The sequence below is a fragment of the Coffea arabica genome, chromosome 5e (assembly GCF_036785885.1).
Source record: "Coffea arabica cultivar ET-39 chromosome 5e, Coffea Arabica ET-39 HiFi, whole genome shotgun sequence".
Classification (NCBI taxonomy): domain Eukaryota; kingdom Viridiplantae; phylum Streptophyta; class Magnoliopsida; order Gentianales; family Rubiaceae; genus Coffea; species Coffea arabica.
Window position 1 is genome coordinate 30,685,910 of NC_092318.1, and position 144,179 is coordinate 30,830,088.

The following is a 144,179-nucleotide window of genomic DNA, read 5'->3' on the forward strand; positions in this document are numbered from 1 at the left end:
CATGGAGTTGCTAGAGAGAAAAAGCAAAAACATTCAAAAAATAGGTTTTTAGTTTTCTTGGAAAAAACAATGGAAAAGAAAGAAAAAAGGAAAATTTGTTCACAAAAATATGTTTATTTCTTTACATTCAACCTTTTTGCACTTTAGTTATTTTTATTAAGTTATTTTGAAAAAAGAGGAAAAAATGAAAAATATGAAAAATGAAAAATGGAACAAAAAGATGGAAAATGGCCATTTTTGTTGTTTTTAGTTGTTTAGTTTTTAAATTATTTTCATTATTATTATTATTATTATTACCTGGTTTTTGGCAATTTGTTATTATTATTATTATTTATATTTTATCATTTCTGTATTTATTAAGTTGAAAGTTAAAAAAAAAAAAAAAAAAAAAAAAAAAAAGAGAAACGCGACTTGCAAGCTGCGTTTTTGCAGCTTGCAAGGGAGGACTTCGGGCAGCCCCTTGGGCTGTAAATATAGAAGAGTGCTAAGGGTTTTAGGAGGGGGGTTCCTGGTATAAATAGCAAGAAAGGAGGCAGCCGCAAATGAGAGAACCAACGGGGGGAAAAACAGAAGGGTTTTGGGGAGATAGAGAAAGGCTAGGAGTAACGGCTGAGGGATAGAGAGGAACCAAAAAAGTGACGGGAAAATCTGAAAAGAGTGGGGAGGAGATAGAGCGAGAGGGGTGAGATTAACGGCTGAAAACAAAAAGAAAGGGAGCTGAGCATCGGGGGACGGCTGTAAACCTACAAGAGAGGGAGAGCAAAACAGAGAAAAAGGGCTGGGGGAAAAGCTAAGGGGAAGAGACAGAGGGGCTTGACGGAAGAAAAGGGAAACGGGGAGTTGCGGCAGAGGTTGAGAAAACTAGCAAGGGCTGAGAATAGAATCGAGAGGGTGCCTGGGCAGTAAGGAGCTAAAAAAGAAAAGGTCTTCGGACAAAGGGAGTCTGGGAAAGTTTTGAGAAAGTCTGCGAAGCTAAGAGCGAGAGCAAGAGGACGGCTCGACGAGGCAGCAACCTTTGTAGCAGCAGCTCTCAATCGCGGTTTTGGGAGCCCGTACGCACTGCTGGGCAGATTTCAAGGCCACTCAACTGTGCTAGCATTCTCAGGTACAAAATGTTTGTTTTTGGTGAGTTTTAATATGTTTTTATGAGAAGATAGGCCACGGAGGTGAATCTTTTGAATGATTTGCTGCTGTTTTGAGTTTTTGCTGGTCTCATGACTTGGCCATGATTGTTTGGTAGCTAAGATAGAGCACAGTAAGAGCCTATAGGATGGGTTTAGTGATTTTATAAGGTTGTATGATGAATCCATGAGCTCTAATTTTTCACGTGTTTGTATGAACAAAGCCAGAGAAACTGCAAAAGCTTTCGGTTTTATGATTTTTGTTGTGTTTGGGACTCATAATGCTCCCTTGGTTGCTGTTTCTTTTATGTTCTTAAGATATTGATGATGGGTTTTAGCAAGGAAGGCTTGGGCAACATGGTTTCGGTTGGTTTGGAAATGGGTTGGAATTTCTGGTTCTGAATTTTGCATATTTGAGCATCCAGTTCACATTGCTTTTCTGCACTTTGTGTCCGCGAGTGTCTGTTCGATGCCTCCCCTCTCCTTTGCCTCCTATTCTTCCATTTCAGGCCTTGGACAAATTGGGAACTGCATAAACCATTTCTTTGATATGTTAGAGTTGTACAAGAAACCAAAAGCTGCTGCATTCGTTTTCTATACCTCTGCTGTTTTTCTTCGCAACAGCTCGTCAAGTGAGCTTTGTCATCTAAAGTGCTGGTTAATCTTGTTCTGAAAAGGAAGAAATTGGAAGTAGTGTTTGAGTTTGCATGCTTAGGGTCTAAAATACCTGAATCATGATCGAACACCTTGCTGAAAAGCAGACAAGCAGGCTACCGAAACCATTTCTGCACTTATTTTTCAGAATTCTGGTATGATATATTTCCATGTTTTCTGGTCATTTGGATTGTGATCATTATGTAGTCTGTTACTTGGCTTAAAGTTGTGATGCTGGGTTAAAAATATCTGATCAAAGCTATATATTTGAGTCAAAATCTGGTTTGCATGATGAAATGGAAAGAAAAGCCATGGCTGGAAAAATTGCAGAATGTTATTTCGGTGCTTTGCATGATCCCATGATGGAAAATGATATGAATGTCCAGTGATTGTGTATTAATTGCTTAAAATGCTGAAATGTGGATTGCTTAAGATGATGAATTGAAAAGAAAACAGCTTTTGAAGAGAATTTGCATTTTGTATGATTGTTTGTCTGTTGAATGCTCAACGTTGCTGCTGACCTGGTGTAGCTTCAGGTTTGATGTTTTGGTTAGAAGTTTTTTCGATGAAAATGGTGTCTAAAGATTAAGGTCCGCATGTAAAGAAAATGAGAATAGCAGCTGCATTTTGTTGTAGAAAGCCATCAGCCGAGATGTTAGTTGCAGAAACAAACTCTCACGTAACTTGCATGATTTTTGCATGAAAATGACTTTTGCAAATTACATTCCAACCCCTCAAGTCTCTTCTTGTTCCACTAGGACCCAATCAATTAAAGAATTTCATCAAATTGGTCCTTGATAATTTTAATTTGTGCAACTTCATTGCTTGTTTGTTTCAATTGTCTACCATGCTTTGTTTCAATTGCACTTAATTCATGACTTTAGGGGCTTTATGACCAAGTGAGCTTGTGTTTGCCTATTTTCTTTAATTTTCCCAAATCAATTGGTACCTTGACCTTTTTATTATTTTGGAGGGTAAATTAGTAACTTCACCTCATTAGGGCGTCAATTCAAGGGAGGTACACTCTATCCCTCATTTGCACTTCATTTTTTCCTACGTGCTCCTACGTGTTATGTGAATATGCATGTCTACTTCGCTTTACTTGCTTCCCTTTAATTCCTTGCGTTTATTTCATTTACTTTACTTTTATTTAAGTTTTTATGGGGTATGTGTACACCTCTTGGCTTGTAATAGATAGGGCTTGGCGAGCTTTCTTGTCCATTTCCCCTTTCCCCCTTTGTCTAAGTTATTCATTATGGGGTATGTGTACACCTCTTGGCTTGTAATAGATAGGGCTTGGAGGAGCATTCGATGAAGACCTATCGAAGACGTGTGCCTAGCTAGCAAATGTAATAGTTAGGGCTTTAATTGCCTTATGTGTCTTGCCTGCTTAGTTGTTACATGTTAATTTGCTTTGTTAGGGCCTTGCATCTAGTCGAGCATGCTAAATGTTATGTGCTACGTGTTTACGAGTGTTTTGGCATGTCTACTTGCTTTCATAGCCATGAATGAGTGTGATGGATGAATGTACGTTTCCGCTAGTCTAATGCTAGTCGGAATTCATAGATGGGCTAGTCCAACGCTAGACCCTTAGGATTTCCCTTTCGATAGTGCATATTTGCATGTTCACTACATGTCATGCATTTTTCTTAGTTTTATCATTTGGCATGTTCCTCGAACCCCTTTTCCCCTCATTTTAGGATTTTTGCATCTCATACTAGTTATAGGGTTCATTTGCCAGGAGAGTCCCCTTAAATATGGGATATAGACGAGTGTGGCTTTTCCTAAAGCCTTAGCACGCTTGTATCCTCTCTATAAAAGGGCAAATTGAGTCACGATTTAGGTCTCCCCGTACCCAATATGCATGAATTCCCTAGGCTCATGCATTCTCAATCCACTCTATCATCACACTTTCACTTTTGTCTCATTTGCACACATGCACCTTTTTATCACTTTCACTTGCACACGAACACTTTTATCTTCACTTGCACACGAACACTTTTATCCTCACTCGCACACGAGTACTTTCATCTTCATTTGCACACCGACACTTTCACACTTTTCTCTAAATTGCATACATGCATTTTGCCCACTAGCACTTGGAGTATATTTTATACATTCAAGGACATTTTCTTTGCACACTTCCCCTCACACTATTGTTTTTATTACTTTTTCACACAAACGCACATTTTTCATGGCATGCATTCATCCACTCATTTTTCACGTCATTTAGGTTTAGGTGTGACCTCTCCAAAAGGATCATTATTGGGCTTCACAATTAATGTGATTGGCACCACTCAACCTTTGAAGAGAAATTTCCCCCATGTCCCCCTAGGTCTAGGTTTTTGCATTCATATAGACATATCCAACACGCGATACATACCTTGGGTAGAAAAATTAGGAAAATTGGTTTAAGTCACGCAACTAGCCTTGGCTAGGTCGAAGGGGTGCCTTGGATTTTTATCCTTGCCTTCCCCTTCGTCAAATGTGACCCCCGATCCCTCTTTTGGTTACGTAGACCCAAAAGTTCTCTAAAAGGGTTTATTTACTTTTTTCATTCAAAAACAAAAATCATTTTTGAGTGACTTGGTACACCCTAACTCTATACCAAGTGGCGACTCCATTTTCCAAAAAACCCTTTTTGAACTTTATATGGCCAAACCGTCGCTTTATCAAGTCCCATGGCCTTTATTTTCATTTTGCACACGTTCACACCACACTACACACACCACACCCATCACCAACACATTCATTCAAAAAGTGGGGCGCGACACTTAGCAACTCACCTTATAACTCAAGAAAGGTAGGAACTTAAAGCTTTCCTTCCAAAAACAACTCCACTATCACCTTTAACCCTTCTTAGCTAGCCCTTGTACGGAGTAGTTTGAAAATCCAACGGTGAAATCTCAAGATTTGAGTGAAAATTGAAGTTAGAAAAATAAGAGTTTTCTCTCTTCTCTCTAAGACACACGACTGAGCTAAGGAAGAAATGAAGATATTTTGGGCCAAAAAGTAGGATAAGAAGGAAGGAAACAGCCGGTCAAAGCTGGTGACCGACTGTGACACGTCACAATCCGGTCGGTTTCTGGCCGGATTCCTGGCCGGATACAGGGCAGAGGCGAAACAGATTTTTTTTCAAAACCCTCAAACAATCCGGCCAAGATCTGGCCGGATTTGCGGCCGGATTTGATACCAAGCACTTTCAACAGAAATTTCTTTTCCAAACTCACACGCCGCGTTCGTCCGTACTTTCAACGAATATATATACATATCTCACATCACACATTCACATAAATGCAACGAAAACCCTCCTTGTAAAACAAATGGTTAACAAATTTTCATTTGAAAGGGGAAGTGAGAATGGCTAAGAAAATGTGAAAATTTTTAGGGTTCTCACACCAAGTCCTTCTCGATGCCCAACAGATGTCCCAAAGTCTGCTTTTCAAATCTGGAAAACTTTTCCTTTTCTCTTGGTCGAATGGTCAAATCTGATTTGGGGAGTTATATTTCAAAAATTGTGATGTTCATTACCTTTAAATTGCTTAGTGGATGTTTATGGACTCTTGGTTTCAAAAATGGAGTGATTTAGAACTAATTTCATTGCACAAAACGTTTGCAAGCAAAAGAAAAGTGAGAAGGCAGATTAGCCTTGAAATATTTCTTGAACTTTGGTTGTTTTAATGACTGCCTTCCGTGGGAATTTTTGCATGAAACTTGGTAGAAATGTTGTTCACACATGGAAGATTTATTGTACCAATTTTGGTGTATTTCTAATGCCAAATCGATGGCCAAATGATATTTCCAAGATAGTCTTTAAATCTGAAAAATGACTGAACAGTTTGCGAAATGTGACCAACTTTGGACTGATGTCTCTCAATACTCAAAACTCCAATTCCTGTTCCGCCTGTTGTGTTTTAAACTTTGATTGTAACTCTAATTGAGTTCCAAATTTTAGAGATTAGTTCGCATTGTGTGAATTTTACCGAATTTCCAAACTTTGCTGAAAATCAACCCAAAACTGTCTTAATGGTCCAAAATAGCCACTTTGAGCCACATTTCGAATGTCATCCATTTGGAATCATGGAAATGTGTCTTCTAGGAATTTTTAGTACTTTGGAAGTAGTTTCCAACGGTATCAAGTTTTCCAATTTTGCACTTACCGAGAGTGAGATGCAATTTTTCAAAGATAGCTTGATAAATCTGAAATTTCCAAACTTAGGGGAAATTGAGGGTTTCGAACTCTCCATTTTCCTTCCACATCACTCGACCGCTCGTACTTGACTTTAAAGATACTAGAAAAATCATCTAAAAACTATATTTACTTATAAAAATTTTCTAGAAAATTTTCCTAATAAAGAAAATGCAGAAAAACATGAGATTAAATAGAATAAACCCTAGAAAATAAGAAAATTTGCGGGGTCTCACACCCTCTCCCCCTTAAAAGAATTTCGCCCTCGAAATTTCTCACCTTGACACACGAAAAGTTCAGGGTATTCTTTTGCATCTCTTCTTCCACCTCCCAGGTAGCTTCCTCTACCCCATGGTTCCTCCATAGTATCTTAACCAACGGAATCTGCTTATTTCTCAGCTCTTTAACTTTCCGGTCAAGCAATTGTACAGGTTTCTCTTCGTAAGTGAGCGATTCATCTATTTCGATTTCCTCTGGCTGTAAGATATGGGATGGGTCGGGATAGTACTTCTTAAGCATCGAGACGTGGAAGACGTCGTGAATTCGAGAGAGACTGGACGGTAGCTCAAGGCGATACGCTACCTTACCAACCCTTTGGAGAATCTTGAAAGGTCCAACGAACCTCGGTTGGAGCTTCTTTCCTCTTCCCACTGTGACGCTCCGTAACGGTGTGATCTTGAGGAAAACACGGTCCCCGACTTCAAACTCCAAGTCTTTTCTTCGATTGTCCGCATAGCTCTTTTGCCGGCTTTGAGCTATTTGGAGCTTTTGTCGTATCAACTTGACTTTTTCTCGAGCCTCCTCCATCCATGGAATAGTTGCTGGATCTAGCGCCTTTCTCTCGCCAACTTCGTCCTAGTAGATCGGTGACCGACATTTCCTCCCATAAAGTGCTTCGTATGGAGCCATTTGAATTGACGAATGGTAGCTGTTATTGTACGCAAACTCCACTAAGATCATGTGTTGACCCTAGTTACCCCCAAAATCCAGAATATAGGTTCTTAACATGTCCTCAAGAGTTTGGATTGTTCGCTCCGATTGTCCATCCGTCTGAGGTGATAGGTGGTGCTTAAGTTGAGTTTGGTCCCCAGAGTCTCTTGGAATTTCTGCCAAAACCTAGATACGAAACGGGGATCTCTGTCTGAAACGATGCTCACAGGAACGCCGTGTAGCCTTACGATCTCATCCATGTACACCTGAGCCAATTTCTCCATGGAGTATTTCATGTTTATCGGTAAGAAATGGGCCGATTTGGTTAATCGATCGACGATCACCCAAACGGCATCGTGTCCTCGTTGCGTTCGCGGCAAACCTGAAACGAAGTCCATTGTGATGTTTTCCCATTTCCATTCGGGTATCTCAAAGAGGTTGTAGTAAGCCTGATGGTTTTTGATGCTCTGCCTTAACTTGTTGGCAAACGAGGCATTTCTGCACGTACAAAGCGATTTCTTTCTTCATATTGTCCCACCAATAGGCTCTTTTCAGATCCTGATACATCTTGCTACAACCCGGATGGATTGTATACTTGGATCGATGAGCTTCCTCTAAGATCTCCATTTTTAACGCTTCATCTTTAGGCACTACCACTCGGTTTCGGTATTTTAAAATACCCTCAGGACTAAAGTTGAAGTCGATTGTTTCCCCTTTTTCTACATTCTCTCCCCACTTCCACACCATTAAATCTTCCTTTTGGGCTTCTTTAATTCGCTCCAGTAGGGTGGATGTTATCTTAATATTACCAAAAACCACCTTATGACTCCCAAGGCAGGGTTTCCACTCGCAAACGAATTCTAACAAATCCCACTCTTTGATCATTAACCCGGCTACTTGAGCCTTGCGACTTAAGGCATCAGCCACCACATTTGCTTCTCCGGATGGTAGTTGATAGTGCAGTCGTAATCCTCCAGAAATTCCATCCACCGTCGCTGCCTCATATTCAATTCCTTTTGTGAAAAGAGGTACCTAAGGCTCTTGTGGTCTGAGTAAACCTTGAAGGTCACCCCATATAGGTAGTGTCTCCACTTCTTCAGAGCAAAAACAACCGCGGCTAACTCAAGATCGTGGGTTCGGTAGTTCTGCTCGTGGGGTTTCAATTTCCTAGAGGCAAAAGAGATCACATTTCAGTTCTGCATCAGCACACACCCCAGACCTTCCCGCGACGCGTCGGTATAGACGGTAAACCCGTCTACTCCGTTGGACAAAGCTAGAACTGGCGCCATGGTTAACCTTTTCTTTAGCTCCTGAAAACTCATTTCGCATTTGGTGCCCCACACAAATCGACCATGCTTCTTTGTCAAATCGGTTGAAGGACCTGCTAGTTTGGAGAAGTCTTTAATGAAACGTCGGTAATATCCTGCCAACCCTAGAAAACTACGAATCTCTATGGGGTTTTCTGGCCGTTTCTAATTGGTCACCGCCTCTACTTTCGCTGGGTCAACCGAGAGACCCTATTGGGAAATTACGTGCCCTAAGAAAGAAATTTTCTCCAGCCAAAACTCACACTTACTGAACTTGGCATATAACTGATGCTCTCTTAGGGTTTGAAGAACAATTCTTAGGTGCTGTTCATGCTCCTCGCAAGTCTTGGAGTAGACCAAGATGTCATCAATGAAAACAACGACAAATCGGTCCAAGTAGGGTTTAAAAACCCGATGCATTAGATCCATAAAGGCAGCAGGGGCATTGGTCAGTCCAAAGGGCATAACTGCGAACTCGTAATGCCCATGTCTTGAGTTGAAAGCAATCTTCGGAATATCCTCTTTCCTAATCAACAACTGGTAATACCCGTGGCGAAGGTCCAGTTTCAAGAAGACCACTGCTCCTTGCAACTGGTCGAACAACTCATCAATATGGGGCAGTGGATACTTATTTTTAACTGTGATATTGTTCAGGCCCCGATAGTCGATACACATCCTCAAACTTCCGTCCTTTTTCTTTACAAACAACACAGGGGCTCCCCAAGGAGACCCAGTCTCTTGAATGAACCTCCTCTCCAACAAGTCTTGTAACTGCAACTTCAACTCCTTCAGTTCAGCAGGGGCCATCCGATACGGGATTTTTGAGATAGGCGAGGTTCCCGGTAACAGGTCAATCTTGAATTCTATCTCTCTTTCCGGAGGTAGGGCTATTAACTAATCAGGGAATACATCCGGAAATTCCCGTACTATGTGCACATCCTCTACCTTCAATTTATCCGTGGAGGTATTGATTAGAAAGGCTAAAAATCCTTGCGCCCCTCTACTTAGCAGTTTTCTAGCCCGAATGCCTGAAATCAAAGCAGATGAGGCTAACCTATCCCTTATGTCCAATGTCCAACCTTAAGGTTACCTCACCAGGAATGTGGAATTCTACCACTTTCTTTTTACAATCCAGTTGGGCATTATACTTGGCTAGCCAGTCCATACCCAAGATCACATCATACCCCTTAATAGACAGGCTTATCAAATCCCCTAACAATCTCTTCTCTCCTACCCACACTTCACAATCCTTATAAACCATACTAGTAACCAAACGTTGATTCCCCGTAGGTGTACTAATTTCTAGGTTGTAAGGTAAACTAGCAGGTTTTATATCAATGCCACATATGAAATTAGGGTTAATAAAGGAATGGGTGGCACCGGGATCTACTAAAACCTTTGCAAAGCGGTGGAAGATAGGGATCGTACCTTCTACGACCTCAGAGGAATCTGGGACTTGTTGAGGCTCTAACGAGTACACTCGAGCTGGCACCTTAGGTTTAGTCCCTTCTCCCTTCGCTGGTCCAGAATTGATCCTCGGCGGTTGTTGGCTTCCCCTTCCATCTTGTTTTAGAACCGGGCAAGTGGCCAGTTGGTGGTCTGCACTCCCGCAGCGTAAACATTTCCCTTCCTTCCTCTAGCAATTATCTTTCGTGTGGTTTGGCTTCCCACAATGCCCACAGGGACCGCGAGGTGCTGAAGCTGAGCCTCCCTGAAAATTTCCTCTTTTGCCTCGCCCAGCTTGTCCACCCCTAGACGGAGTCCCTCTGCCTACTCCCATCTGCCGTCCAACTCCAGACCCCCGTCCGAACTTGGGAGGGGTACCCTTATCCCCTGCTCTGAACTGCTTCCAGGAAAGCTTCGCTTCTTTGCCTGAAAGTTCCTTACTTGGAGCCTAGTGCTTTCCACCCGTTGGGCTTTCTCCACGGCCTCGCTAAAAGCATTAATCTGGGCCACCGCGAGATCCTTCTGAATTTCTACGTTCAAGCCCTGGATAAAGCGCCTTATTCGCCGTTACTCGGTCATGATCAGCTCAGGAGCAAATTTGGATAGGCAGGTGAACTGACTCTCATACTCCGCTACAGACTGGGCCCCTTTGCGAAGTCGGATAAACTCATCTTCCTTCCGTTCCTGGACTAAAGGAGGGGAAAATTTCGCGTTGAACTCTCGCATGAAATTCACCCAGGTCCGAGGCGTTTGCTCCCGTTCCCACTTCTGCCGTATGACGTTCCACCAAGAACAGCCCACCCCTTCTAGCTGAAAGACGGCAAAAGTCACCTGTCTTTCTTCGATGTAGTGCAAGGCAGCAAAAATATCCACCATCTTCTCGAGCCACCTTTCGGCTATATCTGGATCGGGCCCCCCAATGAACTTGGGTGGCGCAAAATTTTGGAATCTTTCAAGAGCTCTGTCCTCGCCCTTGACGTGGTTGCCAGGGTTTCCAGGGTTAGGGTGAGGGTTTTGACCCTGTTACTGCACCACTTGGGCTAGTAAATTAGTCATTTGCTGCATAGCAGCAGCTATTTGGACGTTAGGGTCATCCCTAGCCTCAGGGTTAGGTCCAGGCGAGGTTTCCCCAGTGCCCCTGTCTGACGTGGGTTGCCTACCCCCGCGCCCACGTCCCCGACCACTACGTGTTTCTTTCATAAAATCTATTCAATCTAGACCAATGTAACTAGAACAATAAAATAAGTAAGAATAACAATAAAATAACAATACTGGTAAGTAAGAAACCCAAAAGCTTTTACAATAAAGCATATAATACAGTCCAAACAAAGGTAAACGAAGCACACATGAACAACCAGTCAAGTCAAGTACAACAAAACAGTCCCCAAGGGAACGACATCATCCAAAAGTAATATATACATTGCCAGCCCAAACGTACAAAAACGGCTAGCTAAGGTTCTCTCCCAAGTCTACCATTCCCTATCCTTCCTATATACAGAAGACAAAACCATCCAAACGACCTTAGGAGTCACGACCTAGTCCGTCGTCGGGCTAGTGGACCCGCCCGACGGGGTGGATTCACCTTCAGCCTCGCCCCCCGCACACGAAGCCTCGTCGCTCTCCTCCTCGAGCACATCGTCACAAAGGTTCAAGATCGACTCGGCTCGAACCCTAACTTTCCTAACTCGCTTAGTCATACGCTCACGGGCCTCTCCAAGTTGGGCGCAAAGGTCGTCGACCCTATCTTGACCTTCGATCACGTCGTACTCTAGCTCCTTAATTCGCTCGGCTTGTTTCTCGTTAGCTGCCCTTAGTTGGTTCATCTCGGCCTCAAGCCTAGCGTTATCCTTCGCCAACTCCTTTCGTTCCTCTACCACGGCCAACACAACGGTGTTGGGGTAGGCATAAGTGTGACGACACTCACAACGTCAGAGGCAGTTTGCCGAGCTCCAACGGATGACGGCCCCTCTTGGCCGAATTTGGTACTTAATCGTCGGGAGCACTCCCCGGGGTCGCTCACCAGTAGGGCTACACCACTAGGCCCACTATGTCCGTCCATCCTACACCAAAAGAGTAAATAATCATAAATAATCTTAAGAGACACAATCAAGGTAATCCTCAAGTCGAGCATTTCTAACACGCCCAGGCTAATTCAAACCTAGACTCTGATACCACCCGTGACAGCCCCACCTTCCCCTAAGGTGAACCAAAGAAGTTAGCGGACTGCCTGCCCAGCTCTCGCCAGGACTAATGGTGCAAACAAACACGATCTAAAATGTTCCGGGAACATAAACGCGCACTCAAACTATACAAAATGGCAAAATAACAACACAAAAATCAAAAACCGCCAATGAATAGCGGGTGCCATGTCACATAACTCGGAAAAACATTTCCAAACCAAATATGATACATGAACAGGGTCAAACAGTGTTATACACATACATTTGTAATCTACAGAACAAAAGGAAGCTAATTAGATCCAAATACATTTAGGATTTTCCAACTATCGAGGAGCTTTGCAAAAATATTTTAAAACGAGCTCAACTCGTGCTTCAAAACATCATATTCCCCAAAAATGGTGCCCTGTAAGGAAAACAAAATTTAATGGAGTGAGCTTATGCCCAGTGAGATACTTTCACTCAAGCAAGGAAGTTCAATTATACATGGAGTCGATCAATCCCAAATCATTCAAGAAGAAAGCTAAATAAAGTCACATATCAATAACAATGGTAAAAGGATACGGACGGCTCTCAAGAGCCCCTTTCCTCGCTCGCCATACTTGATCATATCTCATTGACCCTCCGTCAATGTACAAAGTGTAACCAAACGTAGACTCCACTTTACTTCCATTCCTTTCACCCAACATACCCCTACCGGGCCCGAACTCCAAACAGTTTAAATTTGGTTTTACTCGAGTATACCGGAATCGAGAGTCTCATACTACAAGATTCCATATAACAGTCCCCACGGCTCGTCAATTTTCACGACCAAGCCCTCACCGGCTCGATTCAATCGACTACCAATGGGGTTGAGCTCAGTAGTAACAGTAATGGCCGTTGGAATCTCGTCCAAACGACACCAAATCCAATATTTCATGTACCATTCAAGTACCACAGTCAACAGTCATATATAAGACAAAAGGGTGAGAGTGATCAAGTACACCCTCACTTTAATCAGTTTCAACGGTGCAAATAAGCATTCAAGGCATCAAGTTCAAGTGTAACAAAGCCACATAGTAACAAGCAAGTGAGTAGTACACTCACCAAGCAAGCAAATGAAATTTCATAAACTTCCGCCCAAAGAGCGTCTTGAATCACCGTCACGCCCTAAAACATTCAAACAAGCACAATGAGACTCAAATACGAGTCATAAACCAAATCCACATACTACCAAAAATAAGGCTCCATTAGAACGTATAAGTACCAAAGTAAGCTAGGGAAAGTCCGGAAATGAAAGTTAAGCCCTAAAACCCAAAAACAGTTTTGACGTCGTTTAGCGTATTGGACACAACCGGTACTAGGATTATCGGATGGATGTACAATATACACAGTTTCGAAACTAAAAGAAAGGGCTACAATGTTGAAGAAGGCCACTCAGTCCAGTTTGTAGTGAAACTAGGTCAAAATTTCAATGTACCAAACCAGAACCGCATAAACAGGTTAGCGAACCGCATTCTGGTTAAATAACCATAACTCAGGCTACCGAAGTCCAATTCAAGTGATTCCAAAGCCATCTGAAAGCTAAGATACCAGGCGATATTTCTTAAGAAGACATAGACAACCAAATCAGTAGTATTCCCGGTCAAACTAACCAATTACAGAAGCGGATTATCAGTTTCGGACAGAAACAGGGCAGCAGGGGTATTTCGGTCATTTCATAGGTTACGTTGCTCCGATTGGGCTAAAATTTTGGAGGCAACTACAAAACATCATTATATACAACTTTCATGTTTTAACCCAAGGCTAATTCGGCCTCTAACTAGGGGAAACAGTACCGGACAGAATGGGGTTAATTGAAACCCTAATTCCGAAATTTCCTTTCAAAGCGGAAAATTTCCGCAAATAGCCACAATTTACGCACCATAGCTTCATTCTAGATCATTCCCAACCATCATCCATGGCCAATCAATATTAAACATATAAAAATAGAAAAATCATGAATAAATAGAAAAATTCACCAAACTCAACCAAAATCATGAAGTAGCCCACAAAATCACCTCTTAGACTACCACAAGCCACTAATTAAACATCATTAGATAGAAAAGAGAGGTTCTGATGCGGTTGAGCACGAGGCCCAAAGTGTACAAGTAGACCCTGTGAAGGTGCCCCAAGGGCCAGTGACACGAGCACGAGCTAAGAGATTCAAGGAGTCCCTCCAAGCCTTGGTACGTGCCGTCCAAACCCAAGAGAAACCGGCCATTGAAGGAATTGAGTTGGAATATCCTTGCACGACTACTAAAATGCTGCTTACAATTGAAGATGCAAGTGTTCAAGCTCCAAACGACGGGCTGAGCCGCAGTTAAGTACCCTCGCTGTGCCGTACGGGGGTCTCGCTAGGATGTTCTTGACTTATCAATCAAGCACACACACTTGATTGTGGCGTCCTCTACCGTTAAATCTGTTCTTGAGTGGTCCAAGTTCGGGTTCAACTCTATCAAATCTTCATCGTGTTCCTCTAGATCCGAAGTAGCTTTCGCGTCTCGCATCAGGTTCCTTAGCTACTCACATTATCAACCAAAGAAAGGAGACAACTTAGCACCTTAGTCTTCCAAACCACTTCACTAATAACCTCACAATCACTAAACTAAGGGTTTTTATGGAGAAAATTCAAGATTAAATGGTTGGTTTGTTGGATTGAGCAAGATTGGAGCAAGAAATTTGAGAGCTTTTCTTTTCTTTTCTTCCTTAAGAGGGCCGGCCACAAGAAGCTTGAAATGAAGGTGATTTTTGATCAATTTTTGGTTTATTTGGTAAAATGGTGAATAGTGGTCAAAATCCAAGATTGAATCTCCAAGTAACACTTGTCACTCCATTTAATGCATGGTTATCCTTTTGTCCCTCTCACACCAACTCATTTAATAGCCTCTAGTTATCTCTTAACACCTACTAAAATAAACCCGGTATCCAACACTTAACCTGTGATACCCCAACTTTTAGGATCATCTTTTGTTTAGTCTTAAAGAGGATATTACGGTTACTTTAGTTTATTTTTAATTTAAAAACATTATTTTGTTTTAAAGAAGAGACTAAAGTTATTTCTTTGGGTTTGATTTAAAACCTTGTTTTATTTTAAAAGACTAGAAACCCTAAACGTCTAATCAAAACCCTAGTTCCACTTGTGACTGACCGTTTTCTCAAATTTCTCATATTTTAACCAAAACCCTAAATTCAATTTATGGAATTGTAAAACCCCTCACGTTTTCCTTAAAAATGCCCTTTTATTTGGAAATTATTCATTTATAATAGCCCTACTACTCCATCACCCCACAATAAGTGCAAATGAACCTAGGAAATAGGGTTTCACTTTTCGTTTTCAAGTTGGAGTGAATTAGGATTTTCACGTTTTTTTTTTCATAGTGTGACTATCCGGTACAGAGTGGGGATCAAATTTGATGATTTAGAGTGAGTTTTAGATGATATTAAGAGTATGATTAGAAGTGATAATAACAAGTTAGTGAATTATAAGTTAAAACCCTAGTATACGCGATTTAAGGAAAATCGGGTTGAACCGAAGTGTACCGTTCGTTACCGACTGAGTGCACCACTTGACCCATACTTTATTACCTTAATCTCCTTGTTATTAATTGAACAAAATCATACCTAAATATCTCCTTAAGCCAACCGAAATTGTGGACCAAAATAAGAGAGAGAAAAGAAAATTTTAAAAGCTAATCTCATCGCGACAAGTGGCAACCATTCCATGGTTGCTTGACCAACTTAATTCCTACCTTCTTATCTTTGTTCTTAGATGATTTTTCTTCATTTCTTGCTGGTCTTGGTCGTGGCTTTGGAGGGAAAAAACAATAGAAAGAGAGCTTCAATCCATCTTGGGTTTTGCTTGATTGAGTGCAAACAAGAAAAACTAAACCGATTAATCACTAGTTTGGAGCTTGGAAAGCTTAAGGAACCAAAGATTTCGAGGAGAGGTGAAGGATCATCCTTGCAAGCTTGTGTCTTGAGGTATAATGGCTGATCAACCACCCGTGTTTATTACCACCCGTGTTTATTGAGGATTTTGGGCCCAGTAGGGGGTGTGAATGGTGGACGGAGAGTAGTGTAAGTGGTGCTCTACTGGATTGGTTACTTACTTGAAGGTTGACGGAGTGTCAACTATTACTTGATCAAGATCTGGTGATGCAAAGGGGAATTTGGCACCTGAGAGCCATCCGTATCCTTATACTTTGGAGTGATTATTGTTTATTGGATTATTGTTTCTTTTGAAAAACTTCTACACTCGCTCACTTTGAGATTTGCGACTTGAAGTATTATTGCTCACTTTTATGAACTATTCATGCTAATTACTTTGCTACGTGATACTTGCACTTTTAAATAAGGGTTAACTTGCTATTTGGAACCTCACTGGGCTTTTAGCTCATTCCACGCCATTTGTTTTCCATACAGGGAGTACGAGCGAGGCGTGAGACGTGTACAGACTAGCGTAGTCTAGTTGTTTTGAATTTTGTAATTGTACTCGCGCTAGTCGCTCGATTAGGGTTGAATGTACTGACATCTTAAATCTTTTGATGTATTTGGGACTGTATGGATGATTGAGATAGAAATGAATGTATTCGTATGTTCAAATCTTGGGAACCGTTATTTCGTTTATTATCAAAGTTGCACCTTATTTTCATTGATGCGAGTGAGTGAGTCCTAGCGAGAGTTGGGCAGGCGGTCCGCTAAACCCTAGGGTACGCCCAGGAGGAGGTGGGGCCGTCACAGGTGGTATCAGAGCTCCTATTGAGCTCGTGCCGGAAGAGGGTTCTCGGACGGTGGGGATTGACTTGTTAAGTGTGAAACAATTGTCTATTGTTGGGGACTTTAGATATGTACGTTGGGTAGGAATCTCTAATACGGGTGATTTGCTCTTGAGCCTGGCCAGCTTGAGTGGTGAATTATCATATTTTTGGATTCTTGTCCCCGAGCACCAAAGAGTGATACCTTTACGATAAGTTGAGATCTCGCGTAAAATTAGGATAAGTTTGGATGGCGAAAGCAAAGGCACGGGGAATTCGAATAGTCTGGACTTGAAATATATTGAAGAGATTCTTGGGATTTGGGATCCTTATGATTCACGTGCTTCGAGTTTTGATTAAGTGTAGTGCCTGAATAATACCCAGGGTTAATGTACCGTAGGATGTATTAATTGCTATGATATGTATATAAAGAAAGTATGTTATTTTCAAGGTGTTTTGTAAATGCTTTTATTTGCTTATACTTATTTACGAATAAACATATGAATTTACGAATAAATGTTTGAATTTCGAGGACGAAATTCTTTTAAGGAGGGGAGATTGTGATACCCCAACTTTTAGGATCATCTTTTGTTTAGTCTTAAAGAGGATATTACGGTTTCTTTAGTTTATTTTTAATTTAAAAACATTATTTTGTTTTAAAGAAGAGACTAAAGTTATTTCTTTGGGTTCGATTTAAAACCTTGTTTTATTTTAAAAGACTAGAAACCCTAAACGTCTAATCAAAACCCTAGTTCCACTTGTGACTGACCGTTTTCTCAAATTTCTCATATTTTAACCGAAACCCTAAATTCCCCTCACGTTTTCCTTAAAAATGCCCTTTTATTTGGAAATTATTCATTCATAATAGCCCTATTACTCCATCACCCCACAATAAGTGCAAATGAACCTAGGAAGTAGGGTTTCACTTTTCGTTTTCAAGTTGGAGTGAATTAGGGTTTTCACGTTTTTTTTTCATAGCGTGACTATCCGGTACAGAGTGGGGGATCAAATTTGGTGATTTAGAGTGAGTTTTAGATGATATTAAGAGTATGATTAGAAGTGATAATAAGAAGTCAGTGAATTATAAGTTAAAACTCTAGTATACGCGATTTAAGGAAAATCGGGTTGAACCGAAGTGTACCGTTCGTTACCGACTGAGTGCACCACTTGACCCATACTTTATTACCTTAATCTCCTTGTTATTAATTGAACAAAATCATACCTAAATATCTCCTTAAGCCAACCGAAATTGTGGACCAAAATAAGAGAGAGAAAAGAAAATTTTAAAAGCTAATCTCATCGCGACAAGTGGCAGCCATTCCATGGTTGCTTGACCAACTTAATTCCTACCTTCTTATCTTTCTTCTTAGATGATTTTTCTTCATTTTTTGCTGGTCTTGGTCGTGGCTTTGGAGGGAAAAAACAAGAGAAAGAGAGCTTCAATCCATCTTGGGTTTTGCTTGATTGAGTGCAAACAAGAAAAACTAAACCGATTAATCACTAGTTTGGAGCTTGGAAAGCTTAAGGAACCAAAGATTTCGAGGAGAGGTGAAGGATCATCCTTGCAAGCTTGTGTCTTGAGGTATAATGGCTGATCAACCATTCTTTTTCCATTAATCATGATTAAGTTGGGTATTAATGTTGGTATTGTGTTTGTGATGCTTGTTTCAAGTGATTTTGATGATTAGAGGAATGACTTTTGAGTTAGGGTTTCTTGTGGGTTGGGGTTGTATGATGCATATATGTGGTATATGATCTTGTAAAGGTAGTAGTAGTGGTAGTTTCAAGGTGAAAATATGAATTATAGCTTGAAATAACAAAAATTCCAGATTTCTGGAAATCTTAGCTTCAGTTCTGTCCGGTTCTATTTCATCATGTTAGAGGCCGAACTAGGCTTAGCACAAAACATGAAAGTTGTATAGAATGATATGTTCTGGCTGTCTACAAAATTACAACTCAATCGGAGCAATGTAGCCTGTGAAAATATGAAAATACCCTGACTGCCCTAGGAGTAAAGTTAGTGGACAGTTTCGACAGTACACCAAGTTGGTTGCGTTTGTTCACCTGGATACGTACTGAACTAGCTTTTGACCAAAACATGAAAGTTTTATTACTTTGTCTTAGCTTTTGAACCCCTCCAAGAACACCTTAAACAGACTTTGGTAGCTTTAGATATGGCCATTTAAATGTAGTGCGGTTAACTGGTCTATTAGTTGGAATTTGGTTTTGTGAATTGGGAATTTGACTGGGTTACACTGGAATTTGGACTAAGTGATCGTCATGAAAATTGCAGCCCTTTGTTTTAGCTTCGAAGCAGTATAAGGTGCACCTCAATCCGATAAGCGTAGCCTTGGTTGTGTCCGTTACGCAAAAACACGTCAAATCTGTCTTTTGTTAAACCTCATTTCTGCACTTGTTGTTAGCCCGATTTTGTACTTGTATTACCTTGAGCCTATTGGACGGCTAATGAAATGAAATTATGTTGTGTGTAACTTTGGGTTTGATTGAGGAAAAGAATGAAGCCATAAATGGCTGGAAAATAGGTAAATACAAAGGGCGTGCTGCCCAAATTTACGCTCGAGAACTAGGTAGATATGCTTGCAACTTGAGTAAGGTTTGAGAGTGAATACCACTTGAACCATCTAGGATATTTGCACCTTCTTTTATCGAGGTATATAAGATAGAACTTGGCCGACCTTGTACTCTTGAAAAAATGAAATTTATGACTAATAGATATACTTTTCTCCATTTCGTCGACCCAAATGGTATTTCAAAGTATAATTGTTTCCAAGTTTCAAAGTCTTAAGAGCGAGCAAGAATTTCTTAGAATTTGATAAGTATCTTGAATATTACTTAAACGAGTTGCATTTACTTGATTTTCTTGAAGCGAAACTCCTATGTTTCGAACTCTAGAAAATTTTACATTCGTAAATGATATTTTATCGCAGATTTGGACTCCAACCAAGGAGTTGGACCTGACGTGTTTTTTGAGAGGCACTAGACTTTTGGTGAGTGCTTTCAAATATCTGGTTGAACTGGACACTTGTTTTAATACTTGATCCATGAAAATACATGATACGAGATTTGTTGATCGGGCAAGGGTGTACTTTATCGCACTTGCCCTAACATGATATCTACTTGTTTATTGTTGCAATTAACTTGATATACTTGTACTTGATTTGTAAGTGTGGAGCGGCAGTATGTACCACACTCTATCCGAGTGGGAGGTGGCTCTCATTCCCGTCTCCATACTTTTATTTTAATTCAGTCGATTGGTGTGTTCCCTCGTCGACTTTTTGGGGACCCCAAACCCCATTGGCCAGTTAATCGAGTCGAGCCGGCAAGGGCTTGGTCGATTGGGTAACGAACCATGGGTCTTTCGTTTTGTCGAGTGGAGTGATAACTCCTCGACTTATCGGCATACTCGAGTATTACCACCCGTGTTTATTGAGGATTTTGGTCCCAGTAGGGGGTGTGAATGGTGGACGGAGAGTAGTGTAAGTGGTGCTCTACTGGATTGGTTACTTACTTGAAGGTTGACGGAGTGTCAACTATTACTTGATCAAGCTCTGGTGATGCAAAGGGGAATTTGGCTCCTGAGAGCCATCCGTATCCTTATACTTTGGAGTGATTATTGTTTATTGGATTGTTGTTTCTTTTGAAAAACTTCTACACTCGCTCACTTTGAGATTTGCTACTTGAAGTATTATCGCTCACTTTTATGAACTATTCATGCTCATTACTTTGCTACGTGATACTTGCACTTTTAAATAAGGGTTAACTTGCTATTTGGAACCTCACTGGGATTTTAGCTCATTCCACGCCATTTGTTTTCCTTACAGGGGGTACGAGCGAGGCGTGAGACGTGTACAGACTAGCGTAGTCTAGTTGTTTTGAATTTTGTAATTGTACTCGCGCTAGTCGCTCGATTAGGGTTGAATGTACTGAGAACTTAAATCTTTTGATGTATTTGGGACTGTATGGATGATTGAGATAGAAATGAATGTATTCGTATCTTCCAATCTTGGGAACCGTTATTTCGTCTATTATCAAGGTTGCACCTTATTTTCATTGATGCGAGTGAGTGAGTCCTGGCGAGAGTTGGGCAGGCGGTCCGCTAAACCTTAGGGTACGCCCAGGAGGAGGTGGGGCCGTCACAGGTGGTATCAGAGCTCCTATTGAGCTCGTGCCGGAAGAGGGTTCTCGGACTGCGGGGATTGACATGTTAAGTGTGAAACAATTGTCTATTGTTGGGGACCATAGATATGTATGTTGGGTAGGAATCCCTAATACGGGTGATTTGCTCTTGAGCCTGGCCAGCTTGAGTGGTGAATTATCATATTTTTGGATTCTTGTCCCCGAGCACCAAAGAGTGATACCTTTACGATAAGTTGAGATCTCGCGTAAAATTAGGATAAGTTTGGATGGCGAAAGCAAAGGCACGGGAAATGCGAATAGTCTGGACTTGAAATATATTGAAGAGATTCTTGGGATTTGGGATCCATTTGATTCACGTGTTTCGAGTTTTGATTAAGTGTAGTGCCTGAGTAATACCCAGGGTTAATGTACCGTAGGATGTATTAATTGCTATGATATGTATATAAAGAAAGTATGTTATTTTCAAGGTGTTTTGAAAATGCTTTTATTTGCTTATTCTTATTTACGAATAAACATATGAATTTACGATTAAATGTATGAATTTTGAGTACGAAATTCTTTTAAGGAGGGGAGATTGTGATACCCCAACTTTTAGGATCATCTTTTGTTTAGTCTTAAAGAGGATATTGCGGTTTCTTTAGTTTATTTTTAATTTAAAAACATTATTTTGTTTTAAAGAAGAGACTAAAGTTATTTCTTTGGGTTCGATTTAAAACCTTGTTTTATTTTAAAAGACTAGAAACCCTAAACGTCTAATCAAAACCCTAGTTCCACTTGTGACTGACCGTTTTCTCAAATTTCTCATATTTTAACCGAAACCCTAAATTCAATTTATGGAATTGTAAAACCCCTCACGTTTTCCTTAAAAATGCCCTTTTATTTGGAAATTATTCATTTATAATAGCCCTACTACTCCATCACCGCACAATAAGTTCAAATGAACCTAGGAAGTAGGGTTTCACTTTTCGTTTTCAAGTTGGAGTGAATTAGGGTTTTCACGTTTTTTTTTCATAGTGTGACTATCCGGTACAGAGTGGGGATCAAATTTGGTGATTTAGAGTGAGTTTTAGATGATATTAAGAGTATGATTAGAAGTGATAATAATAAGTTAGTGAATTATAAGTTAAAACCCTAGTATACGCGATTTAAGGAAAATCGGGTTGAACCGAAGTGTACCGTTCGTTACCGACTGAGTGCACCACTTGACCCATACTTTATTACCTTAATCTCCTTGTTATTAATTGAACAAAATCATACCTAAATATCTCCTTAAGCCAACCGAAATTGTGGACCAAAATAAGAGAGAGAAAAGAAAATTTTAAAAGATAATCTCATCGCGACAAGTGGCAACCATTCCATGGTTGCTTGACCAACTTAATTCATACCTTCTTATCTTTCTTCTTAGATGATTTTTCTTCATTTCTTGCTGGTCTTGGTCGTGGCTTTAGAGGGAAAAAACAAGAGAAAGAGAGCTTCAATCCATCTTGGGTTTGCTTGATTGAGTGCAAATAAGAAAAACTAAACCGATTAATCACTAGTTTGGAGCTTGGAAAGCTTAAGGAACCAAAGATTTCGAGGAGAGGTGAAGGATCATCCTTGCAAGCTTGTGTCTTGAGGTATAATGGCTGATCAACCATTCTTTTTCCATTAATCATGATTAAGTTTGGTATTAATGTTGGTATTGTGTTTGTGATGCTTGTTTCAAGTGATTTTGATGATTAGAGGAATGACTTTTGAGTTAGGGTTTCTTGTGGGTTGGTGTTGTATGATGCATATATGTGGTTTATGATCTTGTAAAGGTAGTAAAAGTGGTAGTTTCAAGGTGAAAATATGAATTATAGCTTGAAATAACAAAAATTCCAGATTTCTGGAAATCTTAGCTTCAGTTCTATCTGGTTCTATTTCATCATGTTAGAGGCCGAACTAGGCTTAGAACAAAACATGAAAGTTGTAGAGAATGATATTTTATGTCTGCCTAAAAAATTTCAGCTCAATCGGAGCAACGTAACCTATGAAAATATGAAAATACCCTGACTGCCCTAGGAGTAATGTTAGTGGACAGTTTCGACAGTACACCAAGTTGGTTGCGTTTGTTCACCTGGATACGTACTGAACTAGCTTTTGACCAAAACATGAAAGTTTTATTACTTTGTCTTAGATTTTTAACGCCTCCAAGAACGCCTTAAACGGACTTTGGTAGCTTGAGATATGGCCATTTAAAGGTAGTGCGGTTAACTGGTCTATTAGTTGGAATTTGGTTTTGTGAATTGGGAATTTGACTGGGTTACACTGGAATTTGGACTAAGTGATCGTCATGAAAATTGCAGCCCTTTGTTTTAGCTTCGAAGCAGTATAAGGTGCACCTCAATCCGATAAGCGTAGCCTTGGTTGTGTCCGTTACGCAAAAACACATCAAATCTGTCTTTTGTTAAACCTCATTTCTGCACTTGTTGTTAGCCCGATTTTGTACTTGTATTACCTTGAGCCTATTGGACGGCTAATGAAATGAAATTATGTTGTGTGTAACTTTGGGTTTGATTGAGGAAAAGAATGAAGCCATAAATGGCTGGAAAATAGGTAAATACAAAGGGCGTGCTGCCCAAATTTACGCTCGAGAACTAGGTAGATATGCTTGCAACTTGAGTAAGGTTTGAGAGTGAATACCACTTGAACCATCTAGGATATTTGCACCTTCTTTTATCGAGGTATATAAGATAGAACTTGGCCGACCTTGTACCCTTGAAAAAATGAAATTTATGACTAATAGATATACTTTTCTCCATTACGCCGACCCAAATGGTATTTCAAAGTATAATTGTTTCCAAGTTTCAAAGTCTTAAGAGCGAGCAAGAATTTCTTAGAATTTGATAAGTATCTTGAATATTACTTAAACGAGTTGCATTTACTTGATTTTCTTGAAGCGAAACTCCGATGTTTCGAACTCTAGAAAATTTTACATTCGTAAATGATATTTTATCGCAGATTTGGACTCCAACCAAGGAGTTGGACCTGACGTGTTTTTTGAGAGGCACTAGACTTTTGGTGAGTGCTTTCAAATATCTGGTTGAACTGGACACTTGTTTTAATACTTGATCCATGAAAATACATGATACGAGATTTGTTGATCGGGCAAGGGTGTACTTTATCGCAGTTGCCCTAATATGATATCTACTTGTTTATTGTTGCAATTAACTTGATATACTTGTACTTGATTTGTAAGTGTGGAGCGGCAGTATGTACCACACTCTATCCGAGTGGGAGGTGGCTCTCATTCCCGTCTCCATACTTTTATTTTAATTCAGCCGATTGGAGTGTTATCTCGTCGACTTTTTGGGGACCCTAAACCCCATTGGCTAGTTAATCGAGTCGAGCCGGCAAGGGCTTGGTCGATTGGGTAACGAACCATGGGTCTTTCGTTTTGTCGAGTGGAGTGATATCTCCTCGACTTATCGGCATACTCGAGTATTACCACCCGTGTTTGTTGAGGATTTTGGGCCCAGTAGGGGGTGTGAATGGTGGACGGAGAGTAGTGTAAGTGGTGCTCTACTGGATTGGTTACTTACTTGAAGGTTGACGGAGTGTCAACTATTACTTGATCAAGCTCTGGTGATGCAAAGGGGAATTTGGCTCCTGAGAGCCTTCCGTATCCTTATACTTTGGAGTGATTATTGTTTATTGGATTATTGTTTCTTTTGAAAAACTTCTACACTCGCTCAATTTGAGATTTGCTACTTGAAGTATTATCGCTCACTTTTATGAACTATTCATGCTCATTACTTTGCTACGTGATACTTTTACTTTTAAATAAGGGTTAACTTGCTATTTGGAATCTCACTGGGATTTTAGCTCATTCCACGCCATTTGTTTTCCTTACAGGGGGTACGAGCGAGGCGTGAGACGTGTACAGACTAGCGTAGTCTAGTTGTTTTGAATTTTGTAATTGTACTCGCGCTAGTCGCTCGATTAGGGTTGAATGTACTGAGAACTTGAATCTTTTGATGTATTTGGGACTGTATGGATGATTGAGATAGAAATGAATGTATTCGTATGTTCCAATCTTGGGAACCGTTATTTTGTTTATTATCAAGGTTGCACCTTATTTTCATTGATGCGAGTGAGTGAGTCCTGGCGAGAGTTGGGCAGGAGGTCCGCTAAACCCTAGGGTACGCCCAGGAGGAGGTGAAGCCGTCACAGGTGGTATCAGAGCTCCTATTGAGCTCGTGCCGGAAGAGGGTTCTCGGACTGTGGGGATTGACTTGTTAAGTGTGAAACAATTGTCTATTGTTGGGGACCTTAGATATGTATGTTGGGTAGGAATCCCTAATACGGGTAATTTGCTCTTGAGCCTGGCCAGCTTGAGTGGTGAATTATCATATTTTTGGATTCTTGTCCCCGAGCACCAAAGAGTGATACCTTTACGATAAGTTGAGATCTCGCGTAAAATTAGGATAAGTTTGGATGGCGAAAGCAAAGGCACGGGGAATGCGAATAGTCTGGACTTGAAATATATTGAAGAGATTCTTGGGATTTGGGATCCTTATGATTCACGTGCTTCGAGTTTTGATTAAGTGTAGTGCCTGAGTAATACCCAGGGTTAATGTACCGTAGGATGTATTAATTGCTATGATATGTATATAAAGAAAGTATGTTATTTTCAAGGTGTTTTGAAAATGCTTTTATTTGCTTATACTTATTTACGAATAAACATATGAAATTACGATTAAATGTATGAATTTCGAGGACGAAATTCTTTTAAGGAGGGGAGATTGTGATACCCCAACTTTTAGAATCATCTTTTGTTTAGTCTTAAAGAGGATATTACGGTTTCTTTAGTGTATTTTTAATTTAAAAACATTATTTTGTTTTAAAGAAGAGACTAAAGTTATTTCTTTGGGTTCGATTTAAAACCTTGTTTTATTTTAAAAGACTAGAAACCCTAAACGTCTAATCAAAACCCTAGTTCCACTTGTGACTGACCGTTTTCTCAAATTTCTCATATTTTAAACGAAACCCTAAATTCAATTTATGGAATTGTAAAACCCCTCACATTTTCCTTAAAAATGCCCTTTTATTTGGAAATTATTCATTTATAATAGCCCTACTACTCCATCACCCCACAATAAGTGCAAACGAACCTAGGAAGTAGGTTTTCACTTTTCGTTTTCAAGTTGGAGTGAATTAGGGTTTTCACGTTTTTTTTCATAGTGTGACTATCCGGTACAGAGTGGGGATCAAATTTGGTGATTTAGAGTGAGTTTTAGATGATATTAAGAGTATGATTAGAAGTGATAATAATAAGTTAGTGAATTATAAGTTAAAACCCTAGTATACGCGATTTAAGGAAAATCGGGTTGAACCGAAGTGTACCGTTCGTTACCGACTGAGTGCACCACTTGACCCATACTTTATTACCTTAATCTCCTTGTTATTAATTGAAAAAAATCATACCTAAATATCTCCTTAAGCCAACCGAAATTGTGGACCAAAATAAGAGAGAGAAAAGAAAATTTTAAAAGCTAATCTCATCGCGACAAGTGGCAGCCATTCCATGGTTGCTTGACCAACTTAATTCCTACCTTCTTATCTTTCTTCTTAGATGATTTTTCTTCATTTCTTGCTGGTCTTGGTCGTGGCTTTGGAGGGAAAAAACAAGAGAAAGAGAGCTTCAATCCATCTTGGGTTTTGCTTGATTGAGTGCAAACAAGAAAAACTAAACCGATTAATCACTAGTTTGGAGCTTGGAAAGCTTAAGGAACCAAAGATTTCGAGGAGAGGTGAAGGATCATCCTTGCAAGCTTGTGTCTTGAGGTATAATGGCTGATCAACCATTCTTTTTCCATTAATCATGATTAAGTTGGGTATTAATGTTGGTATTGTGTTTGTGATGCTTGTTTCAAGTGATTTTGATGATTAGAGGAATGACTTTTGAGTTAGGGTTTCTTGTGGGTTGGGGTTGTATGATGCATATATGTGGTATATGATCTTGTAAAGGTAGTAGTAGTGGTAGTTTCAAGGTGAAAATATGAATTATAGCTTGAAATAACAAAAATTCCAGATTTCTGGAAATCTTAGCTTCAGTTCTGTCCGGTTCTATTTCATCATGTTAGAGGCCGAACTAGGCTTAGCACAAAACATGAAAGTTGTATAGAATGATATGTTCTGGCTGTCTACAAAATTGCAACTCAATCGGAGCAATGTAGCCTGTGAAAATATGAAAATACCCTGACTGCCCTAGGAGTAAAGTTAGTGGACAGTTTCGACAGTACACCAAGTTGGTTGCGTTTGTTCACCTGGATACGTACTGAACTAGCTTTTGACCAAAACATGAAAGTTTTATTACTTTGTCTTAGCTTTTGAACCCCTCCAAGAACACCTTAAACAGACTTTGGTAGCTTTAGATATGGCCATTTAAAGGTAGTGCGGTTAACTGGTCTATTAGTTGGAATTTGGTTTTGTGAATTGGGAATTTGACGGGGTTACACTGCAATTTGGACTAAGTGATCTTCATTAAAATTGTAGCCCTTTGTCTTAGCTTCGAAACTGTATAATTTGCACCTCAATCCGATAAGCGCAGCCTTGGTTGTGTCCGTTACGCAAAAACACGTCAAATCTGTCTTTTGTTAAACCTCATTTCTGCACTTGTTGTTAGCCCGATTTTGTACTTGTATTACCTTGAGCCTATTGGACGGCTAATGAAATGAAATTATGTTGTGTGTAACTTTGGGTTTGATTGAGGAAAAGAATGAAGCCATAAATGGCTGGAAAATAGGTAAATACAAAGGGCGTGCTGCCCAAATTTACGCTCGAGAACTAGGTAGATATGCTTGCAACTTGAGTAAGGTTTGAGAGTGAATACCACTTGAACCATCTAGGATATTTGCACCTTCTTTTATCGAGGTATATAAGATAGAACTTGGCCGACCTTGTACCCTTGAAAAAATGAAATTTATGACTAATAGATATACTTTTCTCCATTACGCCGACCCAAATGGTATTTCAAAGTATAATTGTTTCCAAGTTTCAAAGTCTTAAGAGCGAGCAAGAATTTCTTAGAATTTGATAAGTATCTTGAATATTACTTAAACGAGTTGCATTTACTTGATTTTCTTGAAGCGAAACTCCGATGTTTCGAACTCTAGAAAATTTTACATTCGTAAATGATATTTTATCGCAGATTTGGACTCCAACCAAGGAGTTGGACCTGACGTGTTTTTTGAGAGGCACTAGACTTTTGGTGAGTGCTTTCAAATATCTGGTTGAACTGGACACTTGTTTTAATACTTGATCCATGAAAATACATGATACGAGATTTGTTGATCGGGCAAGGGTGTACTTTATCGCAGTTGCCCTAATATGATATCTACTTGTTTATTGTTGCAATTAACTTGATATACTTGTACTTGATTTGTAAGTGTGGAGCGGCAGTATGTACCACACTCTATCCGAGTGGGAGGTGGCTCTCATTCCCGTCTCCATACTTTTATTTTAATTCAGCCGATTGGAGTGTTATCTCGTCGACTTTTTGGGGACCCCAAACCCCATTGGCTAGTTAATCGAGTCGAGCCGGCAAGGGCTTGGTCGATTGGGTAACGAACCATGGGTCTTTCGTTTTGTCGAGTGGAGTGATATCTCCTCGACTTATCGGCATACTCGAGTATTACCACCCGTGTTTGTTGAGGATTTTGGGCCCAGTAGGGGGTGTGAATGGTGGACGGAGAGTAGTGTAAGTGGTGCTCTACTGGATTGGTTACTTACTTGAAGGTTGACGGAGTGTCAACTATTACTTGATCAAGCTCTGGTGATGCAAAGGGGAATTTGGCTCCTGAGAGCCTTCCGTATCCTTATACTTTGGAGTGATTATTGTTTATTGGATTATTGTTTCTTTTGAAAAACTTCTACACTCGCTCAATTTGAGATTTGCTACTTGAAGTATTATCGCTCACTTTTATGAACTATTCATGCTCATTACTTTGCTACGTGATACTTGCACTTTTAAATAAGGGTTAACTTGCTATTTGGAATCTCACTGGGATTTTAGCTCATTCCACGCCATTTGTTTTCCTTACAGGGGGTACGAGCGAGGCGTGAGACGTGTACAGACTAGCGTAGTCTAGTTGTTTTGAATTTTGTAATTGTACTCGCGCTAGTCGCTCGATTAGGGTTGAATGTACTGAGAACTTAAATCTTTTGATGTATTTGGGACTGTATGGATGATTGAGATAGAAATGAATGTATTCGTATGTTCCAATCTTGGGAACCGTTATTTTGTTTATTATCAAGGTTGCACCTTATTTTCATTGATGCGAGTGAGTGAGTCCTGGCGAGAGTTGGGCAGGAGGTCCGCTAAACCCTAGGGTACGCCCAGGAGGAGGTGAGGCCGTCACAGGTGGTATCAGAGCTCCTATTGAGCTCGTGCCGGAAGAGGGTTCTCGGACTGTGGGGATTGACTTGTTAAGTGTGAAACAATTGTCTATTGTTGGGGACCTTAGATATGTATGTTGGGTAGGAATCCCTAATACGGGTAATTTGCTCTTGAGCCTGGCCAGCTTGAGTGGTGAATTATCATATTTTTGGATTCTTGTCCCCGAGCACCAAAGAGTGATACCTTTACGATAAGTTGAGATCTCGCGTAAAATTAGGATAAGTTTGGATGGCGAAAGCAAAGGCACGGGGAATGCGAATAGTCTGGACTTGAAATATATTGAAGAGATTCTTGGGATTTGGGATCCTTATGATTCACGTGCTTCGAGTTTTGATTAAGTGTAGTGCCTGAGTAATACCCAGGGTTAATGTACCGTAGGATGTATTAATTGCTATGATATGTATATAAAGAAAGTATGTTATTTTCAAGGTGTTTTGAAAATGCTTTTATTTGCTTATACTTATTTACGAATAAACATATGAAATTACGATTAAATGTATGAATTTCGAGGACGAAATTCTTTTAAGGAGGGGAGATTGTGATACCCCAACTTTTAGAATCATCTTTTGTTTAGTCTTAAAGAGGATATTACGGTTTCTTTAGTGTATTTTTAATTTAAAAACATTATTTTGTTTTAAAGAAGAGACTAAAGTTATTTCTTTGGGTTCGATTTAAAACCTTGTTTTATTTTAAAAGACTAGAAACCCTAAACGTCTAATCAAAACCCTAGTTCCACTTGTGACTGACCGTTTTCTCAAATTTCTCATATTTTAAACGAAACCCTAAATTCAATTTATGGAATTGTAAAACCCCTCACATTTTCCTTAAAAATGCCCTTTTATTTGGAAATTATTCATTTATAATAGCCCTACTACTCCATCACCCCACAATAAGTGCAAACGAACCTAGGAAGTAGGTTTTCACTTTTCGTTTTCAAGTTGGAGTGAATTAGGGTTTTCACGTTTTTTTTCATAGTGTGACTATCCGGTACAGAGTGGGGATCAAATTTGGTGATTTAGAGTGAGTTTTAGATGATATTAAGAGTATGATTAGAAGTGATAATAATAAGTTAGTGAATTATAAGTTAAAACCCTAGTATACGCGATTTAAGGAAAATCGGGTTGAACCGAAGTGTACCGTTCGTTACCGACTGAGTGCACCACTTGACCCATACTTTATTACCTTAATCTCCTTGTTATTAATTGAAAAAAATCATACCTAAATATCTCCTTAAGCCAACCGAAATTGTGGACCAAAATAAGAGAGAGAAAAGAAAATTTTAAAAGCTAATCTCATCGCGACAAGTGGCAGCCATTCCATGGTTGCTTGACCAACTTAATTCCTACCTTCTTATCTTTCTTCTTAGATGATTTTTCTTCATTTCTTGCTGGTCTTGGTCGTGGCTTTGGAGGGAAAAAACAAGAGAAAGAGAGCTTCAATCCATCTTGGGTTTTGCTTGATTGAGTGCAAACAAGAAAAACTAAACCGATTAATCACTAGTTTGGAGCTTGGAAAGCTTAAGGAACCAAAGATTTCGAGGAGAGGTGAAGGATCATCCTTGCAAGCTTGTGTCTTGAGGTATAATGGCTGATCAACCATTCTTTTTCCATTAATCATGATTAAGTTGGGTATTAATGTTGGTATTGTGTTTGTGATGCTTGTTTCAAGTGATTTTGATGATTAGAGGAATGACTTTTGAGTTAGGGTTTCTTGTGGGTTGGGGTTGTATGATGCATATATGTGGTATATGATCTTGTAAAGGTAGTAGTAGTGGTAGTTTCAAGGTGAAAATATGAATTATAGCTTGAAATAACAAAAATTCCAGATTTCTGGAAATCTTAGCTTCAGTTCTGTCCGGTTCTATTTCATCATGTTAGAGGCCGAACTAGGCTTAGCACAAAACATGAAAGTTGTATAGAATGATATGTTCTGGCTGTCTACAAAATTGCAACTCAATCGGAGCAATGTAGCCTGTGAAAATATGAAAATACCCTGACTGCCCTAGGAGTAAAGTTAGTGGACAGTTTCGACAGTACACCAAGTTGGTTGCGTTTGTTCACCTGGATACGTACTGAACTAGCTTTTGACCAAAACATGAAAGTTTTATTACTTTGTCTTAGCTTTTGAACCCCTCCAAGAACACCTTAAACAGACTTTGGTAGCTTTAGATATGGCCATTTAAAGGTAGTGCGGTTAACTGGTCTATTAGTTGGAATTTGGTTTTGTGAATTGGGAATTTGACGGGGTTACACTGCAATTTGGACTAAGTGATCTTCATTAAAATTGTAGCCCTTTGTCTTAGCTTCGAAACTGTATAATTTGCACCTCAATCCGATAAGCGCAGCCTTGGTTGTGTCCGTTACGCAAAAACACGTCAAATCTGTCTTTTGTTAAACCTCATTTCTGCACTTGTTGTTAGCCCGATTTTGTACTTGTATTACCTTGAGCCTATTGGACGGCTAATGAAATGAAATTATGTTGTGTGTAACTTTGGGTTTGATTGAGGAAAAGAATGAAGCCATAAATGGCTGGAAAATAGGTAAATACAAAGGGCGTGCTGCCCAAATTTACGCTCGAGAACTAGGTAGATATGCTTGCAACTTGAGTAAGGTTTGAGAGTGAATACCACTTGAACCATCTAGGATATTTGCACCTTCTTTTATCGAGGTATATAAGATAGAACTTGGCCGACCTTGTACCCTTGAAAAAATGAAATTTATGACTAATAGATATACTTTTCTCCATTACGCCGACCCAAATGGTATTTCAAAGTATAATTGTTTCCAAGTTTCAAAGTCTTAAGAGCGAGCAAGAATTTCTTAGAATTTGATAAGTATCTTGAATATTACTTAAACGAGTTGCATTTACTTGATTTTCTTGAAGCGAAACTCCGATGTTTCGAACTCTAGAAAATTTTACATTCGTAAATGATATTTTATCGCAGATTTGGACTCCAACCAAGGAGTTGGACCTGACGTGTTTTTTGAGAGGCACTAGACTTTTGGTGAGTGCTTTCAAATATCTGGTTGAACTGGACACTTGTTTTAATACTTGATCCATGAAAATACATGATACGAGATTTGTTGATCGGGCAAGGGTGTACTTTATCGCAGTTGCCCTAATATGATATCTACTTGTTTATTGTTGCAATTAACTTGATATACTTGTACTTGATTTGTAAGTGTGGAGCGGCAGTATGTACCACACTCTATCCGAGTGGGAGGTGGCTCTCATTCCCGTCTCCATACTTTTATTTTAATTCAGTCGATTGGAGTGTTATCTCGTCGACTTTTTGGGGACCCCAAACCCCATTGGCTAGTTAATCGAGTCGAGCCGGCAAGGGCTTGGTCGATTGGGTAACGAACCATGGGTCTTTCGTTTTGTCGAGTGGAGTGATATCTCCTCGACTTATCGGCATACTCGAGTATTACCACCCGTGTTTGTTGAGGATTTTGGGCCCAGTAGGGGGTGTGAATGGTGGACGGAGAGTAGTGTAAGTGGTGCTCTACTGGATTGGTTACTTACTTGAAGGTTGACGGAGTGTCAACTATTACTTGATCAAGCTCTGGTGATGCAAAGGGGAATTTGGCTCCTGAGAGCCTTCCGTATCCTTATACTTTGGAGTGATTATTGTTTATTGGATTATTGTTTCTTTTGAAAAACTTCTACACTCGCTCAATTTGAGATTTGCTACTTGAAGTATTATCGCTCACTTTTATGAACTATTCATGCTCATTACTTTGCTACGTGATACTTGCACTTTTAAATAAGGGTTAACTTGCTATTTGGAATCTCACTGGGATTTTAGCTCATTCCACGCCATTTGTTTTCCTTACAGGGGGTACGAGCGAGGCGTGAGACGTGTACAGACTAGCGTAGTCTAGTTGTTTTGAATTTTGTAATTGTACTCGCGCTAGTCGCTCGATTAGGGTTGAATGTACTGAGAACTTAAATCTTTTGATGTATTTGGGACTGTATGGATGATTGAGATAGAAATGAATGTATTCGTATGTTCCAATCTTGGGAACCGTTATTTCGTTTATTATCAAGGTTGCACCTTATTTTCATTGATGCGAGTGAGTGAGTCCTGGCGAGAGTTGGGCAGGAGGTCCGCTAAACCCTAGGGTACGCCCAGGAGGAGGTGGGGCCGTCACAGGTGGTATCAGAGCTCCTATTGAGCTCGTGCCGGAAGAGGGTTCTCGGACTGTGGGGATTGACTTGTTAAGTGTGAAACAATTGTCTATTGTTGGGGACCTTAGATATGTATGTTGGGTAGGAATCCCTAATACGGGTAATTTGCTCTTGAGCCTGGCCAGCTTGAGTGGTGAATTATCATATTTTTGGATTCTTGTCCCCGAGCACCAAAGAGTGATACCTTTACGATAAGTTGAGATCTCGCGTAAAATTAGGATAAGTTTGGATGGCGAAAGCAAAGGCACGGGGAATGCGAATAGTCTGGACTTGAAATATATTGAAGAGATTCTTGGGATTTGGGATCCTTATGATTCACGTGCTTCGAGTTTTGATTAAGTGTAGTGCCTGAGTAATACCCAGGGTTAATGTACCGTAGGATGTATTAATTGCTATGATATGTATATAAAGAAAGTATGTTATTTTCAAGGTGTTTTGAAAATGCTTTTATTTGCTTATACTTATTTACGAATAAACATATGAAATTACGATTAAATGTATGAATTTCGAGGACGAAATTCTTTTAAGGAGGGGAGATTGTGATACCCCAACTTTTAGAATCATCTTTTGTTTAGTCTTAAAGAGGATATTACGGTTTCTTTAGTGTATTTTTAATTTAAAAACATTATTTTGTTTTAAAGAAGAGACTAAAGTTATTTCTTTGGGTTCGATTTAAAACCTTGTTTTATTTTAAAAGACTAGAAACCCTAAACGTCTAATCAAAACCCTAGTTCCACTTGTGACTGACCGTTTTCTCAAATTTCTCATATTTTAAACGAAACCCTAAATTCAATTTATGGAATTGTAAAACCCCTCACATTTTCCTTAAAAATGCCCTTTTATTTGGAAATTATTCATTTATAATAGCCCTACTACTCCATCACCCCACAATAAGTGCAAATGAACCTAGGAAGTAGGTTTTCACTTTTCGTTTTCAAGTTGGAGTGAATTAGGGTTTTCACGTTTTTTTTTCATAGTGTGACTATCCGGTACAGAGTGGGGATCAAATTTGGTGATTTAGAGTGAGTTTTAGATGATATTAAGAGTATGATTAGAAGTGATAATAATAAGTTAGTGAATTATAAGTTAAAACCCTAGTATACGCGATTTAAGGAAAATCGGGTTGAACCGAAGTGTACCGTTCGTTACCGACTGAGTGCACCACTTGACCCATACTTTATTACCTTAATCTCCTTGTTATTAATTGAAAAAAATCATACCTAAATATCTCCTTAAGCCAACCGAAATTGTGGACCAAAATAAGAGAGAGAAAAGAAAATTTTAAAAGCTAATCTCATCGCGACAAGTGGCAACCATTCCATGGTTGCTTGACCAACTTAATTCCTACCTTCTTATCTTTCTTCTTAGATGATTTTTCTTCATTTCTTGCTGGTCTTGGTCGTGGCTTTGGAGGGAAAAAACAAGAGAAAGAGAGCTTCAATCCATCTTGGGTTTTGCTTGATTGAGTGCAAACAAGAAAAACTAAACCGATTAATCACTAGTTTGGAGCTTGGAAAGCTTAAGGAACCAAAGATTTCGAGGAGAGGTGAAGGATCATCCTTGCAAGCTTGTGTCTTGAGGTATAATGGCTGATCAACCATTCTTTTTCCATTAATCATGATTAAGTTGGGTATTAATGTTGGTATTGTGTTTGTGATGCTTGTTTCAAGTGATTTTGATGATTAGAGGAATGACTTTTGAGTTAGGGTTTCTTGTGGGTTGGTGTTGTATGATGCATATATGTGGTTTATGATCTTGTAAAGGTAGTAGTAGTGGTAGTTTCAAGGTGAAAATATGAATTATAGCTTGAAATAACAAAAATTCCAGATTTCTGGAAATCTTAGCTTCAGTTCTGTCCGGTTCTATTTCATCATGTTAGAGGCCGAACTAGGCTTAGCACAAAACATGAAAGTTGTAGAGAATGATATTTTATGGCTGTCTACAAAATTTCAACTCAATCGGAAGCAACGTAGCCTGTGAAAATATGAAAATACCCTGACTGCCCTAGGAGTAAAGTTAGTGGACAGTTTCGACAGTACACCAAGTTGGTTGCGTTTGTTCACCTGGATACGTACTGAACTAGCTTTTGACCAAAACATGAAAGTTTTATTACTTTGTCTTAGCTTTTGAACCCCTCCAAGAACACCTTAAACAGACTTTGGTAGCTTTAGATATGGCCATTTAAAGGTAGTGCGGTTAACTGGTCTATTAGTTGGAATTTGGTTTTGTGAATTGGGAATTTGACGGGGTTACACTGCAATTTTGACTAAGTGATCTTCATTAAAATTGTAGCCCTTTGTCTTAGCTTCGAAACTGTATAATTTGCACCTCAATCCGATAAGCGCAGCCTTGGTTGTGTCCGTTACGCAAAAACACGTCAAATCTGTCTTTTGTTAAACCTCATTTCTGCACTTGTTGTTAGCCCGATTTTGTACTTGTATTACCTTGAGCCTATTGGACGGCTAATGAAATGAAATTATGTTGTGTGTAACTTTGGGTTTGATTGAGGAAAAGAATGAAGCCATAAATGGCTGGAAAATAGGTAAATACAAAGGGCGTGCTGCCCAAATTTACGCTCGAGAACTAGGTAGATATGCTTGCAACTTGAGTAAGGTTTGAGAGTGAATACCACTTGAACCATCTAGGATATTTGCACCTTCTTTTATCGAGGTATATAAGATAGAACTTGGCCGACCTTGTACCCTTGAAAAAATGAAATTTATGACTAATAGATATACTTTTCTCCATTACGCCGACCCAAATGGTATTTCAAAGTATAATTGTTTCCAAGTTTCAAAGTCTTAAGAGCGAGCAAGAATTTCTTAGAATTTGATAAGTATCTTGAATATTACTTAAACGAGTTGCATTTACTTGATTTTCTTGAAGCAAAACTCCGATGTTTCGAACTCTAGAAAATTTTACATTCGTAAATGATATTGTATCGCAGATTTGGACTCCAACCAAGGAGTTGGACCTGACGTGTTTTTTGAGAGGCACTAGACTTTTGGTGAGTGCTTTCAAATATCTGGTTGAACTGGACACTTGTTTTAATACTTGATCCATGAAAATACATGATACGAGATTTGTTGATCGGGCAAGGGTGTACTTTATCGCAGTTGCCCTAATATGATATCTACTTGTTTATTGTTGCAATTAACTTGATATACTTGTACTTGATTTGTAAGTGTGGAGCGGCAGTATGTACCACACTCTATCCGAGTGGGAGGTGGCTCTCATTCCCGTCTCCATACTTTTATTTTAATTCAGTCGATTGGAGTGTTACCTCGTCGACTTTTTGGGGACACCAAACCCCATTGGCTAGTTAATCGAGTCGAGCCGGCAAGGGCTTGGTCGATTGGGTAACGAACCATGGGTCTTTCGTTTTGTCGAGTGGAGTGATATCTCCTCGACTAATCGGCATACTCGAGTATTACCACCCGTGTTTATTGAGGATTTTGGGCCCAGTAGGGGGTGTGAATGGTGGACGGAGAGTAGTGTAAGTGGTGCTCTACTGGATTGGTTACTTACTTGAAGGTTGACGGAGTGTCAACTATTACTTGATCAAGCTCTGGTGATGCAAAGGGGAATTTGGCTCCTGAGAGCCATCCGTATCCTTATACTTTGGAGTGATTATTGTTTATTGGATTATTGTTTCTTTTGAAAAACTTCTACACTCGCTCACTTTGAGATTTGCTACTTGAAGTATTATCGCTCACTTTTATGAACTATTCATGCTCACTACTTTGCTACGTGATACTTGCACTTTTAAATAAGGGTTAACTTGCTATTTGGAACCTCACTGGGATTTTAGCTCATTCCACGCCATTTGTTTTCCTTACAGGGGGTACGAGCGAGGCGTGAGACGTGTACAGACTAGCGTAGTCTAGTTGTTTTGAATTTTGTAATTGTACTCGCGCTAGTCGATCGATTAGGGTTGAATGTACTGAGAACTTAAATCTTTTGATGTATTTGGGACTGTATGGATGATTGAGATAGAAATGAATGTATTCGTATGTTCCAATCTTGGGAACCGTTATTTCGTTTATTATCAAGGTTGCACCTTATTTTCATTGATGCGAGTGAGTGAGTCCTGGCGAGAGTTGGGCAGGAGGTCCGCTAAACCCTAGGGTACGCCCAGGAGGAGGTGGGGCCGTCACAGGTGGTATCAGAGCTCCTATTGAGCTCGTGCCGGAAGAGGGTTCTCGGACTGCGGGGATTGACTTGTTAAGTGTGAAACAATTGTCTATTGTTGGGGACCTTAGATATGTATGTTGGGTAGGAATCCCTAATACGGGTGATTTGCTCTTGAGCCTGGCCAGCTTGAGTGGTGAATTATCATATTTTTGGATTCTTGTCCCCGAGCACCAAAGAGTGATACCTTTACGATAAGTTGAAATCTCGCGTAAAATTAGGATAAGTTTGGATGGCGAAAGCAAAGGCACGGGGAATGCGAATAGTCTGGACTTGAAATATATTGAAGAGATTCTTGGGATTTGGGATCCTTATGATTCACGTGCTTCGAGTTTTGATTAAGTGTAGTGCCTGAGTAATACCCAGGGTTAATGTACCGTAGGATGTATTAATTGCTATGATATGTATATAAAGAAAGTATGTTATTTTCAAGGTGTTTTGAAAATGCTTTTATTTGCTTATACTTATTTACGAATAAACATATGAATTTACGATTAAATGTATGAATTTCGAGGACGAAATTCTTTTAAGGAGGGGAGATTGTGATACCCCAACTTTTAGAATCATCTTTTGTTTAGTCTTAAAGAGGATATTACGGTTTCTTTAGTGTATTTTTAATTTAAAAACATTATTTTGTTTTAAAGAAGAGACTAAAGTTATTTCTTTGGGTTCGATTTAAAACCTTGTTTTATTTTAAAAGACTAGAAACCCTAAACGTCTAATCAAAATCCTAGTTCCACTTGTGACTGACCGTTTTCTCAAATTTCTCATATTTTAACCGAAACCCTAAATTCAATTTATGGAATTGTAAAACCCCTCACGTTTTCCTTAAAAATGCCCTTTTATTTGGAAATTATTCATTTATAATAGCCCTACTACTCCATCACCCCACAATAAGTGCAAATGAACCTAGGAAGTAGGGTTTCACTTTTCGTTTTCAAGTTGGAGTGAATTAGGGTTTTCATGTTTTTTTTTCATAGTGTGACTATCCGGTACAGAGTGGGGATCAAATTTGGTGATTTAGAGTGAGTTTTAGATGATATTAAGAGTATGATTAGAAGTGATAATAATAAGTTAAAACCCTAGTATACGCGATTTAAGGAAAATCGGGTTGAACCGAAGTGTACCGTTCGTTACCGACTGAGTGCACCACTTGACCCATACTTTATTACCTTAACTCCTTGTTATTAATTGAAAAAAATCATACCTAAATATCTCCTTAAGCCAACCGAAATTGTGGACCAAAATAAGAGAGAGAAAAGAAAATTTTAAAAGCTAATCTCATCGCGACAAGTGGCAACCATTCCATGGTTGCTTGACCAACTTAATTCCTACCTTCTTATCTTTTTTCTTAGATGATTTTTCTTCATTTCTTGCTTGTCTTGGTCGTGGCTTTGGAGGGAAAAAACAAGAGAAAGAGAGCTTCAATCCATCTTGGGTTTTGCTTGATTGAGTGCAAACAAGAAAAACTAAACCGATTAATCACTAGTTTGGAGCTTGGAAAGCTTAAGGAACCAAAGATTTCGAGGAGAGGTGAAGGATCATCCTTGCAAGCTTGTGTCTTGAGGTATAATGGCTGATCAACCATTCTTTTTCCATTAATCATGATTAAATTGGGTATTAATGTTGGTATTGTGTTTGTGATGCTTGTTTCAAGTGATTTTGATGATTAGAGGAATGACTTTTGAGTTAGGGTTTCTTATGGGTTGGTGTTGTATGATGCATATATGTGGTTTATGATCTTGTAAAGGTAGTAGTAGTGGTAGTTTCAAGGTGAAAATATGAATTATAGCTTGAAATAACAAAAATTCCAGATTTCTGGAAATCTTAGCTTCAGTTCTGTCCGGTTCTATTTCATCATGTTAGAGGCCGAACTAGGCTTAGCACAAAACATGAAAGTTGTAGAGAATAATATTTTATGGCTTTCTACAAAATTTCAACTCAATCGAAGCAACGTAGCCGGTGAAAAGATGAAAATACCCTGACTGCCCTAGGAGTAAAGTTAGTGGACAGTTTCGACAGTACACCAAGTTGGTTGCATTTGTTCACATGGATACGTACTGAACTAGCTTTTGACCAAAACATGAAAGTTTTATTACCTTGTCTTAGATTTTGAACGCCTCCAAGAACGCCTTAAACGGACTTTGGTAGCTTGAGATATGGCCATTTAAAGGTAGTGCGGTTAACTGGTCTATTAGTTGGAATTTGGTTTTGTGAATTGGGAATTTGACTGGGTTACACTGGAATTTGGACTAAGTGATCTTCATGTAAATTGTAGCCCTTTGTCTTAGCTTCGAAACAGTATAAGTTGCACCTCAATCCGATAAGCGCAGCCTTGGTTGTGTCCGTTACGTAAAAACACATCAAATCTTTCTTTTGTTAAACCTCATTTCTGCACTTGTTGTTAGCCCGATTTTGTACTTGTATTACCTTGAGCCTATTGGACGGCTAATGAAATGAAATTATGTTGTGTGTAACTTTGGGTTTGATTGAGGAAAAGAATGAAGCCACAAATTGCTGGAAAATAGGTAAATACAAAGGGCGTGCTGCCCAAATTTACGCTCGAGAACTAGGTAGATATGCTTGCAACTTGAGTAAGGTTTGAGAGTGAATACCACTTGAACCATCTAGGATATTTGCACCTTCTTTTATCGAGGTATATAAGATAGAATTTGGCTGACCTTGTACCCTTGGAAAAATGAAATTTATGACTAATAGATATACTTTTCACCATTTCGTCGACCCAAATGATATTTCAAAGTATAATTGTTTCCAAGTATCAAAGTCTTAAGAGCGAGCAAGAATTTCATAGAATTTGATAAGTATCTTGAATATTACTTAAACGAGTTGCATTTACTTGATTTTCTTGAAGCGAAACTCCAATGTTTCGAACTCTAGAAAATTTTACATTCGTAAATGATATTTTATCGCAGATTTGGACTTGGACCTGACGTGTTTTTTGAGAGGCACTAAACTTTTGGTGAGTGCTTTCAAATATCTGGTTGAACTGGACACTTTTTTTAATACTTGATCCATGAAAATACATGATACGAGATTTTTTGATCTGGCAAGGGTGTACTTTATCGCACTTGCCCTAATATGATATCTACTTGTTTATTGTTGCAATTAACTTGATATACTTGTACTTGATTTGTAAGTGTGGAGCGGCAGTATGTACCACACTCTATCCGAGTGGGAGGTGGCTCTCATTCCCGTCTCCATACTTTTATTTTAATTCAGTCGATTGGAGTGTTATCTCGTCGACTTTTTGGGGACCCCAAACCCCATTGGCTAGTTAATCGAGTCGAGCCGGCAAGGGCTTGGTCGATTGGGTAACGAACCATGGGTCTTTCGTTTTGTCGAGTGGAGTGATATCTCCTCGACTAATCGGCATACTCGAGTATTACCACCCGTGTTTATTGAGGATTTTGGGCCCAGTAGGGGGTGTGAATGGTGGACGGAGAGTAGTGTATGTGACGGCCCCACCTCCCCCTAAGGCGAACCAAAGGGTTCGGCGGGCCGCCTGCCCAGCTCTCGCCGGGACTCAAAATTTTAAAACAATAAAATTAAATGAACCTACAAGCATAATATTCACAAGATATCTAACGCCAAAAGAGTTCTATTTACATCTTCAAAAGTATCGAGTCAAACCACTCTAATACATTAGAATAACAACCAGCAGAAGGTAGACCCTATGGAGGGTTCTTATACAAACCACCAAAACAAAAACAAACATCCTAACTGTCCGACTGTTACAATCAAACCTAACTATACTAGTGTATGTGTCAAAAGTCCCCGCGTCGGCCCCTGCTAAGGAAAACAAAAGGAAAGGGGTAAGCTATATGCTTAGTAAGTAAACAGGGGCAAAAGCGTAAATCTCACGTAACAACAATTGCACAGTAAGAGTAAAGCAAAAGCAGAAAAGTAACATCACATAATAAGGATACAGGTGGCTCCAAAGCCAAATCATTTGCCATGCGTGATCTCCTGTCGACACTCCGTCAACCATAAATAAGGTCCGTAGAAACTTCACTTGTACACCCACCGAACACCTTATCACCCTCACTGGCCAGTCACCTCACAAACTTGCCCGGGCGAACGAAATCACAAACTTGAGCTTGAATCACAAGCTCGGGTCACAAACTTGGTCCACATTCTCGGTGAACCGGATTCACAAACTTGGTGACCTCAGACTAAGTTGGACTGGCTTCGACCAAGCCCTAACCGGCTCGAATAGTCCATCTGTGACGACCCCACTTCTCCCAAGGGCGAACCCAAGGGTATCGGCGGGCCGCCTGCCCAGCTCTCGCCGGGACTCAGTCGTTCACTACAATCCTCAAATATATTACAATATACATCTCAAATATACATCACATGGTCCACAATTATACATCCAAGTCTCCAATAATTACATGTCACAAAAGCAGCGGAAACAATTCTCAACTATACATAAAATGATTCCAAATCAAAACTGTACAAAACATAGGCCATCCAATCACGTGCACAAGTACTATAAGTCCTTCCTTCGCCTTGAGCCCTGTGGAGGGGAATAAAATATTTTTGGGGTGAGCTAGAAGCTCAGCGAGTAACCAGCAAAATCATTAAGCAAATATATTTCACAATGTGGCATTTCGATGATTTCGATGATGTCATGATTCAGAGATCAAATGTCCGTTTAATGCTCTCGTGAGCCGGTGAAATCATAGCCCTTGAACACCCAACGCTCAAATATTTCATTTAACATTAACTCACGAAAGTGGGAGCAACATCGGTGCTCCAGATAACCATGAACATGAACCATAAACAAGGTGGAGACGTTGGTGTCCAGCACAAGACTTTCCCAGAACTCATTGAAGCCAAATCATGTCATGAATTCACATGCAAGCACGCATGATATGCAATCGAATAATTAATGCAAGAAACATTTCACAAGTACTTTGGAAATAGTTTAGGGTCACTCACCTCCACGGCTCAGAAAGCATCCAGCATATAACATTGCCTTGCTCAAATCCAAGTCTTAGATCACAAACCCAATGCAACAAGTCCCTTCAAAGTTCGGATAGCATTTCCCCATAAATTCATCCTTTCCATCCTACAATCAAACCCAACCACATAGCAATTAACCACAATTGCTCAAAACCAGAAAACAGTTTTGACGTCCTTTTGCGGTAATGGTACCAAAGGCGCTACGATTGTCGGATGAAGGTGCAAAACCCACCGTTTCGAAGCTAAGAACCAGGGCTATAACAATGTAGAAGGCCACTCAGTCCAAATCCCAGCACAACTAAGTCATATATGCCAAATACCAAACCAGAATCGTAATTGCAGGTTCCCAAATCACACAAAACTGTAATACGTCTATCTCAGCCAACACAGGTCCAATTGCATTGATTCCAAAGGAACATGAAAGCTAAGACATCAAGCTACATTTCATCAGAAGACACCAACATCCAAATCCAAAGCAATTCCAGTAAAAACAGACGATTACAATCACAGTTCGCACATTTTGATCTCCCAGAACAGCAACAGTAAAAAAAACATAACTCACTCTATACTACTCCAAATTCCCTGAAATTTTGCAGGCACTACAAACTCATCAATACCTACAACTTTCATGTTTTGAGCAAAGTCCAATTCGGCCTCTATATATGACCTAAAAATTCGGACAGAATGAAGAACATTGAAACCTAGTTTTCCACTTTTCCTTCCAAAACAGAAATTGATTGTAATTAATCACTTTTTCCACCTCCTAGAGTCAAAGCCCCTTATTATCAACCATCAAAAACAACCACACCATCAAGATCATATGAAACCAGCAAATTCCTTATAAAATTGAAAACTTCACCAAATCAAGTCAAATAAAGAAATAAATCACCAAATACTTCACTATCACTTCCAATAGGCACAATTTAAGCATCATTAAGTGTAAGGGAGTAGGCAAACATCACTTACCTAAGAGACAAGAGATGTAGAGATGTTGGCCACCTTAAACCTTCAAATAAACTTCACTAAGACACTTAGTAGCACTAGAAGAAAGGATGTTATGGAGTAGAAATGGATGTAAGCAAATGTTTTTGGGTGATTTGCACCAAGTAGTAGCTAGAACTTGAAGAGTTTCTTCTTCCTTCCTTGCACAAGATGGCCGGCCAACAAGAGGTAAGAAATGGTAATTTTTTTGCAATTTTTGAAGATATTTAACCAATTTTGGTCCAAGGTCAAAATAGTGAATAGTAAATCTTAAAGTAAAACCAATGAGATAGTGACACTTGTCACCACCATTAATGCAACTCTATCCTTTTGTCTCTCCAATAAAAATATCTTAACACTTTGTAAAATAATATCACTTAATACAAAATTCCAACAAGTTGTCAAAAATATAATGCATTTAACGCACTTGCGGGTCCCACGTCCAAAATACGCTTTTAATTTCTCAAAAACTAACCGATACTAGAAAAATCATTTTAAAACTATTTTTGCTCATAAACTTTATCTGGGGAATTTTTCTAATCAAGAAAATGTAGAAAAGGCGGGCGATTAAATAAAATAAACCCTAGAAAATTAGAAAATTTCCGGGTTCTCAAACTCTTTTTTTTTCGGGGCGTCACAATCTCCCCTCCTTAAAAGAATGTCGTCCTCGACATTCCATCTTGTACCAATCAAGTCGAGACATCCCGCAATAATCACTAAAAACCAAACCCACAGTCCGGCATCCTAAACTTCAAGCCTAGAATACACTACAGAGATCTGAAGCCTAAGCTCTGATACCAACTGTGACGACCCCACTTCTCCCAAGGGCGAACCCAAGGGTATCGGCGGGCCGCCTGCCCAGCTCTCGCCGGGACTCAGTCGTTCACTACAATCCTCAAATATATTACAATATACATCTCAAATATACATCACATGGTCCACAATTATACATCCAAGTCTCCAATAATTACATGTCACAAAAGCAGCGGAAACAATTCTCAACTATACATAAAATGATTCCAAATCAAAACTGTACAAAACATAGGCCATCCAATCACGTGCACAAGTACTATAAGTCCTTCCTTCGCCTTGAGCCCTGTGGAGGGGAATAAAATATTTTTGGGGTGAGCTAGAAGCTCAGCGAGTAACCAGCAAAATCATTAAGCAAATATATTTCACAATGTGGCATTTCGATGATTTCGATGATGTCATGATTCAGAGATCAAATGTCCGTTTAGTGCTCTCGTGAGCCGGTGAAATCATAGCCCTTGAACACCCAACGCTCAAATATTTCATTTAACATTAACTCACGAACTCACGAAAGTGGGAGCAACATCGGTGCTCCAGATAACCATGAACATGAACCGTAAACAAGGTGGAGACGTTGGTGTCCAGCACAAGACTTTCCCAGAACTCATTGAAGCCAAATCATGTCATGAATTCACATGCAAGCACGCATGATATGCAATCGAATAATTAATGCAAGAAACATTTCACAAGTACTTTGGAAATAGTTTAGGGTCACTCACCTCCACGGCTCAGAAAGCATCCAGCATATAACATTGCCTTGCTCAAATCCAAGTCTTAGATCACAAACCCAATGCAACAAGTCCCTTCAAAGTTCGGACAGCATTTCCCCATAAATTCATCCTTTCCATCCTACAATCAAACCCAACCACATAGCAATTAACCACAATTGCTCAAAACCAGAAAACAGTTTTGACGTCCTTTTGCGGTAATGGCACCAAAGGCGCTACGATTGTCGGATGAAGGTGCAAAACCCACCGTTTCGAAGCTAAGAACCAGGGCTACAACAATGTAGAAGGCCACTCAGTCCAAATCCCAGCACAACTAAGTCATATATGCCAAATACCAAACCAGAATCGTAATTGCAGGTTCCCAAATCACACAAAACTGTAATACGTCTATCTCAGCCAACACAGGTCCAATTGCATTGATTCCAAAGGCACATGAAAGCTAAGACATCAAGCTACATTTCATCAGAAGACACCAACATCCAAATCCAAAGAAATTCCAGTAAAAACAGGCGATTACAATCACAGTTCGCACATTTTGATCTCCCAGAACAGCAACAGTAAAAACGGCATAACTCACTCCATACTACTCCAAATGCCCTGAAAGTTTTCAGGCACTACAAACTCATCAATACCTACAACTTTCATGTTTTGAGAAAAGTCCAATTCGGCCTCTATATATGACCTAAAAATTCGGACAGAATGAAGAACATTGAAACCTAGTTTTCCACTTTTCCTTCCAAAACAGAAATTGATTGTAATTAATCACTTTTTCCACCTCCTAGAGTCAAAGCCCCTTATTATCAACCATCAAAAACAACCACACCATCAAGATCATATGAAACCAGCAAATTCCTTATAAAATTGAAAACTTCACCAAATCAGGTCAAATAAAGAAATAAATCACCAAATACTTCACTATCACTTCCAATAGGCACAATTTAAGCATCATTAAGTGTAAGGGAGTAGGCAAACATCACTTACCTAAGAGACAAGAGATGTAGAGATGTTGGCCACCTTAAACCTTCAAATAAACTTCACTAAGACACTTAGTAGCACTAGAAGAAAGGATGTTATGGAGTAGAAATGGATGTAAGCAAATGTTTTTGGGTGATTTGCACCAAGTAGTAGCTAGAACTTGAAGAGTTTCTTCTTCCTTCCTTGCACAAGATGGCCGGCCAACAAGAGGTAAGAAATGGTAATTTTTTTGCGATTTTTGAAGATATTTAACCAATTTTGGTCCAAGGTCAAAATAGTGAATAGTAAATCTTAAAGTAAAACCAATGAGATAGTGACACTTGTCACCACCATTAATGCAACTCTATCCTTTTGTCTCTCCAATAAAAATATCTTAACACTTTGTAAAATAATATCACTTAATACAAAATTCCAACAAGTTGTCAAAAATATAATGCATTTACCGCACTTGCGGGTCCCACGTCCAAAATACGCTTTTAATTTCTCAAAAACTAACCGATACTAGAAAAATCATTTTAAAACTATTTTTGCTCATAAAATTTATCTGGGGAATTTTTCTAATCAAGAAAATGTAGAAAAGGCGGGCGATTAAATAAAATAAACCCTAGAAAATTAGAAAATTTCCGGGTTCTCAAACTCTTTTTTTTTCGGGGCGTCACAATCTCCCCTCCTTAAAAGAATGTCGTCCTCGACATTCCATCTTGTACCAATCAAGTCGAGACATCCCGCAATAATCACTAAAAACCAAACCCACAATCCGGCATCCTAAACTTCAAGCCTAGAATACACTACAGAGATCTGAAGCCTAAGCTCTGATACCAACTGTGACGACCCCACTTCTCCCAAGGGCGAACCCAAGGGTATCGGCGGGCCGCCTGCCCAGCTCTCGCCGGGACTCAGTCGTTCACTACAATCCTCAAATATATTACAATATACATCTCAAATATACATCACATGGTCCACAATTATACATCCAAGTCTCCAATAATTACATGTCACAAAAGCAGCGGAAACAATTCTCAACTATACATAAAATGATTCCAAATCAAAACTGTACAAAACATAGGCCATCCAATCACGTGCACAAGTACTATAAGTCCTTCCTTCGCCTTGAGCCCTGTGGAGGGGAATAAAATATTTTTGGGGTGAGCTAGAAGCTCAGCGAGTAACCAGCAAAATCATTAAGCAAATATATTTCACAATGTGGCATTTCGATGATTTCGATGATGTCATGATTCAGAGATCAAATGTCCGTTTAGTGCTCTCGTGAGCCGGTGAAATCATAGCCCTTGAACACCCAACGCTCAAATATTTCATTTAACATTAACTCACGAACTCACGAAAGTGGGAGCAACATCGGTGCTCCAGATAACCATGAACATGAACCGTAAACAAGGTGGAGACGTTGGTGTCCAGCACAAGACTTTCCCAGAACTCATTGAAGCCAAATCATGTCATGAATTCACATGCAAGCACGCATGATATGCAATCGAATAATTAATGCAAGAAACATTTCACAAGTACTTTGGAAATAGTTTAGGGTCACTCACCTCCACGGCTCAGAAAGCATCCAGCATATAACATTGCCTTGCTCAAATCCAAGTCTTAGATCACAAACCCAATGCAACAAGTCCCTTCAAAGTTCGGACAGCATTTCCCCATAAATTCATCCTTTCCATCCTACAATCAAACCCAACCACATAGCAATTAACCACAATTGCTCAAAACCAGAAAACAGTTTTGACGTCCTTTTGCGGTAATGGCACCAAAGGCGCTACGATTGTCGGATGAAGGTGCAAAACCCACCGTTTCGAAGCTAAGAACCAGGGCTACAACAATGTAGAAGGCCACTCAGTCCAAATCCCAGCACAACTAAGTCATATATGCCAAATACCAAACCAGAATCGTAATTGCAGGTTCCCAAATCACACAAAACTGTAATACGTCTATCTCAGCCAACACAGGTCCAATTGCATTGATTCCAAAGGCACATGAAAGCTAAGACATCAAGCTACATTTCATCAGAAGACACCAACATCCAAATCCAAAGAAATTCCAGTAAAAACAGGCGATTACAATCACAGTTCGCACATTTTGATCTCCCAGAACAGCAACAGTAAAAACGGCATAACTCACTCCATACTACTCCAAATGCCCTGAAAGTTTTCAGGCACTACAAACTCATCAATACCTACAACTTTCATGTTTTGAGAAAAGTCCAATTCGGCCTCTATATATGACCTAAAAATTCGGACAGAATGAAGAACATTGAAACCTAGTTTTCCACTTTTCCTTCCAAAACAGAAATTGATTGTAATTAATCACTTTTTCCACCTCCTAGAGTCAAAGCCCCTTATTATCAACCATCAAAAACAACCACACCATCAAGATCATATGAAACCAGCAAATTCCTTATAAAATTGAAAACTTCACCAAATCAGGTCAAATAAAGAAATAAATCACCAAATACTTCACTATCACTTCCAATAGGCACAATTTAAGCATCATTAAGTGTAAGGGAGTAGGCAAACATCACTTACCTAAGAGACAAGAGATGTAGAGATGTTGGCCACCTTAAACCTTCAAATAAACTTCACTAAGACACTTAGTAGCACTAGAAGAAAGGATGTTATGGAGTAGAAATGGATGTAAGCAAATGTTTTTGGGTGATTTGCACCAAGTAGTAGCTAGAACTTGAAGAGTTTCTTCTTCCTTCCTTGCACAAGATGGCCGGCCAACAAGAGGTAAGAAATGGTAATTTTTTTGCGATTTTTGAAGATATTTAACCAATTTTGGTCCAAGGTCAAAATAGTGAATAGTAAATCTTAAAGTAAAACCAATGAGATAGTGACACTTGTCACCACCATTAATGCAACTCTATCCTTTTGTCTCTCCAATAAAAATATCTTAACACTTTGTAAAATAATATCACTTAATACAAAATTCCAACAAGTTGTCAAAAATATAATGCATTTACCGCACTTGCGGGTCCCACGTCCAAAATACGCTTTTAATTTCTCAAAAACTAACCGATACTAGAAAAATCATTTTAAAACTATTTTTGCTCATAAAATTTATCTGGGGAATTTTTCTAATCAAGAAAATGTAGAAAAGGCGGGCGATTAAATAAAATAAACCCTAGAAAATTAGAAAATTTCCGGGTTCTCAAACTCTTTTTTTTTCGGGGCGTCACAATCTCCCCTCCTTAAAAGAATGTCGTCCTCGACATTCCATCTTGTACCAATCAAGTCGAGACATCCCGCAATAATCACTAAAAACCAAACCCACAGTCCGGCATCCTAAACTTCAAGCCTAGAATACACTACAGAGATCTGAAGCCTAAGCTCTGATACCAACTGTGACGACCCCACTTCTCCCAAGGGCGAACCCAAGGGTATCGGCGGGCCGCCTGCCCAGCTCTCGCCGGGACTCAGTCGTTCACTACAATCCTCAAATATATTACAATATACATCTCAAATATACATCACATGGTCCACAATTATACATCCAAGTCTCCAATAATTACATGTCACAAAAGCAGCGGAAACAATTCTCAACTATACATAAAATGATTCCAAATCAAAACTGTACAAAACATAGGCCATCCAATCACGTGCACAAGTACTATAAGTCCTTCCTTCGCCTTGAGCCCTGTGGAGGGGAATAAAATATTTTTGGGGTGAGCTAGAAGCTCAGCGAGTAACCAGCAAAATCATTAAGCAAATATATTTCACAATGTGGCATTTCGATGATTTCGATGATGTCATGATTCAGAGATCAAATGTCCGTTTAGTGCTCTCGTGAGCCGGTGAAATCATAGCCCTTGAACACCCAACGCTCAAATATTTCATTTAACATTAACTCACGAACTCACGAAAGTGGGAGCAACATCGGTGCTCCAGATAACCATGAACATGAACCATAAACAAGGTGGAGACGTTGGTGTCCAGCACAAGACTTTTCCAGAACTCATTGAAGCCAAATCATGTCATGAATTCACATGCAAGCACGCATGATATGCAATCGAATAATTAATGCAAGAAACATTTCACAAGTACTTTGGAAATAGTTTAGGGTCACTCACCTCCACGGCTCAGAAAGCATCCAGCATATAACATTGCCTTGCTCAAATCCAAGTCTTAGATCACAAACCCAATGCAACAAGTCCCTTCAAAGTTCGGACAGCATTTCCCCATAAATTCATCCTTTCCATCCTACAATCAAACCCAACCACATAGCAATTAACCACAATTGCTCAAAACCAGAAAACAGTTTTGACGTCCTTTTGCGGTAATGGCACCAAAGGCGCTACGATTGTCGGATGAAGGTGTAAAACCCACCGTTTCGAAGCTAAGAACCAGGGCTACAACAATGTAGAAGGCCACTCAGTCCAAATCCCAGCACAACTAAGTCATATATGCCAAATACCAAACCAGAATCGTAATTGCAGGTTCCCAAATCACACAAAACTGTAATACATCTATCTCAGCCAACACAGGTCCAATTGCATTGATTCCAAAGGCACATGAAAGCTAAGACATCAAGATACATTTCATCAGAAGACACCAACATCCAAATCCAAAGAAATTCCAGTAAAAACAGACGATTACAATCACAGTTCGCACATTTTGATCTCCCAGAACAGCAACAGTAAAAACGGCATAACTCACTCTATACTACTCCAAATGCCCTGAAATTTTGCAGGAACTACAAACTCATCAATACCTACAACTTTCATGTTTTGAGTAAAGTCCAATTCGGCCTCTATCTATGACCTAAAAATTCGGACAGAATGAAGAACATTGAAACCTAGTTTTCCACTTTTCCTTCCAAAACAGAAATTGATTGTAATTAATCACTTTTTCCACCTCCTAGAGTCAAAGCCCCTTATTATCAACCATCAAAAAACAACCACACCATCAAGATCATATGAAACCAGCAAATTCCTTATAAAATTGAAAACTTCACCAAATCAAGTCAAATAAAGAAATAAATCACCAAATACTTCACTATCACTTCCAATAGGCACAATTTAAGCATCATTAAGTGTAAGGGAGTAGGCAAACATCACTTACCTAAGAGACAAGAGATGTAGAGATGTTGGCCACCTTAAACCTTCAAATAAACTTCACTAAGACACTTAGTAGCACTAGAAGAAAGGATGTTATGGAGTAGAAATGGATGTAAGCAAATGTTTTTGGGTGATTTGCACCAAGTAGTAGCTAGAACTTGAAGAGTTTCTTCTTCCTTCCTTGCACAAGATGGCCGGCCAACAAGAGTTAAGAAATGGTAATTTTTTTGTGATTTTTGAAGATATTTAACCAATTTTGGTCCAAGGTCAAAATAGTGAATAGTAAATCTTAAAGTAAAACCAATGAGATAGTGACACTTGTCACCACCATTAATGCAACTCTATCCTTTTGTCTCTCCAATAAAAATATCTTAACACTTTGTAAAATAATATCACTTAATACAAAATTCCAACAAGTTGTCAAAAATATAATGCATTTACCGCACTTGCGGGTCCCATGTCCAAAATACGCTTTTAATTTCTCAAAAACTAACCGATACTAGAAAAATCATTTTAAAACTATTTTTGCTCATAAACTTTATCTGGGGAATTTTTCTAATCAAGAAAATGTAGAAAAGGCGGGCAATTAAATAAAATAAACCCTAGAAAATTAGAAAATTTCCGGGTTCTCAAACTCTTTTTTTTTCGGGGCGTCACACCATCTCGGTTGGAAGATCAACCCTAAACTCACAAACTTCACAAAATTATTCAAAAGTCACCCCGAGCCACAAGCTCAAGGGGTTTAGTTCCAAAATGATTCATATACATATGCCATATACAAATGTGTGCGTAAATTAGGGTTTAGGTCGAGTGCGATAAAGTACACCCTCGCCTAGGTACCCTTTTCATACATATCAAAACACATAAGCAACTAACACATAAGAGCGGCCTGAATACTTACACAACGAACAAAAGAGCAAAAGTACGAAATTCGTGCCGCTAGGAGTAGCTAGTAGGCCCCACCGGCTCCACCTAGCTCACCAACGTCTGAAATTGAAGATTGTGTCACAATATATCACAAACGGCTACTAACATATTTAAAACAAGCAAAACGGCAAAATCGGCACATGCAAGTGCGGAAACGGCAAAACGGGTGCACGCGCCCGCGCGGAACGGCAAACGGAAATGGTCAAATCTGCCTTCTCAAACCGTTTTGATCAAAAGTTAGCCTAGGAATGTCGGATCAAGGTACATGAGGTACCGTTGCGAAGCTAAGAGGAAGGGCTACTATTTTCATGAAGACACCTAAATCCGGATCTGAACAGAAATAGGTCGAAAGTATAGAAAATCGTTCAAGAAATTCGCACATTTTCTTGATTAGAAAAATTCCCCAGATAAAGTTTATGAGCAAAGATAGTTTTAAAATTATTTTTCTAGTATCGGTTAGTTTTTGAGAAATTAAGAGCGTATTTTGAACGTGGGACCCGCAAGTGCGGTAAATGCATTATATTTTTGACAACTTGTTGGAATTTTGTATTAAGTGATATTATTTTACAAAGTGTTAAGATATTTGTATTGGAGAGACAAAAAGATAAGTTTTGACCCAAAAGGTGACAAGTGTCACCATAAGATTAAGTCTTGGATTTGACTACTATTCATAACTTTACCATTTAATTAAAATTGGCCAAAAATCTCTTCATTTTGCAAGCTTCTTGGCCGAATGTTCTTGCTCAAGAGAGAAAGAAAAGCTCTCAATTTCTTCCTTCTATTTCTTGCTCAATCTTCAAATCCAACCAATAAAACTCCAAATCATTCCATAAAATCTCTTTGCTAAGTGGTCTTGAGGTGTTTTGTGGAGTTGTTTGGAAAGCTAAGGTGACTAGTTGCTCTATCTCTTGTATTGCTAAGGTGAGTTGTGAATGACCCCTCTCCTTCCTCTAATGATGTTCAATTCATGATTGGTGGTGGTATAAGATGCACTTTTATGGATTATTTCTTGATTTGTGGTTGAAGTGATGAAGTTTTATTATTTTTGGGGATTTTCTGTTTCAATATAGGCATGATTGTGTGGCTATCTATGATGATTAGAAATGGTATATAAGGCATCTAGAAGGTGGAAAAAGTGGAAGATTGCAAGTAATTTCTGTTATGGAAGAAAATTGAAAAACCTAGGGTTCATGAAGCTACATTCTGTCCGAATTTTTAGGTCCTAGTTAGAAGCCGAATTGGCCTTGTCTTAAAACATGAAAGTTTTAGGGAATGACATTTTAGAGGTTCCTACAAAATTTTAGGTCAATCGGAGTAGCGTAGAATGAGAAAAGTTGAAATTACTATTGCTGTTCTGGTTTTACCCGAATGTAAGAATTGCGCCTGTAATTGGTTGTTTTAGCTGGAATTTCTTCCGTATTGGTTGTTGAGGTCTTCTAATGAAATTTATCCCTATTTCTTAGCTTTCAGCTGGTTTTGAAATTTCTGGATTTGGACTTGGAGAGCCTGAGTTATGATGTTTCCGCTAGAATGCGTTCTGTGAATCTGTTTTTGTGATTCTGGTATGGTATCTTGCATTTTTGACCTGGTTACACTCAAAAATGGGTTGAGTAACCTTCTGTAATATTGTAGCCCTATCTCTTATCTTCGAAACGGTGGATCTTGGACCTTCATCCGATAATCGTAGTGCCTTTGGTGCCATTACCGCAAAATGACGTCAAAACCTATTTTCTGGTTTTGAGCTTAACTTTCATTTCCGGACTTTTCCCTAGCTTGACTTGTACTAGTACTACTTGGAGCTTGCTGAATGGCTATTGGATGAACTTGTTGTTGTGTGTGTACCTTGGGGACTGGCTGAGGAAATAATGAAGCCATGATGGCTGGAAAAGTAAGCAAATTCAGGGGAAATGCTGTCCGAACTTTTAAAGGACTTGTTTGCATTGAGTTTGTGATCTAAGACTTGGATTTGAGCAAGGCAATGTTATATGATGGATGATTTCTGAGCCATTGAGGTGAGTGACCTCAAACTATTTCTAAAGTTATTTATGAACCGTTTCCTGCATTATTTACTTTTGAACTGTTTCCACAGTTACTTTTGAACCGTTTTCTTGCATTATTTACCTTTAAACTGTTTCCAAAGTTACTTTTGAACTGTTTTCTTGCATATCATGCGTGCTTGCATATGAGTGTTCCTCGTTGCTGTATTCCTTGATTTATTGCCTTGTTATTATTGATTGATAATGTGTTAAGTGCTTTCAATGATTGTTAAAACGAGTTTTCTAGGCGAGTGTGTACTTTATCGCACTCGACCTAAATAAATATGAAATTTTTAATGATTAATGATTAAATGCTAGTTGCGCATGAATGTAAGCCGTTTGGCTGAACTGGCCACTACCCTTCGTTACCGATCGACTCGAGCCAGAAGCGGACTCGGTCGGGCGATATGGTGACCCTGGGTGAATTTGGTATACTCGAGTATTACCTTGTAGTCCGGCTACGTCCGGATGGGTGGAGTACGGCCAACGTCCCGAAAAAAAAAAGGATCGAACGAACAAACAAATAGTTCCATGTGGGCCCGTATCCTTTTAATGAATGTTACTATCGCTTTCCATTGTAAATGTTTCTTGAATTATTGATACTCCATATTTAATGTATTGTAAATGTTGTAATTGTTTCTGGACTTATCATTTGATTTATGACATCATTGAAATGAACTATTGTGAAACCGATTTGATTACTGATTTTTCTGGTTACTCGCTGAGCTTCTAGCTCACCCCAAAAATATTTATTCCCCTCCACAGGGCTCGTGGCGAAGGAAGGACTTGTAGTACTTGTTCACGTGACTGGATGGCATATATCTTGTATAATTTGGATTTGGAATCATTTTATGTATAGTTGAGAATTATTTTCGCTTTGCTTTTGACATGTAATTATTGAAGAATTTGATGTATATATGAGTTTTATCTTGTAAGCTGTTTGAGGAATGTAGTGAACTACTGAGTCCCGGCGAGAGCTGAGCAGGCGGCCCGCCGAACCCTCTGGTTCGCCCTAGGGGGAGATGGGGCTGTCACACACACAATCATGCTTATATTAAAACAGAAAAATCTCCAAAAATAATAAAACTTCATCATTTCAATCACAAATCAAGAAATAACCCATAAATTTGCATCTCATACAACCACTAAGCATGATTTAAGCATCAATTAAAGGAGGAGGGTGGTTCTTCACAACTTACCTTTAAAACAAGAGAGAGAGAGCTATTGGTCACCTTAGCTTTTCAAACAACTTCACCAATCACTTTAAAATCACCAAGTGGAGGAGTTTTGTGGAGCAAAACCAAAATTAAACGGTAGGAGTGGAAGATTGAGCAAGTTTGGATCAAATTTTGGAAGAGCTTTTCTTTTCTTTTCTCTCTAATGAGTGCCGACTATGAGCTTGATATTTGTGGGAATTTTTGGGTCAAATTTTTGAGTTATTTTGGTAAAATGGTAAAAGCATGAATAGTAAGTCAAAAGTAGAATTTAATCTCTAAGTGACACATGTCACTTGCATTAATGGTTTGCCTAACTTTTGTCTCTCTCACACCTATCCACTTGGCAACCTCTAAATATCTCATAACACCCGGTAATTTAATTCCAGTATTCAAAACTTAACCTAGTTGGCCGAATTTTTCCAAACTTTTTGCACTAGTGGGTCCCACATCCAGTATACGCTCTTAATTTCTCAAAACCTATTCGATACTAGAAAAATCATCTAAAAACTATATCTGCTCCTTAACAATATCTAGAATTTTTTCCTAATCACGAAAATGCAGAAAACAAGCCATGAAAAATGCGAAAACCTAGAAAATGCAAATTACGGGTTCTCACAGTGTAAGTGGTGCTCTACTGGATTGGTTACTTACTTGAAGGTTGACGGAGTGTCAACTATTACTTGATCAAGCTCTGGTGATGTAAAGGGGAATTTGGCTCCTGAGAGCCTTCCGTATCCTTATACTTTGGAGTGATTATTGTTTATTGGATTATTGTTTCTTTTGAAAAACTTCTACACTTGCTCACTTTGAGATTTGCTACTTGAAGTATTATCGCTCACTTTTATGAACTATTCATGCTCATTACTTTGCTACGTGATATTTGCACTTTTAAATAAGGGTTAACTTGCTATTTGGAACCTCATTGGGATTTTAGCTCATTCCACGCCATTTGTTTTCCTTACAGGGGGTACGAGCGAGGCGTGAGACGTGTACAGACTAGCGTAGTCTAGTTGTTTTGAATTTTGTAATTGTACTCGCGCTAGTCGATCGATTAGGGTTCAATGTACTGAGAACTTAAATCTTTTGATGTATTTGGGACTGTATGGATGATTGAGATAGAAATGAATGTATTCGTATGTTCCAATCTTGGGAACCGTTATTTCGTTTATTATCAAGGTTGCACCTTATTTTCATTGATGCGAGTGAGTGAGTCCTGGCGAGAGCTGGGCAGGCGGTCCGCTAAACCCTAGGGTACGCCCAGGGGGAGGTGGGGCCGTCACAGGTGGTATCAGAGCTCCTATTGAGCTCGTGCCGGGAGAGGGTTCTCGGACTGTGGGGATTGACTTGTTAAGTGTGAAACAATTGTCTATTGTTGGGGACCTTTGATATGTATGTTGGGTAGGAATCCCTAATACTTGTACGAGGTGTGAAGAATGCAATTGGGCAGAACAACTGGAGCTAGATGCTTCTGAAATTTCTTTTAAAAAGAAATCCAAACCAGTTGATTCACAACCTTGTGAACCTCGACCTGGCAAGCCTGATCCAAAGCCACAAGATCCTGATGCAGACAATTTCCAAGCGGCACGTAGTACTTTTAATGGTTATCAAATTCCTTCTTCATGGGTTTATCAGAAATCTAAACCAGAAAAAATCTTGCATCCCTATTACCCAAAGTGCTTAGATATGCTAGAAAATGAAGCAAGACATCAAACCAAGAAAATCCAGAAGGAATACAAACCAGTACCTAAGTCACCAGAAATCAGTTCACAACCTATTCCATGTTTTATATTTCAGGATACTGATTTCCCACCTTTGGAATCATTTGTAAAAAATGATTCTAAACATACCCCAAAGATCCAAAATGCTGCTCCTATTGTTTTACCAACTGGAGAATCTGCTACCACAGATATTTCTTATGGAATCCTTAACTGGCAGATAGAAAACTCCTTGGTGCAAAATTCAGCTCTTACCTAATTCATCACAATGTCTCAGAGATATCTCAACAGGTAAGTACTCTTGGTACTTCAGTTAATCATTTGGATACTATAGTCAATTCTCAAAAGGAGGAAGTATAAAAAATGATTAGTGTTCTTGAAAAAAGGCTTGCCAGCATCAAATATGATTCACCACTGAATGCATCCGATTTAGCAAATTTTGTTTTAAACCAAGAAAAAGAAACTACATTTCTTCAAAAACAAATTGCTACTTTAAAAACTACCGGTGAAATCCCAAAATATGATGTTAGACCATCAGAACCTCCTCCACAGGTAAGCTCAGGGTTTGGAGCCATCCCTTTAAGGAATTGGCCTACTCCATTTTATTTTGGAAATGTAACCACTCCTAATCCTTCATTCTTTTTCCCAGATCAACCACAACCAGCTGCAAAACAACCATGGGATATTGCCAAGGTTCTTCGAGAATATCGGAGGAATAAGAAAGCTCAACAACAAGAAGAAAGGCAAAAACAAAGGATTGAAGCTGAAAAAAACAAGCAAGAGGAAGAAAGACAAAGAAAGGCAAAACAAGTTGCAACAGAAACTTCTTTGATGTATACTGTACAATCTAATCCTTCTTTTTCTGTTCAACAGGAACAAAAGGCGATTGAATCTACTAAAGTTTATGAAAATCCTTTATCTTCTTTGCTAGAGGATCTTCATCAAGATTCGATTCCTTGCCTTACTACTTCCAAAGCTGATACTAGTTCAGATCAGTCTCAATGCTCAGATATTGAGGATGAAAGCTCTAAGGATACTTCACAATCTTCTGAATCTGAATCAGATTATGAATCCCCAGGATCAAAAGAATTCTCTGACGAAGAAAAGGAAGAAATTCCTCTTATTCTTATGAATTCTGAAGTTGTTGAAGAACCAGAATCCGAAGTAGAGGAAGAGACAAAAACCAACAGGCCACCTCCAAGACAAGATTTTCCTAAAGCAAAGGGAGTACAATTATTTTCAATAGATGATATTCCTGTTGGAAAATGGGAAGCAAAATTCCAAGAATTTCATGCTTGGATGACTGCTCAAAATCTTCATGAAGAATCTCATTTTGAAATTCTCTCAATTTTTACTGCTCATTTTTCAGGAATCTTAAAAGATTGGTGGACAAGTCTTGATGATGCTGACAAAATGACTTTCTTGACCAGACAAGATTTTTCAGAAAACATAAACATCCTTCATCTGATGTTTATAGGAGATGTCAAAGAAAGCCGCGAAACCAAGAGAAAAGAGTTTTTCCAGATGAAATGTTTATCTTATGATCGAAAAGATATAAATAAGCATTTCAAAAGAATGACTAAACTTTTTTATACTCTTGGTGCAGATATCAATTTGAAACAGGCATTCATCAGTTTACTACCCAAATCACTTGCAGAAGGAGCTGGGATATATATCCATAATAAATATGGATCCATCCTTAATCTCATAATAGGACAAATGAGACAGGCAGTGTTATTAGCTCTTGATGATCTATGTCACAACAGAAAGGTTATCCGAGAATATCTCAAAGGAGATGTTTGTCTTGACCAAGCTTGCAAGAAGCCCGAGCTTATTATCAAAGGAAAATGCAAAGCTTGTGGACCGTTTAAAAAAGGAAAAAGTTTAAACGATTCAAGACATTCAGCAAAAGCTACAAACAATTTTCAAAACGACCTTTCAGGAAAAGATGGAGATTTTTCAAGAGAAGAAGTAAACAGTTCCGGGGGAAGAAAGGATCCAAATGTTTTGTTTGTGGAAAGCCAGGACATTTTGCAAAAAATTGTCCTCAAAACAAAAGGGAGTACATCTTCTTTCAGAAATTCAGAATGAGTTTAATTTACAATTTTCTGACTTAGAATCTGAATTTTTTGAACAAGAAGAACAAACTGACTCTACTTTTTTGGCTTTACAGGTACCAGAAATTCTAATGGCAAAACCAAAGGAACATGGAAAAAGGCCTATATATCCTCAAGCCCTTGTTCATCTTCTTTTGGGCAAATATTCTATGCCTATTCCATTAATTGCCTTCTTTGATACTGGTGCTACTCTATCTATCATGAAAAAAGATGTTTTACCAGATTATTTTTGGACCTCCTATGAGAAGGGATTTACTGGAGCTGATGGGATGGATATATCTCCTATGTTGACTCCTCCTTGGATGACTCAACTCTAAGTTTAGACCTAGAAGAAATAGATTAAAGCTTCTCCTCTCTTTAGCAATGATAGTGACCTCCGAGGCATTGACTGGATATTAGCTCTAGGCCACGGGGTACCTTTACCCTTGTCAACTTTACCCTTCAATCTATCAAGTCGCATGTGGAGTGATTTGATAGCATTGTACAAAATCTATGGAAAATCATTCATCATGGATTGCATCATAAGATTACGATCAAATGACTATGAACCCTTGCCATTAGACATTTTATCTCAATCTACAACAAAAAGTTAGTGGAGAAAAAAATACCTCATCCACTCCTTTATGTGTATTCACTCACTCTCGTGTATCACTCAAGTGTATGAACATACTCCAATAGGCTCACCAATTAATTCTCAAGGTCCTTGATTACTTTTCCTGAATAAGTCCAAAATGAGCTCAAGGTAATTCAATCCAACCTAGCAATCAAAAAATTGACAAGAAAACAGCAGCGATTTTAGTGTTTGAAAAAAAAATTAGGAAATTTGACTCAATAAAATTGATTTTGGCATAATGAACTTGACTCAAAGAGAATGATTTTGGCACAACAAATTTGACACGAGAGAGACACTAAACACAGCTGGAATTAATTCAAAGACTCATGAAACCCAATGACACAAAGAATGTACGGACAAGAATGAAACTTTGTGGCTAGAAAATGTAAATCCGGATCTGATTTGGATTAATTTGAGCAGCAAATTCGATTATTGCACCCTTTTCCAACTTGATTAGGATTTTCTAAACTCTTTTTTAGAAATGCAACCACTTTTAGGAAAACAAATATGAATACAAGGCTATTTTTTCAAATGCTATTCAAATTAGGAAATAAATTAGCACAGTGCCTGTTTCCTTTTTCTTTTAGGAAGTAGCTGTTTCTTCTCTTTTTTTCTTTTTTCTTTTTGTTTTCCCACTTCACAACAAGAACAACCACGAGAATTCAAGAATCAAATTGGGGTTTTCTAGAATCTTCAAGAATTTCAAGATTCAATGAGTTTAAAATCAAGATTTCAAGAAACCTAAAATATTGCTTCAAGAACTTCATGAACTTCAAGAATTCGACCAAGAAATTCAAAAACTTCAAGAAAGCTCAAGAAACAAGATTGAATAGCACGACACTACTTCAAATAGCCACGGATTGAACACAAAAACAAATTAACGGATTTTTTTGAGTGAATAGTATTGATGAGCAGTAACTCCGATAAATAGTAATGATGAATAGTAACTCCGATGAATAATACTGATGAATAGTAACAATGAACAATATGAATTTTTTAAAATATATGCGACACAACAAGACACAAATCAATAGCAAACAAGAAAGAAATTTGGACAGATTCACGACTAAACAAGGAAACACGAGAAACGACACCAATTACAGAAGCAAAACAAGATCAACAAGAAAACAAATACACCTCTATAAGAGACAAGGAATTAGACTCAAGCAATAAAATAAAAGGGATATAACTTGTTATCATAAACCAAAACTCTGATACCAACTGATACAAACCTTGCCAAGAGTGATGAAATCCGATATCTAGATAAGCCACAGGATCATTTTATAGACAAGTTTAGGGTTGTGAAAACCTTGACACAATAAGAACTAACATGCAAACCTTGATGTTATCTCAACTCGACATGAAAGAATAATTGAAGAACTTTGGTATAAGGTAGAAGATGCCACAAAATCGTGGTCCTTGATTAATAGGTCAAATTGAAAATGCCAAGACACGCTCAAAATGAATTCAAGAATAATGCCCAAGGAACCAAGAGAAAACTCTAAATCTTAATCATCAAGTCTGCTTTATTACAACTAAAAGTAAGACCTATATATAGGCCAAAGTCCTAAACTAACCCAAATTCAAGCTGAACATGGATTAGATCATTTATTCCATTAAAACTACTAACTAGTCGTATAAATAGCTAATATAGCTGGCCATTTATTCCTAATAACCAATAATTAACTAAACAAAATTCCTAACTAACAAATTGAGAGAAAATTAGAAAAAAACACATTCACTCCAAAATCGATGAAAAGCAAACATAAAACAAGAAAGCCTTCTCCTAGCGAATCGGGTCATGGATTCGGTAGGTCCGCCTTTTTCTTAGCTCAAACTATGTTTTGATTGTGAGGCCCTAAAATCCAATTACATTTATGTTCTAATTTGCTATTGGACATCACAAACCAAAGTTGGAATTGTCGTGTGAAGTAACGATTTAAACCAATTAGAACTAGCACATGTTCACGAAAGCATTCATGGCTAATTTGGATGGTGACTGGATTCATATCATTATTTACTGTTGTTAATAATTTGAGATAGAATGAATAATTGTGACAACCCCACCTCCCCCTAGAGCGTACCCTAGAGGTTAGCGGACCGCCTGCCTAGCTCTCGGCAGGACTCACTCACTCACATTAACTTCAAAAATAACATTAACTCCAAAGTAAGCACGAAATCCCCCAAGAAATATTACAAATTATCCAACTTCACAAAACATTCATACTTAGGTGCACAACTAAATTATCAAAATACAATTAATTCAATCCATTCACTAAGTATAATTAGGATGGCAATTACTTAAAATGAGGACTACAACTTTCGAACTCACTATTCCTTGGATACCAAAGCAATAACATTAAAACTCTTCAATATAACATTTACATGCTACAAATTGTCCAAATAGACAATACAAAGTACAAGCCAAAATGTGAGAACCCGAAAATTTTCTTTAATTCTAGGCATTATTTTATTTCTTTGTACACGTTTTCTATAGTTTCCTTATTATATTAATTTTATAGATATTTTTATAAGTAAATAGAGTTTTTAAATTATTTTTCTAGTACAAGTTAGTTCATGAGATATTAGGAGTGTATATTGGACGTGGGACCCGCTAGTGCCTTAAGTGAGATAAATTCAGCCAATTAGGTTAAGTTTTGCATAAAGGGATTAAATTATTAGGTGTTAGGAGATAATTAGAGGTTACCTAGATGGATTAACCATGGGGAGACAAGAAGATAGCTTTAAGCATAAAAGGTGCCATGTGTCACTTTCCTATTCAAAGTTGGACTTTGACTACCTTTCTTTACCTTTACTAAAACATCAATTTTGACCCAAAATCATCTTCATTTTCACCCTTCTTGGCCGAACTCCATAAGAGAAAATAAGAGAGCAAGCTTCAACTTTTGGCTTCCATTTCTTGCTTATATCTTGAAATCCAACCGATTAAATCTTAAATTTGTCCACAAAAGTGACTTGCTAAGGAAGATTAAAGGTCTTGGTGGAGTTGTTTTGGAGGAGGAAACCCTAAGCTACTACCTTTCTTGAGGTGTCAAGGTATTTTGCTTAGAAACTCATTCTTTGTTCCTAATAATGGTAAATTAGTGACTTGTGGTGGCTAAATAGGTTGTTTTATGGAAGATTTCATGGATTCAAGTGGAGTTAGATAAATTTCAGATTTTTTGGGTGATTTTTCTGTTTTCATATGATGATTATGGTTGGCCATGAAATAATAGCTTTAGATTGGGTAAAATGGAGCTTTTGTGTGTTAATTGTGGTTGTTTGCGAAAAATTTCAGTTTTATGCGAAAAATTTCAGTTTTAGTGCTTCTAATTAGGGTTTTACTATGGTTGGTTGTTGAGCTTTTAATTGGCTAAGATGGAGGGGTATTGTAACCCTAATAAGGTGTGTTGAATAGCCTATGATTTGTATGTGTAATTGTGGTTGTTTTGGATGAATTTAAACGGTTGTTTGTTGGATGGAAAATCTGAAATTTTAGGGGAAATGCTGTCCAAATGTTTAAGATATTGGGTTCTTTTGATTTTAGATTGAGGTTGGGTAGAAGTGAAAGGCTTTGGGGTTTGTTTATACTTTTAGCCTTAAATTTTATGTATTTTCCATTCCAAGCTATATTTGGTTTTGCCTTAGTAGTTCATTTAAGAGGTATTCGACTCGTGTTCGAGTCTCAATTGTGTTTTCTTGATTGTTATAGGGCGTGTCGGTGATCCAAGGCATACATCGGACGGAAACTTGTGTGATACCCCAACTTTTAGGATACTATTGTTGTTTAGTCTCAAAGAGGATATTACGATTTCTTTAGTTTATTTTCATTGTAAGACATTGTTTTGTTTTAATCGAAACCCTAATTTTAATCTATGGAATTTAAAATCCCTCACATTTTGCTTAAAATTCCTTTTATGTGGCATTTATTCCTTTCTAATAGCTTTACTACTCATTTACATCCCCAATGTTTAGAATAAAGAATAGAATTAAGAGTTCTCCCTTTTGCATTCATCGTTAGGGTAAACTAAGATTTTTATGCCTATCCGTAGAGTGACTATCCGGTACCGAGGGTGGATCAAATTTGGTGATTAAGAGTGAGTTTTAGATGATATTAAGTGTGTGATTAAAAGTGATAATAAAAAGTTAGTGAATGGTAAGTAAAAACCCTAGTATGTGTGATTTACGGAACAACGGTGCGAACCGACGGGTACCGATCACTACTGATTGAACACACCACTTGAACACTACTTTATTATCTTAATCTCCTTTCTTTTATTTCAGCAAAAATCATCCCATAATATCCCTTATGGAAGCCAAAATTATTGACTCAAAAAGGAGAGAAAAGGAACAAATTTTGGATTAACCAAAGTGTGACACTTGTTGGTTACTTAGAGACCTTTGACCAAGCCAATTTTCTTTGCTTCTTATCTTCACTTTGGCTCCATTTCTTCAACATTTTTCCTTGGTTTGGCCGAGAGAAAGAGAGGGAGAAAGAGTGAAGAGAGCTTTCCATTTCAACCTTGAATCAAGCCTTGTGAGTGAAAACAAGAACAACGAAACAGATTAACTTGTAAATTGGAAGCTTGGGAAGCTTAGGGAACTAAAAAATTTCAAGGGGAAGTGAAGGAGAACACTAGCAAGCTCTGGTTTTGAGGTAAAATGGCTAATCACTCTTTTCTTTTTCCCTTAATCATGTTAGAGTTGTTTAGTAACTTGTATTTGTGATTGTGATGCTTAAATCAAGGGAATTTGGATGATTGGGGTGATGCATTTGAGTTAGGGTTTGAATGATTCCCTTCTCATACTTGTTGTATGGATGGTATATGATGTATATAAGCTTGTATATGAGGTGGTAGTGATGGGTTTAAGCTAGAAATGTGAATTATACCTTGAATGTAGCAAAATTCCAGAAGTGAATATCTTTAGTGCCCTGTTCTGCCCGGTTTTAGTTCACCATGATATAGGCCGAATTAGGCTTAGTAAAAAACATGAAAGTTTTAGAGAATGATGTTTTACAGGTTCCTACAAAATTTCAGCTCAATCGGAGCAATGTAACCTATGGAAAGACAAAAATACCCCTGACTACCATAGGTTTAGTCCAATGGACAGTTTTGACATTTCGCCAATCTGATCGTGTCTTTTCACCTTGATACGTACTGAACTAGCATTTATCCAAAACATTAAAGTTGTAGTTCTATGTCTTAGCTTTCCAATGCCCCTAAAAAATAAATCAATCGGACTTCGGTAGCCTGAGTTATTGTCGTTTCACCATAGTACGGTTAGCTAACCTGTTTGTGAGATTCTGGTTTTGTACAATGGAATTTGGACCTAGCTATACTACAAACTGGACTGAGTGGTCTTCATAAAAGTTGTAGCCCTTTATCTTAGCTTCAAAACGGTATAAATTTTACCCCAATCCGATAAGCGTAGCTTTGGTTGTGTCCGATACGCTAAGTGATGTCAAATCTGCCTTTGATTTTAGGCCTTAAACTTCATTTCCGGACATTTTCCTAGATTGATTTTGTACTTGTACGACATTGAGCCTATTGAACGGCTATTGAATGAGATGATTTTGTGTGTGAATTTGGGACTGATTGAGAAAAAGAATGAAGCCATAAATGGCTGGAAAATAGGTAAATAAAAAGGGCGTGCTGCCCAAATTTACGCTCGAGGACTAGGTAAATCTACTTGCGACTTGAGTAAGGCTTGAGAGAGAATACCACTTGAACCATCTAGGATATTTGCATCTTCTTTTATCGAGGTATATAAGTTACAACTTGGCCGACCTTGTACCCTTGGAAAAATGAAATTTACGACTAATAGAAATACTTTTTCTCCATTTTTTCGACTCAAATGGTATTTCAAAGTATAATTGCTTCAAAGTTTCAAAGTCTTAAGAACGAGCATGAATTTCTCAGAATTTGATCAGAATCTTGAATACTACTTAAGCGAATTGCATTTACTTGATTTTATTGAAGCGAAACTCTTATGTTTCGAACTCTAGAGAGTTTTACATTTGCAAATATGGCCATTTTATCGCAGATTTGGACTCCAACCAAGGAGTTGGACCTGAACGTGACTTTTGAGAGGCACTAGACCTTTGCTGAGTGCTTCCACATACCTGATTGAACTGGACACTTGTTTTCAATACTTGACCAATGTGATTTAATGATATGTCATTTGTTTGATCGGGCAAGAGTGTACTTTATTGCACTTGCCCTAATATGAGATATACTTGTTTATTGTTGCAATGGATTTGATATATTTGTATATATGGTGCACACTTCCTGGAATTCCAGAAACCCTGTGGCGAGTTACTCGAGTCGAGCCAGCAAGGGCTTGGTCGATTGGGTAACGAACCCTGGGTCTTTTGTTTTGTCAAGTGGAGTGATATCTTCTCGACTAATCGGTATACTCGAGTATTACCACCAATGTTTATTGAGGATTTTGGGCCCAGTAGGGGGTGTGAATGCCGGACGGAGAGTAGTGTAAGTGGTGCTCTACTAGATAGGTTACTTACTTGAAGGTTGACGGAGTGTCAACTATTACTTGATCAATCTCTGGTGATGCAATGGGAATTTGGCTCCTGAGAGCCATCTGTATCCTTATACTTTGGAATGATTATTGCTTATTGGATTATTGTTTCTTTTGAAAAACTTTTTCACTCGCTCACTTTGAGATTTGCTACTTAAAGTATTATTGTTCACTTTTATGAACTTTTGATGCTCATTCTTTTGCTACGTGATATTTGTACTTTTCAATAATGGTCAACTTGCTATTTGGAATCTCACTGGGCTTTTAGCTCATTCCACGTCATTTGTTTTCCTTACAGGAGGTACGAGCGAGGCGTGAGACCGGTACAGACTAGCGTAGTCTAGTTTTTGAATTTTGTAATTGTACTCGCGCAAGTCGCTCGACTAGGGTTGATTGTACTCGAATTGTAAACACTTTGAAATATTTTGGTGTGTAGAAGCTTTGTATCTGGATTTGAGCAGCAATGTATATATGAAGTTGAAGTGGATGTGTTATGCATTTTCTATGGATGTACGTTATTTTTCTTGAGTTATGAGTGAGTGAGTCCTGGCGAGAGTTGGGCAGGTGACTCGCTAAACCCTAGGGTACGCCCTAGAGGGAGGTGGGGCCATCACAACTTATGAACTTGCTTTGTTTGAATTGGTGAGTGTACCATTGCATGATTTAATGCTTAAATGATTGTTTGTACTTGAATCTTTGGGCTGAATGACTATAAACTCTGTGCATGAGACGAGAGTGTGCTTTATCACTCTCGTTCTGTGAGATCCCGAAAATTTTCTTATTTTTAGGCAGTTAATTTATTCCTCTGTACACATTTTCTACATTTTTTTTCAGTATATTAATTTTCTATGGATTTTTATGAGAAAATATGATTTTTAAGTCATTTTTCTAAAATAAGTTATTTCATGTGTTAATAGTGGGGATTATATTACTGCGCAGGGATTATATTACTCGGTATTATGAGACAAGTGAAGGTTATCTAGATTAAATTGTATTTGGAGATAAGAGGGTTGAGATAAACATAAAAGATGCTAGGTGGCACGATATGGTTGGAAGGTGGACTTTGACTAATCTTTCCTCACCTTTTCTAAAATCAATTTTGACCCAAAATCCTCTCCATTTTCTCTTGTCTTGGCCGAGCAACATAGAGAGGAGAAGAGAGAAAAGCTTCCAACTTTTGCCTTCATTTCTTGCTCAAATCTTGTGAACCAACTACTTAAATCCTAAATTCCTCCATAAAAGTGAATTGTTAAGCTAGGTTAAGGTTTGTGGTGGAGCCATTTGTGAAGAGAAATCACTAGCTACCTTGTCTCTTGTGGTTTGTAAGGTGAGTTGCCAAGAAATTCTCTCTATTTGGTGGAACAGTTCATCATTTAAAGTTGAGCTTGACCAATTTTAGATTTATTGGCGATTTTTCTGTTTTATATGGTAATTATTGATTAACCATGGAGTGATGGTTTTATATTGGGTAAAATAAAGCTAATTTGTGTTAATTGTGGTTTGTTGAGGAAAATTTCAGCTTATAGGGCAAAATTTCAGTTTTAGGGTTTCAATTTGGGCTTTGCTTTGGTTGGGTATTGAGTTCTTAATTGGTTAAGAGTTAAGGGTATTGTGACCCCAATGAGGTGTATTGAATAGCCTACAAGTTGTATGTGTACTTGTGATAGTTGTGGGATGAATGTTGGTGATGAATGGTAGGTTGGGAATATGAAAAATTAAGGGGAAGTGCTGTCCAAAGTTAAGGAGATTGGGTACATTTGAGTTAGGAGTGATTTTGAGTAGAAATGGAAGGGCCTTGAGGTTGTTTATGCTTAGCACCTAATATTAATTCGTTTCACTTCTTAGTTATAATTTGGTATTGCTCTAGTAGTTCACTAAAGAGGTTATGACTCGTGTTTGAGTCTCAATTGTGGTAATTTTCTTGTTTCTAGGTCGTGCCGGTGATCCGGGGCCTACGTCTGAAGAACACTTGTGAATTTGTATATTTGAACCGGTGAGTGTACCATTGTATGGTTTAATACTTAAATGATTAGTTGCACTTTATTCTATGAACTTGGTTGGCTTGAATGAGACGAGAGTGTACTTTATCGCTCTCGTTCTATTATCTGTATGACTGTTGTTGTTTAACTGTGGAACTGTATTTGTGCCTGATTTGATGTCGTTTGGGGCTATGACCAACGACTTAACTGTGATATCTGAGCTCATACCCATTGGTCGTTATTCCAGTTGAGCCGGCAAGGGCCTGGGCGTTTCGATAACCAACCGTGGGTTCACTGTTAGTCGAGTGGAGTTTTATCTCCTCGACCCTGTGGTATACTCGAGTATTGCCCTCTCTGTTACTGTGAGGTGTTCGGGCCCGGTAAGGGGGATGTTCGGTGGAAGGAATGTGGTGTAAAGTGGGATCTACAGATTTGTTCATTTTTTTAAATGTTGACGGAGAGTCAACGAGTCTGAGATCAAGTACGACAAATGGAAAGTGGCTCTTGAGAGCCGACTGTATCCTTTTATCTTGGCTATTGTGATGTACTCTCTTATGTGCTCCTTGGTTAACTATATCTGAGCATGATTATACTTGTGTGTCTTGTCGGTACCTCACGAGCGTAAGTTCACTCTCGTTATCTTTGTTTTCCTTAGAGAAATAACTTTTGGAACTTTGTCTTGAGAAGCGAGTTGAGCTAGTTAGGAAATTCTTTGTTTTTGTATAGCTCCTCGATAGATGGACAAAGTGTATTTTGATCCAACGATTCCTTTTGACTTGTACATATACCAATATACGTATGTCAAAGTGTTTTCATGTGTATTTGTGTTATAAACTTCTTTAGTATTGTATATTCATTCGTGTTGGATAAAGTACTTGTTTAGGTTGTGGTCCGGTTGAGCACGAAGGTTGAACGAGAAAGAAGAAAAATTGGTAAGTTTACTATTCACCGAATCCGGTCAAGAATCCGGCCAAGTTTTGCCGGATACCTGGCCGGATATGCAGGGGAGGTTTAAAAAAATTTTCGATTTGGCCTCTGGCCTCAATCCGACCGGGAGAATCCGGCCAGTTCTTGGCCGGATTTGCGCTATCGGATTGACAGGGGATTTTGATCCCATCATTTTGGGCTACTGCCTCCAATCCGGCCAGATTTCGGCCGGATTGTGACATGGCAGTCATTGTTCATCTGCGGCTCGTTTTCGTTCTTCATTTTTATCGATTGTTGTAGCGCTCGAGCACTGTATTATCATTCGAAACAAGTATTTTGGGTGTGATTAGCTTGAGAGCTGGACAGGCAGTCCGCTAACCCCTTTGGTTCGCCCTAGGAGAAGGTGGGGCTGTTACACGTTCTCTTATCTATGTGACTGTATACTGTATAACTGTGAATTCGTTACCTGTGCATGGTTAATGTCGTTTAGGGCTACTGTGAAACCTCAGTGGTCGTTACTCGAGTCGAGCCGGCAAGGGTCTGGTCGATTCGATAATGAACAAAGGGGTTACTGTTAGTCGAATGGAGTGTTATCTCCTCGACTTTGTGGTATACTCGAGTATTACCCTCTCTGTATCTGTGAGGTGTTCGGGCCCAGTAAGGGGAATGTTTGGTGGAAGGTTTGGTGTAAAGTGGGATCTATGATCTTGTTCGTGTCTTCGAACGTTGACGGAGTGTCAACGAGTTGAGATCAAGTACTGCAAATGGGAAATTGGCACTTGAGAGCCGACTGTATCCTTTTACTTCTAAATTCATTGTGGGGTACTTCCTTCTGTGTTTAATGGCCATGTATAACTGAGCATGATTATACTTGTGCATCTTGGACGTGTGCCTTGTTGGTACCTCATTGGGCGTAAGCTCATCCTAATTATCTTTGTTTTCCTTACAGGAACACTTTTGGAACCATGATTTTGAGAAGCAAGTTGAGCTAGTTAGATTTTCTTTTTTTTTTTGTATAGCTCCTCGGTAGTTGGAAACCCTAAATGTATTTCGTTCCAATGTTTCCTTTTGATTTGTACTCCTATCAACGGGTGTATATAAAAGTGTTTAATCATGTTTATATGGTATGTTTAGTTGGATTGGTTGAAATTGTACCTTCTCAAATGTTATATAAATTTTACTTGTACTTGATTTGAATCGTTTCGAGCTGGTGGAAGCGTATTTTCGGCGTACAATTGCATTATAGGATTTGATCACTGTGTTCAGCTTAGTAGTTCTAGCGAGAGTTGGACAGGCAGTCCGCTAACCCTTAGGGTACGCCCTAGGGGAAGGTGGGACTGTCACAGCTGGTATCAGAGCCTAGGTTAGAAATAACCTGGGTGAACCCGAAACCTGATTCTTAGAACTTTGGGGATTGTGTTAGGGTGTGTTTAAGTGTTATTACTATGTCTAAGTTGTAAGCTGTGGATATCCTTATAGGTCATGGACAGAGCTAGTGGGAGCGGAGGTGAGCCGCCTCGGAGGCGTTTTCGTGTCATCGATTACGAGGAGAGGCCCGGAGGATCGATTCGGCGCTGGAGTACGGCCAGTCGGACTAGGTACTGTAGCCGTTGCCAGCAATACTCCTACGGTAACCATGTGGTCGTGGCAGTATTAGATGAGAGGAGAAGGCTCAGGTGTGCCGCCGCCAGAGATCACACTGAGATGCAGCGTGTGAGGGGCATCATGAGGATGCAAGCGGATCGGATTCGGGAGCTCCAGGGGGACATAGCCATAGAGCAAGAGCAGACGAACGCCCTTAGAGACCAGTTACATGTAGCCAATGACCGTCTCACTAGGGTGGTCCAGGAGGTTAGAGACCGGTCCGGAGGTATTATTAACGAGTGTGAGGCGCTGATCCAGGGAGTAATTGGCGCTAATGTGCCAGGGGGAGTTCCGGGTGACAGAGCTCCAAGCGAGGGAGGTGCCCCTAGTTCTAGCTCTGGGAAGGAGTCGGTTGGCTCAGCTGAGAACTAGGTTAGAGTTCCCTGGGCTATGTTTTCATCCCATGTGAGGGGTACCTAGGGAAAGCTCTTAGTTAGCTGTTTTGCACTTTTGGGACCTAGGTTGTACATTGTACTTTTGGTTGACCCCACTACTGTCATGGGATTACTTTTGTATATATTTGACTGACTGCTACTGTATGACTTGTTTGCTACATATGTGTGTTATATGTATAGATGCTTTTATCTTGTGTCTCCTTTTGTTATTTGTTCATTTGTTCATGTCTATATATTGCTTTGATATCGTACTTGTGCTTCGACCCTAGATTGAATTAAACCAATGGAGGGTACTCGTAGTGGACGAGGTCGCGGTCGCGAAATTAGACAACCTTCATGTAACAGCCCCACCTCCCCCTAAGGCGAACCAAAGGGTTCGGCGGACCGCCTGCCCAACTCTCGCCGGGACTCACTACAGTCCTCAGATAAATTACATCTCAAACTCCAAAAGGATATTAATAAACCAAATAACATTCCAAACTTAAAGGTAAAGTCAAAAGATAAACTTGCAAAAACAAAGTACTTGCATTACAACCAAACTCCCCACTTACAATTCCAAAGGACAAAATTCTAATTTACAATCACCTTAGTATATACTGTCAAAATTTACGTTCATGTTAACTATCCAACCTTGAGTGTAACAAAACCTAAAGCTACAAAATGCTCTCTAAAGCCATTTACACAAAAGTATCGAAAGTTCAGGACCTGCAACTTGCTGCTCAGGGTCCTCCGCCCCCTGCTAAGGAAAACAAACTAAAGGAGTGAGCTAAAGCTCAGTGAGGCCCCTAACAGTCATGCAAATATCACAATTTAGAGAAAGAAGTAAGCAACAGTTAAACAATTTCAGTTACAACGAGAACCAGTTGCATAATATAATCAGTTGAACAAGGACAAAATAAGTCAATTTATGTCAAAGGATACTCTTGAAGCTATCGAAAGTCTGTCATGACCGCCAGTTCCAAACTGTGACAGCCCCACCTCCCCCTAAGGCGAACCAAAGGAATCAGCGGATCGCCTGCCCAACTCTTGCCGGGACTCAGTCGTTCACTTCAATCCTCAATCGAAACCAGAATAAACCAAGAATAAACATAACAACGATCCAACACTTAAAGCACAACTTATATACATTTCTATCTCAAAAGGGAGTACAACCATCGAATATAAAAAGGTTCTCAATTCACCATACATTTAGCCCGTGCCGAGCACTCGGGCGAGAACCATTACAAAATCAAAGAAACTAGTCTAGGCTAGTCTCTATCGAGCTCTCGTCCTTGCTCGCCTTCCCCTATTAAGGAAAACAAAACTAAATGGATGAGCTAAAAGTCCAGTGAGGTTCCGAACACATAATCAAATAATCAATCCAGTTCAAGAAACATTTACAAGGAAAAGCGATAACAACACATTCATTAAAAGGATACGGGCTCACATGGAGCTATTCGTTCGTTCGTTCGTTCGTTCATTCTCCTGTCATTCCCCTTATTCCTCCAATCATTTTAAAAATGCATTTTGATAAGTAAAACCCTTCATTTCATTCATTGCCACTCGTTCATTCATTTCATTTCACCCCCTTCCGGACGTTGGCCGGACTCCACCCGACAACAAGGTAATACTCAAGTATACCAAACATTCACCCAGGGTCACTAAATCGCCCGAACGAGTCCGCTTCTGGTTCGAGTCGATCAGTAACGAAGGGCAGGGCCTAGTTCAGCCATCAGGCTTACATTCATGCATATATAATCATTCAATCATTATAAATTTCACATTCATTTAGGTCGAGTGCGATAAAGTACACACTCGCCTAGAAAACTCATTTTTAGCAATCATTGAAAGCATTTAACATTCAATCAAATATCCATAACATGGAACAAGGAATATAGTCAAGAGTAACATAACAACAAGGAACACTCACCTATTTACGCAAAATAACGTCCAAAGTTTCCTTCCGGATAATACTCTCAATCACCAAGGAACCCTAATAATCAAACGAACTGTGAGGACTTGCAAATTCCTTATATATTTCTTGAAAATTTCCTTTTATTTGAAAATTATTTGGAAAATACTATTCTATACCATCTTACTACTCAATCACCCTAGAAAAAGTGCCAATGATCATAGGAAATTAGGGTTTTCCTTTCCGATTTCAATTCGAAGTGAAATAGGGTTTTTCGTGTACCCGTAGTGTGATTATCCGGTATGGAGTAAGGATCAAATTTGGTGCTTAAGAGTGATTTTTAGGTGAGAAATAATATGTGATTAGAAGCTATGATAGAAAGTTAGTAAATAGGAAGTAAAAACCCTAGTACGTGTAATTTAAGGAAAACGGTTAGAACTGACGTGTACCGTTCATTACCGAGAGAGTGCACCGATTAAACCCTACTTTATTTCTTTAATCTCCTCATTTTATTTTGACTAATTAACCCTCAAAATATCTTATACATGAGTCACCATGGTGGGCCAAAGAAAGAAGGAAGAAAACTCTAGAAAGGACACATGTCAAGCCCTTATTGGAAGGAGCTTTGACTAATTTGTATCAACCATCATAAAACAAGAATTTAACCAAATCTTCTCCATTTCTTCACCACCTTGGCTGAAAATAGAGAGAGAAAAAGGGGAGAGAAACTTCATCTTCATCAACTAAATTTCTTGCCTAATCTTAAACTCCAACCATAAATCTTGTGAATCACTCCACCAAAACTACTCTTTAGGGAAGATTAGAGCTTTGTATGGCAAGATTTTGAAGGAAAGGTTGTGGTCTTCTCCTACAAGCATCCTAGGAAGGTATCATGGCTTTTCACCCTTTTCTTTTTCCCAATTTTGGTTAAATATGGCTAGAAGCTTTTAATTTTGAGTTACAACGGTTAATTAGTGAGTTTTGTTGGAGTTGGGGGGATGATTAGCTAGGGTTTCATTTTCAGCTTTGATTATGATCATATATCCTTTACTTGATGTTATGAAGTTGCTAGTTGGAGGTTTTGATGATTTAAACCAAACAAACATGAAATTCTAGCAACAAAGTTCTAATTCCAGGTTTAAATTCTCACAAAACACCATTCTGCCCGTTTTTGTTTCATCATGATAGAGGACCAATTAGACTTCATATAAAACATGAAAGTTGTAGAGAATTATGATTTATAGGTTCCTACAAAATTTCAGCTCAATCGGAGTAACGTAACCTGTGAAATGACAAAAATACCACTGCTGCCCTGTTTCTGTCCGAAAATGAAAATCAGCCTCTGTAAGTGGTTAGTTTGATCAGGAATATTACCGAATTGGTTGATTATGTCTTCTTAATAATTATATCCTTATATCTTAGCTTTCAAATGGCTTTGGAATTACCTGAATTGGAGTTGTGTGTGCTGAGATATGAGTGAATAAAGCAGGACTGCTAGTTGATTTCTGCAGTGAATTTCGAACTGGAAAATCTGGAGTTGTTTTGGTAAATTTGACCTAGTTAGGGTGAGAACTGGACTGAGTGATCTTCATGAAAGTTGTAGGGCTTTGTCTTAGCTTTTCAACACCTCCAATAACGCCTTAAACGGACTTTGGTAGCCTGCAATATGGCCATTTAAAGGTAGTATGGTTAATTAGCCAATTAGTTGGAACTTGGTTCTGGGAATTGGGAATTTGACTAGGTTACACTAGAATTTGGACTAAGTGGTCTTCATCAAAATTGTAGCCCTTTGTCTTAGCTCCGAAATGGTATAAATTACATCCCAATCTGATAAGCGTAGCTTCAGATGTGTCCGTTACGCAAAACCCGTCAAATCTGTCTTTTACTAAAGCTCATTTCTGCACATGTTGTTAACTTGATTTTGTACTCATATGACTTTGAGCCTATTGAATGGCTATTGTGATGAATTTATATTGTGTATAACTTTGGGATTGGCTGAGGAAAATAATGAAATCATAAATGGCTGGAAAATTAAGTAAACACAAAGGACGTGCTGCCCAAATTTATGCTCGAGAACTAGAGAACTATACTTGCAACTTGAGTAAGGGTTAAGAGTGAATATCACTTGAACCATCTAGGATGTTTGCACCTTCTTTTACCGAGGTATATAAGTAAGGATTTGGCCGAACTTATACCCTTGAGAAATAAAATAATGGCTGCTCGGAGTACGTTTTCTTTGTCACTTCGACTTAAATGGAGATTTCAAAGTTTTACGAGCAAGCATAAGTTTTACAAATATTTTACTCATAGCCTTTGGTTTAAATGTACTCTTTTCATTTCCAAAACTATACTTATATTTTGTACTAGTAGTTATTCGGATTTTCTTGGGTTCCCTTAAACTTTAGAGGGGTTTAACTGTAATATTTTCTCTTGGCTATTATTAGGGTTTCTTGGCGATTGAGAGTGTTATCCGGGAGGATACTTTGGACATTATTTTGCTTAAATAGGTGAGTGTTCCTTGTTTGTTATATTCTCCTTGAATTCATGACTTGTTGTTATTGTTTGATAATGTGTTAAGTGTTTCCAATGATTTCCAAAATGACTTTTCTAGGCGAGCGTGTACTTTATCGCGCTCGACCTAAATGAAACGTGAAATTTTCAACGATTTAATGATTGATACATTAGTTGTGCATGATGTAAGCCTTTTGGTTGAACTGGGCCCTGCCCTTCGTTACCGATCGACTCGAGTCAGAAGCGGACTCGGTCGGGCGATATGGTGACCCTGGGTGTGAACGTTGGTATACTCGAGTATTACCTTGTAGGTTGGTGGAGCCTGGCCAACGTCCAGGAGGGGGTGAATGAAATGAACGATCGAACGAGGGGTTTACTTACAAAAATACATTTTCAAATGATTGGAGGAATAAGGGGAATGACAGGAGAACGAACGAACGAACGAACGAACAATTGGCTCCCTGTGAGCCCGTATCCTTTTAATGTATGTGTTATTATCGCTTTCCATTGTAAATGTTTCTTGAATTATTGATTATCGATGGTTAATGTATTGGCTTTGTTGTTGAATATGTGTTCGGAACCTCACTGAGCTTTTAGCTCATCCCTTTAGTTTTGTTTTCCTTAACAGGGAAGGCGAGCCAGGACGGGAGTTTTGGGTCGACTAGCCTAGACTAGTTTCTTGGTTTTCTTTTGTAATGGTTCTCGCCCTAGTGCTTGGCACGGGTTAGATGTATGAAGAATTGAGAACCTTTGTATATTCGATGTTTGTACTCTAATGTACATAAGTTTTGCGTAAGTTTTGGATTGTCGTTATACTTATTCCTATGTTTTATTTCGTTTTTAAGTGAACGACTGAGTCCCGGCGAGAGTTGGGCAGGCGGTCCGCCGAACCCTTTGGTTCGCCTTAGGGGGAGGTGGGACTGTCACTGTTGGTATCAGAGCCTGCCTCGCGTGGTCTCTGCGCGGAGTGAGCTTGGGCTAAGTGGTGAATAAGTATGAAGGACTAAGTGCTCGTTCGAGCATAAGCTATGAACCCTGAAGTGTTATAGGTCTTAAATCTTTCTCATGGTATCTAAGGACCATAGATAGGTATGTCGGGTTGGAATTTCAATTTGTAGATGGTTTACTCTTGGGACTGGCTTGCTCGAGATGTGAACTATCTTATTTCGGATTCTCGTGCCCGAGTACTCCAGAATTGAGGCGATGCAAGCTACTAGGTACTTGAGACTTGTATTTTGGAAACATGAACAGGCTTTGTCTGGCTAGAATGAGCACAAGAGGTCAATGGGTATCTAGTTTGGATAGTAAGTGACATGAGAGACCGGACGGGGTTATTCAACTGAAACTAGGACGACATCGCCTTTTCTTTTGATTTGCCCTTATATTATTGTTACATGACGTTAGTTGGTGTATTTGTGCATATGATTATCTGTCTAATTTGATATGCCTTTGTGTATTTGATCATCTGTCTTCGTGATATATGGTGTGTTACGTGTGTCTATGTTTAATTGTGTATTTGGTATGCTGGAATTTGTTACTTTAGTCAATTTATTGTGTTTATTCACTAAATTACCTTTTGGGGGGAAAAGGAAAAGAAAAAAGAGAGGGAAAACATATAGATGGACGGGAGACGTAGTCGTGGACGTGGACGTGGCCGTGGGAATAAACGAGCTCAAGAGCCAAGAAAGGAAAGGGAAACAACAGCTGCACAAGAGCAAGGACTGAGGGTTGAAGCCGGGGACCAAATGGCGACGGCAATTCAACAAATGACAAACATCTTAGCAAGGTTGGTGGACCAACAAGGTCAAATACCTGTGAATCAACCTCCGAACCCTGAAATAGGAGAAGATCGAGCTCTTGAGAGGTTTCAGAAGTTTGCTCCTCCGAAATTCCTTGGAGGGTCTGATCCGGATGTAGCCGAACAGTGGCTGGAGGCCATGATCCACATCTTTGCAGCTTTGAACTATACCGAACAAAGGCAAGTGAACTTTGCGGTATTTTAATTTGAAAGACCGGCCCGAGCATGGTGGAACGTGATTAAGGCAAAGTGGGAAAGAGAACAGACTGCATGGACATTGGCAAACTTCCTAAGGGAATTTAACGAGAAGTACCTCCCACCTTTAGTCCAAGAAAGGAGGGAGGATGAGTTTATTGGACTACGCCAGGGAACCCAAAATGTGGCCGAATATGAAACAAAATTCACCAAACTATCCAAGTTTGCTTCCGAGTTAGTGGTCACGGAACCGAGAAGGGTAAGACGATTTATACAGGGATTGAATCTAGAAATTCAAGAAGCACTAGCGGCGGTTCAAGTGAATACGTTTACGGAGGCCCTTGAGAAAGCCCAACGAATCGAGAATGCAAAAGCACTGATAAAAGCCTCCCAAAACCGAAAAAGGGGTACACCTGATAGTGTGACTGAGAAACCAAGTGAATCGATAGTCCCTTCCATAGTGCAGAAAGTAAATTTTTTGTCCCACCCACCACGGACAATAGGGGCGTTAGATGAACGATCTACAAAAGGAAGTCAAATAGGCCATGGGGAGATTTTTCAAAAAAGCCAACAAGTGGCTTCTTCCTTGACTTGTGGCTACTGTGGAAAGACCAATCACACTGAGAGTGATTGTCGGAGGAAAGGGCGGAAATGTTTGATTTGCGGAAATGGTGACCACCAGGTTAGCAACTGTCCGAGGAAACGGTCACGTGAAAGTAGTACTCAGCAACTGGAGGGCACTAAACCAAAATCAGCGAATGAAAAAGGGAACCGAACAAAAGTACCGGCAAGGGTATATGCCTTAGACAACCAACAAGCTCCTGAGCCATCAGAAGGTAAAAATTTCAAGGACGAAATTTCTTAAGGGGGAGAGAGTGTGAGGACTTGCAAATTCCTTATATATTTCTTGAAAATTTCCTTTTATTTGAAAATTATTTGGAAAATACTATTCTATACCATCTTACTACTCAATCACCCTAGAAAAAGTGCCAATGATCATGGGAAATTAGGGTTTTTCTTTCCGATTTCAATTCGAAGTGAAATAGGGTTTTTCGTGTACCCGTAGTGTAATTATCCGGTATGGAGTAAGGATCAAATTTAGTGCTTAAGAGTGACTTTTAGGTGAGATATAATATGTGATTAGAAGCTATAATATAAAGTTAGTAAATAGGAAGTAAAAACCCTAGTACGTGTAATTTAAGGAAAACGGTTAGAACTGACGTGTACCGTTCGTTACCGAGTGAGTGCACCGATTAAACCCTACTTTATTTCTTTAATCTCCTCATTTTATTTTGACTAATTAACCCTCAAAATATCTTATACATGAGTCACCATGGTAGGCCAAAGGAAGAAGGAAGAAAACTCTAGAAAGGATACATGTCAAGCCCTTATTGGAAGGAGCTTTCACTAATTTGTATCAACCATCATAAAACAAGAATTTAACCAAATCTTCTCCATTTCTTCACCACCTTGGCTGAAAATAGAGAGAGAAAAAGGGGATAGAAACTTCATCTTCATCAACTAAATTTCTTGCCTAATCTTAAACTCCAACCATAAATCTTGTGAATCACTCCACCAAAACTACTCTTTAGGGAAGATTAGAGCTTTGTATGGCAAGATTTTGAAGGAAAGGTTGTGGTCTTTTCCTACAAGCATCCTAGGAAGGTATCATGGCTTTTCACCCTTTTCTTTTTCCCAATTTTGGTTAAATATGGCTAGAAGCTTTTAATTTTGAGTTACAACGGTTAATTAGTGAGTTTTGTTGGAGTTGGGGGGATGATTAGCTAGGGTTTCATTTTCAGCTTTGATTATGATCATATATCCTTTACTTGATGTTATGAAGTTGCTAGTTGGAGGTTTTGATGATTTAAACCAAACAAACATGAAATTCTAGCAACAAAGTTCTAATTCCAGGTTTAAATTCTCACAAAACACCATTCTGCCTGTTTTTGTTTCATCATGATAGAGGACGAATTAGACTTCGTATAAAACATGAAAGTTGTATAGAATGATAATTTATAGGTTCCTACAAAATTACAGCTCAATCGGAGCAACGTAACCTGTGAAATGACAAAAATACCCCTGATGCCCTGTTTCTGTCCGAAAATGAAAATCAGCCTCTGTAAGTGGTTAGTTTGACCAGGAATATTACTGAATTTGTTGATGATGTCTTCTTAAGAATTATAGCCTTATATCTTAGTTTTTAAATGGCTTTGGAATTACCTGAATTGGAGTTGTGTGTGCGGAGATATGAGTGAATAAAGCAGGACTGCTAGTTGATTTCTGCAGTGAATTTTGAACTGGAAAATCTGGAGTTGTTTTGGTAAATTTGACCTAGTTAGGGTGAGAACTGGACTGAGTGGTCTTCATGAAAGTTGTATGGCTTTGTCTTAGCTTTTCAACGCCTCCAATAACGCCTTAAATGGACTTTGGTAGCCTGCAATATGGCCATTTAAAGGTAGTATGGTAAATTAGCCAATTAGTTGGAACTTGGTTCTGGGAATTGGGAATTTGACTAGGTTACACTGGAATTTGGACTAAGTGGTCTTCATCAAAATTGTAGCCCTCTGTCTTAGGTTCGAAACTGTATAAATTACATCCCAATCCGATAAGCGTAGCTTCAGATGTGTCCGTTACGCAAAACCCGTCAAATCTGTCTTTTACTAAAGCTCATTTCTGCACATGTTAACTTGATTTTGTACTCATATGACTTTGAGCCTATTGAATGGCTATTGTGATGAATTTATATTGTGTATAACTTTGGGATTGACTGAGAAAAATAATGAAACCATAAATGGCTGAAAAATTAAGTAAACACAAAGGGCGTGCTGCCCAAATTTATGCTCGAGAACTAGAGAACTATACTTGCAACTTGAGTAAGGGTTAAGAGTGAATATCACTTGAACCATCTAGGATGTTTGCACCTTCTTTTACCGAGGTATATAAGTAAGGATTTGGCCGAACTTATACCCTTGAGAAATAAAATAATGACTGCTCGGAGTACGTTTTCTTTGTCACTTCGACTTAAATGGAGATTTCAAAGTTTTACGAGCAAGCATAAGTTTTACAAATATTTTACTCATAGCCTTTGGTTTAAATGTACTCTTTTCACTTCCAAAACTATACTTATATTTTGTACTAGTAGTTATTCGGATTTTCTTGGGTTCCCTTAAACTTTAGAGGGGTTTAACTGTAATATTTTCTCTTGGCTATTATTAGGGTTTCTTGGCGATTGAGAGTGTTATCCGGGAGGATACTTTGGACATTATTTTACTTAAATAGGTGAGTGTTCCTTGTTTGTTATATTCTCCTTGACTTCATGACTTGTTGTTATTGTTTGATAATGTGTTAAGTGTTTCCAATGATTTCCAAAACGACTTTTCTAGGCGAGCGTGTACTTTATCGCGCTCGACCTAAATGAAACGTGAAATTTTCAACGATTTAATGATTGATACATTAGTTGTGCATGATGTAAGCCTTTTGGCTGAACTGGGCCCTGCCCTTCGTTACCGATCGACTCGAGCCAGAAGCGTACTCGGTCGGGCGATATGGTGACCCTGGGTGTGAACGTTGGTATACTCGAGTATTACCTTGTAGGTTGGTGGAACCTGGCCAACGTCCAGGAGGGGGTGAATGAAATGAACGATCGAACGAGGGGTTTACTTACAAAAATGCATTTTCAAATGATTGGAGGAATAAGGGGAATGACAGGAGAGCGAACGAACGAACGAACGAACAAATGGCTCCCTGTGAGTCCGTATCCTTTTAATGTATGTGTTATTATCACTTTCCATTGTTAATGTTTCTTGAATTATTGATTATCGATGGTTAATGTATTGGCTTTGCTGTTGAATATGTGTTCGGAACCTCACTGAACTTTTAGCTCATCCCTTTAGTTTTATTTTCCTTAACAGGGAAGGCGAGCCAGGACGGGAGTTTTGGGTCGACTAGCCTAGACTAGTTTCTTGGTTTTCTTTTGTAATGGTTCTCGCACTAGTGCTTGGCACGGGTTAGATGTATGAAGAATTGAGAACCTTTGTATATTCGATGTTTGTACTCTAATGTACATAAGTTTTGCGTTAAGTTTTGGATTGTCGTTATACTTATTCCTATGTTTTATTTCGTTTTTAAGTGAACGACTGAGTCCCGGCGAGAGTTGGGCAGGCGGTCCGTCGAATCCTTTGGTTCGCCTTAGGGGGAGGTGGTGCTGTCACTCGAACACATTATGCTTCAACCATCAAAGATGTAAGTGAGTCAAAGACAAGTCGAATACGTACTAGTATAAAGTATAAATATGGTTTTGGTAGTGAAAAAAGTACATTGAAACCAAATGACATAATTAAAATATTTGTAAAACTTAGACTCACTTGTAAAACTTTAAAATCGCTATTTGAGTCGAAGTGGCAAAGAAAACATAAATACCCTAGATAGTTCACATGGTATTCGCTCTCAAGCCTTACTCAAGTCGCAAGTATATCGACCTAGTTCTCGAGTGTAAATTTGGGCAGCACGCCCTTTTGTATTTACCTATTTTCCAGCCATTTATGGTTTCATTCTTTTCCTCAATCAAACCCAAAGTCATATACAAAATCATCTCATTTCAGTAGTCATTCCATAGGCTCCAAGTCATACAAGTACAAAATCAAGCTAGGAGCATGTGCGGAAATGAAGGTTGAGTCAAGAAACAAAAGACAGATTTGATGTTGTTTTGCGTAACGGACACAACTGAAGCTATGGTTATCGGATTGGGGTGAAATTTATACCGTTTCGAAACTAAGACAAAGGCCTACAACTTTGATGAAGACCACTCAGTCCAGTTTTGTGACGGCCCCACCTCCCCCTAAGGCGTACCCCAGGGTTTAGCGGACCACCTGCCCAACTCTCGCCAGGACTCACTCACTCGTATCTCAAGAAAAAAAAACTAAGAACGTACATCCATAGAAAATGAATAACACATCCACTTAATATATACATTGATACTCAAATCCAGATACAAAGCTTCTACACACCAAAATACTCCAAAGTGTTTACAATTCGAATACAATCAACCCTAGTCGGGTACTAGCGTGAGTACATATTCAAAATTCAAAACCACTAGGCTAAGCTAGTCTGTACATGTCTCATGCCTCGCTCGTACCCCCTGTAAGGAAAACAAATGGCGTGGAATGAGTTAAAAGCCCAGTGAGGTTCCAAATAACAAATTGACCATTTTGAAAGTACGAATATCAACGTAGCAAGTTAATGGCATCAAAAGTTCATAAGAGTGAGCAATAATACTTCAAGTAGCAAATCTCAAAGTGAGCGAGTGTAAAAGTTTTTCAGAAGAAACAATAATCCAATAAACAATAATCATTCCAAAGTATAAGGATACGGATGGCTCTCAGGAGCCAAATTCCCATCGCATCACCAGAGCTTGATCAAGTAATAGTTGACACTCCGTCAACCTTCAAGTAAGTAACCAATCCAGTAGAGCACCACTTACACTACTCTCCGTCCACCATTCACACTACTGGGCCCAAAATCCTCAATAAATACGGGTGGTAATACTCGAGTATACCGATTAGTCGAGGAGATATCACTCCACTCGACAAAACGAAAGACCCATGGTTCGTTACCCAATCGACCAAGCCCTTGCCGGCTTGACTCGATTAACTAGCCAATGGGGTTTGGGGTCCCCAAAAGTCGATAAGGTAACACTCCAATCGACTGAATTAAAATAAAAGTATGGAGACGGGAATGAGAGGCACCTCCCAGTCGGATAGAGTGTGGTACATACTGCCACTCCACACTTACAAATCAAGTACAAGTATATCAAGTTAATTGCAACAATAAACAAGTAGATATCATATTAGGGCAACTGCGATAAAGTACACCCTTGCCCGATCAACAAATCTCGTATCATGTATTTTCATGGATCAAGTATTAAAACAAGTGTCCAGTTCAACCAGATATTTGAAAGCACTCACCAAAAGTCTAGTGCCTCTCAAAAAACACGTCAGGTCCAACTCCTTGGTTGGAGTCCAAATCTGCAATAAAATATCATTTACGAATGTAAAATTTTCTAGAGTTCGAAACATTGGAGTTTCGCTTCAAGAAAATCAAGTAAATGCAACTCGTTTAAGTAATATTCAAGATACTTATCAAATTCTAAGAAATTCTTGCTCGCTCTTAAGACTTTGAAACTTGGAAACAATTATACTTTGAAGTATCATTTGGGTCAATGAAATGGAGAAAAGTATATCTATTAGTCATAAATTTCATTTTTCCAAAGGTACAAGGTCGGCCAATTTCTAACTTATATACCTCGATAAAAGAAGGTGCAATATCCTAGATGGTTCAAGTGGTATTCGCTCTCAAACCTTACTCAAGTCGCAAGCATATCTACCTAGTTCTCGAGCATAAATTTGGGCAGCACGCCCTTTGTATTTACCTATTTTCCAGCCATTTATGGCTTCATTATTTTCCTCAATCAAACCCAAAGTTACACACAACATAATCTCATTTCATTAGCCGTCCAATAGGCTCAAGGTCATACAAGTACAAAATCAAGCTAAGAACATGTGCGGAAATGAAGTTTAAGTTAGGAAACAAAAGGCAGATTTGACGTTGTTTTACGTAACAGACACAACCGGAGCTACGCTTATCAGATTAGGGTGAAATTTATATCATTTTGAAGCTAAGGCAGAGAGCTACAACTTTGATGAAGACCACTCAGTCCAGTTCGTAGTGTAGCTAGGTCAAAATTTCAAATTACAGAACTTGAATCTCACACTCAGGCTACTTAACCACACTATACGTAAATGACAATAACTCAGGCTACCGAAGTCTAATAAAGGTGATTCTAGGGGCGTTGGAAAGTTAAGATATAACACTAAAACTTTCATGTTTTGGCCAAATGCTAAATCAGTATGGATCATGGTGAACAGACACGGTTATTGTTGCGAAATATCAAAATTGTCCATTGGACTAAACCTATGAGAGTCAGGGGTATTTCGGTCTTTTAACAGGGTACATTGCTCCGATTGATCTGACATTTTGTAGGCAACTATAAAACATCATTCTCTACAACTTTCATGTTTTGGGCTAAGACTGGCTCGGTCACTAACATACTCAAACAGAAACGGACAGAACTGAACCATAAGAAACCGATATTCTGAAAATTTGCTCCATTCAAGGTATAACTCTCATTTTAAGCTTGAAACCAGTACTACAACCTCATATACAAGCTTATATACATCATATACCATCCATACAGCAAGTATAAGAAGAAAATCATTCAAACCCAAAGTTGAAATTTTACACTACAAAGCTGGAATTGGCCAAATCTACTACTAAACCATGAGATCTACCCAACAAACCATAACTTTCACTTGTAAACCATTAAGTAGTACAACCATGAACTAATACCTTCCTTACCTAGGATTGGAGAAGCACAACAGCCTCTAGGAAGCTTGAACCACCAAAACCCTCAACTCCAAGATGGCAATCCACCTTCCTAAGCAACTTCCATGGATTATTTGGTGAATCTATCGGTTTGTTTGCAAGATTGAGCAAGAAATCAAGATGGAATGAAGTGTTTCTTTCTCTCCTTTTCTCTCCTCACTCTCACGGCCAAATGTGCAGAAATGAAGAAGAAATGCAGCCCAAGGAAAGATAAGAAAGCAAGAAAAAGGCTTGGTCAAAGTTTAACACATGTCACAATTTGATTGGTGGTCAAAATTTTCTTTTCCCTCTCTTGTTTTTTGTCCAACTTTTTGGCTGCTTTATCAGATATTTTGGGGCTGATTTGACTCAATTAATAGCAAGGGTATTAAGGTAATAAAGTGGTGTTCACGTGGTGCACTCACTTGGTAACAAACGGTGCACGTCGATTCTACCCGTTTTTCTTTAACTCGCACGTACTAGGATTTTTTACTTATAATTCACTAACTTATTATTCTCACTTCTAATCTCATATTCTTTCTCATCTAAAACTCACTCTTAATTACTAAATTTAGTACACAAACCTCCACACTTAATCACATTACCAAAATACGTGAAAACTCTAATTTACCCGAACTATAAAACTAAGGGTAAAACTCTTAATTCTATTCTTTATTCTAACCCTTAAGGATGTAAATAAGTAGTATAGCTATAATAAGGTAATGTATTTCAAATAAAAGGGAATTTTAAGAAAAATGTGATGAATTTTACAATTCCATAGAATAAAATTAGGGTTTTGAGTCAAATATGAGGGATTTAAACACAACCTGTTAGTCACAAGTAAACTAGGGTTTTAAAGTACAAGTAGGGTTTCTAGTCTTTAAAATAAAACAATGTTTTAAAACAAAAATAAAATAAAGAAATCCTAATATCCTCTTTGAGACTAAACAAAAACATTATCCTAAAAGTCTGGGTATCACAAGTTTGTAGTGTATCTAAGTCAAAATCTCAAATAACAGAACCAGAATCTCACATTCGGGCTTGTTAACTGCCTTATACGTAAACGACCATAACTCAGGCTACCGAAATCCAAACAAGGTGATTCTAGGGGCGTTGGAAAGATAAGACATAGCCCTACAACTTTCATGTTTTGGCCAAAGGCTAATTCAGTACACATCAGGGTGAACAGACACGGTTAGTGTTGTGAAATATCAAAATTGTCCACTGGACTAAACCTATGAGAGTCAGGGGTATTTTTGTCTTTTCATAGGTTACGTTGCTCTGATTGAGTTGAAATTTTTCAGGCAACTATAAAACATCATTCTCTACAACTTTCATGTTTTATTCTAATCCTAATTCGGCCTCTAACATCATGAACTGGAACCGGGCAGAACTGAAGCTTGAATTTCCAGAAATCTGGACTTTTGTTATAGTCAAGCTATAATTCACATTTTTACCTTAAAATTACCACTACTATCTCCTTTACAAGATTATAAACCATATATATACACCATAAACACCTAACCCACAAGAAATATGAGTGAATAAATCAAAACCCTAACTCAATATTCCTTCTCCCAATCATCAAAACCATTTGAAACAAGCATCACAAGCACAACTCTAACATTAATACCCAACTTAATCATGATTAATGGAGAAAGAAAGAGTGATCAGCCATTATACCTCAAGACAAGACCTTGCAAGAGTGATCATTCACTACTACTTCTTGAAAATTTTGGTTCCTTAAGCTTCCCAAGCTTCCAAACTAATGATTAATCGGTTTAGTTTTTCTTGTTCTCACTTACAAAGGTTGGATTCAAGGTTGGAAATGGAAAACTCTCTTCACTCTCCTCCCTCTCCTTGCTCTCGGCCAAACCAGAAAAAAAAAATGATGAAGAATGAGCTCAAATGAAAGATAAGAAGGCAAGACAAAAGGGTTTGGTCAAAGGACCATAGATGGCCAACAAGTGGCACCACCAAAATCCATCCAAAATTTTTTTCTTTTCCTTGCATTTTGAGTCAACATTTTCGGCTATAAGGGCTGAGGATGAGGGAGATATTTTGCAACAATATCAAGGGTATGTGGTGGTAGGGAAGTGGTAGTCAAGTGGTGTGTTCAATCGATAGTGAACGTTACCCGTCGGTTCTAGCCATTTTTCCTTAAATCGCGTATACTAGGCTTTTATCTTCTAATTCACTAACTTATTATTATCACTTCTAATCACACACTTAATATCATTTAAAACTCACTCTTAATCACCACATTTATCGCACTAGCGGGCCCCACATCGATAATGCATTTCACATTTAACGTCCACTAACTCATACTAGAAAAATGAATTTAAAACTGTACTTGCTTGTAAAAATGCATAGAAATTTTAATATTTCCAAGGAAAGTATAAAATACAGGCAAAGAAATAAATTAATCTTAGTTCAATTGCCGCGCTCAACCGTACTTCCAACACATACACGTATATACATATCGTTCACCCAAATACACGTAATATCAAAACCTTCCTTTGTTGAAAACAAATGGTTAACACATTTTCACTTAACAAGGGGAAGTGAGAATAAACAAAAGGCTAAGAAAATGTGAAAATTTTAGGGTTCTCACACTCTCTCCCCCTTAAAGAAATTTCGTCCTCGAAATTTTCCTATCACAATCTGATACGTTCCTCGATCAACACGTTTCGAGACACGTAGCACGTTTGCCCAAGGATCTAGCGAGGATGTCCAACGCTTGGAATTGCGGGATCTAGAACCAAACGGATGACACGATTTGATTCAAGACGGTAGACGACACTCCGATGAAGGTGAATACTCCAGGGGAATAGGTCGGTAGAACAATCTAGGACAGGACGCAAGACTGCTCAAAACCCTTGCCAACGCAAGTAAAGGGGTCGAATCTCTCTCTCAAGAAGAATCGAAAATATGCAAAACTTTATTGATAAAACGTCTACCCTTAAACCTTACAAAGCAAGCCTATTTATAGGCTAAAGTGACTAAAACCCTAAAGGGGCTAGGTAAAGGAAAAAGTCGGCCCATGCTCTTGGAACAAGATGGGCCGGCCCATGCTCTTACTTAATCATTAACTAATTGCTAACTAATTGATGGGGCCTAAGGCCTTATTCTCTTGGTGACCCGCTTGACTCTTCGTGGGCTTGGATCATGGTGTAAATGGCTCGATTGTCTCTCTCCAAGCCCTCAATATCTTTGTGAACTCCATGTTGGTCTTGCACAACTCTAACCGGAACTTGGAATGATTCTTTGAATAGCTTGGCCCATGCATGCGTGACTGGGCCCAATGGGACTCGAAACATGTAAGTCATTGCGTGGGCTTTGACCCGTACACACATCAGTCCCCTCCTCTTGAGAAGGATTTGTCCTCAAATCTGGATGGGAATGAATGAGACTAACAAGAGTTGCCAGTATGACACCTCAAATCTCCACATATTGGCCCTCTTAGATTGAATAACACTTGCATATGTTATGATTAAAATAATTCGGTGCACATGTCTCTTAGTCAGCTTCAAGGGCCTCTCGAACAAGGACATTTGCCAAGGTAAGAAGGAACGTGTGTAAGGCTTGTGAACGTTCCAGGTTGCAACACAAAGCTCTCCAATTTGTCTTCGAGTATGGGCATTCACGTGCACTTGATAACGATGTTCGTTGGGACTAAAAAAGCCCCGAATCTGGTTGTGCAAGATGGTACAGTTCGACCCTAGGCATTGCTGAATCAACTCAACTTTCCAAGCTGGAGGTAGGACACTGAACCACCCGTGTTGTACACCCATATAAATATGACCCAGGGAGGTAGGGGTAGCATTCGGATTGTGATTGACACACTTGTGTGCATCACCCAACATAAGCGGTAGTAATGAAGTGAGACGCACTCCATACGAATCACATGCGTTCGCGCCATATGCATCTGGAACAAGTACGAAATCAGGTTGCAACTCTTTAGTCATAGTTGGGAAATTTTGGCCAGCTTTACAACCTACAAACACAAAATAACCTTCAACTTGAAACAATTCAGAAATTGGATAAAGAAATAAGGGAACATTATTAACTAAATAGTAAGAAGGTTTAGAGCAAGATTTAAATGTGAGAACTCCCTTTGACACTTCAATATTTCTTCCACCAATTGATTCAACTTGAGAGTCCAGTGCTAGTCCTTCCTCATCAAGATCTACGTAAGAGCAACAAGAGTTAGTGCTAGTAACATGCTCAAAATAAGGCAAAGGTGATGAATGAACCATAGGTAAAGAATAAGAAGTAGAATCTGGAATTTCCCTTTTGAGATGAGCTCGAATGAATCCTCCAATGGCGCGGACAGATTTGATTGGACATTGTTCCATGAATTGATACCAAAGAGATTTAGTTCCTAAAAGATAAACTCCATGGAAACTCACAAAGTGTCCAAGTGACTTCGGGATGGAACATGCCATGACCAACTCTACTTGACTTTGTTTAACCTGCACAAACGAGGATATACTAAACAAAACACATGTTATCTGGTTAGCAAACAAAGTGTTCACACGTTCAATGTTTGCAGACATGGTCAACTCTTTTTCTTGACTCTTCACTAAGGCCAAATTGTTCTTGCTTATCCCCACTCCCTTCTTCTCGGACCATTGATCCTTCATTGCACTTGAGTTTTGTTTTTCATTGGGGAGCTCTTGTTCACGGCTCGGCAGCAACTCATTCGTACGTGGCTCTTCAATCAACGATGGACTAGACTGAATTTTTCCTTTATTACCACCGGTTGGCACATGGTTAAGTTGCTCCAAGTGTGAATCCAGCACTTGGCTAAGTCTTTCCATCATGTCATCAATCAATGCTTTAGTCCGACTTCGAAATTTTTCCTTTGATTCACGAAGCGTTGACTCAATTCGAGAATTCTCAAACTCCTCGTCTTGATTGTCAAGACGCTTCTTAGATGCACCTCGTTTGCTTGAAGTTGACCTCGATTTAGATGCTCTATGCAGACTTCTTTGCTCCTTCTCATACTCATCACAATCTTGTTTATACCTTTCATATACACACAAAGCACGGTGGCGTTGCATCTCCTCCCGGAGTGAATGATACCCATGTTGTGAACTGGATTGCATGGAACTAGAGTACTTGTGAGTAGGCATCTTGAGACCCCTCCTCTTGAGAGGCTCATTCTCCAAGAATTCTTGGTTGTATCGGTAAGACGCAACTTCTCTAGGCATGAGTGCGTGACCTGCCAAAATGGTAAGCAAAGAAAAGGAGATTCCTCACGTCACACAAGCTCACGTGTATGTGCTCATCCCTCGTGTATCTCTCGAAGCATTCTAATGGACTTACCAAATACCTTTACCTGTTGGATTAGGTAGTTGAGAAATGCTGCTCAAGTCCAACAACCGTAACCAACCTTTCCACAAGTGTAACCACAAGAATGTAGGAGAAAATGTAGGAAAGTGTTCCTAAAATCTAGGAGAAAATATAGGAGCAAATGTAGGAGAAAATGTAGGAAAGTTTCCTAAAATCTAGGAAGAGAATATAGGAGATTTTCCTTAAGTGGATGAGAGAATATAGGAGAGTTTCCTAAAGTGGATGAAAGAATATAGGAAAGGTCCTAAAAATGGATGAGAGAATTTGAGGAGAGTTTCCTAAAAAATGGATGAGAGAATTTAGGAAAGTTTCCAAAAAATAGATGAGAGAGTTTTAGGAAAATTTCCTAAAAATGGATGAGAGAATTTAGGAAAGTTTCCAAAAAATGGATGAGAGAATTTAGGAAAGTTTCCTAAAAATAGATGAGAGACCTTAGGAAAGTTTCCAAAAAAAATAGATGAGAGAGTTTGGGAAAGTTTCCTAAAAAGGTAGGAGAGAGAGTGTCCAAGTGAGTACAAAGAGTTATCCAAGTGCTTTACTTAGTTTCCTAATTGATTTTGGAAACAAGTTAGTTTTTGGAAACCCTTTGAAAATCCTTTTCCTCTTGAACAACTTTTGGTAACCTTCTTGAAACAACTTTTGGTAATCTTCTTGAAACAACTTTTGGTAACCTTCTTGAAACAACCTTTGGTAATCTTCTTGAAACAACTTTTGGTAACTTCCAAATTCTACTCTAAGAAAGATTACACAAATCAGATTTGGTTCCCTATTCAAAACAATTCGATTGCCACTTTCTTTCCTTTCCTTTTTTTTTTCTTGCCAACTGATTCCTCTTTTCTTTCTTTTTCTTTTCGTTTTTGTTTTCTGTTTTTTTTTTCTTGACTACAACTATCAACCACGACACAAAACAAGGAAGTCCACAAATAATAACTACCAAAAACTCCAAGATCTTTCAAGAACTTTCAAGGAAGTTGTCAGGAACTTCAGAAATTTCAAGATTGTGGTCAAGAATTCAAGAAGCTCAAGATTATTGTAAGTTCTCTTCAAGATTCACAAAATTCCAACAAGTTTTGCCAAAATCCAGATTTGAAAACCAAGTAAACAAGTTGGATAACACAAACAACAAGGCTGGACAGATTTGTATTCGGATGAACAGTATCGGTGAACAGTAACGATGAACAGTGTCGGGTGAACAGTAACGGTGAACAGTCGGTGAACAGTGATTTTTTTTTTTTTTTTTGAACAAGGCAGCGGAAAGTACTAATAATTCTACGACACAACTACGAAAAATATGGATATAACGAAATATACCTCTACCAAAGCTCTGAAGCCAACTGATACGTTCCTCGAGGGCCGGCCCATGCTCTTACTTAATCATTAACTAATTGCTAACTAATTGATGGGGCCTAAGGCCTTATTCTCTTGGTGACCCGCTTGACTCTTCGTGGGCTTGGATCATGGTGTAAATGGCTCGATTGTCTCTCTCCAAGCCCTCAATATCTTTGTGAACTCCATGTTGGTCTTGCACAACTCTAACCGGAACTTGGAATGATTCTTTGAATAGCTTGGCCCATGCATGCGTGACTGGGCCCAATGGGACTCGAAACATGTAAGTCATTGCGTGGGCTTTGACCCGTACACACATCACAATCTAAAGTAACCAATGGCTTTTACCTTCTACGTCTCGGAAGAAACGAGAATCTTCATTCCAATCCCTTCTCCATTTGACGGTCCAGGGTCGGTCTCGGTTGGTTGCTGGGTTCCTTTCTTTTCACGCAATTAGCAATCCGATGCTTGGCGCTCCCACAGCGCAGACATCTTCCCCCTTTTTTCCAACAACCTACCTCCAGATGGTTGGCTTTTCTACAATAGCCACAAAATGGGAAAGGGATTGAGGTTTGATCTCCTTGTGAGACACCTCTCAGTGATCCTTCTCCACTTGGGTTTCCTCCCGGAGTATCCTTCCTATGCGTCTCCAAAATTTTCACACCACCCGCTCCACGCCCCATCTTAGCGAATGGCCTACCCCGCTCAGCCTGTTCTGGCCTTTGACGTTTACGAGGTACACCCCTTTTATTTGCAGGAAAGAGCTTCACATGTGGCCTGGCAATTTCTGTCCTTTGAGATTCCTCCAGAACCTCCATATGAGTAATACTTTGTGCCCTTGCTAAGGCCTCCTAAGAAATCCCTTCGTATTTCCTTTTTAGCTCTAAGTTCTTGTGCAAGAGCTCAATTTTCTCCGAATACTCGTGCTTCCACCGCCCTTCCCAGTACTTGACTAATCTCTTTTGGAACTCTATTTCGTCTCGAAGAACCGCGATTTCCTTATACATATTGTGAGAACCCGGAAATTTTCTTATTTTCAAGCCTTTATTTTATTTAATTGCACGCCTTTTCTATATTTTCTTTGTTAGAAAAATTTTCTAGATAATTTTTATGGGTAAATATGGTTTCAAAATCATTTTTCTAGTATAAGTTAGTTCATGAGATTTTAGGAGTGTATACCGGGCGTGGGCCCCGCTAGTTCGGAAAGTTCTGTAAAATTCGGTCAATTAGGTTAAGTTTTTTATACAGGGTTTAATTTAGCAGATGTTAAGAGATGATTAGAGGTTTACAAATGGATTAAGGTTGGAGAGACAAAAGGATAGAGTAGCATTAATGAGAGTGACAAGTGTCACTTTGTGATTTGGTTGGACTTTGACCCTTGGACCAACTTTACCAATAAATCAAAAATTGACCAAGATTCATCATCTTGCAAGCTTCTTGTGGCCGAACCTCTCCAAGGAAAAAGAAAGGAAAACTCTTCAATTTCTTCCTTCTATTTCTTGCTCAATCTCACAAATCAACCGTTAGAATCTTGATTTACTCCATAAAAACCTCTCTCTTAGTGGGATTAAGGTGAGTGGTGGAGTGGTTTGGAAGATTAAGGTGTTAAGTTGTCTCCTTTCTTTGATTGTTAAGGTGAGTAGCTAAGGGACCTCTCTTTCTTCTCAATAATGCTTAATTAGTGACTTATGTGAGATGAAGTGATGATATTAGGTGTTGTTTCATTATTTTTGGTAGAAATTGGTGAAGTTTTATATTTATTCATGATTTTTCTATTTTCATATGATTAATATTGTGTGGCCATGAATGATGGTTGGGAATGGTTTAGAATGAAGCCTTAGGGTGTAACTTGTGGCTATTTGCGGAAAATTTCCGCTTTGAAAGGAAATTTCGAAACTTAGGGTTGCAATTGAACCCATTCTATCTGGTACTATTTCCCCTAGTTAGAGGCCGAATTAGCTTTGGGTTAAAAAATGAAAGTTGTAGGGAATGATATTCCATAGATGCCTGAAAAATTTAAGGCCAATCGGAGCAACGTAACCTGTGAAAAGACTGAAATATCCCTGCTGCCCTGTTTCTGTCCGAACCTGTTAATCAGCTTTGGTAATTGGTTAATTTGATTGGAATACTACTGATTTGGTTGTTGATGGCTTCTTAATAAATATAGCCTGGTATCTTAGCTTTCGTATGGCTTTGGAATCACTTGAATTGGACTTTGGTAGCCTGAATTATGGTTATTTAACCAGAATGCGGTTCGTTAACCTGTTTATACGGTTCTAGTTTGGTACATTGACATTTTGACCTAGTTGCACTACAAACTAGACTTAGTGGCCTTCTTCAACAATGTAGCCCTTTCTTTTAGCTTCGAAACGGTGTATTTTACATCCATCCGATAATCATAGTGCCGGTTGTGTCCAATACGCTAAACGACGTCAAAACTGTTTTTGGGTTTTAGGGCTTAACTTTCATTTCCGGACTTTCCCTAGCTTACTTTAGTACTTATACGTTCTAATGGAGCCTATTGAACAGCTATTGAAATGAGATTATTTTGTGTGTGATTTTGGGATTGATTGAGGAAAACAATGAAGCCATAAATGGCTGGAAAATAGGTAAATACAGAGGGTATGCTGCCCAAAATCTTAGGGCTATGTAATTCTTTCAAGTTGAATTGATCTTGGTAAAAATGATAGGTTTTGGGAGTTGTTTGTAACCCTAGGACCAACTGTTATCCTTTTGCTCAAAAGTCATATTTTAATTTTCCGTACTAGTAGCTAACCTGAAAAGGCGTACGACATGTAGTCGAGCCGTATTTATGCATTCCATTTATTCGATTTGTGACTGTGGGAACCATAATTGTTTACTTTGGTTATTCTGGGGTTTCTTGGTGATTAGAGCCCTATCTTGGTTGAAACTTTTGACGTATCCTTGCTTAACTGGTGAGTGTACCACTCCCCTGAATTATCGCTAAACTGATTTTCTGTACTTACAAATTGCTATTCGAATGTCTTTCCTGACTGTTTATCCTGTATGAGACGAGAGTGTACTTTATCACACTCGTTCTCTTGCCTGTACTGAACGAACTGGAATCTATTACTTGTACTTGTTATGTAGTTGAACTTGTTACTTGCACTTGTTATGATGTCGTTTGGAAGAGTATCCAACGACCTTCCTGTTAAACCTGAGCTCAACCTCATGGGGAGTTAATTAAATCGAGCCAGCGAGGGCTTGGTCGAGATAATTGATAATCCCTGGGTGCCTGTTCCTGGGGAATCTTTGGGTATTGAGACTCTTGATTCCGGTATACTTGAGTATTACCATTCCTGTTCCTGTTTGGCGTTCGGGTTCGGTAAGGGGTATGTTTGGTGAATGGGGTTTTGGAGTTAAAGTGGTGTTCTACTGGGCTGGTTCTTTTATTTGAATGTTGACGGAGGGTCAACAAGGCTGGATCAAGTATAGCAACGGGGATTTGGCTCCGGAGAGCTACCTGTATCCTTTACATTTTGATGTTCATTCTTTTCTCGTATTTGATGTGAATATATGCCTCCAAAGTGTTTTCTCATGAATTCTACTGTTTATATTGTTGGTACCTCATTGAGCTTTTAGCTCACCCCGTTCCGTTATCCTTGTTTTCCTTATAGGGAACTATCTTTTGGAACTTCAATGTTTTGAGGAATGAGTTGAGCTAGTTAGAAATTCTTTTGCTCTTTTGGTATAGCTCCTCGACAATTTGGAAACCCTAAATGTATCTTAATACAATGTTCCTTTTTGGATCTGTAAACTTACTAATATGTATATTTTGAAGTGTTTCCTCATGTTTATGTAACATATGTATTCGGGAATGTACCTACTCTCTTGGCGAACAAAGTTTCCTTGTACTTGGTAGGATCCTACATGGCGGCGGCCCTTCCATTTCATTTTGATTCTTGCAGTTTTATTCCGGTTTTGATAGAGGTATGACTGAGTCTCGGCGAGAGCTGGGCATGCGGTCTGCCGAACCTTTCGGTTCACCTTAGGGTGAGGTGGGGCTGTCACACATATCAACCCAATGTGCCATCTCACGGAGTCGCTGGAACTCAGATGATAGCCTGCCGGGTAAAACAATGGGTCATAATAAATTCCTAAGTACAAGTGGCACTCTCGGTCCTTGTCTTTGTTCAGCTGTTGTTTTCCTTTCTTCTCTTGGCTCTTGGGCTCGCTTACTCCCCAGGCCACGACTACGTCTTCCCTCCATATTATTTCCCCCTCTCTCACTTTTCTCTTTTTTTTTCCAAAAGGTACTTTAATAAGCAAACGAAGTAAATTGACTAAAATAGCAAGATCTAACGTACCAAATACACAGAGAAACATATGCACAAAGAGACATATCACTTTAGACAGGTAGTCAAAGCAGGCAGATAGTCAAAAGCAGTCAACATTACACGTGTACATATTAACATACCACAAACAAAAGTCATGGAATGACAATATGTGACGCCCCGAAAAAAAATGAGTTTGAGAACCCGGAAATTTTCTAATTTTCTAGGGTTTATTTTTTAAAACGCCCGCCTTTTCTACATTTTCTTGATTAGAAAAATTCCCCAGATAAAGTTTATGAGCAAAAATAGTTTTAAAATGATTTTTCTAGTATCGGTTAGTTTTTGAGAAATTAAAAGCGTATTTTGGACGTGGGACCCGCTAGTGCGGTAAATGCATTATATTTTTAACCACTTGTTGGAATTTTGTATTAAGTGATATTATTTTACAAAGTGTTAAGATATTTTATTGGAAAGACAAAAGGATAGAGTTGCATTAATGAAGTGACATGTGTCACTTTAAGAGAGGTTGCCACTTATTTGACTTGTTTGACTTTTTACCTTTCTTAGTTGATTAAATATCTCAAATTTGCCACAAAAATCACCATTTCTTTCTCTTCTTTGGCCGACCAACCTTAAGGAAGAAAGGAAGAGAGCTCTTCACCATTTTAGCTAACATCTAGCTCAAATCATCCAACCCAAGTGCTGAAATTTGTTTCTACTCCATACAATCCTTCCATTTGGTGCTAGTGAGTGATTTGGTGAAGTTTTTTGGAGAAGCTAAGGTGTCCTACAACTCTCCTTCTCTTGTTTATTAGGTAAGTGATGATTGAACATCCTCTTACACCTAATGATGTTTAATTTGTGCCTAATGGTGGCTATGGTGTTGAAAATTGTGGTTTATTTCTTGGTTTGGAATGAATTGGTGAAGTTTTTATTTTATTGAGGAATTTTCTGGTTTAATATGAATGTGATGTTGTGGTCATCTATGATGGTTGATAATGAGGGGTTATGACTCTAGTGGATGTAAATGATTGGTAATTGCAACCAATTTTGGGTTTGGAAGAAATTCTGGAAAATTAGGGTTCTTGAAGCTACATTCTGTCCGAAATTTTAGGTCCTAGATGGAGGCCGAATTGGCCTTAGCTCAGAACATGAAAGTTGTAGGGAATGACATTTTAAAGGTGCCTACAAAATTTCAGGTCATTTGGAGTAGTGTAGAGTGAGTTATGCCGTTTTTACTGTTGCTGTTCTGGGTGATCAGAATGTGCGAAAGGCGATTGTAATCGTCTGTTTTGACTGGAATTGGTTTGGATTTTGTTGTTGGTGTCTTCTGATGAAATGTAGCTTGATGCCTTAGCTATCATATTCCTTTGGAATCAATGCATTTGGACCTGTGTAGACTGAGTTGGACGAATTACAGTTTTGTGTGATTTGGGAACCTGCAATTACGATTCTGGTTTGGTATTCTGCATATTTGACCTAGTTGTGCTAGGATTTGGACTGAGTGACCTTCTACATTGTTGTATCTCTGGTTCTTAGCTTCGAAACGGTGGGTCTTGGACCTTCATCCGATACTCGATGTGCCTTTGGTGCCATTACCGCAAAAGGACGTCAAAACTGTTTTCTGGTTTTGAGCAATTGTGGTTAATTGCTATGTGATTGGGTTTGATTGTAGGATGGAAAGGATGAATTTATGGGGAAATGCTGTCCGATTTTTAATAGCGTTGGTTACCTTAAGTGTCATGTGAAAGGCTTGGACTTGAATGATGGAATTGGCTATATTGGACGAGGATTGTGAGCCGTGGAGGTGAGTGACCTTAAACTACTTGCAACGTTACTTTAAAATGTTTCTTGCATCGTTTCTTTGATTGCATATCCTGTGTGCCGGCATATAAGTTCTTGACATGTTTTGGCTCAAATGAGTACTTGGAATTCGTGTGCTAGACTCCGACGTTTCCTCCACCGTTTAATGTTCCTGTAGAGCACCAATGGGCTCAATGTTCAATGTTCAATGTTAATGTTCAATGTTAAATGATTGTTTGGAGCGTTGGACGTCTAAGTACCATGATTTCACTGGCTCATGAGAGAAGTGAAAGTGCATTGATTGTTGAAGCATGACATTATTGAAATGAACGATTGTGAAACTGATTTGATAACTGAATTTCTTGGTTACTCGCTGAGCTTCTAGCTCACCCCAAAATGTTTTATTCCCCTCCACAGGGCTCAAGGCGAAGGGAAGGGCTTGTAGTGTTTAATCCTGGATTATTTCATGTATGGATTGAATTTGGTTTTCCTTTTGTGTAATCATTCATATTGGGATTGTATTTAACGTTTAGAATTGATTGGATGTGTAATAGTCAAGTTTTGGACTTCCTCCTGTATAATCATTGTGACCAAGGATCAGAGTGGCGCAGTGGAAGCGTGGACGCTTCGCTTTTGATATGTAAATGTTGGAATATTTGATTTATATTGGAGATTTTATCTTGTATTTGTTTGAGGACTGTAGTGATCGACTGAGTCCCGGCGAGAGCTGGGCAGGCGGCCCGTTGACCCCTCTGGTTCGCCTTAGGGGAAAATGGGTTCGTGACACAATACAAGGGAAAATCAAAAGAAAAGGCGATATCGTCCCGGTCTCAATAAAATAACCCCGTCCGATCTCTCACGTCACTTACCATCCAAACCAGATGTCCATTGACCTCTTATGCTCATTCTGGCCAAACAAAGCCTATTCATGTTCCCAAAATCCAAATCTCCAATACTTAACACCGCCTCAACTCTGGAGTACTCGGGCACAAGAATCCGAAATAAGATAATTCACATCTAGAACTGGCCAGTCCCAAGAGTAAACTATCTACAATCGAAATTCCTACCTGACGTACCTATCTATGGTCCTACAATACCACAAGAAAATGTAAGGCCTATAACATTCACAAGTCACAGCTTATGCTCGAACGAGCACTTAGTCCTTCATACTTATTCACCACTTAGTCCAGGCTCGCTCTGCGCAGAAACCACGCGAAGCAGGCTCTGATACCCACTGTGACAACCCCACCTCCCCCTAAGGCGAACCAAAGGGGTTAGCGGACCGCCTGCCCAACTCTCGCCGGGACTCAGTCGTTCACTTCAATCCTCAATCGAAACCAGAATAAACCAAGAATCAACATAACAACGATCCAAAACTTAAAGCATAACTTATATACATTTCTATCTCAAAAGGCAGTACAGCCATTGAATATACAAAGGTTTTCAATTCACCATACATCCAGCCCGTGCCGAGCACTAGGGCGAGAACCATTACAAAATCAAAGAAACTAGTCTAGGCTAGTCTCTATCGAGCTCTCGTCCTTGCTCGCCTTCCCCTGTTAAGGAAAATAAAACTAAAGGAATGAGCTAAAAGCCCAGTAAGGTTCCGAACACATAATCAAATAATCAATCCAGTTCAAGAAACATTTACAAGGAAAAGCGATAACAACACATTCATTAAAAGGATACGGGCTCACATGGAGCTATTCGTTCGTTCGTTCATTCTCCTGTCATTCCCCTTATTCCTCCAATCATTTAAAAAATGCATTTTGATAAGTAAGACCCTTCATTTCATTCATTGCCACTCGTTCATTCATTTCATTTCATTTCACCCCTTCCGGACGTTGGCCGGACTCCACCCGACAACAAGGTAATACTCGAGTATACCAAACGTTCACCCAAGGTCACTAAATTGCCCGACTAAGTCCGTTTCTGGCTCGAGTCGATCAGTAACGAAGGGCAGGGTCCAGTTCAGCCATCAGGCTTACATTCATGCACATATAATCATTCAATCATTGAAAATTTTACATTCATTTAGGTCGAGTGCGATAAAGTACACACTCGCCTAGAAAACTCATTTTTAGCAATCATTGAAAGCATTTAACATTCAATCAAATATCCATAACATGGAACAAGGCATATAGTCAAGAGTAACATAACAACAAGGAACACTTACCTATTTAAGCAAAATAACGTCCAAAGTTTCCTTCCGGATAATACTCTCAATCATCAAGGAACCCTAATAATCAAACGAACACATTATGCTTCAACCATCAAAGATGTAAGTGAGTCAAAGACAAATCGAATACGTACTAGTACAAAGTATAAATATGGTTTTGGTAGTGAAAAGAGTACATTGAAACCAAAGGACATAAGTAAAATATTTGTAAAACTTAGACTCACTTGTAAAACTTTAAAATCGCTATTTGAGTCGAAGTGGCAAAGAAAACATAAATACCCTAGATGGTTCACATGGTATTTGCTCTCAAGCCTTACTCAAGTCGCAAGTATATCGACCTAGTTCTCGAGTGTAAATTTGGGCAGCACGCCCTTTTGTATTTACCTATTTTCCAGCCATGTATGGCATCATTCTTTTCCTCAATAAAATCCAAAGTCATATACAAAATCATCTCATTTCAATAGTCATTCTATAGGCTCCAAGTCATACAAGTACAAAATCAAGCCAGGAGCATGTGCGGAAATGAAGGTTGAGTCAAGAAACAAAAGATAGATTTGATGTTGTTTTGCGTAACGGACACAACTGAAGCTATGCTTATCAGATTGGGGTGAACTTTATACCGTTTCGAAGCTAAGACAAAGGTCTACAACTTTGATGAAGACCACTCAGTCCAGTTTTTAGTGTATCTAAGTCAAAATCTCAAATAACTGAACCAGAATCTCACATTCGGGCTTGTTAACCGCCTTATGTATAAACGACCATAACTCAGGCTACCGAAGTGCAAACGAGGTGATTCTAAGGGCGTTGGAAAGCTAAGACATAGCCCTACAATTTTGACATTTTGGGTAAAGGCTAATTCAGTAGATATCCGGGTGAACAGACACGGTTAGTGTTGTGAAATATCAAAATTGTCCACTGGACTAAACCTATGAGAGTCAGGGGTATTTTTGTCTTTTCACAGGTTACGTTGCTCCGATTTAGCTGAAATTTTGTAAGAAACTATAAAACATCATTCTATACAACTTTAATGTTTTATTCTGAGCCTAATTCAGCCTCTAACATCACGAACTGGAACGGGGTAGAACTGAAGCTTGAATTTCCAGAAATCTGGACTTTTGTTATAGTCAAGCTATAATTCACATTTTTACCTTAAAATTACCACTACTTTCTCCTTTACAAGATTATAAACCATATATATACACCATAAACACCTAACCCACAAGATATATGAGTGAATAAATCAAAACCCTAACTCAATATTCCTCCACCCAATCATCAAAACCCTTTGAAACAAGCATCACAAGCACAAGTCTAACATTAATACCCAACTTAATCATGATTAATGGAGAAAGAAAGAGTGATCAGCCATTATACCTCAAGACAAGACCTTGAAAGAGTGATCCTCCACTACTACTTCTTGAAATTTTTGGTTCCTTAAGCTTCCCAAGCTTCCAAACTATTGATTAATCGGTTTAGTTTTTCTTGTTCTCACTTACAAAGGTTGGATTCAAGGTTGGAAATGGAAAACTCTCTTCACTCGCCTACCTCTCCTTGCTCTCGGCCAAACCAAAAAAAAATGATGAAGAATGAGCTCAAATGAAAGATAAGAAGGCAAGACAAAAGGGTTTGGTCAAAGGGCCATAGATGGCTAACAAGTGGCACCACCAAAATCCATCCAAAATTTTTTTCTTTTCCTTGCATTTTGAGTCAACATTTTCGGCTATAAGGGCTGAGGATGAGGGAGATATTTTGCAACAATATCAAGGGTATGTGGTGGTAGGGAAGTGGTAGTCAAGTGGTGTGTTCAATCGATAGTGAACGTTACCCGTCGGTTCTAGCCGTTTTTCTTTAAATCGCGTATACTAGGCTTTTATCTTCTAATTCACTAACTTATTATTATCACTTCTAATCACACACTTAATATCATTTAAAACTCACTCTTAATCACCACATTTATCACACTAGCAGGCCCCACATCGATAATGCGTTTCACATTTAACGTCCACTAACTCATACTAGAAAAATGAATTTAAAACTATACTTGCTTGTAAAAATGCATAGAAATTTTAATATTTCCAAGGAAAGTAAAAAATGCAGGCAAAGAAATAAAATAATCCTAGTTCAATTGCCGCGCTCAACCGTACTTCCAACACATACACGTATATACATATTGTTCACCCAAATACACGTAATATCAAAACCTTCCTTTGTTGAAAACAAATGGTTAACACATTTTCACTTAACAAGGGGAAGTGAGAATAAACAAAAGGCTAAGAAAATGTGAAAATTTTAGGGTTCTCACACTCTCTCCCCCTTAAAGAAATTTCGTCCTCGAAATTTTCCTATCACAATCTAAAGTAACCAATGGCTTTTACCTTCTACGTCTCGGAAGAAACGAGAATCTTCATTCCAGTCCCTTCTCTATTTGACGGTCCAGGGTCGGTCTCGGTTGGTTGCTAGGTTCCTTTCTTTTCACGCAATTAGCAATCCGATGCTTGGCGCTCCCACAGCGCAGACATCTTCCCCCTTTTTTCCAAAAACCTACCTCCAGATGGTTGGCTTTTCTACAATAGCCACAAAATGGGAAAGGGATTGAGGTTTGATCTCCTTGTGAGACACCTCTCAGTGATCCTTCTCCACTTGGGTTTCCTCCCGGAGTATCCTTCCTAAGCGTCTCCAAAATTTTCACACCACCCACTCCACGCCCCATCTTAGCGAATGGCCTACCCCGCTCAGCCTGTTCTGGCCTTTGACGTTTACGAGGTACATCCTTTTTCTTTGCAGGAAAGAGCTTCACTTGTGGACTGGCAATTTCTGTCCTTTGAGCTTCCTCCAGAACCTCCGTAGGAGTAATACTTTGTGCCCTTGCTAAATCCTCCTCAGAAATCCCTCCGTATTTCCTTTTTAGCTCTAAGTTCTTGTGTAAAGCTCAATTTTCTCTGAATACTCGTGCTTCCACCGCCCTTCCCAGTACTCGGCTAATCTCTTTTGGAACTCTATTTCGTCTCGAAGAACCGCGATTTTCTTATACATATTGTGAGAACCCGAAAATTTTCTTATTTTAAAGCCTTTATTTTATTTAATTGCACGCCTTTTCTATATTTTCTTTGTTAGAAAAATTTTCTAGATAATTTTTATGGGTAAATCTGGTTTCAAAATCATTTTTCTAGTATAAGTTAGTTCATGAGATTTTAGGAGTGTATACCGGGCGTTAGCCCCGCTAGTGCGGAAAGTTCGGTAAAATTCGGTCAATTAGGTTAAGTTTTTTATACAGGGTTTAATTTAGCAGGTGTTAAGAGATGATTAGAGGTTAGCAAATGGATTAAGGTTGGAGAGACAAAAGGATAGAATAGCATTAATGAGAGTGACAAGTGTCAATTTGTGATTTGGTTGGACTTTGACCCTTGGACCAACTTTACCAATAAATCAAAAATTGACCAAGTTTCCTCATCTTGCAAGCTTCTTGTGGCTGAACCTCTCCAAGGAAAAAGAAAGGAAAACTCTTCAATTTCTTCCTTCTATTTCTTGCTCAATCTCACAAATCAAACTTTAGAATCTTGATTTACTCCATAAAAACCTCTCTCTTAGTGGGATTAAGGTGAGTGGTGGAGTGGTTTGGAAGATTAAGGTGTTAAGTTGTCTCCTTTCTTCGATTGTTAAGGTAAGTAGCTAAGGGACCTCTCTTTCTTCTCAATAATGCTTAATTAGTGACTTATGTGAGATGAAGTGATGATATTAGGTGTTGTTTCATGATTTTTGGTAGAAATTGGTGAAGTTTTATATTTATTCATAATTTTTCTGTTTTCATATGATTAATATTGTGTGGCCATGAATGATGATTGGAAATGGTTTAGAATGAAGCCTTAGGGGTGTAACTTGTGGCTATTTGCGGAAAATTTCCGCTTTGAAAGGAAATTTTGAAACTTAGGGTTGCAATTGAACCCATTTTACCTGGTACTGTTTCCCCTAGTTAAAGGCCGAATTAGCTTTGGGTTAAAACATAAAAGTTGTAGGGAATGATATTTTATAGATGCCTGAAAAATTTCAGGCCAATCGGAGCAACGTAGCCTGTGAAAAGACTGAAATACCCCTGCTGCCCTGTTTCTGTCCGAACCTGTTAATCAGCTTTGGTAATTGGTTAATTTTATTGGGAATACTACTAATTTGGTTGTTGATGTCTTCTTAATAAATATAGCCTGGTATCTTAGCTTTCGTATGGCTTTGGAATCACTTGAATTGGTGATGTGTGCACGAGTGGCGGGACCTTGAAGGCTTGAAGGATGTTAATCAAGTTACCTACTCATTGATCCAAGCCCACGAGGAGCCAAGTGATGGTTGTTAGTTTGGGCTCTAACCCGCTAGTTAGTCTTTGTAGTTTTTCTAATTAAAAGGAGTCGGCCAACTGTTGGGCCTTTTTAGTCTTGAGCCGTCAGGTTATTGTTTGGATTAGTTACTAGTTGTAGGGCTTCTTGAGCCGTGGATTCGGCACACCTTGTCCAAGGCCTGGCCGAACCGTTATTTCCTTTTTACTAGCATTAGGGTTTCATTAGTTTGCCTATATAAAGGCTTGCTTTGTAAGCATTAAGGGTAGTCATTTTATTAATAAAATTGGTTTAATTCGTTCCTTCTTCTAAGAAGAGAGTTCGAGCACTTTAACTTGCTTTGGCAAGGGTTATTGAGCAATCTTGCGTCATGTCCTCGATTGTTCATCCGACCTATTCCCCTAGAGTATTCACCTTCATCGGAGTGTCGTCTACCACCTAAATCAAATCGTGTCGTCCGTTTGATTCTAGGTCCCGCAATCCAAGCGTTGGACAACCTCGCTAGATCCTTGGGCAAACGTGCTACGTGTCTCGAAATAAGTTGATTGAGGAACGTATCAGTTGGCTTCAGAGCTTTGGTAGAGGTATCTTCCGTTATATCCGTAGTTTTGTCTTAGAGTTCTTTATTTCCACTGCCTTGTTTCAAAAAAAAAAAAAAATCTGTTCGTTAGCATTGTTGCTTTGTTGTGCCGTTTCGTGCTTTTGTTGTCAAGAAATTCTGGTCGTTGTCTTGTTGTTGAAGTCGAGTCCAAAACTGTCCGTTTGTGCTTTGTTTAAAAAAAAAAAAAAAAAAATTCTGTTCGTGCTTACAACTTGTCGCAAGCCTTAAAATTTCTGTCCGTTGGTATTACTTCGTGGCTGGATTCTGTCCATAACATTTGGGTCCAAATCTGTCCACCTTTGTGTCATTGAACCTTGTTGCCAATCAGTCCGGCCACATCGTTACAAAAAAAAAAAAAAATAGAAACCTATCCGTATAGCTCTTGTCGAAGTTCTCAACTCAACCTGGCCGCAACTTGCTTGTTGTGTTGCGTCGTTAGTTGCGTCCTTTTGTTTCGTCAAAACTGTTGGGCTATTGTATCTTCTAGTTGTTCAAGCATAATCTGTCTGTGTGTGTGTTCAGCTTGTTGTTTCAACATTCAGTCTGTCGTTGTGTCTCCGTGTGTCACGAATCTGTCCGCGGCTTGGCCCCTCATTGGCGTCAATTTCTGTCCGCGTTTGTGTGTTGAAATTTCTGGTCGTGTCTTGGTGTCTTGTGTCCGTAGTCACTGCCCAAAGTAGTTGTGCCGTGACCAGCAAAAGAAAAAAAAAAAAAACTGTGCGGCAGCTAGGGTTCCTTTCCCTCCTTGTCGCATCTTGTGTTGTAGCAATTTGTCTAGATTTCTCCTTCGTTAATTGCTGATTAGTATGTGTCCAGATAGTGGGTCCATTTTGGTTGGTTGTTGTGTTGTTGGGGCCGTGTAAACAACCCGGCAAAAGTCACAAAAAAAAAAGAAAAGGAGAGAAAGCCGCATACCTGGTTGTGGCCCTTGAAGTCATTGCTGGAATTTGGTCGTTGGGGCTACCGAACCTGTTTACTCTTGTTCTTGAACTTTTGTGTTGTTTTCTTGCCAAACTTGAAAACCAAAATATCCTTGGGTGAGTTCTTGAGCTTCTTGAACAAGTTTCTTGAAAATCTTGGCCTACCAAAGACTGATTTGGAACTTCTTGAAACCAAAATCATGGGGTTTGAAACACTTGAAACAACTTCAGTCTTGTCTTGGCAGATTTTGGATATTGAGCCGAATTCAAGGAAATTTTTTGGGACTGAAATTACATCCTGAAGGAATCTGATTGAGCCAAAAAAAAAGAAGAAAGAAACGAAAAAAAAAAACAAAAAAAAAAAGGAAAGATCCGGCTCTTAAGGTTCCCTACTTGGGAAAACCAAGTCCCACCTTTGACTCCAACTAATCCTACCTTTGTTGGGATTAATAGCTGCCAAGAACCCATTGGCCAAGACCCAAGCTCCCCTCCAACCGACCTCCACTGCCCATATAATCATCAATTCAGTCTCCCATTCGGCCAAACACCAAACCATTCCCCAAAGCCTTGACCGACATAAACAGCCGCACAACCTACCAATTCAGTTTTCCAAAACACCGCCGGCTATCACACCCAATTATTCCCAAAGTCTTCACCGACTCAACAGTCCACTTAATACACAATCCAGCCTTCCATCAACCGACCTCCACCGCCCACATATAACCAATTCAATAAACAATTCAGTTTTCCCAAATTCTGTCTCACATTCGGCCACCACACCAAAATCATTTCCCAATGTCTTGACTGACCACCACCGCCCATATATTCACCAATTCAGTTTCCCCCTTCAGCCAAACCCCAAATCATTCCCTAAAGCCGTGTTTCCTGAAAAGAAACAGCCGCCACCTCTACACAATCTTGTGTCCAAGGTCGGTTGCAACTACAAGTGCCAACCGAATTGGTTAAGCTGGTAGGGACGGGTATCGCACCAATTGAGCACCCTAAGACCATCTCCAAAGAAAAGAAAAAAAACCTTAACCGCCTTAACTGACATAAGCTAGCCCACTCAATACACAATCCAGCCTCCCACACCCACAAGCCGACCGCTACACCTTGACAAGCCAAACCAGCCGCATTCTCGAATTAGTGGAACATCACTTCATGTTCGGATTGGGCTAAGTTTTAAAGGCTGACTCATTCACCAAAACAGCACCAACAATACCCCAAAACCCTGACCAAAAGGGCATGAAAACAAAGCAACCCAACAAATTCCAAAAATTGGTTCGGGTAGAGTTCTTTCTAGGAATTCCAAAATTTCAGCTTTTGAGTTTTGTGTCTTATCTAGTGTCGATCATCTTGGGCTGTTCACCTACATGATTTAGATCATAAAACAGCATCTCAAGTGTGTCCAAAGTATCTTTGCTCGTTCGTTACTCTTGTGCGAAGCTTTGTGAACAATTCTTGGACCTTGTGTGGCATTGCTCAAGTTACTCAATCCGGCAACGTAAGCATAATGGTAAGGCCATTAGAGTGTCATCAGCTTGAGTGATACACGAGAGTAGAGTGTACAAACGTGAGCTTGTGTGTGGGAGGAAAATCCCTTTGCTTTACTAACCGTTTTGCAGGTCACATAGTCATGCCCACTGGAGTTGCATCTTGCTCATACAATCAAGAATTCGTGGAGACCGAACCTTTCAAGAGGAGAGGTCCCAAGCGAAGTACCTCCAAGTACTCTAGTTCCATGCAATCCAGTTCACAACGTGGGTATCATTCACTCCAGGAGGAGATGCCACGCCACCGTGCTTTGTGTGTATATGAAAGGTATAAACAAGATTGTGATGAGTATGAGAAGGAGCAAAGAAGTTTGCGTAGAGCATCTAAATCGAGGTCAACTTCAAGCAAACGAGGTTCATCTAAGAAGTGTCTTGACAATCAAGACGAGGAGTTTGAGAATTCTCGAATTGAGTCAAAGCTTCGTGAAGCAAAAAATGAATTCTGAAGTCGGACTAAAGCATTGGTTGATTCTATGATGGAAAGACTTAGCCAAGTGTGGGATTCCCACTTGGAACAACTTAATCATGTGTCGACCGGTGGTAATAAAGGGAAAATTCATCTTAGTCCCTCGTTGATTGAAGTGCCAAATATGAATGAGTTACAACTGAGCCATGAACATGAGCTAAACAATGAAAATCAAACCTCATGTACATTGAGTGAGCAATGGCCCGAGAAGAATGGAGTGGGAAAAGGCAAGAATAATTTGGCCTTAGTGAAGAGTAAAAATGAGGAGTTGACCGTGTTTACAAAGGCTGAAAGTGTGAACATTTTGTTTGCTAACAGGCTAACATGTGTTTTGTTTAGTACCTCTTCTTTTGTGCAGATTAAACAAAATCAAGTAGAGTTGGTCATGGCATGTTCCATTCCCAAGTCACTTGGGCACTTTGTGAGTTTCCGTGGGGTTTGTCTTCTAGGAACTAAATCTCTCTGGTATCAATTCATGGAACAATGTCGATTCAAACCTGTCCATACCAGTGAAGGGTTCATTCGAGTTCATCTTAAAAAGAAAGTTCCAGATTCTACTGCCTGTTATCTACCTATGGTTCATTCATCACCTTTGCCTTATTTTGAGCATGTTACTAGCACTAACTCTTGTTGCTCTTATGTAGGTGTTGATGAGAAGTGTAAAGGACTAGCACTGGAATCTCAAGTTGATGAATCAATTGGTGGAAGGAATATTGAAGTGTCAAAGGGAGTTTTCTCATTTAAATCTTGTTCTACACCTTCTTACCATTTAGTTAATAATGTCCCATTCTTTCTTTATCCGATTTCTGAATTGTTTCCGGTTGAAGGTTATTTTGTGTTTGTAGGTTGTAAAGCTGTCCAAAATCTTCCAACTATGACTAAAGAGTTGCAACCTGATTTCCTGCTTGTTCCAGCTGCATGTTGCTCGAATGCGTATGATTCGTATGGAGTGAACTTCACTTCATTACTGCCGCTTATGTTGGGTGATGCACACAAGTGTGTCAATCAAGATCCGAATGCTATCCTTACCCCACTGGCTCATGCTTCTATGGATGAACAACACGATTGGTTCAATGTTCTACCTACAAATGCGACAGCCGTGCCAAACCAGCGACAACCAAGGATGAGTCATGCCACCTTGAACAACCAGATTCGAAATTTCTCTAGCTTCCATGAGGGTCATTATTACGAGCCTTACCTTGTGCATGAGAAGGATAAGCTGTGGCCCTATTATACAACTATGACCACTACCTATGAGATTTATTATGTAGGTGATAATTGTGACGACCCCACCTCCCCCTAAGGCGTACCAAAGGGTTCGGCGGACCGCCTGCCCAGCTCTCGCCAGGACTCACTCACTATCTCAATCGAGTCACGTACACACATCCATGAACCATAAATAACATTCCCAATTCAAGCTTATAATTTAAGAAATCGAAGTACAAAGTCTCAATACACCAAACTAGTTCAGAACGTATACAATCCAAGTACAACATGTTTCATTCGAGGAATAGCGCGAGTACAAGACCAAAAAGTCAAAAGTCAAACAAAAGGCTACGCTAGTCTTTTACAAGTCTCACGCATCACTCGTACCCCTGAAAGGAAAACAAATGGAGTGGAATGAGCTAAGAGCCCAGTGAGGTTCCAAATAGCAAATTGACCATTATTTATAAGTACGAGTTTTCGATATAGCAAAGTAACGAGCATAAAGTGTTCATAAATGTGAACAGTAGCACGTCAAGTAGCAATCTTAAAATGAGCGCATGTAGAAAATTTTTCAAAAGAAACAATAATCCAATAAACAATAATCATTCCAAAGTATAAGGATACGGATGACTCTCAGGAGTCAAATTCCCATTGCATTACCAGAAGCTTGATCCCGTAGTAGTTGACACTCCGTCAACTTTCAAGTAAGTAACCAATCCAGTAGAACACCACTTAAACGACTCTCCGTCCACCGTTCAACCCCCAGCTGGGCCCAAAATCCTCAAGAACACGGGTGGTAATACTCGAGTATACCGATTAGTCGAGGAGATATCACTCCACTCGACGATACAAGAGACCCAGGGTTCGTTACCCAATCGACCAAGCCCTTGCCGGCTCGACTAGAGTAACTCGCCACAGGGTTTCTGGAATTCCAGGAAGTGCGCGCATCATAAACAAGTATATCAAGTCAATTGCAACAATAAACAAGTATATCACGTAAGGGCAAGTGCGATAAAGTACACTCTTGCCCTTACAATTCACGTATATAACATGTAATCAGATTGGTCACGTATCAAGTTCAAGTATCAAGTTCAATTCGGTATTTGAAAGCACTCACCCAAAAGATATAGTGCTACTGGTCACTTTCAGGTTATACTCCGAGTTCGGAGTCCAAATCTGCGATAAAACTCAATTTGAGAACTTTGAAACATGACTAGAGTTCGAAACTTAGACGTTTCGTTCAATAAGAATCAAGAAATTGAAATTCACTTGGAGAATACTCGTGAGATACTCGCTCACTTTTTAAATGATAAAACTTTGTAACATTTATACTTGAAATGGTCATGCGAGTCGAAAGTACAAGGGAAAACGTACTTTGAGCAATCATTATTTCATTTCTCAAGGGTACAAGTTCGGCCAAATCCTTACTTATATACCTCGAACAAGAAGACTCAAGTACCCTAGATGGTTCAAGTACTATTCATATCAACTCGACCCAAGTCGCAAGTGTATTTATATAGTCCTCGAGCGTAAATTTGGGCAGCATGCCCTTTGTGTTTACCTAATTTTCCAGCCATTTAGGCTTCATTATTTTTCTTCAACAACAGCCCAACAACATACATATCAGCAATTTATGTCAAGAGCCGTTCCATAGGCTCACAATATCATAACAACAAGAACCGCATTAAGTACAAGTGCAGAAATTCAATGTGGCACAAGACAGATTTGACGTATACAAGCAGAAATAACTTGTCCGAGGCTACGCTTATCAGATTAAGGCGAAACCTATGCCGTTTCGAAGCTAAGACACAAAGCTACAACATTCATGAAGGTCACTTAGTCCATTTCCTAATGTAACTTAGTCAAAATCTCAGACTACTAAACCAGAAACCAATTCATCGGCTGTTTAAACGCATTATGCTGTAGCGGACCTAACTCAGTGTACACAAGTCCGAATCAGGTTTTCTTTGAGGCATTTTAAAGATACTTCAGAACACTACAACTTTTATGTTTTGGCCCAGAGCTAAATCATAATGGATCCTGGTCAAAAATCGTGATAAACGGGACTGAACTGAAGAAACGGACTGCTGGGAAATTCTTAAAACAGTAGGGGTATTTTGGACTTTTCACGACCTCCATTGCTCCGATTGAGCTGAAATTTTACAGGCACCTATAAAATGCCATTCTATACAACTTTCCTTCTTTGACCAAAGGCCAAATCGGCCTCTAACATATAGATACAATTTCGGACAGAATGCTTGGGAAATTTTCCAGAAATCTGGAATTTTTAGCTCTAAGTGTAATTTCCTCAAATTTCTGGTTCTAATCACCACTAAACAACCTTATATAACCTTAATTGCAACATTTACACATCATACATCACATTGAGCAGAAAATCAGAACCCCTAGTTCATCAAATAAATTGGGGAAAACCTCTAAATCATGCTAATCATCCATGATTCCACCACTATAATCAAACTACTAACTTAATTTAACAAAATCAAAAGCAAAACTTAGAGAGATGAGTTCTCTTACCTTGGTTAGAAGTCTCTAAAAGCAGCCCCAAGCTTTCCTTTTCCAAACTTTCACCACCAAACACTAACTAACCACTCAAAGACAAGATTAATCGGTTTCTTTTGTTTGATTTCTCACTTTGTTGGTGGATTGAAGAAGAAATGGAGAAGAGTTTTGTTTTTCCTCTCTTATTCTTACTCTCTCTCTCTCTCGGCTCTTGGCAGCAGAAAATGAAGAGAAATGAAGCTGATTTTTGTCTTATAAGGAGTAAGAAGGTTAGAGTTAATTAAGACCACAATTTGGCTAACACTTGGACAATTCTTAGCCACTAATTTTTCTCTTTCTTCCCCTTACTTATAAGCCACAAATTTCGGTCCCCTTAGCTGTAATATAAGAAGATATTTTGGCTCAAATATCAATAAGCTTGTGGTGCAAGAAAGTGGTGGTCCAGTGGTGCGTTCAAACGGTAGTGCGCGGGACCCGCCGGTTCACGCCGTTTTTCTTAAAAACTCACGTACTAGGGTTTTTACTTCCCATTCACTAACCTTATTTTACTGCTACTACTCACATATTATTTTTCACTTAAAAGTCACTTTTAATCTCCAAATTTAATCCTTACTCTGTACCGAAAATTCATCCGGCGAAAAATCGCGAAAACCCTAATTTTACTCCAAACTTGAAACCAAAGCGTAAAACCTTATTTTCTAGGTTTATTTACACTTATCATGGGATAATTGGATAGTAGGGCTTTAATAAATGATAATCTTCAAATAAAAAGAAATTTTTAAGAAAACGTGAGGAATTTTCCAATTCCAGTAATTAAAATTAGGGTTTCAATTAAAATATGAGAGATTTAGGAAAACCGGTTAGTCACAAGTAAACTAGGGTTTTTGGCTACAATATTAGGGTTTCTAGTCTTTTAAACCAAAATAAGGTTTTAAATCAACCCAAAGAAATACACTTTAATATTTTCTTCACAAACAACCTCCTAATATTCGGGATGTTACAATAATATGACAATCGATGCCCAAAAGCTGATTAGAGAGCTTTGGATTGCTACCTGGATTTTTCACAAGCCTTACACAAGCTTTTTCCTATCTTGGCGCATGTCCTTGTTTGAGAGCCTCATGAAGCTGACCAAACGACATTTTACTTGGCTCATGACCTTTCATTTGTTCCCAACGTGGCTGACCTCCAAGCGCACTATCGATTTGAGGTGTGATACTACTAACTCTTGTTAGTATCATTCATCCCCATCTAGATTTGAGGACAAATCCTTCTCAAGAGGAGGGGACTGATGTGTGCACGAGTGGCGGGACCTTGAAGGCTTGAAGGATGTTAATCAAGTTACCTACTCATTAATCCAAGCCCACGAGGAGCCAAGTGATGGTTGTTAGTTTGGGCTCTAACCCGCTAGTTAGTCTTTGTAGTTTTTCCAATTAAAAGGAGTCGGCCAACTGTTAGGCCTTTTTAGTCTTGAGCCGTCAGGTTATTGTTTGGATTAGTTACTAGTTGTAAGGCTTCTTGAGCCGTGGATTCGGCCCACCTTGTCCAAGGCCTGGCCGAACCGTTATTTCCTTTTTACTAGCATTAGGGTTTCATTAGTTTGCCTATATAAAGGCTTGCTTTGTAAGCATTAAGGGTAGTCGTTTTATTAATAAAATTGGTTTAATTCGTTCCTTCTTCTAAGAAGAGAGTTCGAGCACTTTAACTTGCTTTGGCAAGGGTTATTGAGCAATCTTGCGTCATGTCCTCGATTGTTCATCCGACCTATTCCCCTGGAGTATTCACCTTCATCGGAGTGTCGTCTACCACCTAAATCAAATCGTGTCGTCCGTTTGATTCTAGGTCCCGCAATCCAAGCGTTGGACAACCTCACTAGATCCTTGGGCAAACGTGCTACGTGTCTCGAAACAAGTTGATCGAGGAACGTATCAATTGGACTTTGGTAGCCTGAATTATGGTTATTTAACCAGAATGCGGTTCGTTAACCTGTTTATATGGTTCTGGTTTGGTACATTGACATTTTGACCTAGTTGCACTACAAACTGGACTGAGTGGCCTTCTTCAACATTGTAGCCCTTTCTTTTAGTTTCGAAACGGTGTATTTTACATCCATCCGATAATCGTAGTGCCGGTTGTGTCCAATACGCTAAACGACGTCAAAACTATTTTTGGGTTTAGGGCTTAACTTTCATTTCCGGACTTTCCCTAACTTACTTTAGTACTTATACGTTCTAATGGAGCCTATTGAACGGCTATTGAAATGAGATTATTTTGTGTGTGATTTTGGGATTGATTGAGGAAAACAATGAAGCCATAAATGGCTGGAAAATAGGTAAATACAGAGGGTATGCTGCCCAAAATCTTAGGGCTACGCAATTCTTTCAAGTTGAATTGATCTTGGTAAAAATGATAGGTTTTAGGAGTTGTTTGTAACCCTAGGACCAACTGTTGTTATCCTTTTGCTCAAAAGTCATATTTTAATCTTCCGTACTAGTAGCTAACTTGAAAAGGCGTACGACATGTAGTCGAGCCGTATTTATACATTCCATTTATTCGATTTGTGACTGTAGGAACCATAATTGTTTACTTTGGTTATTCTGGGGTTACTTGGTGATTAGAGCCCTACCTTGGTTGAAACTTTTGACGTATCCTTGCTTAACTGGTGAGTGTACCACTCCCCTGAATTATCGCTAAACTGGTTTTCTGTACTTACAAATTGCTATTCGAATGTCTTTCCTGACTGTTTATCCTGTATGAGATGAGGGTGTAATTTATCGCACTCGTTCTCCTGCCTGTACTGAACAAACTGGAATCTATTACTTGTACTTGTTATGTACTTGAACTTGTTACTTGCACTTGTTATGATGTCGTTTGGAAGAGTATCCAATGACCTTCCTGTTAAACCTGAGTTCAACCTCATGGGGAGTTAATTAAATCGAGCCAGCGAGGGCTCGGTCGAGATAATTGATAATCCCTGGGTGCCTGTTCCTAGGGAATCTTTGGGTATTGAGACTCTTGATTCCGGTATACTCGAGTATTATCATTCCTGTTCCTGTTTGGCGTTCGGGCCCGGTAAGGGGTATGTTTGGTGAATGGAATTTTGGAGTTAAAGTGGTGTTCTACTGGACTGGTTCTTTTATTTGAATGTTGATGGAGGATCAACGAGGCTGGATCAAGTATAGCAACGGGGATTTGGCTCCTGAGAGCTACCTGTATCCTTTACATTGTGATGTTCATTCTTTTCTCGTATTTGATGTGAATATATGCATCCAAAGTGTTTTCTCATGAATTCTACTGTTTATATTATTGGTATCTCATTGAGCTTTTAGCTCACCCCGTTCCGTTATCCTTGTTTTCCTTATAGGGAACTATCTTTTGGAACTTCAATGTTTTGAGGAATGAGTTGAGCTAGTTAGAAATTCTTTTGTTCTTTTGGTATAGTTCCTCGACAATTTGGAAACCCTAAATGTATCTTAATACAACGTTCCTTTTTGGATCTGTAAACTTACTAATATGTATATTTTGAAGTGTTTCCTCATGTTTATGTAACATATGTATTCGGGAATGTACCTACTCTCTTGGAGAACAAAGTTTCCTTGTACTTGGTTGGATCCTGCATGGCGGCGGCCCTTCCATTTCGTTTTGATTCTTGCAGTTTTATTCCGGTTTTGATAGAGGTATGACTGAGTCTCGGCGAGAGCTGGGCAGGCGGTCTGCCGAACCCTTCGGTTCACCTTAGGGTGAGGTGGGGCTGTCACACATATCAACCCAATGTGCCATCTCACGGAGTCGCTGGAACTCAGATAATAGCCTGCCGGGTAAAACAATGGGTCATAATAAATTCTTAAGCACAAGTGGCACTCTCGGTCCTTGTCTTTGTTCAGCTGTTGTTTCCTTTTCTTCTCTTGGCTCTTGGGCTCGCTTTCTCCCCCGGCCACGACTACGTCTTCCCTCCATAATATTTTCCCCCCTCTCTCTTTTCTCTTTTTTTTCCAAAAGGTACTTTAATAAGCAAACGAAGTAAATTGACTAAAATAGCAAGATCTAACGTACCAAATACACAGAGAAACATATGCACAAAGAGACATATCACTTTAGACAGGTAGTCAAAGCAGGCAGATAGTCAAAAGCAGTCAACATTACACGTGTACATATTAACATACCACAAACAAAAGTCATGGAATGACAATACAAGGGCAAATCAAAAGAAAAGGCGATATTGTCCCGGTCTCAATTAAATAACCCCGTCCGGTCTCTCACGTCACTTACCATCCAAATTAGATGTCCATTGACCTTTTGTACTCATTCTGGCCAAACAAAGCCTATTCATGTTCCCAAAATCCAAATCTCCAATACTTAACACCGCCTCAACTCTGGAGTACTCGGGCACAAGAATCCGAAATAAGATAATTCACATCTGGAGCTGGCCAGTCCCAAGAGTAAACTATCTACAATCAAAATTCCTACCTGATGTACTTATCTATGATCCTCAAATACCATAAGAAATTGTAAGGCCTATAACATTCACAAGTCACAGCTTATGCTCGAACGAGCACTTAGTCCTTCATACTTATTCACCACTTAGTCCAGGCTCACTCTGTGCAGAGTCCATGCGAAGCAGGCTCTGATACCAACTGTGACAGCCCCACCTCCCCCTAAGGCGAACCAAAGGGGTCAGCGGACCGCCTGCCCAACTTTCGACGGGACTCAGTCGTTCACTTCAATCCTCAATCGAAACCAGAATAAACCAAGAATAAACATAACAACGATCCAAAACTTAAAGCACAACTTATATACATTTCTATCTCAAAAGGCAGTACAACCATCGAATATACAAAGGTTCTCAATTCACCATACATCCAGCCCGTGCCGAGCACTAGGGCGAGAACTATTACAAAATCAAAGAAACTAGTCTAGGCTAGTCTCTATCGAGCTCTCGTCCTTGATCGCCTTCCCCTGTTAAGGAAAACAAAACTAAAGGGATGAGCTAAAAGCCCAGTGAGGTTCCGAGCACATAATCAAATAATCAATCCAGTTCAAGAAACATTTACAAGGAAAAGCGATAACAACACATTCATTAAAAGGATACGGGATCATTTTAAAAATGCATTTTGATAAGTAAAACCCTTCATTTCATTCATTGCCACTCGTTCATTCATTTCATTTCACCCCCTTCCGGACGTTGGCCGGACTCCACCCGACAACAAGGTAATACTCGAGTATACCAAACGTTCACCCAGGGTTACTAAATTGCCCGACCAAGTCCGCTTCTGGCTCGAGTCGATCAGTAACGAAGGGCAGGGCCCAGTTCAGCCATCAGGCTTATATTCATGCATATATAATCATTCAATCATTGAAAATTTCACATTCATTTAGGTCGAGTGCGATAAAATACACACTCGCCTAGAAAACTCGTTTTTAGCAATCATTGAAAGCATTTAACATTCAATCAAATATCCATAACATGGAACAAGGCATATAGTCAAGAGTAACATAACAACAAGGAACACTCACCTATTTAAGCAAAATAACGTCCAAAGTTTCCTTCTGGATAATACTCTCAATCACCAAGGAACCCTAATAATCAAACGAACACATTATGTTTCAACCATCAAAGATGTAAGTGAGTCAAAGACAAGTTGAATACGTACTAGTACAAAGTATTAATATGGTTTTGGTAGTGAAAAGAGTACATTGAAACCAATGGACATAAGTAAAATATTTGTAAAACTTAGACTCACTTGTAAAACTTTAAAATCGCTATTTGAGTCGAAGTGGCAAAGAAAACATAAATACCCTAGATGGTTCACGTGGTATTCACTCTCAAGCCTTACTCAAGTCGCAAGTATATCGACCTAGTTCTCGAGCGTAAATTTGGGCAGCACGCCCTTTTGTATTTACCTATTTTTCAGCCCTTTATGGCTTCATTCTTTTCCTCAATCAAACCCAAAGTCATATACAAAATCATCTCGTTTCAATAGCCATTCCATAGGCTCCAAGTCATACAAGTACAAAATCAAGCTAGGAGCATGTGCGGAAATGAAGGTTGAGTCAAGAAACAAAAGACAGATTTGACGTTGTTTTGCGTAACGGACACAACCGAAGCTACGCTTATTGGATTGGGGTGAAATTTATACCGTTTCGAAGTTAAGACAAAGGCCTACAACTTTGATGAAGACCACTCAGTCCAGTTTGGGAGAACCCTCACTTTAAAACACAATTTCCCCAAATTATTTGCCTCATCCTATCCTTATCTTAGGATTTAAATCATATATTATATGCCCTTGCATTATATTCTCTATGTGTTACAATAATTTTCATGCATTACACTTCATTTCTTTTATTTGAAGTAAAACATTTTTCTTGAGTTGATTTTAATTAATGCACCACTTGCATTTGTCCAAGTGTTCTTTTATTAGTGGTAGAGACTTTATGTGAGAGTTTATAGGTGCTAATTAAGTATTGGTACAATTGGAAAGGTTAAGATACCATTAGTCAAAGATTAATAAAGGATTGGACCAAGATGGAGCCAAGTGGTAAAACCCTAGCCATGGATTTTTGTTAGACCATAAGTTAGAAGATTATTTAAGCTAGCTTTTGCCATTTTTTTCTCCCTCATAGCCGACTTTCTTGAAGCTTTAAGGAGAAGGGAGAAACTTCATTTTTACCTTGCTCTTAACCCTAGTAAATCTTGAGAGAAAAATCAAAGAGAAAGATTTAGAGTTAGGGTGAAACTTTCCTCCAACCCTAAGTACTTGATTCAAGCTTGAAGCTTCACTTTGGTGGATTGATTTGGTGGTTCAAGCTCACTACAAGAGAGGTATATGTTCTTTAAATCTTGGTTTTTGATGATAGATCATGCACTTGAAGTGTTAATGGCAAAAATACAAGTTGTTTGGTTGAGATTTGGGGTTAGTCTCTTGAATTAAACAAGTAGTAGTTAAGCTTCTTAGTATGCACACCAAGTGTTTGATGAAATGTTTAGATCTTGTTCATGTTTGTTTATGAGGTATTATTATGTTTTAAACCTCTTTTGAGCTAGATCTACCACTTGATATGATGATTTGAGTGAAAAACATGTAAGGATGAAGGTTGAACAAATGTTGGAAATTGTGGGCTGTTTGTTTTTGTTCTTGGCTGGCCGGTTCTTGAAGGAGGGGTTTTCCCTCAATCTTGTTGTTCAATTATGCCCTAATCAAGCCTAATAAACTAGATTAACTATTGGTTAAGCCTATGAGTGAGTTGGAATGGAATTGAAGCAAGTAAAGTGGTGATTTTGAACCATTAGTAGACTGTTTTGGATTCTTGTCATTATGAGACTTTTGTGGTTGCCTTAAATCATGTTTGTGTGTTGCATTGTGAATTCCATTGATCCTAGATGACTTGAATCCTTGTATATGACCACTTGAGGAATGATTTGGGTGAATTTGGATCAAAACTAATGAAGTTAGCACCTAGAACTAGAGTAGTTTGGCATGCGGTCAATGCTGATCCAGGGTTGGAAAAACAGCCACCTTGTCTGAGTTACTGTTGTCGATAGGGGATGAAACACAGTGTGAATTTGGTACCGTTGGAAAGCCCTTCGAGTCTAGTTTCCAACGCCACTGACAGCACCTAATTCCGACTTTTCTACAGTGAGTTATGACCATTTTCCTAAGACTGCTAGGGCAAGACTGTTCAACCCGAGAAGAAACTCTTAAGCTTGAATGAAACTTTTCTTTTGCCGAACTTTCATGCACTCATTAAACTTGCTTTCTCATGAACTTTTACCATGATTTGGACCTTATTTGTATGATGGATTAAGTAGCTTAGACTACTCACTTGGTCTCTTAATGAGCCTAATTTAGTAAGGCATGGACCTAATGGTTAACAATTTTCACTCGTTGCCCTAGGGGTGAGAAGCGAAGGTGGTCGTAACTGAGAAACTTGACGTTTCATTACTGCTTTGGTTGACAGGTGAGTGTTCAACTACCTGCTACCTGCTTATGTGAAATATCTGAATACTTGATTTACAACTGTTCGAGCCAAACCCTGATTTGATAAAAATGGAGGCGAGTGTGTACTTTATCGCATTCGTCCTCCCACACTTTCCACTGAGGCTCTGTATACTGCTATTATGAAATGTGAATTCTCTATATGTGATTGTACTTGAGTTGTTTGGGTGATATCCCATCAACTACTACTACTGTTTGGGTACCCAACCTCATAGGTGAGTCGGTTCTATCGAGCCAGTAAGGGCTTGGTCGAGAAGGCCGATAAACCTTGAGGACTGTTTACTGTACACTGAAATCGGTATACTCGAGTATTACCTAACTACTGTTTACGGAGTGCGGGCCCGGTAGGGGTTGATTGGTGGACAGAGACAGGTGAAAGTGGTGTTCTACGGACTTGATATTCTGTGTATACAAATGTTGACGGAGAGTCAACAGAGACATTTATGATCAAGCTCAAGGGGATTTTGGCTTTTGAAAGCCACCTGTATCCTTGAATTGAACTGTGATTAAATTGTTATTGTATCATACGGTATTTATTTGGTTATTTTATGCCTTAATTTGGCTATGTGTTTACTTGCTTTACTTGGAACCTCACTGAGCTTTAGCTCAACCCACTCCCTTTGTTTTCCTTAACAGATCGGGGATGGACTAACGGTCAAGTGCTTTCTTAGCTTTATTTTGCTTGAACTTGTAACCTTTTGTTAAGACGACTTTACTTTTGACATTTGTAAGCTTGAATTCATAAGTTCAACTTATGTTATGTATTTGTAGTATGGAGTTCAAGTGTGACTTTTAGCTCACCGTTTTAAGTTTGGAAAGTTGGCTTGACAGTTATGTGCCATTAGGGTTTGTACGATTTTATTTGAAGTTATTTCACCAGTTATTTTGAGTTGCTAGTTCTTTGATCGACTGAGCTCCGGCGAGAGTTGGGCAGGCAGTCCGCTGATACCCTAGGGTTCGCCCTAGGGAGAGGTGGGGCTCTCACACAGTTTGTAGTGTATCTAAGTCAAAATCTCAAATAACAGAACCAGAATCTCACATTCGGGCTTGTTAACCGCCTTATACGTAAACGACCATAACTCAGGCTACCGAAGTCCAAACGAGGTGATTCTAGGGGTGTTGGAAAGCTAAGACATAGTACTACAACTTTCATGTTTTGGCCAAAGGCTAATTCAGTAAACATCAGGGTGAACAGACACGGTTAGTGTTGTGAAATATCAAAATTGTCCACTGGACTAAACCTATGAGAGTCAGGGGTATTTTTATCTTTTCACAGGCTACGTTACTCCGATTGAGCTAAAATTTTGTAGGCAACTATAAAACATCATTCTATACAATTTTCATGTTTTTTACTAAGCCTAATTTGACCTCTATCATCATGAACTGGAACCAGGCAGAACTGAAGCTTGAATTTCCAGAAATCTGGACTTTTGTTATAGTCAAGCTATAATTCACATTTTTACCTTAAAATTACCACTACTTTCTCCTTTACAAGATTATAAATCATATATATACACCATAAACACCTAACCCACAAGAAATATGAGTGAATAAATCAAAACCCTAACTCAATATTCCTCCCTCCAATCATCAAAACCATTTGAAACAAGCATTACAAGCACAACTCTAACATTAATACCCAACTTAATCATGATTAATGGAGAAAGAAAGAGTGATCAGTCATTATACCTCAAGACAAGGCCTTGCAAGAGTGATCCTCCACTACTACTTCTTGAAATTTTTGGTTCCTTAAACTTCCCAAGCTTCCAAACTAATGATTAATCAGTTTAGTTTTTCTTGTTCTCACTTACAAAGGTTGGATTCAAGGTTGGAAATGGAAAACTCTCTTCACTCTCCTCCCTCTCCTTGCTCTCAGCCAAACCAGAAAAAAATGATGAAGAATGAGCTCAAATGAAAGATAAGAAGGCAAGACAAAAGGGTTTGGTCAAAGGGCCATAGATGGCCAACAAGTGGTACCACCAAAATCCATCCAAAATTTTTTTCTTTTCCTTGCATTTTGAGTCAACATTTTCGGCTATAAGGACTGAGGATGAGGGAGATATTTTGCAACAATATCAAGGGTATGTGGTGGTAGGGAAGTGATAGTCAAGTGGTGTGCTCAATCGATAGTGAACGTTACCCGTCGGTTCTAGCCGTTTTTCCTTAAATCGCGTATACTAGGGTTTTATCTTCTAATTCACTAACTTATTATTATCACTTCTAATTCACTAACTTATTATTATCACTTCTAATCACACACTTAATATCATCTAAAACTCACTCTTAATCACCACATTTATCGCACTAGCGGGCCCCACATCGATAATGCGTTTCACATTTAACGTCCACTAACTCATACTAGAAAAATGAATTTAAAACTGTACTTGCTTGTAAAAATGCATAGAAATTTTAATATTTCCAAGGAAAGTATAAAATGTAGGCAAAGAAATAAAATAGTCCTAGTTCAATTGCCGCGCTCAACCGTACTTCCAACACATACACGTATATACATATCGTTCACCCAAATACACGTAATATCAAAACCTTCCTTTGTTGAAAACAAATGGTTATCACATTTTCACTTAACAAGGGAAGTGAGAATAAACAAAAGGCTAAGAAAATGTGAAAATTTTAGGGTTCTCACACAAACACTTAAGGACAGTGCAGTAGGTCAGTAGCAGTCAGTACAGTAGGTCAGTAGCAGTCAGTATCAGTGAAAACACAGAAATTTAGTTTTGAGTAGGTCGAGTGCGACAAAGTACACACCCACCTAATAATGGTATGACAGTTATCCAGTATTATACAAGAAAGTCACATAGCATACACGCATGCAAGGAACACTCACCACTAGCGAAGGTAATCGGAGCTAATCACCGAATCGTCCCTCGGGTCGCCCGTGAACTCTGTGGTTAAAGTACATTGATATTATACCAAGAATTTATCAAATTCAAATCACAATACTCGTTTAAGATAGCCATAGCCATCAAGCTCAACTTAAACACTAAGGAAGAAAACGTCCACCTTTAAGGGTTTAGTCAATCAAATTAAAAAGTCATATGCATGAGCACTTGATTCAAAATCCCAGAAATATGTGAGATACCTAAACACATTCTAAGAACATACAGCCACTTTGGATCAAAACAAAAGATTTTTTAGGAAAAAAAATATAGCATAACTAGTTTTCTAGTTTTTTTTTTTTGGTCACTATTTGAAAGTCAATAGGTGCAACTAGTAATCATGTTTTGAACACTTAGTTAGGTCATAAGAAACCAGGGTTAGGATACTTATAAGGTACATGCAAAGTCGGACCAAGGAAACGGAAGTAAAAGAAAGGTAATCAAGACTTAAAAACAATGGCAGTTTCGACACCCTACGGTGTTTTGAGCACTACTGTGGCTACGCATCTCAGATTCAGGCGAATTTTATGCTGTTTCGAAACTAAGACATAGACCTACATTTTTTATGAAGACATCAACACCCAGTTCTGTGATACCCCGACTTCGTTAAACCCTAAATTCTAATCAAAAGAAAAAAAAAACCTAGTTTACTTGTGACTAACCGATTTTCTTAAATTTCTCATTTTTAATCGGAACCCTAATTGTAATCAATGGAATTGTAAAATCCCGCACATTTTTCTTAAAATTCCTTTTATTTGGAAATTATTACTTTCTAATAGCCCTACTACTCAATCACCCCACAATAAGTGCAAATGAACCTAGAAAGTAGGGTTTCACTTTTCGTTTTCAAGTTAGCGCGAATTAGGATTTTCACGTTTTTTCGTAGTGTGATTATTTGGTACGGAGTGAGGATCAAATTTGGTAGGTAAGAGTGACTTTTGGATGAGGAAATATTATATGATTAGAAGTGATAATAATAAGTTAGTGAATTATAAGTTAAAACCCTGGTATACGCGATTTAAGGAAAATCGGCTCGAACCGACGGGTATCGATCACTATCGATTGAACCCACCACTTGACCACCACTTCCCTACCACCACATATCCTTGATATTTTTGCAAAGTATCTCCCTTATCCTCAGCCATATAACCGAAATTGTGGCCAAAATGCAAGGAAAAAGAAAGCAAAACTTCGATGGCTTTGGTGATGACAAGTGTCAACCATCTATGGTTTCTTGACCAACCTTTTATCTCACCTTCTTATCTTCCATTTCAGCCCATTTTCCCTCATTTCTTTCTATTTTTGGCTGAGAGCAAGAAGGAGCAAAAGAGTGAAGAGAGTTTCAATCTTCTACCTTGAATCTAACCTTTTGAGTGCAACCAAGGAAAATTAAACCGATTAATCCCTAGTTTGGAAGCTTGGGAAGCTAAGGAACCAAAAATTTCAAGGAGAGGTGAAAGATCATCCTAGCAAGCTCTTTTCGTGAGGTATAATGGCTGATCAACCTTTCTTTCTCCATTAATCATGATTAAGTTGGGTATTAATGTTAGTATTGTGCTTGTGATGCTTGTTCCAAGTGATTTTGATGATTAGATGGATGACTTTTGAGTTAGGGTTTCTTGTGGGTTAGGTGTTGTATGATGTGTATATATGGTATATAATCTTGTAAAGGAGACAGTAGTGGTAGTTTCAAGATAAAAATGAGAAGTATAGCTTGAATATAGCAAAATTCCAGATTTCTGGAAATCTTAGCTTCAGTTCTGTCCGGTTCTATTTCATCATGATAAAAGCCGAACTAGGCTTAGCACAAAACATGAAAGTTGTAGAGAATGCCATTATATGATTTCCTACAAAATTTCAACTCAATTAGAGCAACGTAGCCTGTGAAAATATGAAAATACCCTGACTGCCCTAGGAGTAAAATCAGCGGACAGTTTTGACAGTACACTAAGTTAGTTGCATTTGTTCACCTAGATACATACTGAACTAGCTTTTAGCCAAAACATGAAAGTTTTAGTACTATGTCTTAGTTTTCCAACGCCTCCAAGAACATCTTGAACGGCCTTTGGTACCTTGAGATATGGCCATTTGAAGGTAGTGCGGTTAACTGGTCTATTAGTAGAAGTTTGGTTCTGTGAATTGGGAATTTGACTGGGTTACACTGGAATGTGGACTAAGTGATCTTCATCAAAGTTGTAGGCCTTTGTCTTACCTTCGAAACAGTATAAATTTCACCTCAATCCAATAAGCATAGCCTCGGTTGCATCCGTTACGTAAAACAACGTCAAATCTGCCTTTTGTTTCCTAACTTAAACTTCATTTCCGCACATGTTCTTAGCTTGATTTTGTACTTGTATTACCTTGAGCCTATGGAGCGGCTATTCAAATGAGTTTGTATTGTGTGTAACTTTGGGTTTGATTGAGAAAAATAATGAAGCCGTAAATGGCTGGAAAATAGGTAAATACAAAGGGCGTGCTGCCCAAATTTATACTCGAGGGCTAGGTAAAATATTTGTAACTTGAGTAAGGGTTAAGAGCGATTACCACTTGAACCATCTAGGATATTTGCACCTTCTTTTATCGAGGTATATAAGTTAGAACTTGGCCAACCTTGTACCCTTGGAAAAAATAAAATTTATGACTAATAGAAATACTTTTTCGCCATTTCATCGACCCAAATGGTATTTCAAAGTATAGTTGTTTCCAAGTTTGAAAGTTTTAAGAGCGAGCATGAGTTTACAAATATTCTACAAATAAGTTTCAATTATGTGATTCTTGTTAAACGAAACGTTTAAGTTTCGAACCTTAGTTGCTTTCAAAAGCTCTTAAACAATGTTTTATCGTAGATTTGGACTCCACACACACGAAGTAATACCCGAACGTAACTTGTAAAGGCACCGCATCTTTTGGTGAGTGCTTCCAAATATCTGGTTGAACTGGACACTTGTTTTAATACTTGATCCATGAAAATACATGATACGAGATTTGTTGATCGGGCAAGGGTGTACTTTATCGCACTTGCCCTAATATGATATCTACTTGTTTATTGTTGCAATTAACTTGATATACTTGTACTTGATTTGTAAGTGTGGAGCGGCAGTATGTACCACACTCTATCCGAGTGGGAGGTGCCTCTCATTCCCGTCTCCATACTTTTATTTAATTTAGTCGATTGGAGTGTTACCTCATCGACTTTTTGGGGAGCCCAAACCCCATTGGCTAGTTAATCGAATCGAGCCGGCAAGGGCTTGGTCGATTAGATAACGAACCATGGGTAGTTAGTAATGTCGAGTGGAGTGATATCTCCTCGACTAATCGGTATACTCGAGTATTACCACTCATGTTTATTAAGGATTTTGGGCCCAGTGGGGGGTTTGAATGGTGGACGGAGAGTAGTGTAAGTGGTGTTCTACTGGATTGGTTACTTACTTGAAGGTTGACAGAGTGTCAACTATTACTTGATCAAGCTCTGGTGATGCAATGGGAATTTGACTCCTGAGAGCCATCCGTATCCTTATACTTTGGAGTGATTATTGTTTATTGGATTATTGTTTCTTTTGAAAAACTTTTATAATCGCTCACTTTGAGATTTGCTACTTGAAGTTTTATTGCTCACTTTTATGAACTGTTCATGCTCATTACTTTGCTACGTGATACTTGCACTTTTAAATAAGGGTTAACTTGCTATTTGGAACCTCATTGGGCTTTTAGCTCATTCCACGCCATTTGTTTTCCTTACAGGGGTACGAGCGAGGCGTGAGACGTGTACAGACTAGCGTAGTCTAGTTGTTTTAAATTTTGTAATTGTACTCGCACTAGTCGCTCGATTAGGGTTGAATGTACTGAGAACTTAAATCTTTTGGTGTATTTGGGACTGTATGAATGGTTGAGATAGAAATGAATGTATTCGTATGTTCCAAACTTGGGAACCGTTATTTCGTTTATTATTGAGGATGCACCTTATTTTCATTGATGCAAGTGAGTGAGTCCTGGCAAAAGTTGGGCAGGCGGTTCGCTAAACCCTAGGGTACGCCCAGGAAGAGGTGGGGCCGTCTCAAGTTCTCACGTTTTCAGGGTCGAACAGTCATGGTCAGAGGCTTCCGTAAAATCATGATCGGAAATAAGGCTTTGCGCGGACACTAGGATTCTGGTCGTAACTCAGGCTACAATGATCCAATTGATCTGAAAATTTTCAGGTAGAAAGATAACTCAATTGTCTGCCACTTTTATGTTTTAGACAAAAGCTGTTTCGATCTACAACATGGAGCAATTCGCAGCTCAGTTTTAGTCACAAAACAGGGCAGAATTAAACTGTTAAAGAAACTTACCCAAACCCTTCACACTGGCAACATTCTTGACAAAATTTGAAACAGGGGTTACATTGGTCCAAACTTCACCAAATTTTGACACAAAAAACTACATTCAATGATCTACATATGTTTAGAAGGTCACTTTAAGAGCTTCGGATCACAACCAAGTCAAATTTTAGCTATACAGTCCAGCAGCTATAAAATTAAAGTAGAACAGTCTCGAAAATCAGCAAACTTTGGAAATTTACCATAATTCACACAAATAGAACCAAGGTCTGAAATTTTCACGGTTTCTATCCCCATGAATATAGTTTCCAACGCAACAAACAAAACTCAATTCCGACCTTCCTACACCAAGTTATGACTATTTTCCCGAAACTGTTCCAAGGTATCTGCTCCAATTCGAACTTGCAAACTAACCATTCAATCACTCGTATCAATGAAGCCCTAAATTTCAGCAATCAATCATCAACCAAAATAGAAAGATTAGTCATGAATCATCTAAAATTTAACCATACTTCTCCCCTTGTACAAGAGATCCATCAATTAACAAGTATTACTTACGAATCAAACAACTAGTTACATGAACAAATGAAACCCTCAATTTCAGCCAAGGTAACCCAACTTCAAGTCCATAGAACTTCATAAAAATCATGTCTTTAGTCTTCTAATCACATCAATAATCAAATGCCCTTCAAGTTCATAAAAGTTAGACTTCTTTTATCGAGGTATATAAGTTAGAACTTGGCCGAACTTGTACCCTTGAGAAAATGGAAATATCGACTACTTGAAATATGTTTTCCTCATTCTTTCGACTCCAATGGGAGTTCTAAAGTTTTAACCGCTTCCTAACCGAAACTAAACGAGCGAGCATGAATTTTTCGAAATTTGATAGGTATCTTGAATACAACATAACGAGTTGCATTTACTTAATTTTCTTGTAACGAAACTCCTATTTTCGAACTCTAGAGAGTTTCACATTCGTAAATGATATTTTATCGCAGATTTGAACTCCAACTAAGGAGTTGGACCTGAACGTGATTTTGAGAGACACTAGACTTTTGGTGAGTGCTTCCAAATACCTGATTGAATTGGACACTTATTTTTAATTCTTGACCAATGTATTTTAATGATATGTAATTTGTTGATCGGGCAAGAGTGTACTTTATCGCACTTGCCCTAATATGATATATACTTGTTTATTGTTGCAATTGATTTGATGTACTTGTACTCGATTTGTAAGTGTGGAGCGGCAGTATGTACCACACTCAATCCGAGTGGGAGGTGCCTCTCATTCCCGTCTCCATACTTTTATTTTAATTCAGTCGATTGGAGTGTTACCTCATCGACTTTTTGGGGACCCCAAACCCCATTGGCTAGTTAATCGAGTCGAGCCGGCAAGGGCTTGGTCGATTAGATAACGAACCATGGGTATCTAGTGTTATCGAGTGGAGTGTTATCTCCTCGACTAATCAGTATACTCGAGTATTACCACCAGTGTTTATTGAGGATTTTGGGCCCAGTAGGGGGTTTGGATGGTGGACGGAGAGTAGTTTAAGTTGTGCTCTACTGGATTGGTTACTTACTTGAAGGTTGACGGAGTGTCAACTATTACTTGATCAAACTCTGGTGATGCAATGGGAATTTGGCTCCTGAGAGCCATCCGTATCCTTATACTTTGGAATGATTATTGCTTATTAGATTATTGTTTCTTCTGAAAAACTTTTACACTCGCTCACTTTGAGATTTGCTACTTGAAGTATTATTGTTCACTTTTATGAACTTTTGATGCTCATTAATTTGCTACGTTGATATTCATACTTTTAAAAATGGTCAATTTGTTATTTGGAACCTCACTGGGCTTTTAGCTCATTCCACGTCATTTGTTTTCCTTACAGGGGGTACGAGCAAGGCGTGAGACGTGTGCAGACTAGCGTAGTCTAGTTGTTTTGAATTTTGAAATTGTACTCGCGCTAGTACCCGACAGTACCCATTATAAGTTTGAATTGTGATGTTATTTATTGTATATGGATGTATGCGTGAGATACGAGTGAGTGAGTCCTGGCGAGAGTTGGGCAGACGACCCGCCGAACCCTTTGGTACGCCTTAGGAGGAGGTGGGGCAGTCACAGATGGTATCAGAGCTTCTATCGAGCTCGTGCCGGGAGACGGTTCTCGGACTGTGGGGATTGGCTTGTTAAGTGTGAAACAAATGTCTATTGTTGGGGACCTTAGATATGTATGTTGGGTAGGAATCTCAAAAGTGGTTGATTTTCTCTTGAGCGTAGCCAACTCGGGTGGAAAATGATCATATTTTTGGATTCTTGTACCCGAGTACCAAAGAGTGATACCTTTATGATAAATCGATATCTCGAGTACTATTAGGATAAGTTTGGATGGCGAAAGGCAAGACATGGGGGATGCGAATAGTCGGGACTTAGGATATATTGAAAATATCAGTGAGATTTGGGGACCCTGATTATTCACGCGTACGTACTTGGTTGTACTTCATCAAGTTTTGATTAAGTATATTGCCCGAGCAATACCTAGGGTTACTGTCCCGTAGGATGTGTGAATTACTATGATATATACAAAGAAAGTGCGTTATTTTCAATGTGTTTTATTAATTTTCGTTTTATGATTTGACAATGCTTTTATTGAACCTTATAGCTATTTTCTTTTGCTTATAATTATTTACGAATAAATAAATGAATTTCGAGGACGAAATTCTTTTAAGGAGGGGAGATTGTGATACCCCGACTTTTAGGATATTACGGTTTCTATATTTTATTTTTTATTTTAAGACATTATTTTGTTTTAAAGATTAGAAACCTTAAATTCTAATCAAAAGAAAAAAAACCCTAATTTACTTGTGACTAACCTGTTTTCTTAAATCTCTTATATTTTAATCGAAACCCTAATTGTAACCAATGGAATTGTAAAATTCCGCACATTTTTCTTAAAATTTCTTTTATTTGGTATTTATTCCTTTCTAATAGCTTTACTACTCATTCATACCCTCGGTAATTGCAAGCAACCATAGAATCAAGGGTTTTCCCTGTAGGTTCTTAGTTCGGGTAAATCAGGACTTTTTGTGTATTTTGAAATACTGTTCATCGTTCTTAAAATACTGTTCATCGTACTGTTCACTGTTTACCATACTGTTCACCGACACTGTTCATAATTACTGTTCATCCGAATACAAATCTGTCCAGCCTTGTTGTTTCTGTTATCCAATTTGTTTACTTGGTTTTCAAATCTGGATTTTGGCAAAACTTGTTGGAATTTTGTGAATCTTGAAGAGAACTTACAATAATCTTGAGCTTCTTGAATTCTTGACCACAATCTTGAAATTTCTGAAGTTCCTGACAACTTCCTTGAAAGTTCTTGAAAGATCTTGGAGTTCTTGGTAGTTATTATTTGTGGACTTCCTTGTTTTATGTCGTGGTTGATAGTTGTAGTCAAGAAAAAAAAACAGAAAACAAAAACGAAAAAAAAAGAAAGAAAGGAGGAATCGGTTGGCAAGAGAAAAAAAAAGGAAAGGAAAGAAAGGGGCAACCGAATTGTTTTGAATAGGGAACCAAATCTGATTTGTTCAATCTTTCTTGGAGTAGAATTTGGAAGTTACCAAAAGTTGTTTCAAGAAGATTACCAAAAGTTGTTTCAAGAAGGTTACCAAAAGTTGTTCAAGAGGAAAAGGATTTTCAAAAGGTTTCCAAAAACTAACTTGTTTCTAAAATCAATTAGGAAACTAAGTAAAGCACTTGGATAACTCTTTGTACTCATTTGGACACTCTCTCATCCATTTTTTTAGGAAACTTTCCTAAAGTCTCTCATCTATTTTTAGGAAACTTTCCTAAATTCTCTCATCCATTTTTAGGAAACTTTCCTAAATTCTGTCATCCATTTTTTTGGAAACTTTCCTAAACTCTCTCATCCATTTTTTTTTGGAAACTTTCCTAAAGTCCCTCATCTATTTTTAGGAAACTTTCCTAAATTCTCTCATCCATTTTTAGGAAATTTTCCTAAAACTCTCTCATCCATTTTTTTGGAAACTTTCCTAAATTCTCTCATCCATTTTTTAGGAAACTCTCCTAAAATTCTCTCATCCATTTTTAGGACCTTTCCTATATTCTCTCATCCACTTTAGGAAACTCTCCTATATTCTCTCATCTACTTTAGGAAACTCTCCTATATTCTCTTCCTAGATTTTAGGAAACTTTCCTACATTTTCTCCTACATTTGCTCCTATATTTTCTCCTAGATTTTAGGAACACTTTCTTACATTTTCTCCTACATTCTTGTGGTTACACTTGTGGAAAGGTTGGTAACGGTTGTTGGACTTGAGCAGCATTTCTCAACTACCTAATCCAACAGGTAAAGGTATTTGGTAAGTCCATTAGAACGCTTCGAGAGATACACGAGGGATGAGCACATACACGTGAGCTTGTGTGACGTGAGGAATCTTCTTTTCTTTGCTTACCATTTTGGCAGGTCACGCACTCATGCCTAGAGAAGTTGCGTCTTACCCATACAACCAAGAATTCTTGGAGAATGAGCCTCTCAAGAGGAGGGGTCTCAAGATGCCTACTCACAAGTACTCTAGTTCCATGCAATCCAGTTCACAACATGGGTATCATTCACTCCGGGAGGAGATGCAACGCCACTGTGCTTTGTGTGTATATGAAAGGTATAAACAAGATTGTGATGAGTATGAGAAGGAGCAAAGAAGTCTGCGTAGAGCATCTAAATCGAGGTCAACTTCAAGCAAACGAGGTTCATCTAAGAAGTGTCTTGACAATCAAGACGAGGAGTTTGAGAATTCTCGAATTGAGTCAAAGCTTCGTGAATCAAAGGATAAATTCCGAAGTTGGACTAAAGCATTGATTGATGACATGATGGAAAGACTTAGCCAAGTGCTGGATTCACACTTGGAGCAACTTAACCATGTGCCAACCGGTGGTAATAAAGGAAAAATTCAGTCTAGTCCCTCGTTGATTGAAGAGCCACGTACGAATGAGTTGCTGCCGAGCCGTGAACAAGAGCTCCCCAATGAAAAAACAAAACTCAAGTGCAATGAAGGATCAATGGTCCGAGAAGAAGGGAGTGGGGATAAGCAAGAACAATTTGGCCTTAGTGAAGAGTCAAAGAAAAGAGTTGACCATGTCTGCAAACATTGAACGTGTGAACACTTTGTTTGCTAACCGGTTAACATGTGTTTTGTTTAGTATATCCTCGTTTGTGCAGGTTAAACAAAGTCAAGTAGAGTTGGTCATGGCATGTTCCATCCCGAAGTCACTTGGACACTTTGTGAGTTTCCATGGAGTTTGTCTTCTAGGAACTAAATCTCTTTGGTATCAATTCATGGAACAACGTCCAATCAAATCTGTCCGCACCATTGAAGGATTCATTCGAGCTCATCTTAAAAGGGAAATTCTAGATTCTACTTCTTGTTCTTTACCTATGGTTCATTCATCACCTTTGCCTTATTTTGAGCATGTTACTAGCACTAACTCTTGTTGCTCTTACGTAGATCTTGATGAGGAAGGACTAGCACTGGACTCTCAAGTTGAATCAATTGGTGGAAGAAATATTGAAGTGTCAAAGGGAGTTCTCACATTTAAATCTTGTTCTAAACCTTCTTACTATTTAGTTAATAACGTTTCCTTATTTCTTTATCCAATTTCTGAATTGTTACAAGTTGAAGGTTATTTTCTGTTTGTAGGTTGTAAAGCTGGCCAAAATTTCCCAACTATGACTAAAGAGTTGTAACTTGATTTTGTGCTTGTTCCAGATACATGTGGCGCGAACGCATGTGATTTATATGGAGTGCATCTCACTTCATTGTTGCCGCTTATGCTGGGTGATGCACACAAGTGTGTCAATCACAATCCAAATGCTACCCTTACCCCCCTGGGTCATGTTTATATGGGTGTACAACACGGGTGGTTCAGTGTCCTACCTCCAGCTTGGAAAGTTGAGCCGACTGAACAATGCCTAGGGCCGAACTGTACCATCTTGCACAACCAGATTCGGGGCTTCCCTAGTCCCAACGAACATCATTATAAAGTGCATGTGAATGCCCATACTCGAAGACAAATTAGAGAGCTTTGTGTTGCAACCTGGAACGTTCACCAACCTTATACACGTTCCTTCTTACCTTGGCGAATATCTTTGTTCGAGAGGCCCTTGAAGCTGACTAAGAGACATGTGCACCGAATTATATTAATCATAACATATGCAAGTGTTATTCAATCTAAGAGGGCCAATATGTGGAGATTTGAGGTGTCATACTGGCAACTCTTGTTAGTCTCATTCATTCCCATCCAGATTTGAGGACAAATCCTTCTCAAGAGGAGGGGACTGATGTGTGCACGGACCTTAGCCCACGTAATGACCCAGTCCGAGTTCCATTGGGCCCAGTCACACGTGCACGAGCCAAGCTCTTCAAAGAATCACTCCAAGCCCTTGTTAGAGTTGTCCAAGACCAGCATGGAGCCCACAAAGATATTGAGGGCTTGGAGAGAGACAATCAAGTCACTTATACCATGATCCAAGCCCATGAAGAGTCAAATGGGCCGCCAAGAGAGTTGGCCAAATAAGGCTTTAGGCCCTAGTATTTATTTAGCAATTGATTAGTGTTGAAGTAAGAGCATGGGCCGGCCCATCTTGTTCCAAGAGCATGGGCCGACTTTTCCCTTTTCTAGTCCCTTTAGGGTTTTAGTAACTTTAGCCTATAAATAGGCTTGCTTTGTAAGGTTTTAGGTCAGAATTTTTATCAATAAAATTGTCTTATTTTCGCTCCTTCTTCTAAGAAGAGTGATCGAGCCTTTTACTTGCTTTGGCAAGGGTTTTGAGCAATCTTGCGTCTCGTCCTAGATTGTTCTACCGACCTATCCAGTGGAGTAGTCACCTTCATTGGAGTCGTCGTACCACCGTCTTGAATCCAATCGTGTCATCGGTTTGGTTCTAGATCCCGCAATTCCAAGCGTTGGACATCCTCGCTAGTCCTTGTGCAAACATGCTACGTGTCTCGAAACAAGTTGATCGAGGAACGTACCACCTAAAAATGCCTTAATCGGACTTCGGTAGCTTGAGTTGTTGTCATTTACGCATAGTGCGGTTAACTAGCCCAAATGTGAGATTCTGGTTCTGTAATTTGAAATTTTGACTTGGATACACTATGAACTGGACTGAGTGGTCTTCATCAAAGTTGTAGGCCTTTGTCTTAGCTTCGAAAAGGTATAAATTACACCTCAATCCGATAAGCATAGCTTCGGTTGTGCCCGTTACGCTAAGTGACGGCAAATCTGTCTTTTGTCTTATGCCTTAAACTTCATTTCTAGACATTTTCCTAGTTTGATTTTGTACATGTATGACTTTGATCCTATGGAACGGCTATTGAAATGAGATGATTTTGTATGTGACTTTGGGATTGATTGAGGAAAAGAATGAAGCCATAAATGGCTGGAAAATAGGTAAATACAAAGGGCGTGCTGCCCAAATTTACGCTTGAAGACTAGGCAGATATACTTGCGACTTGAGTAAGGCTTGAGAGCGAATACCACGTGAACCATCTAGGATGTTTGCGTTTCCTTTTATCGAGGTATATAAGTTAGAATTTGACCGAACTTGTACCCTTGAGAAAATGGAAATAACGACTACTTGAAATATGTTTTCCTCATTCTTTCGACTCCAATGGGAGTTCTAAAGTTTCAACCGCTTCCTTATCGAAACTAAACGAGCGAGCATGAATTTTCTGAGATTTGATAGGTATCTTGAATACTACATAACGAGTTGCATTTACTTAATTTTCTTGTAACGGAACTCCTACGTTTCGAACTCTAGAGAGTTTGACATTCGTAAATGATATTTTATCGCAGATTTGAACTCCAACCAAGGAGTTGGACCTGAACGTGATTTTGAGAGGCACTAGACTTTTGTTGAGTGCTTCCAAATACCTGATTGAACTGGACACTTATTTTTAATTCTTGACCAATGTGATTTAATGATATGTAATTTGTTGATCGGGCAAGAGTGTACTTTATCGCACTTGCCCTAATATGATATATACTTGTTTATTGTTGCAATTGATTTGATATACTTGTACTTGATTTGTAAATGTGGAGTGGCAGTATGTACCGCACTCAATCCGAGTGGGAGGTACCTCTCATTCCCGTCTCCATACTTTTATTTTAATTCAGTCGATTGGAATGTTACCTCATCGACTTTTTGGGGACCCCAAACCCCATTGGCTAGTTAATCGAGTCGAGCCGTCAAGGGCTTGGTCGATTAGATAACAAACCATGGGTATCTGGTGTTATAGAGTGGAGTGTTATCTTCTCGACTAATCAGTATACTCGAGTATTACCACCAGTATTTATTGAGGATTTTGGGCCCAGTAGAGGGTTTGGATGATGGACGGAGAGTAGTTTAAATGGTGCTCTACTGGATTGGTTACTTACTTGAAGGTTGACGGAGTGTCAACTATTACTTGATCAAGCTCTGGTGATGCAATGCGAATTTGGCTCCTGAGAGCCATCCGTATCCTTATACTTTGGAATGATTATTGCTTATTGGATTATTGTTTCTTCTGAAAAACTTTTACACTCGCTCACTTTGAGATTTGCTACTTGAAGTATTATTGTTCACTTTTATGAACTTTTGATGCTCATTAATTTGCTACGTTGATATTCGTACTTTTAAAAATTGTCAATTTTTTATTTGGAACCTCACTGAGCTTTTAGCTCATTCCACGTCATTTGTTTTCCTTACAGGGGGTACGAGCGAGGTGTGAGACGTGTGCAGACTAGCGTAGTCTAGTTGTTTTGAATTTTGAAATTGTACTCGCGCTAGTACCCGACTAAGGTTGATTGTACTCGAATTGTAAACACTGAAGTATTTTGGTGTGTAGAAGCTTTGTATCTGGATTTGTGCCGGGAGAAGGTTTTCGGACTGTGGGGATTGGCTTGTTAAGTGTGAAACAAATGTCTATTGTTGGGGACCTTAGATATGTATGTTGGGTAGGAATCTCAAAAGTGGTTGATTTTCTCTTGAGCGTAGCTAACTCGGGTGAAAAATGATCATATTTTTGGATTCTTGTACCCGAGTACCAAAGAGTGATACCTTTATGATAAATCGATATCTCGAGTACTATTTGGATAAGTTTGGATGGCGAAAGGCAAGACATGAGGGATGCGAATAGTCGGGACTTAGGATATATTGAAGATATCAGTGAGATTTGAGGACCCTGATTATTCACGCGTACGTACTTGGTTGTAATTCGTCAAGTTTTGATTAAGTATAGTGCCCGAGTGTGAGACCCCGTAAATTCGCCAATTTTTTTTTAGGGTTTAATTTATTTAATTGCATGCTTTTCTGCATTTTCTTTATTAGGAAAATTTTCCAGATAATTTTTATGAGTAAATATAGTTTTTTAGATGATTTTCCTAGTATCGGTTAGTTTTTGAGAAATTAAGAGCGTATACCGGACGTGGGACCCGCTAGTGCGGAAAGTTCGGAAAAATTCGGCCAGTTAGGTTAAATTTTGGATACCGGGTTTCCTTTAGCAGGTGTTAAGAGATAACTAGAGGTTACTAAATGGATTGGTGTGAGAGGACAAAAGAATAGCCATGTATTAATTATAGTGACAAGTGTCACTTGGAGAATTGTTCTTACTTTTTGACCACTATTCATTACTTTACCAATTAAATCAAAAAATTGCCCAAAAAGCATCCAAAATTGCAAGCTCTTGGCCGGCCATCTTTCAAGAGAAAAGAAGAAAAACCTCTCCACTTTCTTACTTCTAATCTTGCTCAATCTTTCATTCCAACCGGTTAATCTTCAAATTACTCCATAAAACCTCTTAGTTTAATGGTATTAAGGTTGGTTGTGAAGTGGTTTGGAGGAGAAAGGTGCTAAATTGGGTCTTTTCTTGGGTTTGCAAGGTATGTGACCAAGGAACCTTCCCTTTGATCCTAATAATGTTTCATTTGTACCTTATGTGAGTTAAAGAGATAATTTTAGGTGTTATTTTGTGACTTTTGGTTGAATTGGTGAAGTTTTATATTTATTTGTGATTTTTCTGTTTTCATATGATTAATATTGTGTGGCCATGGACGATGGTTGGGAATGGTTTAGAATGAAGCCTTAGTGTGTAAATTGTAGCTATTTGCGGAAAATTTCCGCTTTGAACCGAAATTTCCAGGTTAGGGTTCCAATTTCTCACTATTCTGCCCGGCACTGTTGGACCTAGTTAGAGTCTGAAATAGCCTTAGGTTAAAACATGAAAGTTGTATAGAATTATGTTTTAGAGTTGCCTGCAAAATTTCATCCCAATCGGAGCAACGTAGCTTATGAAAAGACTGAAATACCCCTGCTGCCCTGTTTCTACCCGAACATGCTAATCAGCTTCTGTAATTAGTTGTTTTGACAGGAATACGACTGATTTGGTTGTCGATGTCTTCTTAAGACTTATAGCCTTGTATCTTCGCTTTCAAATGGATTTGAATTACCTGAATTGGAGTTGTATATGCTGAGATATGACTGAATGAATCAAGACTGCCATAGTAAACTTCGAATTGGAAAATCTGGGGTTGTTTTGGTAAATTTGACCTAGAAACATTGTAAACTGGACTGAGTGGCCTTCTTCAACATTGTAGCCCTTCCTGTTAGCTTTGAAACGGTGTATATTGTACATCCATCCGATAATCGTAGTGCCGGTTGTGTCCAATATGCTTAATGATGTCAAAACTGTTTTTAGGTCTTAGAGCTTAACTCTCATTTCCGGACTTTCCCTAGTTTACTTTAGTGCTTATACGTATTAATGAAGCCCTATTTTTGGTAGTATGTGGAATTGGTTTATGACTTGTAATCGAGTCTTATTGTGCTTGTTTGAATATTTTAGGGCGTGACGGTGATTCGAGACGCTCTTTGGGCGGAAGTTTATGAAATTTCACTTGCTTGCTTGGTGAGTGTACTACTCACTTACTTGTTATTATGTGGCTTTGCTATACTTGAAATTGATGCCTTGAATGTTATGTGCACCGTTGACATTGATTGAAGTGAGAGTGTACTTAATCACTCTCACATTTCTGTTCAATATAACTGTTTCCTATGATACTTAAATGGTATATGAAATACTGGCTTTGGTGTCGTTTGGACGAGTATCCAACGACCATTACTGTTACTACTGAGTTCAACCTCATTGGTAGTCGATTGAATCGAGCCGGCGAGGGCTTGGTCATGAAAATTGACGAGACATGGGGACTGTTATATGGAATCTTGTAGTATGAGACTCTCGATTTCAGTATATTCGAGTATTACCAAATTTATACTGTTTGGAGTTCGGGCCCGGTAGGGGGCATGTTGGGTGGAAGGAATGGAAGTAAAGTGGAGCCTACGGTTGGTTACTTGTAAACATTGACGGAGGGTCAATGTAGTCCGATCAAGTATACAAGCGAGGAAAGGGGCTCTTGAGAGCCGTCCGTATCCTTTTGCCAATTTTATTAATGTGTGATCTTGGTTTACTTCTTTATTGAATGAATTGGGGTGAAAAGTCTTATGCTTATATGCACTTGGTTGCTCGAGTGATAGTATCTCACTGGGCATAAGCTCACTCTATTCCTTTTATTTTCCTTACAGGAATTTGAATACTTTTGGAATGGCTTTGATAGTTGGTTGCCGAGTTGAGCTAGATGTAGATACATTTTGTATAGCTCCTCAATGAATGAAACCCTAAATGTATTTTGATCCGTTTTCTCTTTTGCTTTGTAATTTGCAAACCGTACATGTATAAACTGGTAGGATCACGTTTGTATACTATTTTGGCTTGTAAATGCTTAATGCAAGATGTACGTGTTTCATTGATGTTTGGACGGTTCTTGGACAGATTCAGTTCATGTCGACTCCGATTTTCATGTTTTCTTTTTTTGTGATTTTGGCTTGTCTGAGAGCGCTTTTAATTTTTTCCGGAACGTGTTAGATCACAGGTAACTGCTCGTTAGTCCTGGCGAGAGCTGGGCAGGCAGTCCGCTAACCTCTTTGGTTCGCCTTAGGGGAAGGTGAGGCTGTCACATGTGGTATCAGAGCCTAGGTTTGAATTGCCCTGGGTGTATTAGAAATGCGCGACTTGAGGATTATTTTGATTATGTCCCTTAAGGTTATTTACGTTTATTTACCTTTTGGTGTAGGATGGACGGACAGAGTGGGCCTAGTGGTAGCCCTACTGGCGAGCGACCCCAGGGAATGCTCCCGACGATTAAGTACCAAATTAAGCCAAGAGGGGCCGTCATCCGTTGGAGCCCGGCTAACCGCCTCCGATGGTGTGAGTGCCGCCACACCTACGCCTACCCCAACACCGTTGTGTTGGCCATGGCGGAGGAACGGAATGAGTTGGCAACAGATAACGCTAGGCTCGAGGCTGAGGTGAACCAATTGAGGGCGGCCAACGAGAAACAAGCCAAGCGAATCAAGGATTTAGAGTACGATGTGATCGAGTGTGAAGATAGGGTGGACGATCTCTACGCTCAGCTTAGGGAGGCACGCGAGCGTTTGGCTAAGCGAGCTTGGAAAGTTAGGGTTCGAGCCGAGTCGATCCTGAACCTCTGCGACGACTTGCTCGAGGAGGAGAGCGACGAGGCGTCGTGCACAGGGGCCGGGGCCGGGGCAGGAGGTGAATCCACCCCGTCGGGTAGGTCCACTAGCTCGACGGCGGATTAGGTCGTACTTTTTGGGGTCTCTTGGAGGTTTTTGACTATTGTATATAGGACGGATAGGGATGGGTAGACCTGAGAAAGACCGTTAGCTAGCCGTTTTTGTATGCTTGGACTAGCGATGTGTCTATTACTTTTGATGATGTCTTTTTCTTGTGGACTGTTTTGTTGTACCTGACTTGACTGCTTGATGATATGTGCTTTGTTTGACTTGTTTGGAATGTATATATATGCTTTGTTATTAATATTTTGGGTTCTTATTTACCAGTATGGTTACTTAGTGCTCTAGCTACGTTTGCCTAGATTAATAGATTTCATGGAAGGCACACGTAGTGGACGGGGACGTGGGCGTGGGAGTAGGCAACCTACGTCAGACCGGGGTGCTGGGAAAACCTCATCTGGACCTGATCCTGAACCGAGGGTTGACCCCAACGTGCAAATAGCTGCCGCTATGCAGCAAATAACCAACCTGCTGGCACAAGTGGTGTAGCGACAAGGCCAAAACCCGAACCCTAATCCTGGAAACCCTGGCAATCACGTCGAGAGCGACGATAGGGCTCTTGAGAGATTCCAGAAGTTCGCCCCACCGAAGTTCATTGGGGGGTCCGACCCGGATGTTGCCGAAAGGTGGCTCGAGAAAATGGTAGACATTTTCGCTACCCTGCACTACACCGAAGAACAGCAGGTAACTTTTGCCGTTTTCCAATTGGAAGGGATGACCCGTTCCTGGTGGAATGTCATTCGGCAGAAGTGGGAACGGGAGCAGACGCCCCAGACTTAGGTGAATTTTATGAGAGAATTCAACGCGAAATTCTTCCCTCCTTTAGTCTAGGAACGGAAGGAAGATGAGTTTATCCGTCTCCGTCAAGGGGCTCAGTGTGTGGCGGAGTACGAGAGCCAGTTCACCCGCCTATCCAAATTTACTCCTGAGCTGATCATGACCGAACAACGTCGAATAAGGCGTTTTATCCAGGGTCTGAACGTCGAAATTCAGAAGGATCTCGCGGTGGCCCAGATTAATGCTTTTAGAGAGGCCGTGGAGAAGGCTCAACGAGTAGAGAGCGCTAGGGTACAAGTACGAAACTTCCAGGCAAAGAAGCGAGGCTTTCCTGGAAGCAGTTCCGGGCAAGGAGATAAAGGTACCCCCTCCAAGTTCGGACGAAGAACGGGAGGTGGACAACAGTCGGGTTTCGGCAGAGGGGCTTAGTCTAGGGGTGGCTCAGCCGGGAGAGGCCAAGGCGAAAATTTCCAGAATGGTTCAGGGTCGGCGTCCCGTGGGCCTTGTGGGTACTGCGGCAAGCTGAATCACTCCGAGGATAATTGTTGGAAGAAGGAGGCAAATGTCTGCGCTGCAAAAGTGCAGACCACCGGTTTGGCACCTGCCCAGTCCTAAAGCAAGACGAAAAGGGAGCCCAACCAGGGCCAAAGACTAACGCGGGACCAGCCAAGAGAGATAGGACGAAACCTAGGATGCCGGCTCGAGTGTACTCGTTAGAGCCTCAACAAGTCCCAGATTCCTCTGAGGTCGTAGAAGGTACGATCACTATCTTCCACCGCTTTGCAAAAGTTTTAGTAGATCCTGGTGCCACTCATTCCTTTGTTAACCCTAATTTCATGTGTGGCATTGACCTTAAACCTGTTAGTTTACCTTACGACCTAGAAGTTAGTACGCCTACGGGAAATCATTGTCTGGTTACTAGTTTGGTTTATAAGGATTGTGAAGTTTGGGTAGGAGAGAGAAAATTATTAAGGAACTTGATTAGCCTGTCCATCAGGGGGTATGACGTGATCTTGGGTATGGACTGGTTAGCCAGGTATAATGCCCAATTAGATTGTAAGAAGAAGGTGGTAGAATTCTGCATTCTTGGGGAGGCGACCCTAAGGTTGGATATAAGGGGAAGGTTAGCCTTATCCGCCCTGATATCAGGCATTCGGGCTAGGAAACTGCTAAATAAAGGGGCACAAGGATTCTTAGCCTTTTTCATCAACACCCCTATGGATAAATTGAAGGTGGAAGATGTGCCTATAGTAAGGAAATATCCGGATGTGTTTCCTGACGAGTTGGTATCCTTGCCTCCAGAGAGAGAGATAGAATTTAAGATCGACTTGCTACTGGGAACCTCGCCTATCTCAAAAATCCCGTATCGGATGGCCCCTGCTGAACTTAAGGAGCTGAAATTGTAATTACAAGATCTTTTGGAGCAGGGTTTCATTCAAGAGAGTGGGTCTCCGTGGGGAGCCCCTGTACTGTTTGTGAAGAAAAAGGACGGCAGTTTGAGGATGTGTATCGATTATCGGGGCCTGAATAATATTACGGTTAAAAATAAGTATCCACTGCCCCACATAGATGAGTTGTTTGACCAGTTGCAGAGAGCGGTGGTCTTCTCGAAACTGGATCTCCGCCAAGGCTATTACCAGTTATTAATCAGGAAGGAGGATATTCCGAAAACCGCTTTCAACTCGAGATATGGGCATTACGAGTTCGCAGTTATGCCCTTTGGACTAACCAATGCCCCTGCCGCCTTCATGGACTTAATGCATAGGATTTTTAAGCCCTACTTGGACCGATTCGTTGTGGTATTCATTGACGACATTCTGGTCTACTCCAAGACGCGTGAGGAACATAAGCAGCACCTGAGGGTTGTTTTACAAACCCTAAGGGACCATCAACTGTATGCCAAGTTCAGCAAGTGTGAATTTTGGCTGGAGAAAATTTCCTTTCTAGGGCACGTGATTTCTCAAGAAGGCATCTCAGTTGACCCGGCGAAAGTAGAGGCCGTGACTAATTGGAAGAGGCCAGAAAACCCCACCGAGATCCGCAGCTTTCTAGGGCTGGCTGGGTACTACCGGCGATTCATTAAAGACTTCTCTAAGTTAGCCGGTCCTTTAACTGACCTGACGAAGAAACATGGTCGGTTCGTATGGAATGGCCGATGTGAGGCAAGTTTCCAAGAGTTGAAGAAAAAATTAACCATGGGACCAGTTCTAGTCCTGCCTAATGGAGGTGACGGGTTTGTCATTTATACCGATGCATCGCGAGAGGGCCTAGGATGCGTTTTAATGCAGAACCAAAATGTGATATCTTTTGCCTCGAGAAAGTTAAAACCCCACGAGCAGAACTACCCAACCCATGATCTGGAGTTAGCCGCGGTTGTTTTCGCTCTGAAGAAATGGAGGCACTATCTATATGGGGTAACATTTGAGGTGTATTCAGATCATAAGAGCCTTAGGTATCTTTTTTCTCAAAAGGATTTTGAATATGAGGCAGCGACGGTGGATGAAATTTCTGGAGGATTATGACTGCACTATCAATTACCATCCGGGGAAGGCGAATGTAGTGGTCGATACTTTAAGTCGCAAGGCTCAGGTAGCAGGGTTAATGATTAAAGAGTGGGATATGTTAGAATCCGTCTGTGAGTGGAAACCCTGCCTTGGGAGTCATAAGGTGATTTTTGGCAACATTAAGGTAACCTCCACCCTCTTGGAATGGATTAAAGAAGCTCAAAAGGAGGATTCAATGGTGCGGAAATAGGGAGAGAAGGTGGAAAAGGGGGAATCAACTGACTTCAACTTTAGTCCTGAAGGTATTTTAAAATACCGAAATCGAGTGGTGATGCCTAAAGATGAAGCGTTAAAAACGGAGATCTTAGAGGAAGCTCATCGATCCAAGTATACGATCCATCCGGGTAGTAGCAAGATGTACCAAGACCTAAAAAGAGCCTATTGGTGGGACAATATGAAGAAGGAAATCGCTTTATATGTGCAAAAATATCTCGTTTGCCAACAGGTTAAGGCGGAGCATCAAAAACCATCGGGCTTGTTACAACCCCTTGAGATAACCGAGTGGAAGTGGGAGAACATCACCATGGACTTCGTTTCAGGATTACCGCGAACGCAAAGAGGGCATGATGCCGTGTGGGTGATCGTCGATCAATTAACCAAATCGGCTCACTTCCTACCGGTAAACATGAAGTATACCATGGACAAATTGGCTCAAGTGTACATGGACGAGGTCGTGAGGTTACATGGCGTTCCAGTGAGCATTGTCTCCGATCAAGATCCACGCTTTGTATCCCGGTTTTGGCAGAAGTTTCAAGAGACTCTGGGGACTAAACTCAACTTGAGCACTACCTATCACCCTCAGACGGATGGACAATCGGAGCGAACAATCCAAACTCTCGAGGACATGTTGCGAACCTGCATTCTGGATTTTGGAGGTAACTGGGGTCAACACATGACCTTAGTAGAGTTCGCGTACAATAACAGCTACCATTCGTCGATTCAAATGGCTCCATACGAGGCACTATATGGATGAAAATGCGGGTCACCGATCTACTGGGACAAAGTTGGCGAGAGAAAGGCACTGGATCCAGCAACTCTTCCATGGTTGGAAGAAGCTCGAGAAAAGGTCAAATTGATATGTCAACGACTCCAAACAGCTCAAAGCCGACAAAAGAGCTATGCGGACAATCGAAGGAAAGACTTGGAGTTCGAAGTTAGAGACCGTGTTTTCCTCAAGGTTACACCGTTACAGAGCGTCACGACGGGTAGAGGAAAGAAATTGCAACCAAGGTTCGTCGGACCTTACAAGATCCTGCAGAGGATAGGTGCGGTAGCATATAGGCTAGAGCTGCCGCCAAGTCTCTCTAGAATTCACGATGTCTTTCACGTTTCAATGCTT